The 144,179-nt window shown below is 37.3% G+C and overlaps 1 protein-coding gene and 1 long non-coding RNA gene across 7 annotated transcripts; both read right to left on the minus strand.

Annotated features, from left to right (window-relative positions):
* Positions 1 to 22,211: 22,211 nt before the first annotated feature.
* On the minus strand, positions 22,212 to 77,601 carry LOC146544980 (uncharacterized). 3 transcript variants are annotated; one of them, XR_014881368.1, is made up of 3 exons: positions 58,319 to 58,580; positions 56,741 to 56,950; positions 22,212 to 22,519 (listed from the first exon to the last, which is right to left on the minus strand). It is a non-coding gene; the product is annotated as an uncharacterized LOC146544980 (long non-coding RNA). The 3 variants fall into 3 exon arrangements; XR_014881367.1 differs by lacking the exon at positions 22,212 to 22,519 and adding an exon at positions 51,874 to 51,954; XR_014881369.1 differs by lacking the exons at positions 56,741 to 56,950; positions 58,319 to 58,580 and adding an exon at positions 77,313 to 77,601.
* A 16,580-nt stretch (positions 77,602 to 94,181) lies between these two features.
* LOC104909738 (uncharacterized) lies at positions 94,182 to 104,819 on the minus strand. 4 transcript variants are annotated; one of them, XM_085217167.1, is made up of 5 exons: positions 104,512 to 104,819; positions 102,761 to 102,890; positions 100,135 to 100,207; positions 96,138 to 96,273; positions 94,182 to 95,388 (listed from the first exon to the last, which is right to left on the minus strand). In XM_085217167.1, exons 1-4 carry the CDS (start codon positions 104,737 to 104,739, stop codon positions 96,165 to 96,167), a joined length of 540 nt encoding a protein of 179 aa, XP_085073293.1. In that variant the 5' UTR covers positions 104,740 to 104,819; the 3' UTR covers positions 94,182 to 95,388; positions 96,138 to 96,164. The 4 variants fall into 4 exon arrangements, 3 of the variants coding, with proteins under 3 accessions (XP_085073293.1, XP_085073294.1, XP_085073295.1); XM_085217168.1 differs by having other exon boundaries at positions 94,186 to 95,388; positions 102,761 to 102,833; XR_014881370.1 differs by lacking the exon at positions 96,138 to 96,273 and having other exon boundaries at positions 94,185 to 95,388; positions 102,761 to 102,893.
* Between the last annotated feature and the right edge of the window lie 39,360 nt (positions 104,820 to 144,179).

The following is a 144,179-nucleotide window of genomic DNA, read 5'->3' on the forward strand; positions in this document are numbered from 1 at the left end:
CATTAAAAAGTAAACAGAAGTTCTTCCCAGCAGTCTGGTGGATTAACTATCTTTTTGTTTTTCCACTTTTTATTAAAAAAAGACAAAGAAAGGGAACAGGGGGAACTCAGATTAAGCTGGGAGAGAAACAGAAAATGAAAGAGGTAGAAGAACATAAGGAGAAGAGGGATTGGAGAGAAAAGCTTAGGAGAAGATAAAAAGGGTAAATGAAAATGAAAGTATGGAGATACATCCCCTTATGAGGGATGAATAATTTTACAATGAATATATTCACAAGGAAAATATAAGATTTTCTTTGAGAATGTTCAGAAAGAAAAGGTGTTTTTTTTCTCTTCATGATGTTACAGTGAAAGAACTGTTGTTAATTTACGAGAAAGGAAATAATTTTACCAGAAAATCATCAGTAGCACAGCTAACATATAAAAAATTATTGCAGAATTTACTCAGAAACGATATGCACTTCATGGTACAGTGTAATTATGTGACAGTAAATTATATGGCAGTTGCCACTAATAATATAGGAACACAACACAAAATATTTTAACATTTATCACAGTTTGATATTTTTAACATTTGCTTTTGAAATCCAGGTATGCTTTGGAAATCCATACTGTGTTTGGCTCTAGATCATACTAAAAAAATACTGTAGCCTACATTTACTATACAAGTGATGAATTAGCTGTGCATAATCACAGTGTTGAGTAATTAATGTATTTTTAAAGCCCAGATTACAGTGTACAATTATATATCAAACAACTGTAAGATATGAAGACAAAGTACAGTATAATTGCAGTGTACTTAGATGTGACTGTGAAGTATCAGTCAGCCAGAAGATGTACGTGTCTTAACTGCTCAACACTGCTCTAGACAGTAGTGTTAAACGTCACATCAGTAGTGTTAAATGTCCCAAGAAAGTGAGAATATGCTCATGAAACCCCAGCTAGAGGAAGAAACTAGAATATTTAGAGGAAAAAAATTTGATAGATCACCTCTGAAAATGGTGAGAGAAAGGTGAGAGAAAGCACCTGAAGTTGTTGATAAGACTGGAGTATTGACTATGAACATCTTATACGTATTTTTGAATGCAACACCTGACCTGTGATACAGTGAGCAAGAAGATGAGAACTGGTTGTCTTCCATCAGGAAGAAGCTTCTGAATAGATATTATGGGAAACAGTCAAATCCTATAAAGAGAAAACTGGCTGCAATCTGCACCCTTGCATCTGGAAAGGAACCTCAGCTACTTGTGGAAGGAAGTGTGTGGGAGTGCTATTCATTTATGCTTACACCATCACTCATCATTTTTTCTCCTCTTTTTTTCTTTTCTTTTTTTTTTTTTTTACATGTCTGAAAGCCATGTTAAAGAGATGTTAAAGTCTTAATCTTATCTAGAAGTTTCTTTCCTCTGTAGGATTCTTTTCACTGTTAAGCATCATTACTAAAACTTCAGAAGTGTTCAAAAATCAACAAATGCCAACAATCTTAGCAAAAGTCCTCACAAACCCAACAACTATATATCTTTCATCTTTATAAGATTCAATCCTTCACAGCCATTTTGTTAGAAAAAAAAAATCAAACATAGCTCAGTGCTTTGTCTGTGCTGCTAGACCCATTTGGCCAGAAACTGAGAAGAGTTGGAGGAGCCTTACAGAAGCATATGTAGTCAGTGGCCACAGTCTTCACCCTGTTCAGCAGTCATTCTATTGTTTCCCAACACAGGGATTTCTCATTGATTTGGCTTGAAAATTAAAGCCTAACTTGTCATTCCTGACTAGAAAGGAAAAAAATTTGAGCAACAAAAAGGTTATATGAGAGCTCTGCAATGACTTTAAAAGGAGAGAGATTTGGTCATCAAGTATGAATAGAAAGGCTGTGCTTTCTTGATTGTCTAGCAACTGTCGTGTGAGCCATTTTAAAGTTTATTATCTTTTGGTCTTTCTGTTTTCCTTTTATCCTCTCCTTCATCTAGAGAACACAATTGTTAAATGGCTCTTCCATTCATTCCAACTCATTTCTGATAATTATACCTTCTTATTAATACCTTTGAATGCCAGGCATGGTAAGAACTTATGGTCCTAGGCAAAGAATACATATATGAGATAGGCTTTCCTACTCTATCTTTTATTCTACAGAATGTTGACAAGTAATTTACTAGACGATAAACTAAATGCAGCTTTTCTATGAGTGCAGAGATTGGTGTGTTTTAATTGAGAAACTGGAATTGTTGTAGGGTGAGTCTGAAATTCATTTCTACAGTATTGATTCAAGAGGACAGTAAAGTCCATCAAAGCAAGATAGAGGACTGTTTTATGACCTTTTTTAATAGAGAGAGAAATACAGCTATGAATTTTCAGAACACTTCACCTGCCATCTTCTACATTTCCATTCTTATATTCCCTTCAACAGCTACTACACTGCTGCTGAAGCCAATGGGATGAGGTTCAACAGGACCAAATGCCGGGCCCTGCACTTCGGCTACAACAACCCCAGGCGACACTACAGGCTTGGGGCGGCGTGGCTGGAGGACTGCGTAGAGGAAATGGACCTGGGAGTATTGACTGATGCTCGGCTGAACATGAGCCAACAGTGTGCCCAGGTGGCCAAGAAGGCCAATGGCATCCTGGCTTGCATCAGAAACAATGTTGCCAGCAGGAGCAGAGAGGTGATTGTTCCTCTGTACTCAGCACTAGTGAGGCTGCACCTCGAGTACTGTGTCCAGTTTTGGACCCCTCACTGCAAGAAAGACATTGAGGCCCTGAAATGTGTTCAAAGGAGGGCAACAAAGCTGGTGAGGGGTCTTGAACACAGGCCATATGAGGAGAGGCTGAAGGAGCTGGAAATGTTCAGCCTGGAGAAGAGGAGGCTCAGGGGAGACCTAATTGCTCTCTATAACTTCCTGAAGGGAGGTTGTAGTGAGCTGGGGGTCAGCCTCTTCTCTCGTGTCATTAGTGATAGGACCAGAGGGAATGGTTTCAAGCTACGGCAGGGGAGATTCAAGCTAGACATTAGGAAGTATTACTTTTCAGAAAGGGTGGTCAGGCACTGGAATGGACTGCCCAGGGAGGTGGTGGAGTCACCGACCCTGGGGCTGTTCAAGGAAAGACTGGATGTTGTGTTGAGGGACATGGTTTAGTAGGAGCTATTGGTAATAGGTGAACGGTTGGACTGGATGATCTGTCAGCTCTTTCTATGGTGATTCTATGATTCTATGATTCTATGATTCTACATGCTAGGGATGCCCTAGAAACCACTAGTAGTTTGCAAAAGCTGTCATTTCCTGTGAGAGGAAACAAATGTCTCCTGTAACAGGTGTTGGGCAGGAAGGACTATGCAACTGGCAGAGTCTGCAGTCTAAAGCATATCCTGCCAGCAGAAATCCAGATATTTCAGATGCAAGAAAATGCTTCCTAGTTTCCATGCACAACAGACTGAAATTCAGTATGAATTGACAAGTAGTACATAATATAAGAAAGGGACTGTTAATTTATTGGACAATTTTGGTAATGTTAGAAAAATATATCCTCTTAACAAAGCCTGGGGATGGGCATGAGAAGCTCTAAAATAACGTATGACCTTATCTCTCCTCACCCTCCTCATCTCTCTGCTTCTGCTTTTCACTCACAGTCTTTGGCATTTTGTATGGATACTGAGATAAGGTTATAACAGGAGAACAATGCAAGTGATGTGGTAGGATGTTTTCCCTCTCTCCAACTCCAGTTTCTCATCCTACCCCAGAGGAGCACAAACAAATAACACAGCTGCAGCCTTTTAACAGCTTGGGATCGGGTTCACACTTTCATTCAGGACAGTGCACTAGAATGATTTCCGTTTATCTGAGGCAACAGAGCAAACAAATTTGAAAACAATTTTGTTGGTTTTTTTTTTTAGTATAAGAGAATTCAACTAGAGCAATTTAGGCCTTTTCTAGGACTATCTTTAGAGTCCTGAGAAAGATAAATGTTAAAACTAAAAAAAAAAAAAAAAAAAAAAGGAAGAATTATGTCCATCCAATTCAGCAAATTCTGCATTAGAGGTATGTAAGATCTATCTAATCAGTTCAGGAGGAAAAATCTTCATCAGAAGGATCAGAGCTGATGTTTTCTGAGAACAGAACAAAAGTTTTAAACAGTAGTGGAAAGACATGGAAATGAAGTGGTATTTTTTCAGAAGTTTAAAATAGTTCTGATGATTCCTAACAACAGGCATGTAGTCTCTTGACTATTTCAGATAGAATTCAGAATCTTTTAAATGACAAACAAGTTTCACTGTATTCCAGGTACTCAACAAATCATTAATGAAGACCAAATTGCCACAAAATTTTAAAAATTAATTTGTCCTTCTTACTGTTTCTCTGATTTCTGAGTCTTTGAGATATAGAGTCAATTTTCATGATTTCTTTGCAGTGAAAATAACTAGAAGCTGATGTTTTTTTCCAACATTTTCTTCTGAAACTAGGTTACCAGCATAATTCCATAACTCCAGGAGACCATTGTCTAAACTAATTAAAAAAAATGCTTAAAGCAGTTGCAATATTGTGTATTATTCCTTGATATAAATACAGCATCTGGCAGAAGAAAATGTAAACAACTGTAAGTAAAATACATTTTCACAGATGAAACATTCTGCTTCCATCAAAAACAAACACACATACATTTCCAGAAAAATATTTTCTTTTGAAACTTTGTTTTATTTTCATCCGAAAATGCTGTGAATCTGAAAATGCTGGAAATTCTTCTGATACATTCTATCCCCATTGCATAAACATCTTCTCTGTGGAAAGAAGCTTTTTTTCTTATTTGCTATTGTCTGACTTCAGCTCCCCTCTATTATACTTTGCAGTGCTTTTGTCTTCAGTAGGTAATGTTTCCTCACTCCGAAGTTACTCATATCTATGCTATAATCAAGTCACCACTCAATCTTCTTTTACTTTAAAGGAGCATGAAGGGATGAAAAACCTAAGACTATGAACTGTGGATGGGAACTAGAATGGAAAGCCTAGTGTTCTTCCTAGGACCTGTCTTTTGCCCTCAGGCAAACCAGCTTATCTACTTTCATGTCTTCCTTTTTACAGATCTATTCCTGGTTGTTTAAATTGCAGAGTCTTTGGGTGTGTCTGTAGCACAGTTTAGCAACCACTTTTTTTCCCCCAGGCCTTTATTAGGCCAATGAAAGGCAGTCTAACCATAGTGCAAAGGAGTCTATCCATCTAGTTAATTTACACTTCGTTGGTTGATAACTGTTCTTACATTGTTCTTTACAGTTTTTCTTTATTTGCTTGTTTGTATTCTACATGAAACAGTGAAGACATAAGGATACTTCTTTAGATCACTGCTGACCTGATTCCAGAAAATTTAGAATCTATTTCTCTTAAGAATCTGAAGTATTTTCAATCAGTTTCAAATCTCAAGAGAAAACCAATGGTAAAAAAACAGTTTCAAACATATATTTTTGTGGGGGGGGGTTGTTGTTGTTTTTGTTTTGTTTTGTTTTTTACAGTTACATCACTAGTGCAGGAAGTTCTGTTTTTTTTAGAACATCAGTTATTCTTTTTAAATTAAGCATAGGCTTTATCTTTTGCATCATCGTTTTCATTATAGCAGAATTTGTACTTTATATATTACTCTTGTAAATATTTCTGCAATAATTGAAGGACTTAAATGGCTGAAGCAAAAGTAAGAGCATCATTTAATGACACCTAAACTTTTTTCCATAATTATTAGTTTTTATGTAAATTGACTTAATTAAACTCAGAGTAAAGGCTGAAGGGTTAAACAAATCCAGGGCAAAGTGAAAGATTTTTGAAGGTAGTTGTGTCCAGAAACATAATGACAGTCAAGATAAACAATTCTGAGGATATTTCAAAAGAAACATATTGTGGTAGGCAGCCATAGGTAACTTGTGGTAGATAACATTCTTCTCTGGCTACCCAATTCTGTCTGTATACTATGATATCGATGACAAACTACACAACAGTTATTTAGCAAAGAGACCAAAACAATGGAATAGGAAGTGGTATATTACTTTCATCAAGGCTTTACCTACTTTCTGAGTTCTCCTAACATGAAAGTACTATTAAACATTCTAGCTGTGCACAACAAAGAAAACTAGATTTGGATAATTACATGCAGGTACTAAACTGCATACTTTTATGAGATTCACCAAATTACTTTTCACCTGTTCCAAGAGAAATCATTACCGAGGGTTAGTTCATGTTCCAGTTCACACTAGAGTGCTTCCAAGATTAATTAAGTTGAATATTAATTCTTACTCCAAAGAAAGAGTATGCTGAAGTGCTACAGAAGACTCGTAAGGATACTATGAGAATGTTTGCATTCAGTAGTTCCAATAACTGAATTTATTTTCTATATTTGTATAGCAAACTCTATTTCAGCCCAATGAATATGGAGAAAGACAAGGAAAAAACTAAATGGCTGAGATGAAGGCAGTGACATGTTCATTAATGGACATTCAGACCCAATTTAGAATATTAAGATCACTATAGATAACTTAATGACTAGAAAATTATTTACACTATTTATCTTACTTTTCTGAGCAGAAGCCTAGAAGTGAAACAGGTGGGCTGAAATTTCCAAAATAAGCCCATCCCAAACTCTACATCATGTTAACTGTGGAAGGCATGAACTTATTAGCTGGCAGATCAAAGTATTTCAAATTTTATGATAAAACAGAAAAGACAACCCATATTGGTACCTACCAAAGTCTGTTGTCTCAGCTGTATCCAGGGATAACTCCTTGCTAGTCTCTCCGCTTATAATTTTTGCTGCCTGTTTCTGATTCTAATGTTTACTTTTTGGTTCTCATGGCTTGAACTATAGCTTTAGGGATGCCTCAAATGTTAACCATGAAAAAATATAAGAAGCAAGATGGGTAGTCTTTACTGTTAGGGTAATCTGCTCAGATTTATCCTGCGTACTAGCATTCTGACAAAAGGAAAAAAATATATATGCACAAAGGCTTCTGGCAGGTTTGCATTTTGTTTTTACAGTCAGCAATCTAATGTGATTTTGAAAGTAACTAAAGTGTTCATTATGTATCAAGGACACAGAAAGGCTCTATAACTGGTGCCCTGGTTGGCTTAAAATTGTATTGGCGCCTTCCTGCCTGCTTCAGTACCTTAAACTAGGCATGAATCACAAGTAAATTGCCCAGTCTAATCAAATTCCACCTGAATATATATTACATAGAGTTGCAGAAGATGTGTTATATCTTGAAAAATGGAAATATTTCAAGGTCTAATCAGATCACTTAAAGTGGAAAAGCAGTGATCACTAATGCCAAATGAAATTAGATAGTTGAAAGTACAAAACAGGTTATTAGATAAGGACAGAGTGATCACTAATATAAATTATTGATCACTACTTTCAGATTCCACTGTATGAATAACATCTCCTCCGGCGTATCTAACTACACATCAGCTGTTTTGTGACTAACATCCCTTAACCTTATACTTTCAAAGTACATGCCAGGTGTTCTAAGAATCAGTGTGATAAAGACTGATCCATCAGTATTTATTCCTAGTTTTTGTATAAAATGCTATTAAGCTCAGTGGCAAATAAGTAGATTTACTCCTAAGCAGCAGGATAAAGCTGAGGGTGATTGCTGCAGAAGAAGCAGAAAGGGAAAGAGAAATGTGATTTCAAAGAGCATCTGTAGTCAGGAACTGAGCAACCAGATTTCTTAATGGAGTCTAAATCATCTTTCACTGTCATACATTCTCAAAGAGATACAACAGGAGGGTAAAGAGCGTATAAGTCTCTGCTGATATGTAGGGGAATTTAAGAAATGAAAATGTTAACAACAGTGGGCTGAGGAAACACCTTACTATGAATGGTAACATTCTTCTCATTTATTGGGAAGATTTCAGTCAGGCAAGAAAGATATATCATACTCAGACCAAAGAAAACTCCAAAGCACTCAAATCCCAGATATTTAGATATGCAGAATCCAAGTCTAGCAGCCAGTGGAGATTACCAGAGCCACAGCAATAAGCACTGACAGTACTGAGCCAATATGTAAAAGAAAGAGAAAAACCACATGCTGACTCACAAAATATGGATCACTGGATTGATTTGCCTTCAGAGAATCATGGAAAACATGTATCTTTCACTTACATTGCAATTTATACTTCATGCTCCTACATTTCCAAGCTACGTGCACACAACAGATTTTTATTTCACTTAACACAACTCTTCTGTGATTTTGAAGACTTCCTGACTGATCTGTCATATTTCTTCAATCTAGATTGCTTATGTTGTGACTTAGGTCTGTCTTGAGCTTATGGGCTTGGCCATTTTGCACAGAAACAAGAAAGTGTGCAGAAGGACAGAGAAAAAAAAGAGACAGTAGACCAGTTGGTCTGCACTGCTTAGTTTCAATCAAAACTAAGGCTTCCAGGTACAGAGAACAGCACAAAAGATGCATTCTATTTCTCATGTAAAAGTATACTTCTCAAAGATATCTAGTTAAATTTTTGGAGAAAAGAACTTTTGGTGTAACTGCAATTTTTCGACTTCATTTTCACCTAAATATCATGGAGTGTACATTAAACATATCATTTAAATCGAAAGGATAATTTTCATCTGAGAACTTAGTATGAATCCTCTTACCTGTTACATTTGTATTGCTTTTGTTCACAGTGATTGTAGTGGTGATGAGGATTGAGGTTTTGTTTCTTTGTTTAAGATTTTTGGTGTGAAAAGAATTGATATTAAAATAGGAGTTATTACACACTAACAGTACCCATTTTTTTCACAATATTTTGGTAAATCAACTTGCTGAATCAATATGGGCTACAGTTTTCTTTTTTACTTCAGTATTGAAAGAAACAGAATTGGCTTGTGAGCCTGAAGTCAATTTGGAATTGATACGAGGAATATCAATATAGCCATTGAAATTAATAGTGCCATTTTAAAGAATAACAAACCAACATTTAAATAATCACTCCTAGTCTCAATATAAAAGTTCCATGGTTTTAAACATTAGTTTGAGGAAATCTTTAATCATTAGCAGGTCAGATTTGTTAGATATGGTTTATTGATTTGCAAATCAATGAAAGATGGTTTTGAAAATGCATCAAAAATAATTTATTAAAAGCTCTAATTTAAACTTACAGAAGAACTTACCAAGGTAGTTAAAGATAAGATCTTTTGTGTATATAACATTTAGATCTGTAAAGAAGGCCAACATTTTTGCAAGTGCATTGTGCTTTTCTTCACTGATCTACACTTCCTGCTCTGAACGAGAAAGACTTCATAAAGGGCTATATCAGAACCTATTGACAGATTTAGTCAAGATTGATTCAAAAAATCTTTAAAGAAAAGAGCAAAGGATTAAACTGTAGAAATCTGGTCAAACTAATGAGAAAAAATATAAAGTTCAAGAAAAACACACTGTAAAGCAAATACTTCAGGACAGTTCATCACCCCTCAAACTTAAAAAGATTTATATTTATTATTCTTCTCAACATTCTTTTTGTAATACCAGGTCCAGACCATAGCAAGGAGTTCCACTCTATTTTTTACAAATGGATTTCCTATAGTGTTCACCTGCTCAGCAACCCATTTTTTTTTCTGCAACATATATGGAAGTGAATTTCAAGTAAGAATATTCAATTCAACCATGCAAATATTCACCCTAGCAGAGCAAGCGTGGTCATTCAGTTCGCAAATGGAAATGCCATTGTGTGGGTTTCTGACCAGTTGCAACTAAGTAACACATTATAAGCTTTGACGTTGCATATCAGCTACTCAGAGGAAATGAATTACGATTAATGCCTTCAGGCAACAAATATTGAAAAACTGCAAATGGAGTCCACTCAAGGAAACAAGGAATCCTGACCTATCACAGCTATTTCAGGAAACACAGAAGAAAAAGCCATTTATATAAATGATTGACTTCAAATTATTTCTGCAAGAATGACAGTTTGTTTATATTTCAAATAAGGCAATTCCCAATACAAAATTAATTTTTACCAGTTATCCAAAAAATAAAATCAAGTTAGCTCTATCATCATTGACTGTTCGTTTTCTTATTAAACCATACATAAAAATGTTTTCCAGTACTTAACTACAGCATAATAGGCTGTAGAGAAGCAACAGGACATGTATATCTGCAAATACGTAAGTTTTGTTATCCTTTCTGTAAGATATGTTTTGACCATTCTTTTGCATTTAATCTTCAACTGTGATTTTTTGCATATATAGATAATCTATTCTGAGATGATTTCTTTCAATATTAAAGTAAAAAGAAAACTGTAGCCCATATTGATTTAAAGAAGATTGTCTACACTGCCTCTTAGGAAGTCAGACCATACAGACATACTATCAGCAGGTTATTTTCTGCTGTTTGACAGTAGCAACAACATTGTGGGATTATTTTTTTTTTCTTTTTATTCAGACATTTGGAATTGTTTATTTCTGTTGGTAATGACTCAGTGTTCCTAACTCATGAGTGCTTGAAATTTTCTTATTTCAGAAAAAATGACAGAATAACATGAAAGATGCTTTCACTTGCTGTATTTTTCTGCAACCTCTGTGACATATCTCAAGTAAAGTAAAGAAACAGAACATTTACCTTTCCCCAATCACACCAAATAGAGACTGCATTTGATTCAAACAGTTTTAACACTTTGGTATCTGCAGGTGGAAGGGAGCAAACATTCAAAAGCTACAAAAAGAAGTATGGGAGGATGAATCAGCCAAGTGAGAAGAACAAATGAGAGACTCGCTACCCTTTCTTTGACTGTAAGGGAGATGGACTTAATAAAGTTGTCCAGGCTTTCTGCAGAGGATGCTCTGTTAGACCCAGACCACACCATCATGCTCTGCAAACACAGCAGGGCAGCTCACTAAACTGATTAAACCGGATTTTCTTTTCAGCAAATAAAATCCAGGAAAAAATGCCTCTCTCTCAGCACTAAGCTAAAGAGAAGTGTTTTAGCTGCTCTATGAGCCCCAGCTACAGGATCACAGACCTTCAGCTTAGTTGCTTATTACCGCAAACACTCCTTCAATGAATATAAAACCAGCTTAACAAGCTTCAAGTTGACAAAACTGGGACCACAATAGCTAATACCGACTGTCTCATCTCAGGAGTGAGTGGCACAATGGCAGAGATCTTACGTGATTGACTGAGCATGAATGTTATTTTCCCCAGTGTGGCCTAATATGCCCTGTCAGATTTGCAGGGGGTAAACTAACATCAGTGGGAAACCTTCAGTTAAACCCCTGAGAACCATTTTTTAAATATCTCCCCATGTCACCTTTTAGAAAGGCATTAGTGCTGCACACAACACTCTCTGTGGCTCTGGCATCTTATTGCCAGGGAGGAAAATTGTTTCAAAATATCAGGACATGTGAGAAAAATACAGCCCATCCTTGTTAAGGAAATCCCTTCTTAAATTGTACAAGGTACAGATATAGAATTCTACTGATAAAAAGGACAACTAACAGCAAGAAAACATACCATGTCTGTGGCATTGTAGCTGCTGCTTAAGCTATTAATATTGACCTCTGCACTCAGAAAAAGCTTCCACAGTATCTAGATCTGGCCCACGGACTGAGGAAGACAGTATCTGAGAATTTCAGGGCCAGGTCTTCAGACGGACAGGACTGGTGGACTTTTGGCTCCATTTACTTCTGAAGTTTTATTCTCTTTTTCCTTAGAAACTCTCTTCATGACCACACGTGTCATGCCTACTATTCTGATCAGAGTTACAGCAATCATAACTACTGCCAGCTCTGATCCTTTCCTTCAAATCACATTATGATATGAATGAATGTACTTAAGAATTACAAAATCTTAATCAAGATATCATTTCTCCTTTTTGCTGGCAACATACGTGGTAAACTAGATGTTGATAGCAGCATATACCTCTGTTTTCTGTCCTCAGTTGTGTTCTCTAACCTTCAAAGGGAGTTCAGGCTTTGGGTCTGCAAAATCAACTGTTCTGCCTTCTGTATTATTTACTTCTTGTCTAAATTTTGCTAACTATTTTGCTAACTACCTATTATGGCCTTACAGCTGTTTTGCAACAGAGAAAACTTCAGAAGGCAGAATTCAAAAAGCTGGTATTTCCAGCTCTTCATTTCTTCCTCTTTTCTAGAGCTTGATTATGTCAATAGTAACAAGTCTTTGCACTTCCCCATATGTAGATTTTTGTTCAAAGATATTTAATACCACATTTTTAAAGGGACGTGGAAAAATAAAAACTTCTTTCCCCACTCCAATTTTTTGTACATTCCAATTCTCCCTATCTCTTTATACGAATTAATGAAAATTTTTAATCAATTCTCTTTCAAGAAAAACTAAGAAGATGAAAAGTAAGTTAAGATTAGGCATTTTTTTGTTGTTGTTGTTCCCCACCTACTTGTGACATGTTTTTCAACAACTCTTCCTGAAACTTCCCCATTAACTTCTCCCATTCCAGGCTGCACTCACTATTTTCTTTATAAACAATCTTTGAATACAGACTTTAATTAGTAAAGAGTATTCACTAAGGGAGGATTTGATGGAAAACCCTCCCAGGCCTTCCAGATCTCTTCAACTTTAAGTGAAGCTGAAAAATACTGATGGAAAGAAAGTGGGAGAGTAAATTTCTTGAAGTGTCTCAAATCACATTATTTACAGCAGAGGAATATATGTATTAGGACCAAGTAGAGTGGCGTGGAGATCTTCTCATTTTTTATGTTAATTATTCACTAGTATGGGACTCGTCAAGTTCAGCCCCTCTGGACATCTTATGATGTGAAAAGGGTAAAAGTAATTTTACTTGAAAATGTGAAACATAGTATACAAAAACTTGGATACACTCATTCCTATTGGCATAAATGGCACAATATGTGACAAAATAAGGGAGTTAGGATCCCCTGCTGGGGGCCATTCACTGGCCTGAAACTTTATCTCACCATGCAATGTTTACTCACATTATAATGAAGTATTCCCCAGTATGCTATTTGGAGTTTCAATTCATTTGCTTTAGTACTGACTATTGTCTTCTACTTTGTGTTTCATGTATTGCATTTGCATTGTACAGATCCACTGCAATCCTCCTCAGAATGTAAGAGAAAACGTGGCATGTGGAAATAAGGACTGTACATGCAGCTTCCCAGTGAAAGAAAAAAAAAAAAAAGAAAAAAAAGAAAAAAGCTTATTCTCAGTACAGTGCACAACGGAGTTAGGAAAGACAATATATTGAATTATTGCATCATCAGTTTCCCTCAGTTTCTCTTTTTCCAAATGAAAAGTCCAAACTTGAAGACTGACAGCTATGTAACCATTATCTATACTGCTTTGTAATCATAGAATCATAGAATGGCCTGGGTTGAGAAGGACCATAATGATCACCTAGTTTCAACCCAGGCCACAGGCAGGGTTGCCAACCACTAGACCAGGTTGTCCAGAGAAAATCCAGTCTGATCTTGAATGCCTCCAGGGATGGGGCATCCACAACTTCCTTGGGCAAGGTGTTCCAGTCCTTCACCACCCTCTGTGTTAAAAACTTCCTCCTAATATCTAACTCAAACCTCCCCTGTCTCAGTTTAAAACCATTCTGCCTTGTCCTATCACTATCCATCCTTGTAAACAGCTGTTCCCCCTCCTGCTTGTATGCTCCCTGCAAGTATTGGAAGGCCACAATGAGATCTCCCCAGAGTCTTTTCTTCCCTAAGTTAAACAAGCCCAGTTCCCTCAACCTTTCCTTGTAGGAGAGGTGCTCCAGACCTCTGACCTTAGTGGTCCACCTCTGGACTCATTCCAAGAGCTCTGCATCTTTCTTGTACTGGGGGCCCCAGACCTGGATACAGTACTCCAGATGGGGCCTCACAAGAGCTGAGTAGAGGGGGACAATCACCTGCCTCTCCTGCTGGCCACTGCTCTTTTAATGCAGCCCAGAATATAGTTGGCCTTCTGGGCTGCAAGTGCACACTGCTGGCTCATGTCCAGTTTCTCATCCACCAGGACCCCCAAGTCCTTTTCCACAGGGCTGCTCTCAAGAGATTCTTTGCCCAATGTGTATAAACACCTCGGATTGCCCTGGCCCAAGTGCAACACCTTGTACTTAGCCTTACTGAATCTGATTAGGTTTTCATGGGCCCACTTCTCCAGCCTGTCCAGGTCCCTCTGGATGGCTTCCCTTCTCTCCAATGTATGGACTGCACCACATAGCTTGGTGCGATCTGCAAACCTTTTGAGGGTGTACTCGATGCCATTCTCTATTTCACTAATAAAGATGTTGAAGAGCACCTGTCCCAAGACTGATCCCTGAGGGACACCGCTTGTGACAGGCCTCCACTCTGACATAGAACCACTGATCACAACCCTTTGGCTGCATCCAGCCAACCAATTCTTAATCCACCAAACAGTCCATCCTGGTGCTTATTGCGTGGATAGTTCCTGAGGAGAAATGAACAAATGTGTTGAGGCAAATAACAGAAGTAATGCAGGTAATCAAATCTTTATCTTTCCATTCACTTATGCTGCAGACATTTGCCCTTTTTATTCTCTTCTGTAGCATTACAGCTTTTCAGAGAGGAAACATTGCTAGTAGTTGAGAACAACCCACTTTCTTCATACATCAAAGAAATGCAATTATTTCATTCATCTTTTAGGCTGGGAGCCACTCTTTGTTTTAGTACCCCCAACACCTTCTGACATCTCAACTAAGATACATTTTCTGTGCAAACAATATCTGCCCTCCAAGCCAGCACAGAATTTCTTATATAGACAGCTTTATATGTACTAATGAAGATGCCTACCTAGAAGTAAGGTTATAAAAATCAGAATCTCCCATATCTGCTTCCCCCACACACACAGAAAAAGAACAAGAACAGTTTATGTTACCAAAGAAAGCAACATGAAAGCCCTGAGCATTATTTCACAGAGAAAGCTGATTTGTTAGAAGTGATGGATACAAAATAAAGTCTAAAACAATGCAGAACCTGTTTTGGTATTTTCAGATGTAGTTTGCATTGAAGTACAGCACAGTGTTATTCCTCTTACTGAGGGATTAATTTATGTGTGACATAAATTATGCCTTACAATAATTTTTGTCCAGCCCAGAATGCCACAGTGTTGACTTAGGCAAACAAATGGTGAGCTTAGTGTTGGAATAACTGCTAGAACTCAAGAGCATCTAAGTTACACTTGTGTTCTATTTCAATGTTCTTATCGCAAACATTGCTTGCATCAGGAAGTTTACAGAGAACTATATCAGAAGACTTCCCCCTGACAGCAGGTAACCCCCTTTTTTTTCTTCTATTCTTTTTTATGGCGATTTTGTTAAAGTGACAGTTTGCATTGGAAACTTTTAAGTATTCATAAGTTAAGGTTGTTTCTTTGAAGCAAGCAAGACCTTCTCTCTACTACTACTCATGACTGAATAGTATATTGTATATAATATCACGGCAAGATAAACAGCAGATCTTTCATTTCTATACTCTTTGCCATGTGATTCTCAACTGAAAAGTCAACAGTTAGTTGAGAGAAAATACAGTTTGTCTTTTGTAAAAGCAATGTATGTCAGGAAACAGGAAGGAAGATGTCAGTGGATGCTGTTTTGCCCAGTCAAACTTAACCCTCATCTCTAACCCCCGTCCCCTTCAATAAAACAAAATGTAATTGTAATTATAATATTTAATAAATAAAGATGAAAAGATAACCAAGAAAAAATCTCATTGTATTTTTTGTAAAACCAGATGAATATAACCCTATTTAAAACATAAAAAAATAAAATATGAAACATAATAAATAAAAAATAAAAAGTGCATTACAATTGGAATATCTTGTTTATTGTTCCACAATTATTCTGTTGTATCTTTTACAATTTCTTAATGTTATTTTAGCACTGAAAATAAAAACACTGGTTTCTTTTTCTTTTAAGAATTTAAGAATAACATTGTAAAGTTCTGTAAGAAAACTCATTCTAGATACATTTCCTCCACCAATTCACTAGTTAGAAGTTTGCTTGCAAAAATTCCTTTGAGAGGAATAGGTTCACTGTAACCAGATAACAAACCCTCTCATCACATCAGCTTAGCTTTTGTTCCTATTCGTGGATGCAAAGGGAGAGCTCAAGGAGTCTGGCTGGCTAGATGCCCTGGAGAGATGGTACTGCTCAGCACTGAGTTTTAAAGGTAGTTTGTGGATGAGAGGTGAATCAGAGGGAAGCATCATCACAGAACAGAGTAACACACAAAAAAAGTCCTTGCATTATAAGCATTTAGATCTCAAAAGACAGCTGAGCACTGTACATGAGAAGAGCTTATGTGCTCAAATATTTCTGCTTTTTCAACTTTGTGGATTGTTCTAATAGAAAATTTTTCCTCTTCTGCAAACCTGGCTGGTGAACAGAAGACTACTTTCACTGAATCAGCAAAAACAGAGAAGGCAAAATAAAGGAAAAAACAAACTTCAGCAAACATACTGCTAAGGCTTTTGTCAGATTAGTAGATCGCCTATTTTAGTTTAGATTCTACTGATGTGTGGAATCAAACTCTGTAACCCAAGTAAGATTACAAAGTACGGTTTATTCAAGTACTGCACAGACACCAGGTGCAAGGGGGATAGATCTGCCTAGCTTGCACACCGTCTCGAAAAATCGTGCTCCAGATATAGGCAAAACTAATACATAATCATTAGTTTTCCCGAAATTCGGATACATATTTATTCATTACACACACACACACACACACACACACCCCCGAGAGTTCATTACCATGCAGACCCTCCCCTCTTGCATGTGCGTAGTGGGTCGTGAGATGAAGATTTTTTGTTTTCCTCACGAAGGCTTCTGACCTTTCTTGTTGTAAACTCCTGGCCTTTCAGGGGGCGCCCCCCCCAACCAGTTTCTTCTTGCCCTGTGGACATCTAATCACCTCCCTGCAAACGTCCTCGGGCTGTTCTCAAGCCCTTATCTTTATGGCCTTCATCCCCCTCACTATCCCAGACACAGTGTCTGCCATCCCTTATTTTCTAACAAGCTCTACATTCTTGCTTCTATAAACTATCTCTAACTATTCCCCTTCACCCCCCTTATTCTCAGTCACTGTGAAGCCTTTTGCCTTTTTACTTTCACTTATGGGGTCTGTCGCACCTTTCAATTCCCCCCTTTTCTTTAATCCAGCAGGATTTCCATCTGTGAGATTATTCCTTCTTAGTGTGTGAAATAAAGGTGGAAACCTTTTGACTTAATTCATGTCTCTTCCATACTTCGCATTCCCTTCTAGTATTCTGGCATAGGCACATAGAACACCTCATTGCACACAGGTAAGGCCCACCAATAGTACCATTATGATGCATGCCAAGAAAAGCTGCCTTAACCACCCTAGATTCAGTAATCAGCTAGTAAGTGAGCCCCATAGGTCTGTTTTGCAGTCGTGTTATTGAGACTCGTCCTATGCAGGACTTTTGTTTGCTCCCAGATTTTCCTTAAGTCTGTTCCCAGATCCTTATTTATGTAAGCACAGCAACTCTGATTTATTATTGTGCATACCCCTCCTTCTTTAGCTGTTAATAGATCTAATGCCATCCTGTTTTGGACTACTACTTTGGACAAAGAGGATACCTCCTCTTGGATTGCTCGTAATGTGTTTGTTGTGGCATTTTCTACTATTTCTAAAGTTGCAGAGATATTCACTATGGCCTTTTCCCACTAGGCTACTCCTAAAACCGGGATAAGGACTCTCACAAAGCTATGGTATCCTGTATTATACCTTACCAATCTGTTATTTACCCTTTTAACCCTCCTTGGATTTTGATACTGGCTCCAAATAGTTCTCATTATGCCTGGTGGGAGTTTGAGTTCTCCCATCTCTGCCCAGCCACCTTTACCCAGTCAACACCTGCTCATTATATTACTTCCATTACAATATTCATGCCCACTAATGAGAGTGCTATTATGTTCCTTTATAGCAGCCATTGATAAGTATAGAAATGTAAGGTTGATTCAAATAGAAGGGAGAAGATCACACATTTAACAATAACAAATAAATAAATATAACACAAAGCATAGTACTATTGCAACCAAAATACAAAATGTAACAGCACACAACATCAACTTGCCACAGACAACACCCCATGTACACTGAAATAAAGCAAATTAATAACCAACTCATCTTTTCTTTATGAGTTTAACTTTTGGCAGTGGACTTTCCTTAGCAGACCAAGTAGTTCCTCAGCATCTTGGAATAACCTCCCATACCAATACTACAGTTACTCCATGTGCCTTATTAGTTCTATAATGGAATGCCTTTGTCCACTGTAAAAAGGTATAAGTTTGTAACAACATACAGTGACACTTTCCTTTTCTTGGGAGTTCTGAGAAATCAATTTGCCATTGTTGCCCTCCCTTCTAAATCATTAATTAGATTGCTATCTTCTCTAGAATATTTTACAGGTTCTGATTCAGGTTTAGAGGTTATAAGTTTACCGTCTGGAATTAAAGCCTTCTTCAACTACCTGTACTGCCACCTGACCCATCATCTGATTTCCAGTTTCCTGTACAGTGTTACCTTTCTGATGTCCTTTACAATGGATAATAGCCACGCTCTTTGGTAGATTTACATCATGCTGTTTTCCTTGCGTGTGCAATCCTTGCTCTTTTCAGATGGTACTATGAGTGTGTAGCATCCCAAATACATAATTAGCATCTGTCCACATAATTAAGGCTCTTGTCCAGGCAGTTATTTCAGCCTTTTGAGGGAAAGTCCCCTCAGGTAATGGTTGTGCTTTGATTACCTTGTTGATAGCAGCTACTGCATATTCTGCCTTACAATTTCCTTGTCTCACAGAACTGTTACCATTGGTAAACCAGGTGTCTTCTGCGTCTTCTAAGGGTTTGTCCTTCAGATCTGACCGGCTGGAATATGCAGCTTCAGTTGTTTCAAAGCAGTCATAAAATACTGGTTCTCCAAGAGTTCCACTAAGGAAAGATATTGGGTTGACAGTATTAGTTACAATTATTTCTACATCATCCTGCTCTACCAGGATGGCCTAGAATTTCAGGAACCTTTGGGGTGAGAGCCAATGCCCTCCTTTTACTTCCACTACAGTAGACACTGTATGAGATATTAAAACTGTTATTCTTTGGCCTAGCATAACTTGAGTGGTTTCTTGAAAACTGAGTACTAGTGCAGCCACCGCCTTCAAGCACCCCAGCCATTCCTTACTCACTTCATCAAGTTGTTTGGAGAAGTATACTCCTGCATTTCGATAGGGTCCAAGGTTCTGGGCAAGGACTCCCAGGGCTATTCCTTGTTTTTATGCGAGCTGGTAGCCCCAAAGCTGAGGTAATGCCCACCTTGCCTCCCCATTTCATATAATATTTTGGCTTTACCAACAGTCCATAGCTGTGTATCCACAATTGGCATCATCCTGTCATTCCTGGGAATGTACAGAGTTCCTTGGCAGTTTGTGGCTCAGGGGTTTGGCAGATGGCTTCTTTCCTGACAGTCCTTAAGATTTAAAGTCCAGCTGTAATCTCATATCCCAAATACGTCACTTGCTACTGAGTTATTTGTGCTTTCTGTTGAGAAACTTGATAATCATTTAAACCAAGAAATTCAGCAAATTCACAGTCCATTGCACACAGTCCTCTTTCGTTTTTTGTGATATCCACGTACTGCAGTAAGGTTTCACCCTGGGATGGAGGAACCCAAGTCTCAGGTTCACAAGTTGACCAGTTCTCAAAACTCACTGAGCTGTTCTCACAACTCTGGGTAACACTGTTCAGATTAACTGAGTCTTTTCACCCCATCTTGGGGTTTTCCTATTCAAAGGCAAATAACCTTAGGCTTCCTTTAGCCAAACTGGGCAGAAAAGGCATCCTTCAAATCCAGAAGGTAAACTCCACTTACTCATTTCTTAACTTGGTTAATAAAGTATATGGATTTTTCACCACTGAGTGTATGCATTCAACTATTCTATTACTTGCCCTCAAGTCTTGTACCAAACTATAGTACTTGCTTTCCAATTTTATTTATTTATTTATTTGTTTGTTTGTTGGTAGGTTTGGAGTACTGTATTGGGATTGATATTCAATTAGTAATCCAAAGTCCAAAAATTATCTATTATTTCTTTTATCCATCTACAGTCACATATCCTCAAACGGCACTGCTTTACCCTGACTGGGCTCTTGCTTTTAACTTAACTTCTATTTAGGTCTGCGTTTTTGGCTCTGCCAGGTATCCCTGATACCTACACTGCTAAGCATATCTTATTCAAGATTTCTGTAACTTCTGGGGCTACAACCTTGTTTTTCCCAGTTTGTGTTAAAGCCAGACTTACCATTCTCAATCAGTTAATATTGTTTGATCCTTAGCTCCAATTTTATTTAATTTCTTGCCAGAGTAACCCAACATGTACAAGAATTTATGTGTTCCTACTTGTTTTCTCAGCCTATATTTAATTGATCCCAAAAATAAACCTTTTCTTATTGGGCATTAGTTCCTACTACTGTTACAAAATCACCTACAGGTAGTAAGAGGCACCCGTATCCACCAAAAGATAGACTTCTTTATCCTGCTCCCCTCTCTTCAGTTCTGACATCCCTATCACACCTTGCTCATCTTTGCCTTCCTCAGCCTGTGTCCTTTCCAAACTTTTCACTTTCCAAACTCTCATCATTACATAAACTACTAACATCATATTTCAGTTTTACCTCCTCCTCTCTGGAGGCTTCCAGTGCTAACACTGGGATTTCGAGTTTCCTAGATCTCTGCAGAGGCTATTCTCACTTCCAGTGCCCTATCCTCTCCACCTCCCCCTTTGCAAGTAATGTTGTTTACAGCAGCAGTCTCCATCTGCAGCTCACTCTCTCACACCAAGTTCTGCTCACGGGGGAATGGTGTGGGGGGGTCGCTCTCATGTCAGCACAGATAAACTCACTTTCTCTTTAACCCTTTTTCCTTTGTACATTATTCCACTATTCATACCCTAAATTATACTTCCACTTCCATATACCCTCAATTCTATTTTTGTATACCATTAACAATTACCTTTCTTATACCATCAAAACAGTTTGTCCAATTTCTTTCAAAATCCACAGACCAAACCGCACAGTTCTTCAAATTCCACAACCACCCAACACTTGGTCTCATGATTAGGGTATTCAATTATAAAACTGGTCCCATTATTCCATTTATGTTCCTGGTTTCTTATTTAATATTCCCCCTCTGGCTCACCAGCAGTGTTTCTCCAGTGAGCCAAAATACAACCCAGGGTGTCTTCTTGGTATCACTTTAGACACCCCATGTTCCATAACAGCCTCATAGGTGTAGGTAACACATTCATGACATAAATATTTAACAACAACAAAGACAGTGACAATAATCAGTACAATTTATCCTCAGGATCCTTCCTATCTCTGCCTCCCTCCAGGGCCCAACCTTCCCTCTGTATTCCTTTACTATGATCTATAGCACATCATCCCAATCTCATTTTGTTTAAACAGAAAAAATACATATGTATGAACAAATAACACAAAGAACAAAAACAACTTTCGCTTCATCTGGCTCCGGTCGTTTCCCTCACGGGAGAACGAAACAGTGGATCGAGACTCTCTCTAGCTCCATAGCATAGCTACATCTCATTCTCACCACACTCACACAATACCGGCTTAATCAAAATATAAGTTCGAAATTTCTTAGTTCATAGTTCTAATTTCCTCAGAGGATATCCCAAATATTCTGATGGTATTAATTCAGATACACAGTATCGAACATTTACAACAGATGGTAATAGCAATTATATAACCTATAACTCCTGTTATCACAACTAGGAGAACCCAGGTAACCATTTAACAGGATACCCACTATATCCTATCCCTTACCCCGTATATGACTTACAAGGTCCGTTTGTGGGTGCTCCCCCAAGGATCTGCTCGCCAGAGCCTGCCAATCCCAGCTGGCAACCTACCAAACCTGTGAGCTCACTTCCCAGGGGCAGCAACAAGGCTATACCCCGCATAGGACGTCTCCATACGGCTTACAGGTCCCCTCATTCCTTACACCTACCTGGTCCGCTGATAGATGGTCCTTGTCTGCTCCCTCAGTGATCGGATGAGGAAGGGGAGTGCTTCCAAGAAATCTCGGGGTGCACCTAAGGCATCCCTCTTCTCAACCGGCCCTGCAGCCAAGCAGGGGGTGTCCCATCTGGGGTGCCAAATTGACGTGCGGAATCAAACTCTGTAACCCAAGTAAGATTACAAAGCAAGTACGGTTTATTCAAGTGCTGCGCAGGTACAAGGGGGATAGATCCACCTAGCTTGCACACCGTCTGGAAAAATCGTGCTCCAGATATAGGCGAAACTAATACATAATCATTAGTTTTCCCAGAATTTGGATACATATTCATTACACCCCCGAGAGTTCATTACCATGCAGACCCTCCCCTCTTGCATGTGCGTAGTGGGTCGTGAGATGAAGATTTTTTGTTTTCCTCATGAAGGCTTCTGACCTTTCTTGTTGTAAACTCCTGGCCTTTCGGACAGATAATTTCCTTGTTCCTGTAAAGACGAGGAAACAAGTTTCACTGTCAATCAATAGCCTCATTTCCTGTATGGAGGCTAGGACGTAACAATTTCTTGAAGGTAGTTTCACTCATGGTGCAAAATAAGTTTAGCAGAAGGAAGAAATATTCTAGTATTTCTGTCATTATGGAGGGGTTTCTTTGTAAAGCGTTGACAACAAAGTTATCATTTAGACTTATTCTACTAGTCTGAAACTTAAATGACACTTAAATCATTATTTTTGCTTGCTAATCCTCTTGAATTGTTGTCTTTGGTTTCTTATGTGTCTGTTCTTCAAAAGTACAGAGCAGATTTTGAAAATCTGGTCACATTTCACTTGGAGGCAGAAAGATACTTATTGTGAAAGGGAAAACATTTGTGTTTTTGTTTCTTTTTTATTGATACCAAACGCTAATTATCACTAGGCAATGTGGCTAGAACTTTGGCATCAAATCACTAAGGAACGATCAAGTTGACTTCTGACATTATGTAGAAGTAGTCACTTGGGGGGAACAACTTGTAAATACTGATCACCTATATGGTATTTATGTGAACTTAAAATTCCTAAAATCTAGATAACCTGCTCTTTTGACAGCCAAAACCGAGAACAGTGTGCACAGACAAGTGGGTCGCAGCCAACTTCCCTTTTTGAAAATGTCCCTGGATATCACTGTCAACACTCTGAAAATCTCAGCTGAGATTCCAATTCCTTTGGAATCCTCGGATTGGACTTCCTAAGTCATTTGGTATCTCCACTTGCTTTAGAAAATATTGTCCTTAATCAGTATGAAGTGCTTCTTATCCACTCCACCTTTCTTTAGCTTTCATGCAGAGATAGAGTATGACCCTCCTTAGATCCCTACATGTTTTCATTTTGGAACACAGCATAATGTCTCTCCATTTCACAAGAACTATTCTTTTTCATCACAGCTGTACTCCCCAGTACAGGATAGAGGAAATCTGTTTTAGAATCAACAACAAACATCACAACCCCAGAAGCCAGCTACTCTCAGATGAGGTCCCTGTCCTGCATCATCAGGTAACAGCTGCCTTGTGAAAGGACCGCTGACCTGTCTAGGCTGACCTTGGAGTGATATTAAGAAACAGAGTGGCAGTGATATTAAGAAATAGAGAGGACAACAGTTTCTGGAGAATATAGCATCATGTTGCAGTAACGAACAGTCTGTTCTTCCAAACAATCGGTTTCCAGCTGAGGGTAATATTAGGACTGTGAGACAGAAACTGAAATAGAGAATAAATATGCTTTAGTTATATGTTCACATGTGTTGGAAAGAAACCAGTTTTCCTGAGAGTACAGGATTTCATTCAGCTCTATCTTTCAGTGACTCCTGAGCACTGAAAGTTCATATGATACAATACCTTTCTGATTAAAAGCAGAATGAACATAGCTCTTCTTCAGTACTGCAAGGCCAAGAAACTTACTTAAACATGTAAGTTAGTATTCATTGATTACACAAGGAAGTACTGGATGATTCAGTGTGAAATGAAATAAGAAATGAAATAAGGCTTCATAAATATTGACCAAAGAGCATGCCTCTATATATGCCCCTAGGAAAGAAAAAAAAAAAAAAAGAAAGAAAAAAAAGAAAAAGAAAAACGAAAAAGGAAAAAAAAAAAAGAAAAGAAAAAAAAAAAGGAGTAGTTTTACACTTGAACATCTTTATTGCAACAGATTTACCAGAATGGACTTGTACTTGGGTACTTGTTCAGCCTTACAGAAATTAATAGGTAAGGGCAATACTGATTGCAGAGCAAGAGAGTTTGTTGATAGCATCCAAATGATCAAAAACTAAAGTAGATTAACTATCATTTGCATAGAAAACACAGCAGAGCATGAAATTTTGCCCTCATTTTGTAGGAAAATATGCTACCATCCAGCTTCACAAAAACAAACTTCATTTATTACAGCTTTGGATAGGATAGGGTCAGTAGGGTTTGCCAATCACAGAGAAAGTCTTGGATTGATGTGCTGCTGTTTCCTCTGCAACAGCAAAAATAACCTCCACATACAATTCCACTTCATATTAAACACTAGGACCCTGGAAGTCCTATGCTGACTTAAATGCTACTATCTCCACGTTCTTCTTGAGAAAAATTTGCTGCTCAAGAACTATTTATTGAAAAAATATGGAGAATGACACACATCTTCATGGGAATGCAATATATCCCCTCCCCTCCACCATAATTTATCAAGGTCAATTACCATTCTTGACATAAAATATGCATGTTATCATCACAACAGTCTGGAAATAAATGCTAACCCATGGAAATTCAGTAAATCATTTCTTAGAGAAATAATAATGCATATTGTTTGTATGGTACAAATCTTTTAATAGAATTCTAACCTCATCCATATGTATTTTAGCATAGTATTTGTGTTACTCCATAATCCTAAGTGTGACATTCTGAATCATGTTTACTTTTGACTTACTGAGCTCTCAATCTAATATTGGACACCTTTTGGGTCCAATTATCCTCTAAGATAAAACAATGTTATTTGCTAGAGGAAAGCATTCCATATTCACAGGAGTATCTTAACAGCTTCCTGGCTTAAACCCAAAATCAAAATGAAAAAAGAAAAAATCTTTTTTTTTCAGTGATCATTTTATTTCTGAGGGGACTAGCATCATAGGGGACAGTTTCTAGTATAAAAAACAAACACCTTGTATAGAGTTACCCTCAAAATCCCAGACACATGATCCACAGTTCTTTACAGAATGGAAGAGACTGACTAAATCCTTGATTTGACATCTAAATCATCAATTTCCCCAGATCATCTCGGCAACAAGAAACTATCATTACAAAAAATTTCAAAGTTCTCAAGGAACAGTCTGATACCTCCACCCCAACTTCTGCCACACCCAAAAAAAAAAAAATTTTGAAAATCATTTCAATAAACAAGCAGAAAAGTTCTATAAATTAATAAAAATCTTTCCCTAAGATATTTTTTTCCGTATCACAGACATGGCTGACAAGCTTGGACTGCATCCACAGACATAGGGAACGCAGAACACATTTCTGTACAAAAGTTCTTATTTTAATATGGCTATGAAAGTAGCAGAGCACATTCATATAAACATTACTGAATGACTGGCAGGATTGATTATTTGGTCTTGCAAAGCACTTAATCACTAATGATTTTGAAGATCTCTTGAACGAACCTGCAACTTCAATGAACACTCAAGAGGTGACGAAAAAAATCTGTGGTGTGCTGTCCTTTCCAGCTTTTGGCAGCTTGTCTGTTTCTGCCTGCCTTGAACACAATGTAACAGGCAAAGAGAAATATTTTGAGAAGTACTCATAATAATCTGACTTGCATGATTACAGTGACTGGACACTTCTTTTCATCTCTTGGTCACAAAGAAGAGGATAACACCTTCCATAATTTATAATAGAAGTACAATATGTTAGGTGAAAGGTACATCCAACCAAGTGCCACAAAGCAGCACACCTACTTTCTTGATACTTCCCATTCCAATATCTTTATAAACCCACTCATGTTTCCTCCTCTCCCCCCAGGGGATCCTCAGACATTTTAGAGGAGCCATTTCATGCCTTTAATCACCTTAGTTTGCCATGTTCTTATCACTTTTACTATTATATGTTTCTTGAGATGATGGAATGAGAACTGTACAGCTCATGTGAGATGCTGTCACATCTTAAACTTTATCATAGTAGTGTCTTTGATTATATTTTTCATTATTGCCTTTTTTATCTTTTATTTTTTTTACTACCGAGTGAAGAATTGAAGTTTCCAAGGAAGTTTTATTGGAGCGATAAAGACTATATTGATATATACAAATCTCATTTGTGTAACTTTACATTCATTTAGATGTGTTTATTTGAGTTGTTTTTGGTGTTTTTTTTTTAATTTTTAACTTCATTTCTTGCTTTGTTCATTTCCTTTCCTTATATCATCTTTCTGAAAGCTTTCTGCCACATTTTTGCAGTAGTATTCAATATCATTGAAAAATGTCACCACAGTGTATGATTGGCCTTTCTAGATTTTTGAGGCATTGTTATGTGCCCGTAATCCCACACACAGATCCTTGTAACCTGCAATGAAATAAGTGTTTATTATTTTATTTTATATATTTTAATTTTCAGTCCATAACCAGGTATTGTTTTTTTTTTGAGGACCCTTCCTCTTACAACATGTTTACCTTCTTAGAGAGCTTTTCGTGAGAGGTATTTCACTTTTGGAAACTCAGCCAAATTGTATCAGCTGGATGTTATTTTGTCTTCATGCAGGGTGATTCCTGGGGTATCAGATACCAAAATCTTTTGTTCTCATGTTCATTAATTCCTTCCAAGAACTGTATGTACTGTGCTGGCTTTCTGAAGAATGGCCTCCATTCACACAGCAATGTTGATTGTTCCCTGGTAAAACTGTATTTATCAATTTGCCTAGTAACTCTATCTTTTAGTATGCTTTTTATTACTCTCATATATCAGTCTAATGTCTGAACATCAGGCTCAAGATAATTTTAAGCATCTTGTTACACAGTACATTACTTATTCATTTATTTCTTTCTAGCACACTTGGATAAATAACACCTGATGACATCGAAGAGTTTATTTTGTCTATCTTGTTCTGCAGTGTCTTCTGCTAACTCTGTTTTGAGATAGAGCAGCAAATATGTCTCCTATAAAGACTGTAAATGGTGAACACACAGGAAAAAATAAGAATCATAATAAAAAAATTAGTCTTTCTGATACAGCCTCATCTTCTATGAGTGTTTCATTATTCTAATAGATAATGTCCTACAGATTCCTTAGGAGGCTTCCCACTGATGATGATGTGTTTGAACTGAGATTTAATTTTAGTTTCTGTGCATTTTTTCAAGTGTTTCCTAAAAGTGTTATTATATTGTATTGTCTCTGTATTTATTTTTTACATACTTAAGACTATGTTGTTTTTTATATTTCCTTCTCTTGCTCTTTATTTATTTATTTATTTATTTTTCCATTTGAACTCAGTTTGGCATTCTTGAGGTCATTCTCTTACTTATGATAGCCTGCTGTATACTTTTCTTATGCTTCTCCCTCAAGTTTTGTAAGAAGCAGCTTACTATGTAAGGCATCAGTGTTATATGTTCAAAATTTCACCATCATCTCTGCCTTATTAATGTTCCTTGCAACTTCCAGTATGACTTTTCATTTTCAAGTTTTCTTTTTTTTTGTTTGTTTACATAGCTAAGTATTGTGGTAATTAATTTTTTGGTTACATTTGTGCTACATCTGTGGATATATGATGTTAATGTTACGTTACATACGTGGTATGTATCTATAGCACATATAATGTGTCATGTAATCATTAAATGGACTTTCAGCTTTTATTTTATAATGTTATATTGAGCTTACTACTAAGTGAAAAAAATACTACACTACAGACAACTCAGAGATATAAAAACCTGTCTTAACAGAAGGTGGATATCAGTATATTACTTCATTGCTACCACATGGAACATGAGCAGCTGCGACTAAATCTTGACACAAAGTAGTCTGTGCTTCAAGGATTGGGCTGTCTTTGCATACATTCTTAGTTGGTATTAGGAGAAGATATTTTAAAGACTTGGGAAAGGAAAGAGGTACTGAGGTTCAGAAATGAGATCTGGGGAAGTGGCTGTTTTCAGAGAATAGAAGGCAGGGAGTTGCAAAGCTAGTGCAACTCCCTGAAATCTGAAACAAAGAGAAAGGGTGGTGTATAGAAAGATCTGTAAACAAGTTTGGAAATGGATATTCTGTAAATCAAATTACCAGAAAATGTTTTGATAAAGGAACTAGGACTCATATGTGCAAAGGTCACGGAAGACAACACAGTGGTAAACCTGAGAAGTGGGTACACATGTCTGCGGGAAGCCCCTGGGGCTTGGAAGACTGCAGAGAAAAAACAAAAGAAGTATCTATTCTGTTCTGGGAGATGAGGGTTGCTCAAGGATCTACCCATGTGGAAAAGGCATGAGTGCTTCATACACACAGATAGCTTGACATATGGTTTTTATATATAACGTACGGTATGTGTGTGGACTGTAATTAAAGGAAACCACTCTTATGAGCCAATATATGATCTCACATAAGTTCAATATGTAAAACATATGCTATTTAGGTATATATAACACTTGCATATAACTTACATTTTTGTGGTGCATCATGGGCAAGCATAACAGGAGATATTTAGATGACTGTGGATGCAAGGGGAAGGGATTTTTAAAGCAAGAGAAGACAATATCCTGTTGGAGTACACAACAACAGTGATGAAAATGGCAGAAGAAAAATCAGTGAAAAAAATCAGTCATAGTAAAACCATTGAGTGAGAGAAGAAGGAGTAGGTTTAGGGGGTACTGCTGTTTCTTAGCTTGGAGGACAAAAGCCTATAGTGAGAAAAAAGACATCATATAGAAAAATTTTCTATGACGGAGGAAAAGCAGCATGGAGCAAATACAAGAAAATATGGGCAAAATAAAATAATTTTATAAAAAGTAGCAGAAAAATGGAAAAAAAATGAAAATACAGTGGAATGAAAGTAAAAGAAATTTTGAAAATGGAAAAAAAATAAAACAAAGATAATAAATAAGGAATACAGAAAAAGAAACGAAAGGCATTTGATTATTTTATTGATGGCAATTGAATACATCAGTACAGCCTGAAAAATATGGCATCATTTTCTGTGTATTAACAAAGTAATATTAGGCTTTTTTTCCTCAGCTTTTGTCACATTGAGCCTCCTCCGGATGTTGAGATTATACATCGTTAGGATCCATTCAGATGAAGGCACTATGTAAATTTAAACTTATTAGCACAGTAATTGTGACATTTTCTCAAATGCATCATGATTCAGTCTAATTTATTTGTTATTTGAAATGATTTACCAACTAATTTCTGTAATTCTTAGTCTGCAGCTCATTTATTGTGTAGAACTGAAATTCATAATCCATGCTATTTTGGCTGAAGAAATAATCACATGGTGATTTTTAGCTTTCTGATTGGAAAACTGTGACTCTTAGAATATACATTTTGTTCCATATATTTTCTTGATTATCAACTTAAAATCTGTTTGTAACTAGTAGTCTATAGTTTACAGATAAAACTAGAAAATATTTAACAAATAAATCTAGAAAATATTCTTAGCAGGAAACTCTGTAAGAGTAGATATTATTGGAAAGTGAATAAAATAGATATACATACAGTGTAAAAAAAATCATTTGAAATTGCAAACAAGTGTTCACTGTACGGTTCTTCAAGCATTTGCTAGCTCTGGAAACAATCATGGCTTAAGTCACATCCAGAAAAATGTGTGTGTATACATTCTATTTAAGCTAGATCTAAAATTCTCACTGATTTATGGGTGAAAATTGGAGTTGCTAACACTCCTAATGAGCTTGTTTTACAAAAAATAGCAATATCTTATTGTTCCTCTAAGGAGAACAAATGAATAGGTCCCAAAACACTACAACAAATGAACTTGGGTTAGTGATTACATGCAATTTTTTAAAATGTTGATTTGTTTGGATAAATTCTGATATGAGAGATGACTCATATATCTAAGTTCTCAGTATTCCCGAAATAATGTCTTTATTCTTACTGAAATATTGTGTCAAATGCTGGGATGAAAACATTGCTCATTATTTCATCTTGCTTAGAAATATTATGCGTATTTAAAGTTCTATTGAATATGGAATTTGAGCATATAATATTTGCTAATCTCTAGTTCACATGGTACTCTGGCACATCAACTCATGTTTCACCTGGAGGGAGATGAATCACGGAGTGGATACATTAAAATGCATTCAGATGCAGATTTAGTTGGGATTTTTAATGATATTCTTGTAATGAGTTATTGGTACTGTCCATCACATGTCACATTTTTGGTTTGTACTTACTTACTGTACTTATGCTCTAATGTTCATTTGAAGATGCAAATTGTTTTAACGTACTTTATAGCTTTTATCAATGAGTATAGGTTTTTTTAGGGAATTTTCGTAGAGTCAAAGATCTGAGAGATACCCACATATTGCTGAGAATTTGAAATTAGACAAGTTGCCTGTAAGTGTTAACAGTTACTTATTAAAGCAAAATATATGCACTACTTATATGTTTGTTGTCATTCTCTTTCAGAAACCCTAGCAATGTGTCAGGCTTTCTTGTAGGTAGAATCTTGTGCTTTGCAGAGGTGTGGCAGGATATAGCTGATTCTGCTCTGAGAATAATGAAGATGGAAAATTTTCTAATTCCATGATTTCTTTTCCTGTTTACTTGATACTTGCAAAAAGAGATAGAATAATTGTTTTGTTTTCATCAGCAGTACATTTGGAGCAGCAAAATGTTTCCAACACTTTGTCTGAAAAATACCTCAGTCTTCATTTTGAAGAATAGCAATAAAACTCATTTGTCCAGTCTTACGTTTCTCTTGAATTCGTAACACCGACTGTCATGATTTTATGTAGGTAATAGACTATGGGTTTAGATACACAGCTAGTCGATCTAGATAGGTAGGATAGTGTTCAGATTATGAAAGTTCCGAAAGAAGTTCTAGATTACCATATAGTATAAGTGCAACATATTTCTGTATTCCTGTATTCTGTAGCAAATTGAAACATTTTTCCACCATCCTCTGCCCATTAGATTACATTTCAGTGGAAAGGTAATCAATTAAGTGAGCATGAAAATTCATGCAACATACACTGTATACTGGAAGCTCAATAACAAAATGATTAAAACTAGAAAGAGCTAAGGCTGTGAATGTAATTATGCTCTGCCCTAAATCAATGTTATTAATTCTTACTGGAAATTGAAGTTATAATAAGGCATCTTAAACAAAACTGCTTAATTTGAGATGAGAGCATGCCTGGACTCCAAGATATATAAAAAATAATATTTTTTTCCCCAGTTTTTATCTCTAATAATGTATAATATTCTAGGGGAATAAGGTGAGTGGTTTGAAATACTTGATATTCTGAGGGATATTCTGAACATGATATTTTGAGGGAAAAGGGAGAAGAAACAGTTGTAGTTTACTACTACAAAAGCTTTTTTCATTGTTTGTCTTTCAAAGCTATCACATGCTCTAAGACTTAATTGGCTAGATATAAAAAAAAAAAAAAATGTTGAACATCTATTATAGAACTCGACATGGTACTTAAGCTTATATATTTAGATCTTCGCATCTGTTCCTAAGCCCCCACACATTCTTAGATGCAAAGAGAATTTAAAATCTGGTGGAAAGCTTTGAGTGTCAGCTCATGTGACTAATTCAAAACATGTTCAAAATAGAAAAAGAGTAGGCAGAAATAAGACTCTAAATACACAAAAGAGTGCAAAGAAAATATGTGGGCTTATTCTCTCTGTGATGGACTCTGAAAGGTTATGCTTAATATACAGAAAATCACTTAATATATTAAAAAATAAGCTTATCATCTTTTATGTAGAAAATGTAAAATGCAACATTAAGAATGTACCATCTTACAAAGATGACACTACCATACAAAACATGGTTATTACTACCCTTTGAACCAGGAGTATACCTCTTTGTGAGCCATGTGCATTTTATTAAAGGACATATTATACAAAATGTACTTATTAAAGAAATATATATTTTCTCAATATAAAAATGTGATACCACTAACAATCTATTCCAGCAGAAGAAAAGAATTATGCATACAACTTTAATTATTCAAGTGGGTGATAATCATTTTTCCCTCTTCTGTCACCTGAAATTCTTTTCTTTGCCACTAGAGCAGGGAAAACCCTTTTTGAAAGATCAACATTGTAACACATCCCTGTTCTTGCAGCTGCAGTGTTCCTGAGACTCTGATTATACATGCTTAGCACTCAGCTGGGGTAGTTTTTATTATGAGATCTGGTAGCAGTTCAGGTGAGTATCATCTCAGCCACACAATAAGAGGCAACAAATAGTTCAGTATTTGTGCAAGGCACTCTATGCACAAAATTATAGCATTGAGAGTATTAGCCTCTTGAATGAACCGACTGGCTGAACATTGCTAAGTGCTCTTTAGTAACTGTTCTCTTTATTTCTTCTAGTGTAAAAGTCTTGGCTGCAAATCTAACAGGCTTTGTAGGTAGGAGTTGGCAATTAAGGTCTTTTTCACAAATGCAAACGTCTCTTAACAGAATAGTTCTTCAGTGGGGCATTTTGTTTATTGAATTTTACTTTAGTTGCTTTGAACTTTAACTTTGGTGTTAAATTGTTTTCTTCTGCTATTTATTGATGTGATTTATATGCAGACCTCCCACACACATCTAATACAATATACTTCACAATGCACTGTGATTTTCTGTTTTCAGTTACAATTTTTATTCAGTTTTATGGCTAGAAATCAAGATTCCATAAAATTATTGGGCTCCTGAAAGCTAGTTAATGACAGAAATGGGAAGAACATTTCCACTTGGAGGCAGTACATATGCACCATTCTGTCACAGAATCATTATAGAATATTTTGAGTTGGAAGGAACATTTAAAGACCACCTAGTCCACCCCCCTACAATGAACAAGGATATCTACAGATAGATTAGGCTGCTTAGAGCCCATCCAGCCTGTCCTTGCATGTCTCTAAGAATGGGACATTCACCACCTCTCTTGGCAACCCATTCCTGTGTCTCGTCACACTTACTGTTAAAAAAAAAAAAATACAAAAACCAAAAACAAACAGCAACAACAACAAAAAACAACAACAAAACAACAACAACAAAAAAAAAACCACCTTCTTCCTTATATCCAATCTAAATCTTTTCTCTTTTAGTTTGAAACCATTTCCCTTTGCCCTAACATAATGGACCCTGCCAAAGAACCTGTCCCTTCGTTCTTATAGCCCCCCTTTAGCTACCGAAAGGCCACTATCACATCTGCCTGGAGCCTTCTCTTCTCCAGGCTGAACAGCCTTAGCTCTCTCAGCCAGTTCTCATAAGGAGAGTGCTCCATCCCTTGGATCATTTTTGTTGCTCTCCGATGGATGCTCTCTAACAGGTCCGCATTTCTCCTGTACTGAGAACTTAAGCCTGTCTAGATCTCTCGAATAGCATCTAGTCCCTCAGTTGTGTCATCCTCAAACTTGTTGAGAGTGCATTCAATCCCGTTGTTTATGCCATTGATGAAGCAAGGGGGGCATTGCTCCTACAGTTACCACCTTCTGAACCACCCACTTGAGAGATGTGTGTAGAACAGTTGTTAGTGAGGCAACTAAGTTGTTGAATACTAACCCTTCTTGTTGGTTTTTACTGGCCTGCCCATATTGATCACTAGGGAGAGTATGCCCTCCTGGACTTTCCTTTTCTGCTTGATATATCTATAGAAATTTAATGGGCTCATCACTGCATCTTTCACATTAGCCTGCAACATTTTCAGATGAGACCTATATCTCCACAGATTTTCCCAAATATGGGTAATTTTTTCACTGCTTCTAAACCCAGCAAATATCTACCAGGTGTGAAAAGAATTTACAAATAGAGTTCAGCTGATCAACACTCAACTCAGGTGCAAAACTCTTCTACTTCAATTTAGGGAGCTACCATGAAAATATCTATGCCTGAGATAGTCATGTTGGCTTCTCTTTACAATTACAAGGGAGAATAAAGTAACTTTGAGATTCATCAGATCCATCTGAACTGTTCACTGTATGATAACTTAAAGCAGAAAGTGCTTACTAGACATATAAGAGAAAGAAGTTCAAGTAGGATGGAAGAAATATTGGGAAAGTTCTTCTGGAGGAGGGGGAATTTTCAATTGTCAACATGTGAGAAAGCAGAAGCTGGCAACAAATGAAGGGAATGTAAAAGGAAATAAAGAAATCTAGAAGAAATCGTAGAAATTCCTGGACTTGTAAATTATTAAAAATGGTGTAGTGTGTTAAGAAAACTGAAGTATTCCTCTATTCTATTTTGTTTTTCTTCTTCTGGATTTTTCATCCAGCTAATTAAAATCCAGTTTTCTTGTCAGCACTGGTAGGTCTGACTGTTTTCACAACCAAATGTCACAGTGTGAGGCAGAGCTATGAGAGGGTGAATCTTAGGGAAGTTTTCTTGGGAACTTATAGATAGCAGCTAGTCTTGGGAGAGCTAGAGCTATGCATTCCCATTTCAATAAACCAGAAAGCAGAACTTGCCTATAAAATGTGCTAAAGTTCCTGGAATTTTCTCAGAAGATAAAAATGCATGAATCCAGAAATGAATGTTCAAATCCCATTCTAGAACTTCAAAGCACTCAGCTGAAGTACTTGGCCAGCATTTACTTTGCAGTGTGCTGATCTGATGCCAAAGTAGCCCTCATCATGTTACAAGCACTCCTTCACAAATATCAGTTTGTAGAAAAGGATTTAGAATATGGCGGTAGTACAATTAAAATATAAAACAACTTGATTTGATTACTAAACATTCCCATTTCACTAGCAACATCGTAGTGTTTCTCTTCATCAAAACATTAATCTTAATTTTCGTACGCCAGAGCTCAAATGTAGTCACCAGGTCATTCAACGGGAAATAACTGTTAACTGAATAAGAAACTAAGAAGAACTTTGTGCATCAAGGAAATAGTTTGTAATTGTGAGCATAAATAATATCTGGAATTAAGAGTTGGGGTTTGTTAATTATGGAACAAGTGCTTACACCTCTACTTGCATAAAATATCAACATATTTCTTATGCAGCACTTGAGCTCTTTGCTGCAAAAATATTTGAAGTCAGTCTTAATTTGGTTCTGAAGTTCTAACGGCTTTGTTACAAACTCTAATACAGTTATTGACTTCTCAGCCTGTAATGAATTGTAATGTTTGCTCTTTACACTGCAGCTACACGACTGCATATGTATGTATGTACTCAGAAACTCATCTCTCATGTAAAAATACATAAAATGCAAGTGCTAGATTAAGAGCATTTGTGAATACCATCACAGAAGTTGTTCCACACTCTCTTTAATGCTTATTTTTATCTGTATTTAGCATATAGCAGTAATAGTGTATATATAATGAATAAATGATTCTGAGTATTTGCAGTGCAACGTAGTGAATAAAAACAAAAAGAATGGAGAATATTTTACCTCTATAACAATAATATAATAATTTACCTTTCAGATACTGAACAAAAGTACATTTGTGTTGTTAAGTACACTTGATCTTTTCCTAATGCTCAAGGTTAACAAACAACGAAATAGAACCTAGTCAAAAATCTTAGCAAGTGTGTAATTTTGACAAAGTGAGTCAAACGTGTTAAATAGAATAACAACTTTAGAGGAATTCAACCAAAATATATGATTAAATTTTAAAAAATATGTGTTATATGGAAAAATCATTTTTCCATATAAATTGCTCTATAAAGGTAAAGGGCTTGAGAAAAGGAAAAGAGGTGGACCATAAAAGCCTTGAGATGCATTTAACACCAAAGTGGAAGAATTGCTTAAAAGGCAAGGAAATAACCTTCATATAACTCTATAATTGAATATATTTCAATGTTTAATTTAATTTTTTTTAAAAAGTTCTTAGTATTCTCTTGTCTGAACATACTAATCACGAATGTAGTTATCAGTTGATAATGAAGACTGAAAATTTGTAAACAATTTCTCAAAGATTAGTTAGATTCCCCCTACTTCTGGCCGTTGCCCTTGACTAGAGGAGTAATAGCTATTTTAGGGACATCTGACCATTAGAAATTACTCCTGATCTTCTAGGTTCAATAAGTTCCCTGGCTCTAAGCTGTTTGATCATCCAAAGCTTATTCTTCTGAAAAGCTGTGGTACACACCAAATCTTTAAAAGGAACCATTAATAATGCATCCTTTGCATGTTCTGATCTGTCTTTGTTTGAAATGAAAATATTTAAATGTCACATTGATTTTCAATAGCAGAAAAACTGCAGAGTACATTTCCATATTGTAGGTGTCAGTCATATTGCTTAAAGCAGATACAGAAAGTACTTATCTAATACCAGTGTGGCAGCACAACTTGATTAAGGCAACTTATTTGGGTGTGATTAACTAGACCCATATGTCAGATTGGCTCCATGATGATTGCCTACCCATATTACGTTTACTACATGGCTAGTATGAGAACTCTGTATCATGGCTGGAACAGCACATAACACAAATGCCAGATGTTCAGAGATTAGTTCCCCTTTTTATTCTTTTGTTCAAGTCAATCACAACTAGAAGGGAGTTCTGACAATATGTAAGGCTAAATGGGTAATGTGGGGACTGATAGATCTAGTTTTCATTAGCTCAACTTCATTGCTTCTTGCCCAATTTAGCTTCAAACTTGTTTAAGAAATTGATCCTCTTTGCCTCCCTGCATAGATTTCTGGTTGAATACAAAATGCCAGAGCTATCTCATGGGTTTAGGGAGTATTACATTGTGGATAAAAGAGGGAATATTCTCTTCTTTCTTATGACATGGCTTAGTATCCTTGCAAGGACATCTGTGTCTGAGCAGGAAGGGAGCCATGGTATACTGCATTTGTCCACATTAGATAACAGGGGGACCAGAACTCAGAAGACACTGCAGATAAATACAGTATAAACACACCTGACCCACGACTTTGCAAATTGATTAAATTAATCTAATAAGTAAATACATTAATCTTAAAGGTAAGTAGTGTGGATGCAGTATTGCACTGAAAAATCCTGCAGTTGATTCACAGTAGTTTGTGTATATGTTTTGCTCTTCATCCTTTAAAACGGAGTTTCATTGGTCATAATGGAGAGGTACACAGTATTCATGCAAGTGCACACAACTTAAGCTGTGCTGAAATTGACTCTTACAGATGATCACTAGAGGCACTGGCACAGGCTGCCCAAAGAACATGTGAATGCCCCAGGGTGCTCAAGGCCAGATTGGATGGGGCCCTAGGCAGACTTATCTGGTGAATAGCAACCCTGCCCATAGCAGGGAGGTTTGGAACTGGGTGGGCTTTAAGGTTCCTTCTAAGCCAAGCCATTCTATCATTCTGTTCTCAGGGTGAAAAAAAAAGTAAGTTGATTATCTTCTCTCCATATCACACTTAGCTTCTTGCTCAAATACATTAAAAAACAGGAGCTGTAACTTTAATCAAAGAATCCATACTTCCTTTAAAAAAAAATAACAGTGGAACATCATGGCTTAAAATAGAATGTAACCCAAAAAGTTCAGTCTTCCAAAGTTAAGATATTATGTTTCCCTTAAAACGCAGTGGTCAGAAAATTTGAAACTTTCTCCCTCACCAAAGAGCCTACTTTCCAGCTGAGGAAGTTTTTTACTAGGAGATCTTTTGAACTGGATCTGTTCTGAACTATATAAAGAGATCACATCCTTCTGCAGTACTTAAAATTATACATGGAAATCAGCTGAAACAGCTGTTTCATACTTTAAAACTAGGCTACTAAAATGTAAAATGTCCATCAGCATATAAGGCATTCAAACATTTTATAAATCTGTATCTTCAGAGTTTTAAAATCCAAGCAAAAATAAACATTCTGTAGCAGGGAGCATTATTTCTTTACATCATATTTTGCCACAGCCTTAAGCACATCTGCACAGGGAAATTGCCTATTGCACTTTAGTAGAACACACTCTTCCTACAAACTACTAGAACACCTACACAGTGAGTGTTCCATCCCAGAATAAGATGTAGCATCAAGATAACAATTCCGCTGAGATTTATTTTGCCATTGGTAAGCTGGAAGTTTTCTTCTTCCAATTTTTTTCTGTTTCAATTGGAATATCTACTTGGACATTTTAATGTACTTAAATTAGAAAAAAAAGACCAAATACTGCCTATGTCGTCACTGCATTTCTGTTAAAACAAAGGTTATTTATTTGTTCAAATAAAATCCAATTTGTGTGATATTATAAATTACTTCTACAGTGACAGAGATCTTGCAATTTAGCCATCAGTTACTGAATATCTATAATGCGTATATTCTACATATATTGTACATCTGTAGAAAATACTGCAGACAGATTTGTTTAAGGGATTTTGCTCTCAACATTGCTATGTTTTCAAAGTAAGAGAGACTACCTTTTAGTTTTCTCTTCAACAAAAAGATCAACCATATTTGTGCAAATAAAAGGAAGTCTGTAGATTGATACAGTCAAGCATTACATTTATTTCACTTTTGAAGGTATATTTTCTTAAGAAACTACATATTGGAATTCACTAAATAATGTTCTTACATTTAAAAAAATATATGAATTCTTTTTGAAGACTAAAAGTATGTGAATAAATATTTCACACTTATCCTAGAAGTGCTAAAATTTGAAGGGAGTTCAAGTTTTGCGTCACATCATACTTTTAGTTTTCCATCTAGACCATGATACCCTGCTTGACAATAGTATAAGTTACAAGAAGAATCTTGCCTTTATGCTATTTTTCCTGCATTTGGTCAACTTAATATCAAATGCTTATCATAATTCAAGTTATGTGATGCAACCATGTGAGGCTTGTAAACATCTATAACTGAAAATTTCCATGTACCTATAATACAAAGCTTATGCAGCATAAGTTTAAACATCTGATGAGTTTTGTCCTCTGTCTACCACTTCTTTTATTGTCATCTATCAGATGTGCTCACACAATGAAAGTCAGACCCATGTTAAGTGATGACTTAAGTCCAAAATACACAAAAGGAGAAGAAAGAAAATTCTCAGGAAAGTCCAGCCTCCATAGTCCCCATTTCTGACCTCCATATTAGAAAAGCAAATCAAGGAGACTTTGATTACATGTATGTACAAATCCTTCTTATGTAACCTGGAGATAACATAAACAAGCTTTGTCATATATTTTATCCGATACCCCTCCACAAAATGTGTTGCAATTAATCAGTCCAAAAACTGATTTTTATTCCCACTGAAAGTATGAGAGGGACATGTCCTAAACCTAGAACAGGGGCAAAGGTTGGGTAAGAAAGAGATTGATATATAACAACCATATTTTAGAGATAAGTAACATTGTTACCATATTCAACCTAAATATGTCTTTTTAATATATATTTGTGGGCATAAGTAGTACTAAAAATATATCCAGAAGCTTAATCCTGGTCTATTGTGAAGGCTCAGTCTCTCCTTGCTGACCATAGCCTCTTTATAAACACAGGAGCTTCAGACTTCTTTTCAGTAAGTAAGGAAGTCAAGTCACTCCCAAGCAGTTGGTAGAAGTACAGCTTAGATGACAGATCTGATATTTCAGCCTTCTTGTTTTTGGGGAACTAGAACCACAAGTTGTAAAATGATCACTGGGAATCATTAAACCATGATATCAGCTGGTACACACTGCAAACCAAGTGGAGGTACCAAACTCAGTGTTAACTCCCAAAAAAAAAGGAATCAGAATTGCCTTACCATCATGAAGTTGTAGGGTGAACATTTTTAGGACTGATGTTAGAAGATACTTATCTTCTTGAAGTAAATTGTTGTGTTTGTGTAGGATCTAAACATTTATCAGTCCACTGACAGTATAAGAGACTGACGCTGTACCCTATATTAGTACTCAGGTAGGACTACAGAAAGCCAGTTTCCAGGCTTTAAGCTACTGCTAAGATATTTTAGTGAAAGAGTTTCAGAGTGTCTCTCTTGTAATATGAAAAATTGAATACCAGAATTGTGAAAAGAGAGAGCATTTATCATGTGAACTTTGACATGGAAAAGCAATAAAACAGGTATATTCTAACTCCTTGCCGCTAAAATTTTGGAAGTTATTCTGATGTCTTTTAACAGAAGCTTGTATATATGTAGTTTGAAGCACCTATGAAAAGGTAGGAAGCAGAGGAAAGAAGGATGAACACTGCTATCATTTAAATGTCAGCTTAGGTTGCCTGAAGAGGTATTTATGAGTCTAAACTCTCCTTGTGAATCTAGGTCTTTAATGTTTAATGTGCATGTTACTGATTGCTAGAGTGAGATGAATAATTCACAATTAGCAATGTATTCATCCAGTCTAGCTTATTCTGCTTGCAGGATGTGGAAGAGTATATCTAGATTTCCTGAATTTATTTGCTTTGTTCCTTTAGATGTATTGCAAACAGCTTCTATCAGGGATTTGTCCATCTCAGTAGAATTCTGAGCTTCATGAATTAAAGTGGAAGAGTTCAGATTTCCAGATATTTTTTTCTAGTTTCTGGTAGGTTTTTAACCTCTTGAGTCACTGCAGTAGATCAAAATATTAAGGAATTTCAAAACACTTTAATTCTTGTTCTTTCTAGCCACATAATTTTTCAGGGATTCATAGCCTCTGAAATTAGCTTGTTACAGAATATCTTTCCCAAAAACAGAATTAATTTTTCATTCACTATTTTGTAATATCTTTGCATATAGGATTCCTATGACCTTGTAGAGAAGAAGAATTAAAAAAAAAAAAAAAAAAAACAAAGTCTGATACATGGCTTTTAATTGCCTATGCTTTATCACTTATTACCTCTACATTCTCGTGGACTACCAATTTTCCTCATCCCCACAGCCACTGCAACATTGAAAAACTGTGAATTCACTGGTAAGGGTCAGTACATGGTGTTCTTACCTCCTTGTTTGGAGAAGTCACCCATTTTCAGGGAGAAGCTTGGATGCAGCTGTTGTCCATTTCTAGAAGCGATATGAATCTCTTAACCTGCTCTTGTATCTCAAAGCATCAAACTGTCACCACAGCAGGTAGTGTTAATCCATTTGAAGAGACTGCAGTCCCTTGAGTGTTTACACTAAACCCTTAATAACACAAAAGCTATTTTTTTTTAAATCAGATTTGTACTTAGGTGTGATGTTTCTGTATTTCCTTTGTACGGGAATAAATGTCACCTATTCTGTAAAATGATGCCAAAAAAACCTGCTTGCTCAAGCCTCTGTGGAAAATACATGCAAAATGGACAGGAAACGAATACTGAATTCAATCAAAATTGCACAAAAATATTTTACGGTGTTTGTCTAGCTCTTAATGGCTAAAGAATAAACATGCCAAACAGTTGCCATGCAGAATACATTCGTTTGTCTGGCAGTTTAAGGCACCTAATTTACTTCAGAGCAAAATGCTGATCTTTAATTAACCTCTCAAGATTTTTATGTGTTGTTAATTAAATTTTAAAAATATTCTCCAGGATAAATATTTTTATAAAACTCCAGTATTTGCCACCTCTTTCCAGCTTTGTACTCTATTACAACAATTCACTAAACTAACTGCACTGTAGCAACAGGGATACACTAAACGTCCATCTTGGATTTAAAATAACAATAATTTTACTTTAATTTCTTCTTTGGACAGCTTCATTAAGCTAATACCTTTTTCCTGCAGGGTGGGGATGTCCTTACTGCTGGTGGCTTCAAACAAGAAACATAATAGGTTTATTTACAACCAGAAATAAAATCTTTGTTCTTTTTCTTAAAATACTTAACATGCTATTGACCTCATCTTCTGGACTGATTCAGTGTGGTTGTCACATCAGACTAAATGTCTGTGCAAAGACCCTCTTCAATCTATGAAGTTTATAGAAGTCCTGAAAACATTAGAGAATATTTCTTATACACATATTTTGTATTTATTATAGCAGTATATTTTGATGTTATGCCACTGGAGAATAAGATAGAAGACAGAATCACATAATAAACGATCCAAAGTACATAGTGCCTAAATTGCTGCCTCAGCAAGCTGGAACAGAATGAATGTTCAAATCTCTTTTGATGTTCAGCTGCTAATAGAACTTACATTTTATTTATTATCTAGCTTGGATAAAATATCAAATTTAAATTTCTGTTTCGTTTTAGATTTAGTCTTTAAAGTTTTCAGATTTTCATAGAATTATATGCCTAGTTCTTTAATATTAAACTTTTCTCCAGCCAAAAATAATGCTTAAAAATATCTAAAATACTTCTCTATATTATGGAAAACAACAATAAAAAATTCCTCCTTATGTTTGTTTGCAGGCAATGCTTAAACTTTCTGTATGGATTTTAACTCAGGAGGATAAACTAAATTACACTCTCATCACTGGCAACATCATTGCACTGAAAATGTGTCTCAGGAGGGCACATTCAAAGGAATCCCACAGTCAATTGTGATTTTCTTTGTTTCTGTTTATAGGGATACTCTCATATAAAGCTTGTAGAAAGTAGTTATTTTTTAATCCAATTTATAGTATAATGTAAATATAAGATATTCATGTTTTTGAGTTTGTAACCTTTGGAAGACCTTGGTGGTTATGACAGGTAAATAACCAAGCATAAGAAAAATAATCTCTCCTCAAAAATTCAAGAAAATCTTGGTTTCCCCAAAGTTACAGCAAATTAGTACAAATAAAAAAGTGTTTAAAGATTTTGAATGTTTTTGACACACAGAAAGATGTATCAAGTTTAAACCAGTTTATATGAGACAGATGAAAAATGGTGTTCTAGAGATAGCTACCTCACCCCTAACCCAATCCCCTCAAAAAAACAATCTGATAACAAACTCAAATGTTTTGTTTTGGTTTTTTGCAATTTGCAAAAATTTTCACAAGAGATCTGCCTTATGAGTAACATCATGTAAACAGACACTATTTTATTGCTATGAGCTACCGAACCTTATCTTCGCTATGTCTTTCTAAAGAGACAGGCTTTAATTTGTAATGTTCGTTGCTGCTAGGTGATATGTGCCAATAGTTTTAGACTTCCTTCCAATGATAAATCAAGTGATAGATCCTGGTTGTTTGCCTCCTAATTCTAAAAAAGAATGACAAGTCTCGTAAATCAAGATGAAATTTCTATCCGCTTCAATTTACTCAGTTGCAACATCTCATGAGAGAATCTAGTTACCTTGGGGTATTCTCTGCTTTGGATGGTGAGATCAGATGCGTTACTATAAAATTAGTTTGTTTCCAAGGAAAAAAATAAAAAGAATCACTCTTTTTCAGCATTCTTTTCAATTCTTGGCCTGGATATATCATCAATGAGAATTGGACAATTTGTGTATTTTACCTTACTTGCTTCATATCAGCTTCCATGACTTGCTTAATTCTCTACTGAGTGTAGTCTCTCATGAGACTTCAAAACATTAAACATTCAATATCTATGAAAATACACTTGTTTGCTTTAAATGTAGGAATTCTGTGGTAGTGATAGCCTTGTCAGCCAGGGTTGGATGGACAGGGCTTTCTGCATGGTCTTAGTGCTATTCACCTACACTGCAGATTTACATTCCTGACCTTAGCTCCTGAAAATAGTTAAGGAATACCACCAGCAGGTCAAGGAGGTAGTTCTGTCCCTCTATTCTGCTCCACCTGGAATACTGCATCCAGTTCTGAAGCTCCAAGCAAAAAAAGGACATGAAGTTGTTGGAGTGGGTCCAGAGGAGAGCCACGAAGATGATCAGAGGGCTGGATCACCTCACCTAAGAGGACAGGTTGAGAGAGACAGGGCTTTTCAGACTGGAGAGCAGAAGGCACCGGGGGGACCTTATAGCGGCCTTCCAGTATCTGAAGGGTGCCTACAAGAAAGCTGGGGAGGGACTTTTTGCAAGGGAGTGTAGTGACAGGATGAGAAGAAATGATTGTAAACTGGGAGAGAGCAGATTTAGATTAGATATTAGGAAGAAATTCTTTACTATGAGGGTGGTGAGACACTGGAAGAAGTTTCCGAGTGAGGCTGTATGTGCCCCTCCCTGAAAGCATTCAAGACCAGGCTGGATGGGGCTTTTAGCAATCTGGTCTAAAGGGAGGTGTCCCTGCCTATAGCATGGGGTTGGAACAAGGTGATCTTAAAGGTCCCTTCCAACCCAAACCATTCTATGATTCTATGATCCTCTCAATATTTAAAGATTTTCCATCTAGTTGTTCTCCTTCTAATGGTGTTTGTATGGAGCTGCCATTGGTGAATTAATGCAGAAAGAACTCTAGAAAAGCACTGAATTGAAATAGTTAGTTCCCAGGGGCTGATCTTCTTTGGAAATGGGTCTTCAAGGAACTGGCTAAGGCGAAGAAAGATATCTTGTAATGACACTCTAGACACTCAAGGCTGCTTTCTGAAACTGTAAGCTTCCAAAGGAATTTCATATGGGCACTTGAAAATCTTTGCTATACTAATTGCATTTAATATCTTTACCTTTCTGCTGAGCATCCTTGGAGCAGGTCTTGTGGACATGTATTGTGACAAAACTCACATCATTCCACCATGCCTGCTGGCTCTTGCAGCATTGCTTCTTTGATTAAGCATTCAGCCCAAGAGTGGGAGATTGTCAAATCAGTCCAAAATGGAGGCAGGTATAAGAAACAATCAAGAATAATGATAATAAGGAAAATAAGAATAGGATATGCTCTTACTGCTTCATGAGTAACAATATATTCTTTGAGTCCATTTAATATTTTCTAAGAAGATTGACATATTAATTCTGGACATTTTCTGCTTTTATTTGCCTAAGAAAAGTATCCAATGTCTCAAGCATCAGTTTGATTTTGTGAGCTACTTTAAATACTGTGTACATCTGCAAATATTTGTGCCATATAAGCAGAATAATACACAACACAGACATTAATTTCATTTTGCGTAGACAATAAACTACAATAATTAAATACATTTTTATCATAAATAAAAATAGAAAACTCCAGACAAAATTAGAATAATCTATTGTCTGTATTAATTAAACTTATGTGCATTTTATTTAAATTGCTCTTCATTCTTCAGAAATCAACTGAATTAAACTCACACTTCATGGAGAACTCACAGAACCGCAAAGGTTCTAATATGTTCATCCATGTAGATGATAATCTATGTAAGATTTCTAAAAGACTTCCACTTTTCTTCAGAAGAGTTAGCGTTTGAACTTTAATATCCTTAATTCCTATTGAAGTGCTATAGTTGTATATCAAGAAAGAATCAGACTGTTTATTGTTAGTATATTTCTCCCCTAAATAATAACCTTTTAGTGCCAACAGTAATGTTAAAAGCCTGAATAGAAGTATGAATTGCCAATTTACGGAGATGTTTCTAAGACTAACTAAATTTGGCATGAGACTCAGGATCACTTTAGAAGTGGATTTTTCCCATGGGCTAATGAAGATAACAATCATGCTTAACTACTGTGCCAGTAAGATGCTATCACAAATTTCTCAGAATATATTTTCACAGAAGATAAAGGTTACTTTTGTGCTAATTTCCAAAGTTGTTTTATACATAAATTACCACTGGGTGGAATTAATTTGTCATTTGTCAATTTCAGGGGAGAAACAAGTACCATGTGGAGCAGGTATTTTAGCAGTTTATTTAGGCTAAAAATTGTCATTATTTCAACATGCCTCTGCTGCCAATTCCAGAATGCAGGAAGGCAAGGATACTTGCAAAGATAACGGTGGTGTATAGAGGATAGGAAGATACAGAGTTAACATGCAGGAAAGGATTATTCTTTCAATTTTTTATTTTTTTTTTAACTTAATGTTTTGTGGGTGTAATGGAAGAAAATGAATGTCAACAGCCTCTCTGTGGAATGTATTGGAGACTCACAGACATGAAGGAGAGAATGCTTTAAAGAGGTGACTCCTTAGCTGTTGGGCCTATTTAAAAGCATCTGCAGGATTAAGCCCACAGGGCTTAACATACTTGAAAAAAAATTGCCATGAATAAAGTGCATTGAGTGGGATGTAAACTTTCCTCAAATTTATTTGAAGTTACTGTTGCCATCATGAGCTGGCAAGCTACCAAATGTAGTTGTTTAGATGTAAGAGAGACACAGAGCTATGCAGATGTTGAGAAATAACTGATAAAGATCAGGTTAGTTTGGAGGAAAAAATCCCAGTAGCCAAGCACAGTATCTCCATAACACAAAGCTAATTATAACCTAGCAAGTTAAACATTTCCAGGGAAGACAAACAGTACAGAGAAACAAAACGAGGTCAGGAGATTAAAATAACAATACCAAATATAAGTGCATGAAAGCCAGGACTTCAATGAATGCTTTGCTTATGATTTTTTTTTTAATAATAGAAGAGTAGCTACGAGTACTTTCAGGTTCAATATTCTTACAGCTACTATATCCTGTTTATGATCAGCTGAATTACATACAGCAATACTCACTACAGCATTATATCTCGCAATATTTGTGTGAGTCTCATCAGTTTTGGCCCATACCACTGCACTCTCATATTCACCCTGCTTGTCTCCCAGAGCTATAGGGAGAGCAGGCAGACAGACACATTACCCTTATCTGTAATACATCTCTGGTACGTTATGTCTACTAAGGAAAAGAACCTTGTGTAGAAAGGCAGTACAAATAGATAGCCAGCGTACTCACTTGCCTGTATTGCTTCAGGTCAGAAGTCATGTGTTGTTCTGACTTATTCAGGTGGAAAAGGTTAATAAAGAAGAGCCCTGCGCTGCCAGAATGCACAAGAGAAAAAACAGAGGGATAGAGAGAAATGAGACACCAGCTCATCACTGATGGAGTACCAACCCTTTAGCAGTCGAGGGTAGAGAAAAAAGTGTCCAGTTGTGGCACAGAAAATGTTCTTGGAGGGTTTGCAGGTAATTGATAATGGGAATAGGAAGGTAAATCTGAAGTTTCATTCAACCAAGAAACAGAATTTCTGATACACTGCTTTGCACATCTTCAGTTTGTTCTGCACAGGAATGAAAGTGCTGCAGGAGAATCCCTGTAATATTTCCTAAAGATTCCAACAGACTGAAATTTACTCTGCATTTTTCCTTTGAAGAGAGAAGAGAGAAAACATGCAGGTTTTTTTATATACTAATGCATTAAAGACAGTTAATGCTCACAGGCACCTGGAAAGGGACTATCATTGCTCAGAAGGGCTTACAACCCAGCAGTAAAATCTCAACAGTATGTTTGCATAGACCTGGACACTCTTCATTCTCTCAGCTTGACATTATCAATTTCCTTCCCTTAAAAATCCACTTGCCCAAATCTGCTTCTGAAGTAGCTGGTTGTTAAGCAGTTGTCAATCAGTTGTCATACTGAAACATATTGTAGCCAAGCAATTAGCCAGATGAAAACATAATCTAGGTCCTTGAATGAAGGTTGAAGAATAGGCTCTTGGCTTTAATGAATGAATAAAGACTTCATCCAGTCTGTTTTATTCTTAAATCAAGTTCTGTTTTCCTGAAAATTATTTTAACTGTATTTCATTACTGAACATCATAAATAGAAGTAATAAAAAGATACAGCATATTATTTCGTCCTAAAGTGAACTGAAATCACATCTTACTGTGTTCATAAGCTTTTTAGACAATAGCTTTATGATCAAACAGCTGTTGCTGTTGCTAATTTTATCCTCAGATTCTCAGCAGGTGATTTCTTTTAAAAATAATGATATTATCTTTTGAAATACTAAATAATCTACAAATACATACATGATATAGATGTACAAATAAAACAAAAGGACAGTGCTGGCACAAACACATATGGATATAGACTGATCATGAATAAATTTAGGCTGGAAATAACAAGGTTTCTAACAATCTAGGGGTTGTGGCTCAGAAGCAGCCTTCCACGAAAAAAAGACATTCGGCTTTGTACTGGGGGCAAAGAAGAATTTAATTTCTGGAAAAAAAATCCTGTGGTCTCAGCAAATGTTGCTTTTGAAAAAAATACAGTCTTCAGTGTTCTTGTTCAGCATGGGAGGGTGTTAGAATAAACTTTTCTAATTTTCTTCCACTATTACTTTGTCTTTGGCTTTATACATCTATAAGGATAGCCTCCTTTAATATCATTTGAAGAAGACTTCTGGATCTTATACATTACATGAAGGAAACAAAGATAGGTTTGCTCTCAGAGCTCTCGCTCTTGGCTACTTAGTCTAGATTATTCCCTGCATTTCTTATATATTTTCTTCCCAGTAGAAGCTCCCATTTTTATGAGTGGAAATTTTGTTCCTGAGCAAATTCAATTCATCTTTGACTTTTCTCCTCTCCTCCATGCAAACTACTCTAGCCCGAGTAAAAAACATTGAAAGTTATTTCCAAGTTATTTTGTTAGCTAGTCTTTCAGATGAGCAAGCCTTCTCTTCAGTCGTTTCCCCCATGTTAGCCTTTATCTGACAGCATTTCAATTTATAACATTTTCCTGTTTGCTGTAATAACAGAAGGAGACTGTATTCATGCCACAGTCATATCACTGACATTCCTCCTTATTGTTTTGTTTTTGTTTTTTTTTTAATTTTTCCTTTCCTTTTCTGTATTTTATTTACTTGTATTCTGTGTCTTCTTCAAGGACTGCAGCATGTTTCCCTGGTTGTTATTCTGCATAAGTGTCAGGTCTTTGAATGCATATCTTATTTACCTTTCTTTGCTGTACCAAAAAGTATTTGATTTTTTATGAGGAAGTCTTGGAACAACACATTTATGAAAAATGACTGGGCTGTTTTCTTTTCTTACTCAATTTGTATCTTTTGGAGTACGTATTCCTAGAAAATTTATCAGACTTTTCTGATCATAGGTCAGCTTGCCAGTTTGCCTGCTTGGAGTTCATTATTTCAGGAATAATGCAATAATGTGAAAAAGAATTTCAAACATTGAATTAGATTAATAGTGATGATACGAAAACAACAGCAAAGTTGATTTTTCCTCCATGTTCTGCTACAGACTTCATTGTGATCCACAATAAGCCAGTGTTTCAGTTCTCCCTAAGAAGAGATCCTTCACAAATGCACGAGAAGCATGAATTCACCACCGATTGGGTGATGCTCATATGTTATACTGACAGGGAAGCACAAATGTAGCAGTATTATGTATTTCTCTGCAAGTTCTGCTGATTCTTTTCCTTGATATCTTTCCTAGATTGTGTTTAGAAAACCAGATGAGTATTTCAGTCACCAACTTAAAATTGTTTGAATGTTTCATTTTTCCAGTCTTAATTATACTCATTAGTATTGTGCATAAAATAGCATTTTCAATTTATTTCTTTATACATGTATATAAAATCTTCCTGAAGTCCATGGCATGAAAGGCTAGTTATCTGACAGTAAAAGTTTGAACATATTTGACATATTTAGCTAATATTTACAGAGTTGTTGGCAGGCTTTGCCCTTCATTTAAACAGAAACAACTTACTTTGTAAACAGAAACATTTATAGTTCTCTAGGTTTTTCAAACAACAAAATGTAACAGTTACATATTTTACAAAAAAAAAAAAAATCATTCTTCACGCACAACAGAAAATATTTTAGTACATAAAGATAATGCTGGATTCATTAGAAAGATATTGCAACACCAGTATTCAAAGGGATTCTAGATGCTACCACAGTGTTCATGCTTCATTGTTATCAGAGCACCACCAGCTATAATGCATAGTAATCTTATAATGCATTGACAACTTACACCCTAATGGCTCTGATGGAGCTGTTATGATGTATTGTGTCATATCCTAACAGGGATATAATGCTAAAAACAGCTGTATCTTGACAAGCTCCACACAAATCACTTCGGAAGGATCTATCACTCTGTATGCTGACAGTGTAAATAAGCTAAAAAGTTTGCATAAAATGAAAAATTAAGTGCTCAGGAGAGGTCCACTTTAGTAATAATAATAACACTTGTTCTTATCTAGATTCTCCTCTCTAAAGATCTTGAAAGACTTTGATTAACTGAGCTTTACCAAACTCTTTGTGAGCTAGGAAATGTTTTAATTTCCCCCGTCTCACACTGAGGTACAGATACATTCCGTGATTTGTCAAGGTCACCCTTGGCTGGGAAGTCAGCGGTACTTGCTTCAGCCCTGAGCCTTAGGCAAAAAACAATGCTATTGTTTAGAAATATTAACAAACTTGAATTGCATTCAGTTATCATGTCATTCAAAGACCATTTAGTAATGCAAATTCATACTAATTCTAGTGCTAATTCTTCAGTACTAGCACAGGATAAAACTTATGTCTTTGCCCTTGCTGTTCTTTGATTCCATTCATTAAACTGAGAGTGGTGATATTATTTGCATATAATTTTTGGAATTTAATTTTTAGTCAGGGTGAGAGCAAAAGGAAGATTTTGTATTCTCCTGCCTGTTGGTTCAGAGGTGTCACAAGACTGTGCCTTTACATAATTTAATGCAGTCAGCATGACTGTAGAAAGAACTGCAGCTTTATAAAGTATAAAAATAGACAGAAAGTGCAGGTGCAAAGCAAAATGAGATTCTTGTATTGGCATAGTCTTTAGCTTTTCCTGTGGGGAACTGAAGTTTTGAGATTTTAAGATTTGGGAGAAAAAAAAAGTTTAAAATCGAATGAATATTAAAATTGGTTGAAATCTTCTGATTTAAGACACTTGAGAAAAACTGGAAAGTAAGGAGATAGATGTACTGTAGTTGCTGCTCTGCTAGTGCTATTATAAAGCAGAAGGGTACAAACAGCAAAATATTTTCAGAATAATTGATGGAGAATGCGGCTGAGACATCTGTGCAATAGGTATAACATCCATCTTACCATGCTACCTCTCATGCTATCTATCAGCAAATCCTTTGCTGCAGTAACTTAAATAGACAACTTTCCAACATTCTTCAGAAGCATGCCTGAACATGTAGCATCATCTTAATTTCCCCTCTCAAAGCACAAGCCATCAGTGCAAGTCAGCCGGAGAAAAAGGATTCCCTGTGGCTTCTTCCAGCACTCAAAACAGGCAGTCTTGCTTTGTCCTTAATCATACTTAGTTATGACATGAAGAAGAGTTTAAAACAGACACCTGAGAGATGACAGATAATATTTTAAAAGACTTTGACACGTGTTTGAAGAACCAGTAGTTTATCCCTTTCACATTATATTAAAACATAATTGCTGCTGTAGCTCATATGAGGCTTATGAAGTCATGTAATATCAAAACCTAATGAGCAGTTTAATACATGTGCTCTATAAGGTATAAATACAATAATTTCCAGATCACATCCACAAGAACTGCTTAATGGTCAGTAAACTAGCAGGAAAAAATCCACGGCCTAAGGGGATGAGAGACTTAATGTCAGTTAATAACATTTCATGCAGCATATATTTGTACGCTTCCCCAAGAGAACTGCAAGAGGATAAAAGGATGAAAAGATAATAGATATTCCAATGGCTGTTTTCTACTGGCTTTCTGCTTATTAGAGAAGAGGAAATAATTCAGGAAATATAATTTATTCAACAAATTTTTCTAATCCACAATAAAATTTTCTTTATTTTTTTAGTGTTTGAAATGACTTATGAAATGTTTTCTGCACACAGATGCTGGGTCTGAAATGACAACAGATTTGCTGTGTAAGTATTCAAACCTAACCAATTACAGAGGGAGGGAGAGAGAGATTGAGGCTTCAATTAATGTCAATTTAAAAATCAGATATTTGCGTTAAATTTAGCAGTACTTTCAGTTACATTGAAGTTTAATATTACTACTAATACATTTAAGAGTGTGAGATAACAGTTAACTTACCTGCATATTACTATTAACACAGTGTTTCGTCTCTAAAAACTTAATTGATGCTGTGTGCTTTATGTGATCATAATTTTCCATCAAATCTAAACAAATACACAATAGTTTTTAGAAAACAATTATTTTTCTAGAATTATTTTAGTATTCTTTTAGGAATATACAGGACAACACTTTAACATGTTCCTAATTTTATTGCTGTTTGATTGTCATTAAAATAAGTATGTTCAATTCATTCATTTTATTATATAAGTTTCCTGAATAAAAACTATTTTATTATGTAATATAAAATTGGATTTATCTATTTTTTTCACATAATTGTGCTGTAAATCAGAATATTTGACTGTTTTTAAATCATCATATGGAATTCTTTTCATAGGTTACTCAGTTTATTGCAACTATCATCACTGCATACATAAACGGAGTTATCACTATCAAAGGTATATACTAAAGTCAATATTGGAATAATGCAAAGTCTAAAAAATCTCAACACATATCCACACCTAAATAATGTAAATTACTTATAAAACCATGTCTGAATAGAAAGCCTTTACTAAGATTCTCCATCTAAGACCTATTGGATACTGTTAATGCCATGTAATTCTTGAACTGCTAAAACTCAACAGTCTCATTTTATCATTTACTGCAATGCATAGTTGTTATGATTGTATTCTCCACTCACATCAGTACCCATCTTAAAGATTTAAATATTTACCCTGTACAACATCAGGCTTTCTAAGGCTGGATATTTAGGAAATTCAGAAGGTGTTTGATGCTTCAAGACTGTTCAAAATGATGTAGAAATTATTATACTTAACAGACGGAAGTAGGTCAAACATACCTTTTCTCTTTGATATCTGTTTATTATTTTTCCCTATAATCTCTTTGCAGCAAGGATTTTAAGGTTTTCTGCACCCTTCTATTAATTCTCTAATTCATTTATATAAGTATTTCTTATTCTGGAAAGAAGCACCAAAATATTTTATAATATGTAACCTCGTGCCATAATCAAGTGGCTATTGCAGAGTCCTGCAGAAACATAAATTGGCAAATATATAAATGACATAAGATGTGATATTGGATTCCATTTCTTCTACTATGTTTGTTATTACTGTACACCCAGAAGTCTGCTGACACTTTGCTTTCTCCTTAATTTGCTGTATATAACTACCAGTGATGTTAGTTCATAACTGTAACTTATTTCACTGTCTGCAGAAACAAAACAGTATGTTTCTTTCTTCATCCAGCCAAGATATCACTGTTTCCACTATTTTGAATGAATTATACTGAATTCTTAGTGCTAGATGAATTTTTCAGGACATATCACCTTTTCTTGATCAGACAGCAGAACCCGTATGCTGTTTTGTTTTCTGCATAGGAATCATTCAGTCATAATCCTTCCACACTGGATGAAGTAGCCTGGGAATTGCAAAGGAACGTGCAGTCCTCATTCACAAAGATTTCAGTCTTGTTTAAAGAGCAGTTTGGACGTACTCTGAAGAACACCACACAGAAAACTCTTTGGCTGGATAAAACTGAGGGTACTTAATAAATTTCCTTCAGGGAAAAGAGAGTGCTCATGCAACTTTCGATAGTGGACATTCAAAGAGAGCACATAACTTGGCCACTTTCTGCAATTCAATCCTCTTATCCACATCCTCAGAATGGTTTTATGAAGATTGTCAGTGGATACATCTCTGCCCAGCCTTAAAAAACGCTAAGGGCTCATTTGTGAGAGTTTTACCCCTTCATAAACTTTCCACTACTGACTGCTTCCATCTTCTCCAATGTCTGCATAAAGAACTTTCTTTCACTAGCTTTAAAAACCTCAACTGATTTCAAGTTCTCACAGGCTTAATATTGTGGTATTTTATGAACAACCACTGTGTATTCAGTTTATGACTTATCTGCGTTCAGTCATATTCTCCCAAAGCCTTCTCTGCTTCTAAATGAAGTCTCCCAGTCTTTTAGTGTCTCTACAGAAGGCAGCTGCTGCACCACTTCAAACAATTTACTTGTTTTTCTCCACACTTCTTTCAACTCTGCTACACCCTTCTTAGATGTCTAGACCAAATTACACATAAGACTCCCCGTCCTGGAGGTGTTCAAGGCCAGATTGGATGGGGCCCCGGGCAGCCAGGTCTAATATTAAATGGGGAGGTTGGTGGCCCTGCCTGTGACAGGGGGGTTGGAGATTCATAATCCTTGAGGTCACTTCCAACCCTGGCCATTTGTGATTCTGTAACTCAGGATATGGGCACACCAATTATTAGAGTGATGCCCTGTTCTCTCTGCTTGGGTGCTCCTTGTTTCTAAAAGTAATCTCACCAACTTTTCTAAACATGTCCAAAATTTTGGTGGCTTATTGTCCACCACTTGACTAGTCAAGTCCAGTCTGTCTGATCTGCCTGACTGAGCCAATACTTTTGATGTACTTACTTCAAATTGACTTACATATTCTAGTGTATCTACTACAGAAATGCATCAGGTGTTGGAGTATCAGAGCTAAATGCCAGTGGAAAGATTTCACCAAGCTTCTCTGCTATGTTTTTGTCATCCTCGCATGCCCCTCCTGCATGTTTGCTATGAAGCAGCAAAGTATGAGATGATCTGAAACACAAATATTCTAGAGTACATACATACATAGCTGTTTGGTACCATCTTCACAAACTGCATAACCTGTGAGTGTTTAAATACACTTACTTCCTTCAGAAAAGCATGAGGCACCAGTTGAGTTGACAAAATGCAAATCACGCAGAGTTCACTTGTGTTGAAGGAGAATTGAAGGGCAAATGTGTAATGGGATGTTGTCATACCATTTCAACTATGTCTGCAGCAGCTTCTTTCCCTTCTTAAGGACTTTAGAAATACTAGGTCCTTATTTTTTTAAAGTAGGCTTTCAAAAGGATAGAGCCATAATGACACTGAATTTTGTGTGTGCCTGTATGTATGCTGCTCCTATGAAGAAAAATATTTCAATTTTTGTACTTTGCATAGGTTTTCAGAAAAAGAATAAGATGCACAGAAGTATAAATCAGAAGCTCTCTCTACCCAAAGAAGAGAGAGAGATTATCAATCGCTTTTTGTAATTAAAATGAATACGGAAAATCTGCTATTTTACTAGAACTACTTAAGCTATGAAAAGAAGGTTTAGCTCTTGCACAAAGCATTATATTTTAAAGCATTTACAAACACAAAGCAATAGCAAAACTGAATATCTAACCCTGTACAGAGAATCATACAAGTTTATATGCCTCCTAGTCTCTATTTTAGCCTATATTTCAAAAACATAAGAGTGTTCGGAGAGTTAAAAGTGAGCATCGCAAATTCTTTACCTCAAAGAATGCCTAAATTTGAATTTGGAATCCCTAACTCCCACAGATGTTCTCCGATTGTAACAACCTTTTATAAGCTTGGCCCAGAAAACTGTAAATCTGCCTCATTTCGTTCAGTAAAGAGAAAGATTTCTCTATGGGAATGAGCATTTCTTTGTATATCAAAAAATTATTATCAAATTACGTATTGTGAAGGGCAAATCAGTCATTAGACATTAAGGCAGCTACTTTTTTTTAAAGAGAAATGTCAATTAAATGCCTAAACCTGATACATATGTCCAGAAAGAAAGACTCACGGCTTCATGACACCCAGTAAGACTAAGAACAATCCCTAGAATCTTGCCATTGAAAGAAAACAGAACTCTAGTCGCAGACGTCAAATTTTGCTTCTGCAAAAATATTTTGATATAACTTCAGCAATATGCATAAACAAATGCTTATAAGTAAGCAACTACATTTCTCTAAACATCTATGATAGCACTTCTGGTAGTATCAACATTTCCAGCCATTCTGATTTCCACGTTCTGATGTGAGCAGTTCTAACAGATTCAGATAATGTCTGAGCAAGAACAAGCATGCTTCTTCTTCACAGGGAATAAAGTTTCCCCTTTCCTAATAATTTTAAGAAGTTTATTCTTAAAAGTTATGCAATTATTTTTAATTAGTACACTAGTGTTTCTTAATAGTAAAGCACTATAAGAAATCTTTGTCATCATCACTCTTTGACTGAAAAGACAGAAATCACACTACCTTTATAACAGTTCATTAATACACATCTGCACAAATAACTGGTTGGGAAGGAATACTGAAGTACTATTTTGTACAGCTCTATTAAACTCTCTTCTCAAAACTCAGGTTAATTCTTTGCTGGAGCAGAGAACCTCCGTCATTTCTGAACCATTAATTAAGCTTTGTGCAGAAATTGAAACTCCAGAATCATGTACTAAATACACTTCTCAGTCCGAGGTGTAATTTCTTTATTAAAAAAATAATATTAAAAGAGCTCTAAATATATCCAAAATATTGACAGAGAACTTGAACAAATATATTAAATACTAAATATACCAATGATTTTCACATTGGTATACATGTATTTCCATGTGAGATTTTAACGTAACACTTTCTCATTTAGCATTTGGCAAACATATCACTGCGTTCTCCTTTGAAATCTATTCAAAGCCAATTTAACATTCTCTGTAATCCACCTAGAGTTTTAAAACATTTGGAAAAACTGCAGCAACGGTTCTTTTGGAATCATAGAATCACCACACCTGGAAAGGACCTCCAAAATCATCCAGTTCAAGTATCCACTTACCACCAATATTTCCTCACTAAACCATGCCCCAACATCTAAAAATTTCTTGAACATCTCCAGGTATGGTGACTCAATCACCTTCCTGGGCAGCCCATTCCAGTACCTGACCACTCTTTCAGAGAATAAATTTTTTCTAATATCTAACCTGTATCCCCCCTGGTGCAACTTGAGGCCATTCCCTCTCATCCTATCAGTGGTTATGCAGCAGAAGAGGCCAAAACTCACCTTGTCACAACCTCCCTTCTAGTAGCTGTAAGGAGAGATAAGGTCTCCTCTGAGTCTCCTCTTCTCCAGACTATACAATCCCAGTTCCCTCAGCCACTTTCTGTAAGACTTGTGCTCCAGATCCCTCACCAGTTTCATCACTCTTCTCTGGACAAGTTGCAGGGCCACGGTGTCTTTCTTGTAGTTAGGGGCCCAAAACTGAACAAAAAACTCAAGGTGCAAGAGGTTTAGAATTAGAGGCTCAGAAGAGCTAGATATGATCTCTGCAAACAAAGAAAACTTCAGATCTTTGCCTCTAACAGTTTTCAATATAGACATCACATCCCAACAGATTATAGGCTAATTTTTAGCCAGATGAATATAATTGCCTTTATTCAAAATGGTACAGACTTCTTTGACCTCAACTCCAACATCTGAACTAGTCCTATCTAAAACTCTTGCAATTTGATTTGTCAGATTATTATAATTTGAGGAATTTGTCAATATTCTGCTTATGAATTGTGGCAGTAAGACATGTAGTTCTATGTAGGTTGCTCCCAATGTAATGCCTCCCATTTATTTCCATGGAAAACTACAACAGATAAAAAGAGCACAAAGATTTGTTAAAGAAAATTCTCAGCTACAAAATACTATTTTTCAGCGTTGTCACCATCATTTCAAATATATTTTGACCAGTAATTAAAAAGAGTCTGCATCCCACAGTCATAAAAGTTTGCATGGCTAGCCACGGCTTGACTTTCATAACGCTGCCATCTCTGCTGAAACACACCAGCTATCACTTGTGTGCTACAGCCACTGTTTTGTTGCCATCAGTGTTCAGAAATCATCAGTGAATTCAGTGACACAACTTTGCTTCATATGCATTTCATTGCATTTGGTCAGACACCAAATTATTAGTCTGCCCCTCAGCTGCCATCTCTCACATGGCAACAAAATGTAAGGGAACATTAGGAGGAAATTCCAGCCTCTACTGCCATACCACCAACATCCCCCTCTGACATCGCAGGCCAACATAATAAATTAAGAGGTATTCCTTTTGGAACTGCCCTTGTACACAGAGTGAATTGTATGATATATCAGCAACCAGACATGTTGGGGGGATGTTTAAAGAGATGAATTCCACTTGAATGTAAGGACTCTGGAGTAATATTATATCACTACTACAACAAAATCATACTTTGTCTGAGGATGAAAGGAAAGATGTAGCGTTATGAGAATAGCTACTGTGGCTTAACCTGGCTAAATTCTACAGAGCCGTTCACTTACTCTCCTCCACCCCACAGTAAAATGGGAAAGAAAATTGAAAAGTGAAAGAACTTCTGAGTTGAGATAAGGAAAGTTTCATAAGAGGGAAAGGAAAGGGAAAGGGAAAAAGGCAAAGGGAAAGGGAAAAGTGAAAGGGAAAAGGAAAAGGGAAAAGAGAAAGGAAAAGGGAAAGGGAAAGGGAAAGGCAAAGGCAAAGGCAAAGGCAAAGGCAAAGGAAAAGGAAAAGGAAAAGGAAAAGGAAAAGGAAAAGGAAAAGGAAAACAATAACACAAAGAATAACCCAAGCAAGTCACACACAAAGCAGTTGCTCACCATCATTTGACTGATGCCCAGCCATTTCCCAAATATCCCAAAATGGCCTCCCTGTCCAGCTCCCCTTAGTTTCATTGTTCCACATTACACTGTATGGTATGGAATATCCCTTTCACCAGTTTAGATCAGTTACCCTTGCTGTGTTCACTACTAGCTTCTTGTGAGCCTCCAGGCTCTGTGTTAGCAAGGTCATATTGAAAGCTGAGAAATCCTTGACTCAGTGTAAACACCACTCTTCAACAACTCAGTTTTATTAACATTAGTTCTCACTCTAAATTCAAAACACAACACCATACCAGCTATTAGGAAGAAAATTAACTCTATCCCAGCCAAAACAAGGCCAACAGCAAGTGCAGAGACTAAAATAAAATGAGTTGTATCAGGAAAACACAGTGGAAGGACATGAGATATGTTTTTTGCCCTAAGAATACTGCTGAAAAAGAATGTGATTTCACAAGGTGCAAAAAAAGTACTAGAGGAGGCATCAGAGTGCTAGGGAACATCTTTAAATATACAGTGCGTATTTTGGTACAAATTAAGCACTTTTCCAACACAAAACTTGTCAGCAACGATGACCATAAACTGGTACAAAATGTAGAACAATAAGGTGGGTTATTTTCAGCTCCGGTGATTTCCTGATTAATGACACTCACTACTTTATTTCCATTACTTGTCCAGACTATCTCATGGTATGTAAATTTGCTGCATTCCTAACACTTTTTTGAAAGGAATTCTAAAGCATTTTTTCTTTTATTTGGTTTGTTCTCCTCCCCACCAGCTTAATTTAATGTTTCCTTTTTCTGATTGGAAGATGGAGATGTAGAGGTGAGAGACCATAAAATTAAATGTGTCTCTTCTATTCTCCTTTTGTCACAAACTTAAGAATTGAATGTTGCTATAAAAAGTGTACATGTTAAACATGGAGCTGAAAAGTCAGCACAACACAATTATATCTCTTATAAAATGGCAAAGCACACTGCCAGATTTGTACTCAGTTGTACAGGTATCATGTGTCCTGTAAAACTCTAACAGCATGGCTATAAACCTAAATACTGATGCATTTACAGCACCAGCTAACTAAATGGCAACCTACGGTGGGCAGTATTTCTCACCAACACAACCAGTAAACAGTAATATAGAAAGAGGTGTCAGATGATGATCTTCAACATTTTTCTGTGACAGTCTGAAATTAGTTTATGAATTAGTACCATTTTAAACTTAAAAGATAGGAAGAAATTACCTGAGCCTGGAAGATAATATTTGCTCAGAATAAATAAGACAGGCAGAGAATGGAGACGTGATATTTACCATTATCATCATCATTGTGACTATTATTATAACATCCCACCCATAACTCAATCTGAAATTGTCCTTGATAAAGCAGCAATGGCCTGAAGGATAAACAACAATACAAGTAGTTACCACCAGGGAAAGAAGGAACTCAACAAACAGAGCCTCATGATTTGCTACCAAGGTTGTCTTGTTTTCAGATGACCTCTCATTTTCTGAAATCCTTGTGGTAAATGTTATTTGCAAATGCTTAATAAATATAGCTTCTTAACATTCTCTCTGTGCTTTGTCATTGTAGCTTGAAACAAATAAATAAACCTTTGATCTGATTGGTTTATTTAATCTTTTTCCAGATTTCATGGTGATATCACAAAGTCTTGACACTACTCTTGAACTCTTCACCTTTGAATCTGACATGCTGCATTTCATAAATACCATTGAAATTTATGCCTCTAGTTAAACTTCAGCATACAAGAAAGGTAAATAGTATGAGTCTCTTCAGCTAAGAAGCCATTCTGATGGCAAATCTTCATGGTTTCTATCTTTCTTTATACGCACTAACATTCTTGTTGTTCATTCCAATTACAGTATTCACAATTCTATTGGTACAATCACACTCTACACAATTCCCTATCTGATGTTTTGCAAAAACTCAGTACAATTATAAGATTACAAGTATTTGGTAACAGTTAAAATTCATTTATTATAAATATGAGCAACATTGCTGTGAATCATAATTTACATAGTACAAAAAAAAAAGAACAGGTGAGTGAAAAAAAGGTGAGTGAATCTGATAAACGGTCTATGATGAAGCAGCAGGACCTACCAGAGAGAGGACAAGAATGACCCTAACAGAGCAGGAGGAAAAAGCTTTTTGGATAGAAAACTTCAGACAGAATCAGCACAAAAATTCAGTGAATAGCATCTCTAAAAATAAATACATAAAGAATGGAAATGTCAAAAAAAGAAAAAAAGCTGTTTGTAATCATAGAATCATAGAATACTCTGAATTATAACTTGAGTTGGAAGGGATTCACATAGATCACTGAATCCAACCCCACACAGGACCACTCAAAAACCAAACCTTATGTCTGAGTGCATTGTCTAAAAGCTCCCTGAACTCTGGCAGCTAGAGGCTGTGACCACTGTCCTGGGGAGCCTGTTCAAGATCCCAACCACTCTATGGTGAAGAACCTTTTCCTAACACCCACCTGACCCTCCTTTGGCACAGGTCCATGACATTCCCTTGGGTCCTGTCAATATCACCAGAGAGCAGAGATCAGAGCTGCCCTTCTATTCATTTCATGAGGAACTGCAGGCCACCATGAGGACTCCCCTCAGCCTCCTCTTCTCTGGCCTGAACAAACCTATGGACCTAAGCTGTTCCTCTTACACCTTGCCCTCCAGACTCTTTCCCATCTTATAGCCCTTCGTTGGATGCTCTCTAATAGTTTAATGTCCTTATATTGCGGCACTCAAACCTACACTCAGTGCTTCAGGTAAAGCCATACAGCACAGAGAAAAGCAGGACAGTCCCATTCCTTGCCCAACTGGCAGTGCTGGGCCTGATGCACCCTAGGATATGGTTGGCCCTTTTGGCTGCCAAGGTGCATTGCTGACTCAAGTTCAACTTGCCATCAATAAGTTCTGTTAAAAACAGTATCAGTGAATATTTTCTTTATGTATTTCCTATTTCCATTGCTTTCATCCTCCTTTTTGTGTTGTTCATGTAGGAGAAATCCCAGACATGTACAGACTGGAAAAAGAACTGATGAAGAGCAGCCCTATAGAGAAGGACTTGGGGATTGTGATGGAAGAAATGTTGGACGTGAGCCAGCAGTGTGCTCTTGCAATCCGGAAGGCTAACTGCATCCTGGGTGACATCAAAGTGAGGTATCCAAGGTATCCAACAGGCAGACTGAGGGAATTTTCCCCCTCTTCTCTGTCCTTATGAGGCCACATCTGGAATACTGCACGCAGACTTGGGGATCCCAGCACAAGAAAAACATAGATCTATTACAGTAAGTCCAGAAGAGGACATGAAGATGATCAGAGGGATGGAGTACCACTCTTATTAAGAAAGGCTAGGGGACTAGCTCAGGGCTAGCTGAACTCTGCTCAGCCCAGAGAAGAAAAGATCTGGGGGAAAGCTCTGTGAGGCCTTCCAGTACATAAAGAGAGCTTATAAAATACACAGAGTCCAACTTTTTATATAGGCTGATAATGATGAGGGGGAATATTTCTAAACTAAAAGAAGAGAGAATTATGTTGGATATTAGGGGGACACTCTTTACTCAGAGATTGGTGGAGCACTGGCATCAGCTGCCCAGAGAAGCTGTGGATGCCCCATCCCTGAAGGCTTTCAAAGACAAATTGGATGGGGCCCTGCACAGCCTGACACAGAGAGTAGCAGCCTTGCCCACTGCATGGGGGTTGGAATTGAATGATTTTAAGGTTCATTTCAACCCAGGCCATTCTATGTTTTTATGATATGATTATAAGATAATTGCTAGTAAAATAAAGGAAAATTGAGAGAAATAAAAACTACAGAATTCTACATCTTAGATGTACTACATGAATAATTGCATTTACTGGACATCATTCAAAAAGTTCATTTCCATCAAGTCCCACTGTACAATTTCCTTTCTCAGTCATGAACTGAATGTTTTGTTTGCACTACATCATTTGCACATTTGATCAAGGAATATAAGGCTCTATTAAATCTCAAAGAGTTTTAGATAATACAGAAGGAGTTTATTTTTCTAGGCATGATTTGCATTATAACTATCTGCAGTTCTTCCTAGTCTGGGAGAATTTTATTTGTGAGGAAAAGAAAGAAACACGCTTATCTTTAATATATGATCATTAAATAAACATCTTTAATGCAGAAGATTTGTTATATTAAGGAGTATTAAAAATGTATCAGTCTACTCCTTTATTTTGAATGGCTATATACAAGTGGGGAAGAAGAGTGATACTAATGTAGAAAGGTATAAATAATAAGCAAATCTTATCACTCTTTCCAAATACAAGCTCCATTATTGTATTTGTTACCCTGCCCATTCTCACTAAAAGATGAATTGATTCTGATTCCTAGTTTATTTTGAGTAAGATTTTTTTTTAGTTGTCTTCTGTAGGCATACAACTCTATCTAGCTTTCCGTGAGATCAGAGTCCCAACTTGTCTTTTCAACTCTACTTCTTCAGAGAGTCCCAAAACTCCAATTTGTCCAATGATGCTCACACTGCTAATGAAAGGATAACACAACTGAGCTTAACCAACTGCTAGTAACAACTAGATGCATGGAAAAGATTTGTTAGCAAATGATATGCAGTTCAATGAGAAACGTAGAAGTTGGCTTTGGGGCCAACAGTGCTTACACTTTGAAGGAAAAATAAAGTCCAAGAAAACGAACTGTAATAAGACATTGTGTTAAATGGGTAGTGGATGATGGAGATTTAGGACTATTAATCTGAAACAAATACTAATTAACAGTACTCTCAAATAATCTTACACCAAATCCTGTCCTAATTATTCTTGACCAGTATCCCATCACAGTTAGAAATGGGAAAACAATCTAGTGATTTGTTATATCAGCAAAGACAGGCAGGACTTCTGTATAAAATTTTCCCCAAAAACTATCAAGAATCCATGGCAGTCATACAAAGAAACAAACTCAGAAAAGAAAGTAGCAATTTAATTAGTCTCAAAGTGAAAGAATGGACAAGATCAATTCAAGTTCCCCAAACTAGATCCACGTACGTCACTCCAAAAGTAATGTTTCCCATCTATTTACACAGAAAGTAACAGGTATAAAGAGCTCAATACCACTATTTGATAGAGCAAGCTACAAAATGCTGTTTTTCACCACCATTAGCAATGTGTTTTCTCCAGCAGTGATCAAGAGCCTTCACAATGCACTCACAAAAAATCTGCACCAGTGGATTTTAGCACAGTTAGGTGGTGGGTGGTGTGTTGCAGATGTGGCAACAGTGGTCAGCTCTGCTGGTTTGGTCTCCATTCACACTTAGCAAGCATTGATGAGGTTCAATGGGTGCAATTTTTTCCACATGAAGGAATTCAACAACACACCTTTGCTTCATATGCACTTCCATGTCAGACATCGTTTTATCAGACTGCCTCTCTGCTGCCATCTGTCTCATGGCAATACAATGTAATGGAATAATTGTGGGAAGTTCCAGCGTCTACTGCCATACCAACAGTGTATGGACAAATCCACCCCTGATATCATGGACCAGCATAATAAAATAGGAAGCATTATTTTTGGAGCAGCCCTCTTAAAACAGTTTAGTATGTACTGCTTAAAAACAAACAAACAAACAAAAGTATGTGTTCCTAAGGCTCTTGATCACAGTCAACTGACCATTTGTACTTCATCAACATTTGCTGAAATTATATTTAAAAAGCCCTGCCCTAGATCCAATGCTGAGAAATTTCTGAGGAGGCAGTGTTCATCTGTGTTCAAAGGAATGTGTTAATAGTGAAATGGTTTTCTGATGCTCACATAATGTACTGCTTTTATTAAAAAAAATCCTCAGAAAAAAAACTGAAATCAGGTGAGCTGCATGTACATGGTTCTCACAGATTTGTTAAACTAAAACAAGCAAATTTTAGTTTGTATCCCATTCCTGTGTAAAATTCATTTTCATGCAGTAGCTCTCTTCTCACTAGTTTTGTTCCATAGAAGCCATGGGCTCTACTGGTATTAATCAAGCAATACTGGATTATCCAGACTGATAAGCAGCTCTATAAATCTCATATGCTCTCCTGAAATGGCTGCCAACAGGTGGTAAGCTGCTACTAATCACTGCAAACAGTTTTGCAGCAGGGGCATCAAGATGCTACAGATACGGATGGTGCAAAACAAATGGACTTCTGAAGTTCCTGGGACCACACACTAGGTTCATTCAGGCCATGAAGCAGCCATCAGATGGCAACTATTTTGTCACGACATAATGGAATACATGTCCTGGAGCTGAAAAGCTCCATATCTCATTAACTATCCCCTGTGTCATGCTTGTCACCACTAGCTTTAAGTTTTAATTTTCTTGTTTCCATTTGTTGTCAAGGCTATTTGACTGTATCTCTTTTGTGTTTAATCAGTAGTACCAATACATTTGATGAGATTGTGTTGCTAACCTGGTTCTCCAGGAAGTCACAAACACAGAACTGTTTATACAAGAACAAATTAAATACAGCTCTTTACTTTGAGATAGAAAAATAACTAGTCTTACGAAACATAACATCTTTAGCAAAAGTGCTTTGTAGAGCTAGATTATCAAATGTAACAGTTCAGTGGTTCAATTCATACCTGATGGGCTTCAAAGAATATATATGCAAATCGATCTCCCAGCTGCAAGGGTAATTAACATGGCCTGCTGCAGGGGGTGTTCTTCCACCCATTCTGTTTCATTATTATTTTAGTGACTTTACATTTTTCTCAACCCACTGTCTTTTGGTATGGAAATAGATTTAACTTCCTGCTTTATGTAAACTTCATTACACTACAATCAGCAGGGAATCTAGCCTGTTGGAAGTGTTAATGTTTGAAAGCCAGTACTGCCTGACGTAGACCTTAGCACTGTACAAGTACTGTTGTTGTTATTTTCCTGAGTTTGCCCAAAACAGTACTTATAATATTTTAAGGTACACGATAAGCCTTTCTATTCTCTCATGTTTAAACCAGTTTAACAGTATTAAACAGAGCTAGCAAAGGACCAGAAAAGACAAAGAATCTTGGAATGTGTTGTTTAATCCATTATTCACTAGGGTATTCAAATCACATTTACATTCAAACCAATGGACTTATTTTAACAAAGCAGAAAGGGTACAACTCTAAGTTTATAGCATTTCAGGCAGTACCAGACCCATTGACAGTATACTGGGTCATGAACTGTGGTTCTGTTTTCACATAGAGATATGCTGTGTGTAATACATACTCTAAAATGTTCCCCATATGGTTATGAGGGAATACCAATATTATTTTCCCATTATATAGTATGAGAAAAACGTGCAGGGAAGCAATCACATTACACATGCCTGGAAAAGCTATAGACATAAAAAGATTAATGTGTTGGGATACCTTTCATAACCAGAAACTTCTGTAAGAAGCCATTTCTACAAATTATAAAGCAAAATCATATGTTAAATCATTTTAAGCAAATATTTACAAGAAGACATAAAGTAACAGTTATATCTATAATTCATAAGTGGCTCAAATTTCCTTTACAGAGGGTCACGGAAGTCAATCGATTTAGTACAAGGATAAATGTAATCCAGGCCACTGCATGTTTCCATGTTAAGTGCTATACATTTTTATATCAAAGTTAGCTATTGTTGGGTTTGGGGTTTTTTTGTGTTTTTTTTTTTGTTTGTTTGTTTTGGTTTGGTTTGGTTTGGGTTGGGTTTGGTTTGGGTTTTTTTGTTTTTGGTTTGTTGTGTTTTTTTTGGACAAAAGCATTTACAAGCTTCAAACAAAATGTAATACAGCATAGGTCAGGCTAAGTGGGACTCCGAGAGTCCTGATGTAGCTGCAGGTGACCCTGTTCATTGCAAAGGAGTTGGATAAGATGACCTTTTAGGGCCTTGTCCGACTCACATAATTCTATGATTGCATGATTCTATATATATGTAAGTGTACATGCACATGACCACACAATCATGTGAAATCATGTTGGGAAAATCAGTGTGTGATTTTTTTGTTAATAATTCAGGCAATTTCCTCGTCAAATCAGTGTCAACTACAAATATAGGAAAAAAAAAAAATCCAGTCTGTATGTTACTAGGTTTATGCCAGGGCCTTGGAGGGTCATGTCATACCCTGTATTTATCCTCATCTGATGAGTGCAAAACAACTGTAGGAGATCTTCTATTGCCTACACACTCCTGTATACATAGTACTTAATAGAGGTTAATTGAATATATGCTTAAAGGACATTGGTGGGGGTGGGTACAAAATCTGTACTGCACAGGTGGATAAGGACAGTTCTGACCTTAGATATCATCTCTAGATCGTTCCAGAAATTAAGTAAATGGATCATGAGAGAGAAAAAGACAAATACGCAAGAGAGAGTGGGAGAAAGAGAGAGAGAGAGAGAGAACAAGCTGTTTGAACCAATTCTATATTTATGAAGATATATTGTTTTCAGCACTAATAGATGGGAATTTTCAGTTGTGTCTTATAGAATTAGGTATCTATTTCCCTTTCAGTTTTATTGCTGGTTGAGAGTTTATCTTTCTTAAACTCCATAGAATAAACCAACTTGCATTTTGGTCTGCAAAGGAGACTTCGTAAATCACATGTTGCCAGTATGGCAAATTGCACATTTATGAGGCAATTTCTGGCAAATTAGCTGATGTGCATCACCACATCTTCAAATTCAAGTGATTTGGACATGGCCCGTAATGAATAAGACATTCCAGCAACAGAACACCGATTTTGCATTATTATAAACCAGGGGTTGACAGCAGAATACCAATTTTGCATTATTATAAACTGGGGACTGAAAGTTACTGCTGTCTGGAAAGTGTTCAACAATAATTTGTTGGCAGTTGCTGCTGAAAAGCCAAGGACTGGGGAAGCAGGGAGGCTAAACGTCTTTCTAAGAGAAAGCCTCTCAGGACAGTGCTGAGAAATGCTTCCATGTCTGTGCAGGGGCTGAGTAAAGCTTGTTACTCATGCATCATGAAAGAAGAAAGGTTGAACCTTCAGTGTGGACAAACCTGCAAGTTCCACATCCCACAGAATTCATCCTTTAAAATAATTATAAAGAAAACAGAAGACCTGTAACACGAGTCCAAAATGCTGACAGGATAAGAAAACAGCCACAAGCAGGGCCAGATTTTTCACCTATTTCCAGTTTTGCTGTAGAGATTAAAGGGCTGAAGTGGCCAACAAAAATCCCGCTTCTGTAATTTTCCACTGTCTCTGCAAAACAGCTCTTTAAATGCTTGACCTTGAATGCAAAAATAATCTGTCCTTTATCAGTCATGTTTTTTCATGGCCTGGCTAATGGCATCAAATTTACATCCTGCTTTATTGTGGAGCTTCTTGTGATAATAAATTCAACCAAATAGCAAGTACCTGTGCTCCAGAAATGCACTCCTCTTCATTCAAAGGGAGGTATCAAAGGGGGATGTGGATGCCTTTTGTCTATCGCTTGGCATTTGACTCTGACCTACAGGCACCAACCACCACCATACATCTGCTCTGGATGACATTCCCTCCCTCCCACTCAGAACATTTTGCTGGAATGCATTCATCAGTCTTTTGAAAACTAAAGACCCCAGCCACACTTTTGTAATAACAAACATTTCTTCTTTGTCACCCAGCATGTCTTTTTAATCATCTTGTCTTTCAACTATTATTCTATCTTACTGAAACTAATTAGATATCTCATGTCAAAAAATAATACCCACCTAAATAAGAGCTAACAGTGCCAAACATTTAGTTTATACAGCTGTAGATTCAGCTTAGTACAGAATACTGCACAGTGCCTCATGCTGGTTCAGGTGTTGAATGATGGCAAGACTGGGATATGTGGTAGAGGATGCCTTCTTCTGCAAGGCCACAAGGCAGACAGTGAAGTGGGACATGGCATAAACACACTGCGAGGAGTTTAAAGAAGATCCATTGAGAGACAGTCATTACAGACAATCATAACAATACCAGTTCAAAACCTAGCTAATAGAATCTAGCTAAGATCCAAGTATCACTCTCACATGACTTGTACCACCTTGCTCTCCATATCCTTCAAAAGAACAGCCCATGGGCCAGAGATTCTAACCAGAAGGCACATTCACTAGCATACCGCACACTGTATTGTGCAGCCCAAAACTATATAGCAGTTTAGTATATATGATATTATAACGTTTTCAAATCTGAGTTTAAAATTGCCTCCCAATTATTTCTGTTTTCCTTTTCACATCAGACATATTACACTGACCACAGATATCATGCAAGTTTTCTTAGCTGAAGAAAGTCACCTTCACCATCTTAGGTACTACAAAACCCACATCAAGAGGCTGTGTGGTTTGGACATGGGACCAGATTCTGCCATCCTTCCTTCCAGGAGAGAGCTTCAGCATTAGCTTTCATTCAGCTGTTCAACCCATATCTTCCTGCAGTGGTTTGTCCTTTTGCGTACGTTCCATCAGCTCTATTTTATTTGATTCAAATCTCCACTTCTTATGTGAAGAGAAAGATGTTGGCTTATGCAGTCTTTAACAAATACTATTTAGAAAAGATTGATTAATGAAAAACAAAGGGTAGGGCAGGGTAAGATCATAACGTATAGAGATGTCTGCTTGCTGCTTGATAGCATGTAGGAGCAGGAGATAGACGCTTAGAAGTAAAAATTTAACTGAGAAGATGTAAATCCCCTTTGCCCTTCTCACCCATCCTGTTTATAATTTCACACAGGACTATGTGTTTTCTGGGCAGAGGCAGCAGGTGTGTGCTTGAGAGTGGCTGGCACCTGCTGGGCCTGTTTCTGGTTCCTTTGGAGCATGGCCTGAGACAAGCTGCAGCAAGAGGAAAATTTGAAAATGAATACGATAATGTGGATAAATGACAGTTCTTCACAGACTGGATAATGTACAGCTAAATTATGATGCATTCAGTTAAAAATGCAAGTACAAGAAGCTTACACTCCTGGCCATTTCCACTTAATTCAACACATTGATTACATAGCCTAGAATAAATACATTTATATGATGATAACTAACTCAGGGATCTGCAGGACTCCTGATATAATATTCTGCTGAATTAGAGAAAGTATGCAGCTGTAGGAAAAAAAATCCACTGCTCCCTCTACATCCCCACAAGCAGTAGTTCAAATTAAAATGACCCAACAAACTTGAGGCTTCTGTGATTCTTTTGTCCCTTTTCAATATACCTTCCAAGTACCATGCAGGGTGCACTCTCTCTGTTGAATGATAAGTGTGCAAAATTGATAGCAGGTGTCCTGTTCCACGTTGGCAGCATTCTTTTTGTCAAGCTATGAAGGCAGGAGGAACAAATGTCCTTGACATCTATGAGGGACCATCTGACTGCAGACCTGAAGGTAAACTTCTGATTGTATGCCCTCCAGCTCATGCTGGATCAGTGTCAGTAGCAAGAGCAGCAAGTTGTGCTGTGTTTGACATGTGGAAAGGAGACAAATTTATTGGAGAAATTGAAAGTTATTAGAGGGAAGAAAAAAAAAATGATGTACTTTGCTCTCTTATTCTGACTCATAGTCTTAGGAGCTGGCAAAGATATCAAGATGATAGAATCACATCCTAACTGAGCTTTTGAACTGACTAGTGGAGGGAATTCTTCCAAAGTAAGGAGGCTATAGCTAGAGTTCTCCCAGCTCGACTGTGTGTCAACCATTAAACTACATATTTCTTTCTACAAAGGCTTCTGGTAGAAAGAAATGAATTTTGTCGGGAGGATTGAAATGTTATTCTGCCTTCTCCCCATCCCCATTTGTTGGCCTCCTCTTCAAGAAGCAAGTTATTTCTCTCTCACTGATGTCAACTTTGTATGCAGATATTCAGCTTCTTCTCACTGGCAATTTATCAGTTTTCCACTGATATTCAATCAGGCTATTGAATATCAGTTTTCCACTGAGTCATTCCACATCTTGAATATAAAAGTTCTCAGCATCAGATTGTTGTGGCTCAACTCCCAGTATTCACACAACCAAGCATAACACAACCTCGCACTCACTCCCCTTCTCCCTGGGATGGAGGGTAGAATGGGAAAAATAAAAGTGAGAAACATAGTGGGATGAGATAAAAAGTATAATAGGTAAAGCAAAGCTGTGTATGCAAGCAAAGCAAAACAAGAATTTCATTCGCTACTTCTCAGCAGCAGGCAATCATTCAGCCATTTCCAGGAAAGCAGAGCTTCTTGAAGGTAATAGTTCCTTTGGAAGGCAGATGACATCACTTTGAATCTTCATCTTCGATCCTAGTCTCCCACCAGCTTTTATTGCTGGGCATGACATCACATGGTAATGAATATCCCCTCGGTCAGCCGAAGTCAGCTTTCCTAGTTTGTCCCCTCCCAGCTTCTAGTTCACCTCCAGTCTTCTCGCAAGCAGGACAGTATGAAAAGCAGGAAATATCTTATTGCTGTGTAACAACTAAATAGCAGCAACTAATAACACAAAATCAGAGGATCACAGAATTGTAGGGTCTATAAGGATCCTTTAGAGATCATCAAGCCCAACTCCCCTGCAAAGGAGGACCCCTACAACAGGCAAATATGTTAGTGTCTTATCACCACTATTTACACCACAATTCCAAAATACAGCACCATGCAAGCCTCTATGAAGAAAATCAGCTCTGTTCCAGACAGACAAAACTAGGACAACCACCCAGCACCTCAACCCTTACAGATTAGTCTGTCTGCCAGGTGCCTTAAAATAACAATATCAAGCTGTCAAGTGGGGAAAAAAAAAAAAGAAAGAAAAAAAAAAAAGAACATTTGATGTGCCCACACAATCACTCTATTAATTTTGTGTAAATTAAAAAGAAACAGCTGTCTAATTCAGAAATGTGTTGGGCATTTAATTAGTTTCATTAATTAGAAGAAGCTTCCCCTAGAAAGCAATGCAGAATGATGCTTCTGAATCAGGATGGTCTGACCATGGGACAAAGTGCCATGGAAACCTACAGCTGATCTGGACACTCAGTATTTCATTCAGATACCTCATAAACTCCTGCAGCATTGGCAGGATGCTAATGGTCTTGCCCACCAGTTCAATACCAATAAAGGAGCCCAGCAGGGATTTCACAGGTAATGGTGTCACCTACAGGGGTGTTTGGTAATTCTACATAGAGCTGAACAGCTTCAACAGTCTGTGACAACCCCTCACCTGAATGTTTGCAAGGGCTGGTATAAGAAATGAGAGGCAGCATTAAAAATGCTATAGCCTTTCATCACATATTCACATTTACTGGGAGTAGTAAGTGGAGCAGTTTGCAGTTGACATCAGTATGATGTCAGCAGGTTCAAAAACTTGGCAGTGCTCACACCCTTTCCCAGTGAAGGTCCTTTTAAAAAAATGGCTCATATTGACATTTTGCACAGTCTGACTTTCTTTTTGACCCACATTTCTCTTTCCCACACCGGGTCTCCTATCTTGACACCACATCTCTTTGGCTCTATTTGCTCACTTAGAGAAATCTAGGATCAGTAGTTTAAGCACAGTGCTCTTGCCAAAATCCAGTTCCAGATGACTTTTCGCTGTATGAACAAATTCAGAAAGGCTGAGGTAGGCTAACAGTCTCTCTGGCAGCACCTCACTTCCCAAGTTAATAATCTTTAATTTGCTGCTCAAGCTTACAGTTTTTATTGTTTCAGACAAACTGAAGCATGTTACTTTAGACAGTACTAATACTAGTTCTTTGATAAGTTTTCTATTTTTGACTGAGGCAAATAAATTCTAATGGCAGATCAAGGGGTAGGCTCTTCAGAAAAAGGAAAGGTCTAGATGTAATAATTTCTTGATACAACACAACCAGATTAGGTCATGATACTTGAAATTATCACTGATAACTTTGGTGAGAAAAATAAAAAATCTATCCACTTTTGGAAACACATATTTTACCTAAGTGCTTTAACAGTAACTAAGTGGTCATAGATCTAAGCGTATTTTTAGAAATGCCTGTTTGTGTGGCAATATTGTGAGAAATGAAAATCAAAACAATTATTATGTGCATCTTCATTTTCTATATAAGTCAATTGTTCAGTTCAGTTCTGTCTTTTTTATTTTTGGTGTGTTTTTTTTTTTAATTTTCACTGCATGTACATGCATATTTACACATTTAAAGATAATTGAATGTTCTGGTTAATATCTTTTTTCTACTTGAAGAGGAAAATTTTTAGACTTTTTAATCTCAAGACTTTCATTAAAATAATGGGAAAGATGAGACTAGAAAACTACTTTTTCCCAACATGTCCAGCAAGGTATAAGTAACTTTTTCAACATGATTTTTAAAAAATTACAGGTACCTCTAGAACAGGGAATCATTAATGGCTTCTGTCATGGCTAAATTTTGTCATCAGTCTCTACTATTTAGCAGAAACATGAGGTGGTGAGCTTAATGTTAAGTATTCTTTGGGTTTCAAAAACAGATATTTTTTCCACAATTCCTTTAAATATATATGAAGTTGTGCCTTACCACGTCCTACCAGACTCGTGGTGTAGTACAATAGATTCTTCCCACATTTAATCCACCCCTACAGATTCTGTACTGGGATGATCTTCTATATATCTCTGAATTTCTTGTCCTAGAAAGTGGTATCTGCCTCTAAACAGAAACAGATTGTGCATAGGTACAGAGCCTAGACCCTAAGACTCAAAATTTTGTTTTAACTAGGATATCTAGATTTGGAAACAGCACCAACTTAACGTGGAGACCCAACAGCTATGTGCATAGATGATGTCTGACAATGCAATGGGCTAATAGGTGAGAGAGGAGAAAGAGTTTCAAGATCTTCAGTTGAACAAATACCAACTTCTAGTAGTGTTTATCAGTTAACCAAAAGAGGAGGCTAGCTCATTCTTTTCTCATGTTTTTCAAATATATTTTTATATTTCCTGACCATAGTCCTTGGGTTCTTAGAATATCCCTGATGGAAAATGAGGTAGACTCCTCTTCTGAGTCACCTTTATTACTAGCAAACTGACTCACAGTGAGGCTTCTTGCTTTCAATTTTGTTGGCAACATCTCCATCTGCATGATTAAACTTCATATTAAAAGGTGCCCAAATAGCCACAGTACCTTGTAACTTTGGAAAGAAAAGAAGACATGTTAGGGTGTTCTCAGCTACACAAATATACATTGAACTGTTCTTTTGCTATAGCCCAGCAGAGATTTAAGAAAGGAAAAATTGTTACACAAGTTTCAATTTTAAGTATCTTTGACTTATTGCTGTGATTATTCTAATTGCTTGTCTTCCTAGTGGGAGGTTGCAGGAAGTTGTTTTGAAGTAATCAAGCTGAGATGTGGCCTTCTATTTATAAGATGTCTAGAAATCTTACTTTCCCAGAAAGAATATCTAGTTGAAGCTCTAAAACATATCAGCTACAATCTCTCTTTCCTCCCTCAGAATCTCACTCAAGAGTTTATGATTCAGTTCCTTCTCACTGTCTGTGAACTTCAGATGATGAAGCTAGAGAGTGCCTCAGATAGATATTGTTCTTCAGTTTGCTTCAGTCTCTGAACACACAACAAAACCTCTGTAGCCCTATATTAACTGCTGCCTTGTGAGTATACATACGTATTACCCAATATGTAGGCAGCTTAAATACAAAAATAATAATTGATCAAATTCACATGAAAGGATTTGGTACCAAATCAGTTTAGTGTTGTGATATATATTTACAGTACCTTTGGAAAAAAAGTAAATAATATCTGCCATGCAGTTGTGGCACCACAGAAACTATACTTCACCTAGTTGAGTAGGTATGATTTAGATCAAGAACATTTTGATCTATGCTGATTGCAATAAGGACCACTGAACATTTTTTCCATGTACAGACCTTTTAAAATAAAAAAGAAGGCTGAAAGTCAATGAATTTGCCTGAGACAAATGAGGACAGAGTCAAGCACTATTGGGATTTAAACCAGTACTTCTAAATAATCTACTGAGAAATTTTGTGTCATGAAGGCAGGGTAACCTTATGCAGAGAAACAAGATCTTTCTGCTGAGAAGAGGTTAAATTTCGTCATAGATCACTGGCAGGGTTTTGCTGTTGTTGATGTTCTGCTTTTTTTCTAGTTTATGACTACAGTTTCTTGGTAAAACTGGGCACGTATTCTTAATAAGTTGTTCCAGGAATGCCAAAATGACTTGATAGCAAAGGTTATATTTTGCCCAACACTATCAACCAAAGAAAAAGAAAATGGAAATTCTAAGTGAACTGTTTTGACATTTCTGAAACATTTCATTTACAGTCACATGCAATAAACAAAGAAAATAAAGAGCTAAATCCACACTGGTACTAAAGGAAACAGCAAAAGTGGCATTTTTTCACAGTAGACTTGTTACTAGAGATTTTATGGAGACTGAACAAAACTCAGGTTAAAATCCCTCCTCAGCGCAACGGGATTTGTATTTCATCTCCCAAGGAAATGTCTTGCCCACTGACTGTTCTATAAGTTATCCTGAAGTGAATGGATGTATGAAAGATAAGATGTTTCTTCAGGCTATATTCACCTTGCAAATGGATATGAATATGAATTTTTAGGAATGGTCTTAAATATCGATTATGCTGACAACTGATTTAAGTACTTATCCTTTAAATACTAAGAACTTTGTTACCTGAAATCTAGTGTTCCTGGATGTAGTTCCATCTCAATTAATAAGTCTCACAGAGGGTATAGGATAGAATCATAAAATCATAGGATAACCATAGTTGGAAAAGACCTCCAAGATCATCCACTCCAACAATCCACCTACCACCAATATTGCCCCACTAAGCAGTGCCCCTTAGTACAATCTCTAAATGCTTCTTGAACACCTTCTGGGATGGTGACACAACCACCTCTCTGGGCAGGCCATTCCAGCACCTAACCACTCTCTCAGAGATGTTTTATGCTAGTATCCAACCTGAATCTCCCCTGATACAACTTGAGATCTTGCCCTCTCATGTTATTGCTAGTTACATGCGAGAAGAGGCTGACATCCATCTTGCCACAACCTCCCTTCAGGCAGTTGTAGAGAGCGATATGGTATCCTGTGAACCTCTTCTTGTCCAGACTGAACAATCCCAGTTCCTTAAGCCACTTGTCATAAGACCTGTGCTCCAGGCATGTCACCAGCTTTGTTATCCTTCTCTGGACAAACTCAAGGGTCTCAATGTCCCTTTTGTAGAGAGGGGCCCAAAACTGAACATGGTATTCAACCAGTGCTGAATACATAGGGATGATCAGTTCCCCGCTCCTGCAGGCATCACTATTTCTGGTACAAGCCAGAATGCCACTGTACTCCTGGGCATACTGCTGACTCACGTTCAGCCAAAGATGAACCAAACCCACAGGACCATTTCAATATGTATAATAACTGTACTGTTTATACATACATTTAAACTGTACAGTGGAAGAAAACATCCTAGGATAGCATGTGTGTACGGGCACTTTCCTGATAAATTAGATTTCATTTCAAAACACTTTTGGAAATAGAATCTCAACTGGAATCTCCTACACAGTATACAAATTCTCCAAAACTGAACTTTTCAGAGACTGATGACTGTGTAACACCTATTTTCAGATAATTGCATCCACAGATATCTGAAGCTGAGACACAAGAAAAGAGTTTAAGAAAATAGAATTGACCATGGGAACCTTCCAGGTTTAAGGAGTTCTGTACAGGTTCTTCCAAAAGGAATGCCTCCTATTTATTTCTGTGGAAAATATAGCATGTACAAATAGCACAATAAAACTAGTTGAAAGTGCAAACTCTCAGCTACAAAACATTATTTTTCAACATTGTCACCATGTTAACTATATAAATTCACCAAAAATGAAAAAAGCTTGTATACCACACTGGTAAAAATCTGCATGGATGTATGGAACATGGCTTGGCTTTCATGTCACTGATGCCACTACTGAAATATACCATCCACATCACTATGCTAGCATCCATTGTTTGATCACCATAAAGCAATGGTAGATGGGTGCATTTTTTTCTGTGTGGAGAAATTCAATTATATACCTTTGCTTCATCAGCACTTCCATGTCAGACACCATTTTGTCAGACTGTACCTCTGCTGCCATCTGTCACATGGCAACAAAATGTCGTGGAATACTGATGAGAAGGTTTACCTTCTACTGTCATACCACCAACATCGCCCTCTGATGTCATGGGCTAACATAATAAAATAAGAGGCATTATTTTTGGAGCAGCCTTAGTATTTAAACGTTTAATTAGAGTGACTTATAGGAATCAGAGGTCAGACACAAAAGATTGCTCTTGAAATGGGATTTGAAAACAATCAGAAACAAACAGCAGGTATCTGTTACAGAAACTGAGATTCAGAGTAGAAGCACAAGGAGAAAAAGGTTCAAAATTAAAAGCCCTCATCTCCCTCTATACATCATTGCAAATCAATACAAACCAAATAATTCACAGAGCAAGGCAATTCTGTGTGTTTGTTTGCAAGCCCTGATGGATCTATTGACTGGCATGCCTGTTGTTCCTATCCTTGATGTGACATACACAGCACAGGTATCATGATGTATATAAGCCATGAAAAACTCCAGTGTGTTTCATTATCATGAGAAATGCAGGAGCTGGCTGCTTTTGACAGCAAGTGATGCTATTCGCTAGCCTTTTGCGTTGGTAGCTGAAGAAAATCCAGTCAACATATTTTAACCTTCAGAGCAATTTGAGCACATTGTGATCTTACCAAAGCAGCTGATAACAACTGAAGTACAAGCTCTGCGTCAGACAAACAGCAGCTGGGGGAAGGGAGCTGTGCTCTCTTTCCTCCCCCACGCCAGCCCAGTGTGCAAACAGGCTCGTCATCCCTTGCAAGGCAAAAGACATTGACAACATTTTTTTTCCTCAAATAACAGAGAAAAAAATATCTTGCTGCCACACTGATGTTTTATAGAGCAGACAAAAAAACAACAAAGCACTCAATAGCTCTGAGACAGGACAAGGAAGACAGTTCACACTTACCTGATGCAGGGACTCCACCATAATCTTGGATTATAAACTGGATTAGGCTCTGGGCCAAGACAAATCGTGAACTCTAATAACTTAATTTCAACTACATTCTGCAGTCTTTCATTAGGAGATGTAAATGTTCCTTCTGAGCTTTTTCACAGTAAGGAAACCTGAGTGGTCTCCCATTTCAATTGTGTACTATGAAGAAAGTAGTCTGGTTGGGGAGGTAAGCTGGTTGGTTCTTTGAATTCAGTCTGGGTCTCACATATGTAGGAGTGCAGGAATCCCACTGTTTCACATTTGGAAGTGGGCCCAGACTGGAAAGTAAAAATAGAAAAGTGTGTATGTGGTTCTGAGAAGCTCAGCTGCAAGGAACGGGGAGAAAAGTTTCCTTTAGACCTTGATTCAGGCTTTTCAGAAGTTTCAAGGACAAAGATGAAGCAGCTCCAGGGCTCTATTTCATTTTGGAAACTCAGAATTCATTATTCTGCACAGTGGAAAACTATTCCTAGCAAAATGAAACTTTTTTTTAAATCTTGTTTTCTAGTTTGTTAAAAAAAACACTCTTAGGTAAAACATCCTTATATAGTCTCCATGGTTTTGTATCAGGACCACATTTTAACCACTGTTATCTAAAATTAAACAAATGGAGGCACTGGTAAATGGAAAGAATTAACAGTAAGTAAAACTATTCCTTTAAGCTTCAGCCTTAGTAGAGAACAGCTGTCTGATTTCCCACAGGGAACACAGTTCTTTCCTGCTCAAACATCCTCAGAATGAGTGAAACAGGTTTGCATGGGTTCATGTAGCAAAGACTACTGAGATTGGAGTGCAGTGCCCAAATTTCCTATACAGTAAACCTCATGCTAATTTCCTATATATTTCAGAGCGCAAGGTGCATGTTGTCCACTTTGAGAAGGTAAGTGTAGAGCAAACTGAGGAGTAGCTAATATGGAGTTAAAGTAGCCATCCCTTGATTCTGTCAGCTGGGAGATGGTCTGCACCGGACTCACCCAGCAATACCTTGCTGTATACCCATGTGTGGTGTGGGCACATGCACCTATATACATACACAAAGGAGGTAGCTGTACATGGAGATACTAAAGCCAGGGCACCCACTCTCTATCTTTACTGCAGAAGGAAGTACAATCCAAAGAAAGAACTGAGAGTCACAAGGAAGGGTTAGAAAGCTCCAGGAGAAGCACTGCTGTATATCTATCCCTTGCTATTTCCACATGAAGCCTGCTATCCTTGCTGCTCCTCATTCTCTGGCTGAGTCTTTCTTTCTCCTATGACAGGAAACACTTGCAAACCACTCTTGGTGGTGTAACTGATTTGCTTTTCATGAGGTAGCTCTGTAGTGAGACCCTAGTGGCCCCTAATGCCAGTCTCCACAGACTGGGCTGTTTTACCCTTTGGTTTCTGGGGACTCTCGTTACCACACAATCTCCAGACTGGCACTGAGGGTCTCACAGCATGGGACCAGCGTGGGGACAAGGCACCTATAAAGTGTTACGAGGGGCAGCAGAGCAATAGCCAGGTTCCTTCCCAGTACAGGCAAGATATACAACATCCCTGAGAAGCTGAGAAACACCTGGCCTTTCCCTAAGACTTACTAGACCACGTTTACTGAGGTCACTTTCTGGAGCCTCTGCTTTCTAAATTTTGTTTTAAACCAGCACTGAAAGAGGAGGAGATAAAAACTGGTGTGTCTCAGAGGGAGGATGCATGTTTGCAAACACGTATTTTCAGTTCTAAAATATTAACAACACCTTCCTCACTGGTGTCTTTTTTTATCTCTTCTTCTTTTTTTCTTTTCTTCTTTAAATTATAATAAAATTATTTTATGTGAAATAAGGTCACTCAAAAGTCCAAATAGTTCAAGCACGAAATTGCAGAAAGATAGGAATAACTCTCAGCAGTTCTACTTGCAGAATCAGAGCAAACCATAGCTTAAATGAATAAATAAAAATACTAATAAGTTAGTAATTTTATTGAATAATATCATACAGTTTCAATTGTATCTTTCAATATAAACAGTTCAGTGATTGACATGTTTTTATGAATTTGTGGACTGTATCTGTAATGAATATGCTCTGGAATGACCTTCTTATGGTAATTCAATACTGGAAAGAGACCTCTGCTAATCTGATTTTCTGACTATTCTAAATCAGTTTTTAAATGCACAGAATTTCTACTAATAAAAAGAAAAAATACCACAATTTATGAAGAATAATAAAAAGCTTTCACAGCACAGGTCATCTCAGCATCTTTGAATGTTGTTATACAGTACTTCATGTCTTTCAGACTCTTGAGATAGCAGACAGACTGGAGACATTTTCCAGAGCAGTAGTTTCCAGCCTGTGTCCACCACAAATCCACAGGTTAAATCGACTACAAAAAAAATGTATGAAAAAAAGCTAATCATTGATATCCTTATTTTTGGAAGAAGTCCACAGGTTAACGCACATGATACTACTATCCCTGAACAGAGATACATCAACTGTGAAACTGATCTTTCTACATACAATGAGCAGCAGGCTGAAGCAATGTGTTCTCTTTGTTTTCAGAAAAGTCCACATAGCCAAATCCTCTGATTTGATATGGCTGGCTACTGAATCCAGCCTTGCATTGCACCCCCCAAAAATTCCACTCTTTTAGGTACTGATGAGTGCTGTTAAAGTCATGAAGCTGCTGGAGGTGTCCCTGAAAGTCTCCATCATTGGGGCAGCAGTGTGTCAATGAGGATGTACTCCTTGGCTGTCATATTCTTAACAAATCCAAATAGAAACCCAGGGCAAGTTCTCCTCTAAGGCAATGAAAAGATTGCCAGTTATGCAGTCAAAGTTTTCTAATCATTCTGTCTTTATTTTATTAACTTGTAAGTCTCAGGCTGGCACTAATTAATTCACTTCAATCATCTATGCTGCAACCAAAAAGGTGGGATTTACTTTTGCACCAAAATTCTGTGCTGTTGAGTCATAGTTAGTGAGTTCCACTTTGATTTTGCTGCTTTGAAGATTCTTTTCCTGTTTGCTATGAAATCAATATCACTGCTGTGAGCTTAAACGAGGCAGGGAGGCGTTAAGTTTTGCTGATGAATTAACTTTAGTATTTTGAGGGTAAAAAGGAACAAATGACTTAGGCTGCCAAAATGAATACACAGACTGTAAAGAGAAATTACTTAAATATAAGGTGAAAGTCAAAGTCACAAGTATCACTGTGAAAGAACTGCTAAAGTGGAGAAATATTTATGCTCTGCATAACATTTGTGCTGCAGAGCAGATCTGACTTCTCTTGGGACAAAACCTCACAAATGGGTTTCTTTGCAGGCATCACAGTTGGCAAATAAACACTTTAGTGCCAAATAAAATGAAATATAAAAAAATATGAGCAGTGCACAAAAGATGAAGTGAGAAATAAGTATTCAATATTATCTCTTTCCGGGCCTCCTTTCTAAGAAAGAATGACTGGGAAGAATATGTACAATCTTATTGCCCTAGATGACGGAATGTGGAGTTGCCAAACATAAAGAAGCTGGTCGGTGTGCTTACAGTCCCACTCATGCCCTCCTCTGACCACCAGTCATTTGCACCCTTTTCCAAAACTATACTGCTTTACTATTTCTGGTACAAACCTGCTTCAATGTCAGCCTACATGTGACAGAATGCACGGGTGTTCTGTGTTTAGAGATGTGACTATCTTCAACAGAAATGAATGTGGATCAAAAGAAGGAATAGTTCAAAAAATGGCTCAGCTAATCGCATATTTAAGCACACAGGAAGACAAAAATATCCCATAAATTACACTAAGAACTGCATGCACCTGGTTGTTTATTTATTGAGTTCCAGTGGTACATTCCATGATTTGAATGGGAATCTTCCGATGCAATTATTTAGGTCATTTCAAATTATAATATCTCACTTATCTATGTCAATATTTACAAAGAGACTTAGAGTCCTTATACAGTCAGTCTCCAGCTCTTACAGACTGGGGGAAGTTCTAGCAGCAGGATATATATTCATCTTCAGTATATGTAGTTGAGTGTCCATGACACATCCCATGTATATATGGATTTCCCAGTTCATTTAAGTTTGTACAGCCAAATTTTTCTACTTCAGTGTAGTTCAGAGACTTCCCTTTCTCCACTGGTCTTATTCCCAAGATCACTGGGAGGTAAAGGGAAAGAACAAATAGAACAAATGCATTTCTGCTGGAAGCAGATGAAACCTTATAACCTTATTTTTCCTCTGTCCTCATTTTAGTACTTGTCAGTTGAGTAGCAGCTGTTTACACCAATTATGAAGTTGGCCTAAGATATAGAAATAAAGAACAAGATTATATTTCATTGAGAGCACATTAAAAATAAACAACTTGTGTGTGTGCAGCAGAACAGAGCTTTGAATCTTTAATTATAGGAAACAGGAAATACTTCGATTGCCGTCCTTCCCGAGATCAAAATTAGTAAATAATTGCACTGCTTCTTAAAGGTTCCTTCTCCCTTTGGCTTTACTGCCACTGGGGAGGGGGAGGGAAGGGTGGAGGAGGTGAGAGGAAACCAGGGATCACCATAACAAATGTAGGTGGGAAAACTACATGTGGGAGACACTACATGTTCTAAGATAAGAGCAAGGAAAGCATCACTTGATAAAATCAGCCAGTCCTTCCCTTGTTCAGTGCAGGTCATCCAGGAGCATTCAGGAGAATTCTTTTGCTTCATTATCGAGGAAGCTGCAGAGCACTATCAAAAGGAATTTGGGAGCTGGGTGGGGGTCAGTTTTAGCAAAGATTTAAACCATTTTATAAATTGTCTGGCAATTTTCTGTGCAGAGATCCAGCTGGAAGTGGAGACAGGAAGAAAAGTTTTTTTTATATGAATAACCTGGCATTCTTCTCTGCTTTAAGGCATTGTCTCCTCTATATTTGCATTTCTTTCTTTTTAAACTAAACAAATTCAAAATTAACAGCTCTTCAGATAATCTTAGTCAGATCCCAAAAACACTGCATGAGACTCAGTGGCAACATTTGTTCTGTTGCAAGAAGTCTGCACAGGCTCAAACCAAGGAAGGCTCTTTTATTAACATTTTTTAGACAAGTATAATGACATACTTTATACAATAGCATAGGTGAAGACTGAAAATCCAGGCCTGCAGCTTCATTGTAGAAAGAAAATTCACATCCTGTCAATACTGGGTTTTTGGGCTGCAAATGAAGATGTAAAATCAGGTTCATGTTTAAAACATCTAAACTAATTTTGCTTTAGGAAAGAAACAACACATTAAGAACAATGTGTGAATATCCACTGACAGCCCTGAGTGCAGAATATTGTTTCAGTAGTTCAGTTTGCTCATGTACATAAAATAAGAAGGATTCAGTCGGTTAATAATTTATCTTATGACTCCTTAATCTTGAACCAAAAATATCCTTGAGTGCTTCCAGAGGAGCTGATATCAGGCATCCACAGCAACAGTAAAATCTGACCCTCTCCTGCTTTATACTGGCTGACAGTTCATTATAGCCTTGGCTCAGCGAAAGACATACATACGTGATTAATTTCATGCGCAACAAGCAGTGCCATCACGTGCCTACGCCTTTCCAAAGTCAAGGGTCCAGGCTCATTGGTGTTTGCCCAGTGCCCTCTGTATACAGAGAGTCCTTGGGAAGGGCTTGGTGAAAATATTAGTCTGAAGAAAGGAGAGTAAAAAAGGATTGCTCTCCATGAAGTCAATCTCTCTGTCAGAGATATTATACAGACAGAGTTGTCTGCAAGCCTTGCAGGGCCATCTCTTGTCAGGTGCCCGTGGCAGAGCAGCCACTTCTGGCTCTGCAATACTTTGTTCTGAACACTTAGCCATCCAGTCAAGAGGGTTGGAGTCACCATCCATGAAAGTTTCCCAAACGGTGTAAACAGATAGCCAGTTATTTTTGCTATATTGGCAAAATAAACATGTTTTTCAACATTTTTTCCTCTTCTTAAAGAGTCCTGGTCTTGTTTTCCTAAACAAAAGAAATGCCCCAGGGCTGAAGCAGTGAGAATTCTACTGCTGCCAATCCTCCAGCAGATAACATTAACCCTTTGGTGACATATTCCCCTCCAATGAAAAATGGGTGTCTGCACTCACATTTATCTGCTACTTGGAATGTCCTTGAAAGTTCAAGGTTCAACAGCAGTCAAGCACTTACGCAAGCACTTACTGCAGTTTGGTGGTCAAATGGATAACAGCAATTACCTCCAAGGATTGCTTGAGTGTTTTCAACCCTGATGCCAGCTTGGCTCTCCTCAAGAAATTCCCTCTCACTTTGCATCATGACATGCATTAACACTGAATCTGTGAGACTCATTTAACCAGTTAGTCAAGGATTTGTTTCTCGTGAATAAGAAGCAGGAATGTGAGTAGAAGCACCTACCACTATATCAAATTTTAAACTATAAAACAATCAGCTTATATTGGAGTGCTGCTAAGCTGAACACTCGCATTCATCTGCAGGAAGCGTTTATACTTCATCTCTCCAGTCAGACAAGTGACAATTTCTTATATCAACCTTCCAAAGAGTCCCTTGTTGAAAGAAAACAAAGCAAAATGTATTCACACAGCCTGGTAAAGCTCTCCTTAATCCATGTGCTTACAAATACAGTGAGCATAAGTATTTGGAAGTTAAATAGATTTGTAACACAATGCTGCAAGAAATAATATCATTCTTGGTGCTAAGTGGTAATTTCAGAATGTTGAGGAGAGGCTCTTAATGAGTTTACTGTTGGATACCATGGAGAAGATGATAGAACTGGGATGCCAGATGATTAAACACTTGGAATTATTATTCCTTTCAGTATTGTAGAATCTATAAAGACCAACTCAGCCTCTGTTCCAAAGAGTCTAGCAACAGAGCTTTGATTTCCCAAGATTTGTTGATTTTGTTTCTCTCCATTTTAGAACATCCAAATTTGTTTCTACTTTTTCTGAGTCCATAAAAAGCTTGCAAGTCTGTATTTGTCAAGAAGGTAGTATGAATGTAAAAGACACAGAATAGCCACCCACAGCATTATATTACTGTCAGCTGCAAAATACCCCAAAAGTAATTACCATTCTAGAAATCCAGTTCTATGCTCACAGTTACTGAACAGTTATCAGATTCATCTAGCATAATTCTCTTCGGGAAAAAAAAAATCACTTATGGTAAATGAAATAGGTTGTCAGTGTTCTCAGAAATATCCATCTCTCCCCCTCAATTCCCATTACTCTGGAGAACTTCTAAATATTAAAGATGAGCATTGGGAAAGCTACACAAAGAAGAATGAAGCCTGAATTTCTGTTTAATGAGTTGTCACATGCTCTCTTAGTAATTCTTTTGTGCAAGAACTTCCTTAAAATGTGATCATTAATAAATGGTATTTGGACATCTAGAATGAGTCTATAAAAGCACTTTTATACTGCTTGTGATTACCAATGGAATAACAGAACTTGAATGTTAGTGCTCTGCTTATCTGTGACCAGGTAACACTTAGAACTCAACTCCTGGCAAGCTGGCTTACAGCCTGAGCTTCTCTGATCTAAGTTGGCTAATGCAAGCATTCACATTCAGACAGCAGTGATTTCCTGGCAAATTTTCTCTGGATTACACCACTGGCTAAAATTTTTCCAGCCAAATTCTTTGGCATTTTCATTGCTCAAGAGGCAAGAAAAGATGGGGTTTTGACAAAAATTGCACTCACTGATAATTACCAAGAGGCTTGGGGCATAAAATCGGGATGCCTGCAGGACATTGTGATCCTGAGGTCCCAAAGCAAACATTCACATCCTAAGAAATTATGTCTTTAAACTACAGTGTCCTCAGCACTACTGTGACATCCTCTCATAGTGTTTTAGAATGAAATAAAATTATCTGCCTTTGAGATATTTTAGCTTAGCACATCAGGAACACAAGAAATTTATGGCAGCTTAGGTTGACAAAAAACGAAAGAGTGAGGAAAAAGAATCAGAAGGTCAGGAGAATGTTAAGTGGCTTTGGAATGAGGTGGATTCACTCAGAGACAGCAAACTAGCTTGGTTCTACTTTTTTAAGATACGTACTGCAACATTCTTATGCATTACTTGCATAGTTTTGACATTTTTACTGCATTGTTGGAAGTGTCATAAACAAGGAAATTTTTATATGTACATATGTATGTATGCATATATATAAAACTTTTTTGGAACCGTGTGATTGTTTTTATTTAGTCAGTACTTAAGTCCTCATGGCTACAGAGAAAAGTATGAAAATACTTGGTTCAAAAACTGAGCAGCATATATCAAAATGTGTCATTCTTAAAACCCCAAGATTTTGGGGGCCACTGCATATGTGTTGGAAACCACACCATGATTCTGAATGCTTCAGTTTGATAACACAAGTTAAAATACTTCGTATAGGGAGAAGTAAATTGTTCTGTGATTCAAAAATCCTGGGTAGCTTTCCAAACAATGTAGCATAAAGATCTCCAGGCAGATACATGATCACACACACAGCTTTAATCTTGCTGTCACATTCAGGTGTTGGCTACAACACCAATTTATGCTTTTTCCAGCAATGACAAAAATGCTTGCTCCTGTCTGAAATGTAATTCATTTGGAGAGACAACTTACGCAGATAATAGATATAGAAACATACACTTATGTACATATATAATCTGAAAGAAAATTAAAAGAATAAGATCATTATGTACATATCCTTTTTTTAGAAAATAAATGATGTTTGCTTTTGTATGTAAGGCTCATGATTCCCATGAGGTAGTTATTAGAAGTTTCCTTCTTGCATTTAGTCATGTTTGGAATTGTTTTTGGAATGTTTAGACTTTTCTTCAAGTTGTCACCAGCTCATTTCCACAGAATTGCATTTTATAAACAAGAGCTAGCTAGACCCAACTTGGCTTGGCTACTGCTGCTGGAGGGAATTTGAAAAAAATGATAATTTTGATGCCTTTGGTAGATGGGCATGGACCAAACCTCACTCCTTTGCTCCCTCTCTGAGCTGAAGCAAGCAGATTTTGTTTTCTTAGAGGAGCTCTCTTGTTACTAGAAAAGCAAAAAAACATATACAGATTATTTTTACCCATAAAGCATATAATATCTGAGCAGACATTAATTTTCATCTTAATGATTCTTAAACACAGCACCACACATGAGTACAGTAGAGTGCCCATACTCCCTTGAAAGGAGTACTAAGGATGGGTGGCTGAAAAGCTTCATTCAGAGTAGTGGAAAATCACACTACTGCTACACACTCCTATACTCAGAACAGGAGGCCACAAAAGGTTCAGAGCAGTCCAGTTCCTTGTTTTTTCTAAAAGAGGTGAAGTTAATGATGGAACTGACTGCATCCAGAGCATTTTCTCTTCAGTGTTTCTGGGACTCAAAACTAGATGCATTTATGACTGACCCACCTGCACCTTACGTGACATCAGTTTACCCATTGCTACCACCAAAACACACCTTTCTTCACTATAATAACAACATAGTTCAGAATGATCGTTTGGCTAGGAAAAACTGTCTTTCTTCTGTCTTTGATCCTTCTGAAAATGCACTTCCTCAGCTTTAGTCTCACAAACTACATTCAAAACTGCAATGTCCTCTTTTCTGACATTCTCATTTCTGCAAACAACTTGCAAAAGTCTCTTCAGAGAAGGAGATGCTAGCTTTAAGAGAAATACAAGAGAAACTTTATGGGATGATGTCCCCACACAGTTGCTCAAAGGTCAAAGTGATGTGCATTTTTCTTATAATTACAGTTAGATAGCAACCGCTGGTTAGTGATAAATTAAGTCAGCACATCTTAGCTTGGCTTGGCATGAGAACAGGGTATTAATCATCAAATAGCCACAATTTACCTTCACTTAAAGCGTAAATTGCAATCATGGATAGATCAAGCTGAGTATAAGCATTTTCCAAAAGCAGTCTACAGGACAGATTCCCAGGCAGTGAGAGCTTCCAAAGTTTAATTAAATTCGGAGCTACATCAATTAACACTAGTTGAGAATTGGGTCCAAAGGATGATCTGTAGAGTAAATTGAACAAAATTTACCTTAATATCTGTAAGGACATTCACATTTGTTGTCCAGATGGAATAGCAAATCTGTCCTGAGGACACAGAAACATATTCTGATGCTTCTCCCAGGTGGAAAGGTACAAGCATTTTCACTGCACTGTGCAGAATAATTCCCTTGCAAACATGCTCTGTATGTAAACAGCTATCTGAATTTGCTGGGAGTATCAAATTAATTGAAAGTCAGTGGTTCTTATTGGTAAGGTCTTCTGCAACAAAAAAGTCAGATTATCTAAAATGTAAATCTTTGTGCAGAGTACACAGATAAAAACAATTCAGACAACAATTTCAAGTGTTCAGGTCTTCCAATGGTGTAATGATATTGCTTGACTTTTAGCCCAATTATGTGAAAAGTGGAAAAGAACAAATGTGTCCTTGAATCATCCCCAAAATACAATAAAAATTCCATTTTTGTGTCAGAATTTCTTGGGAAAAAAAAAAAATCAATAATTAAGAACAAAAGAGAAATAGTATTTTAGAAGCATTCTGGTGAGGTTTATTTGTTATTTCATATCTCATTCTTTTGGGAATTATTTCAGACAGCATAGTGTCTGTGGAAGTAAGAAATTCCAATTTTCAACTTTTGCTGTCATTTTCTCACAAGGTTCTGGTCAGAAAATGAGATTAACATTTTATAAAAACGCTTGCAACATTTTTGTCACTGTCTCAAAATGGGTAAAAATGTGTCAGAAAGTTTGACAAACATCAAGAATGTGCCTTTATGCTGTCAAGAGCATCCCCCTTCTTGATGAGCCAAGACATGTACTGCCCCCACATTCACACTTCTGCCTAAAGCTCTGTAACTTTTTCCTGCAGGGACTCCTAAACCTTGAGCTGAGAGACTTTCCCTGTGTTTATATTAGGTAGAGCACAGCTTTTTGCTTTGTTAACAAAAATGCTATTTCTCTTGGAAACAGGCTGACCATCTGAACACTGCCTCATCTGAATACTTCTAGATGTTCAGCAGCTGAAGTGTCCTATTGTGGATCATTCCCTTGAAGAACAAATGGTGCTATCTGAGACCGTTCCAAACATTTGTTTGGCACACAAGCATTCCCTGTCCTTTTGAAGCAGTATTAAAAGCACTGTCAGCTCATTAATGGCTTTTTTTTTTTTTTTTTTAACTTTTCTTTTGGCAGAAATGAACTATCACTGAAGGAAATATCTTGTAAACACTGAAACAACCACAACAGCATTCCAAGCGTACATGCTGGAAAACAAAAACAAAATAAAAGCAGCCTTTTGCAATGAAACATGCCTTTCCTGAGTCAGCAAAGACTCCCATGACCTTGCAGCTATTGTTTGGAATGGCCGCTGAGAGCTGCATGAATCAAGCAACAAAATAAAGGCATCATAGTGCAAGGGACAAATCTTTAGGGCTACCACCCCTGTAAACATAGAGTACTGAAATTTTACCCTTGGATTGACTTGTGCACAAATGTCACTATGCCTACACTAAAGATCAGATTTCCCAGAGAACTCAGCCTCCCTGAGAGCAAATCAGTAAAGTTCAGAATTTTAAAGAACTTGGCAAGCCAGATTTTCAGAAGACCTTTTTGCAGAAGGCTAGCATTATTTAAATGTGACCTCGGCATCACAATAAAAGTTTGTGCATAAAGAAGTCTACTGATGAGGCAGATGTGAATTATATGCTTAAAATGTAGGAACGGGATTATTACACTTACTCTCCCTCCTTCTCTTCTTTTCCCCTTTTATTTTCTTAATTCATCTTTGTACACTCCAGATTTTACCTGAACTCTGTAGCCTCTACATAGGCTTTCTCTGTAAATAATTAAATATCCCTCCATGCCTTATTGGATATCATTGACTGAAGCGGTTTTGATGAATGTTATGAAAATCCATTTGAAAAACAAAAATGGTGTTTTGGATGAAATAGAATCATAGAATCATAGAATCATAGAATCACAAGGTTGGAAAAGACCTATAAGATCCTCTAATCCAACCATCTTCTCATTACCACTGCTACCACAAGCTACTAAACCATATCTCACATCTCCTCATCCAGACGCCTCTTGAACACTTCCAAGGACAGCAACTCCACCACCTTCCTGGGCAGGCCATTCCAGTGCCTGACCACTCTCTGAGAGAAAAAGTTTTTCCTCGTGTCTAACCTAAACCTCCTCTGATACAACTTGCGGCCATTTCCCCGGGTCCTGTCCATTGCCTGGAAGAAGAGGCCACACCCCCCCTCATCATAACCTTCCTTCAGGAAGTTGTAGAGTGCAATGAGGTCTCCTCTGAGCCTCCTCTTATCCAGACTAAACAATCCCAATTCCCTCAGCCTCTCCTCATAAGATTTGTGCTCCAGACCCCTTACCAGGTTCATTGCCCTTCTCTGGACACGCTCCAGGGCCTCAACATCTTTCCTGTAGTGAGGGGCCCAAAGCTGAACACAATACTCGAGGTGTGGCCTCACCAGTGCTGAGTAGAGGGGGATGACCACCTCTCTGCTCCTGCTGGCCACAGTATTTTTAATGCAGGCTAGGATGCCATTGGTCCTCTTGGCCACCCGGGCACACTGTCGGCTCATGTTCAGCCAAGCATCAACCAGCACTCCCAGGTCTCTTTCTTCTTCACAGTCATCTAGCCACTCATCCCCAAGCCTATAACACTGCTTGGGGTTGTTGTGGCCAAAGTGCAGGACCTGACACTTGGCTTTGTTGAACTCCATCCCATTCATCTCAGCCCAGCAAATATTTGAAGATTTAAAAAAGACCTTTCTCAGGCATGTCCCACTTCAGTTTAAGGTGTCTGTACTTCATAAGCCAAGGCAGAGAATGTTAAAATTGGTCCTGTCTTCAAAAGAGTTATATTGTAACTGTTTCTTTTTAGTATGACTGAAAACATTTAGTTCTATTCGTACACAAATTTTATGGTATTTTAGATGTATATAAATGAGAAAGGAAATAGACTATGTTTATCAAACTTAATCGCTACATTTTGGGAAAATAATTTGTGAAGATCTGTGTTTTGTAAATACCAGAAAATTCCAAATCATTTGTTAGATCCACGGGAAAGCAATCACATCACAGTGAATTAATACAACCTGAACAAAACTGCTTTGTGTTCTTATTATTCACTGTCTAGGACTGGTTTACACTTTCAGGCTCATAAGAAAGCCTAGATAAAAATTCTTTTAATGACGTTACGTTCACTTTAAAATGACAAAAATAGCTTGAGGAGATTAGATCGATAGGTAGGTAGATATACACATACATATACAGATGTACCAGAAGTTGTAATGAAATTCCCTGAAATGCTCTGCCCTCAGGTGCTTTCAGTCTCATGACAGATTTGTGAAATGGACTTTGTCATCAGTCAAGAAGAATACACAATCTAGAACTGCCATAAAATGTATGGGACAGTTTCTCCTAAGGTGCAAGGTTTATGTAAGATAACCATAAGTCTCACTCATTCTTACAGCAGTTTGAGCAAAATAACTGTGGTCATCATCTCTCATAGCTGTCAAAATCCTCTGAGCAGTCAATGATTCAGACACCCAGAGCAATTACCTACAGCAGACCAATCTTTCTGCATCTTACTTACCAAAACCACAGGAAAGTAAGAGCTTCTTCTGGTATCCTGGGAAGACAGTCAGCAACTAGAAATGAATTTACAATGCAATTGCAAAAATTGAAACCATTGAAAGGAACAAATGAGGAAAGGAAAAATAGAAGATCATTGTGACATCAATATTTTAAGCACATTGCCTTAAAACATTATCTGTAATAAAGAAAGCTAAATAAAATATGTAAGAAAAAATCTAGATGATCACTTCTGATTCCACACATCCATTTTGTGAAGTTCAGTCTTCCTTTTTGACCACATTTATCTGTGACTTCAGTATTGCATAAAGATATTCATTAACTTCTGTTGCACTTAGTCCACAAACAGACAGAGGGGACTATGTGCCCTCCACTGTATATTTAATGTATCATTTAGAAATTTAGTCACCCAAATCTTGTATAGATGCATGAATACACCACTAACCTTCTCAATTTTACATTAGAAATTGGACAGGCAATGTACACCCTAATCCATGCATGACATATTTTTTTGAAAAAGTATAACGTCCCTGATGTAGGTCAATTATTAATGAGCTTGGCTCTGAATTAGTGTGTTTCAGTTGCAGGACAGCAGGAGAGCATAGAATATCCTAGAGCACTTGAATAACTAGTCCCATTTCTAGTAGAAGAGATAAACTATCAGTCACAGTCCACTTTACTTTCTGGACTTTAAAATAAGGAAAAAGTTGTGTTTAGTGAACTTTTTCACCTAAGGGAAGTGATAAAATTCCATGGCATTACAGAAGTCTTACTAAGTTGAGTCTCCAGCTTAGGCCTGGAGAACTGATGATTTCTCTGTTCTCACTGTCTTCTCAAAGATCTTTGCTGCTCCATGGTGTGATATCTTGTCTGAATTTCTCTACCAGTCTCAGCAAGTTTCATTCTCCCAGTTCTGATGAAAACAGTGCAGACTGTGAATTTCCTCAGATTTGCTGTTTCACAGCATTTTATATTATTGTTCTGTCACTTAGGAATTTGTATCACGTCCACTGTTATGTTCATCAGAGTGCTTTTCTGTTGCCCTAGAAAATGGTTCATTTACACAGAAACTAGCTCTGGAAGGAAATTTTCTAGAATTTTACTGGAGAAGAGATTTGAAGATGTGTTCAAGAATAGACACTTTAGCTAATCTATTGAACACTCCAATAATGGAAACGATGAGATAATCCATAATTGTCTACTTCCTCTAGAGAGACGTCCTAATGCATTAATATCAGAACAGGCTATGTCTAGTTCCAGAGTCTGAGTTTTTCCATTCTAAATACTGTAAGAGATGTCCACCTCATGACACCACAGGGAAGATGCTTTCTTTAAAAATGAAGACTAAAATTTCATGAATTCAGAGTAGAACTGAAAGTTCAACTTCAGCTGCCTTTCCATTGTACCTCAGAAGAGTTGGCTTTAACAAATATTGTTGCTAGAGTTCGAAAACAGAGCAGCTCTGGCCACTGGAAAATGAGCAACATGAGAAAAAACATGTCTCATCTAAGTCTGAAAGTGTACATGTCAGATTATAATGGAACTGGGATAGGAACAGAGCTATCCAGTTTTGTTTTCACATGACTCTGTTAATTCCTTGGATTGCTTATATAAATAAATACACAGTGACTGACACACACAAGAAGTTCATATGGTCACACATCAGCAAATTTTGAGGCTTGTAATTGTCTTGCATATCACTTAGATATCATCCTAGATCTGGCAAAATGAGCAAGTGCATATCCATATTCATAATTTCCTTTCCTTCTCTTTCCAATCCAAATACAAAGAATCATCCCAATCTCCTCTATCTTGTTCCCTTTCTCTGCCAATTGTAAGGACAGTGGAAGAAATGCAACAGAGGAGACGTTGTATTCAGGATTCCTGACATGGGCAACTCAGGAGAATAGCTGACGTCCCCTAGGTTGACAGCTGCCTTTACATCAGCTGGCATTACATCACTGCGCCACACACTCATTAACCATGTGCTGTCAGGAGCAAGAAGAGAAAGAAAGGTGAAAATCATGTTTACAAACCACATGTATGATGTCTTTCAGCCCATTTGTGGTCTTTCAGTAGGTCTATTTAGTATTCTGTACATCTGTTTGGGATTTTGTTTTTTTCCATTGCATTTCCTATCCTATAAGCTACAGAATTGCCTACATGGAGGTATCCATAAATTATACTGCAGCCTCAGAGTTTCCAGTGTGTAAACAAAAGGCACAAATGCAAATGCAAGATGCTTAATTCACTGTTTATATGTGATGTTACCCAGGTGCCAGTGACATCCTTCTGACCAGCACAGAGGCACTAGGGACCAACCCAACATACATTTTTAATGTGATCAGCTGTGACAGCACATACACAGAGTAGACCTTGTGGCCTTAAAGTCATCCTTTCGAAACACTTCTAGGAGCCCCTAAGAAATGGTTTAATTAATCTTTTTTTTTTTTTTTTTTTTTCAGGAATGCAGCTTGTTGGGGTTTTTTTGTTATTGTTGTCTTTTTTTTTTTAATATAAATTATGTACACTGAAAACCTGCCAATTATAGCAAATTAAGGGACTTGGCAAGTGCATCCCTTGGAGACAGATGGTAAATAACATTCAGATTCTGAGTTGAAATAGGGCTAGCGATTAACTGGTACAGGATAGAAAAGCAGTCCAAATAAATGAAATAAAAGGTCTTGATATGAATGCAAGTAGTGCAGGTTGATTTTGTGTGTGTGTGTGTGTGTGTGTGTTTGATAATGATGGCACCAAAAATATTGATGATTCATAATTAATATTCTGCATTCTCTGAGTGGCAGCAGGATTCTAGATCTTTAGCACTATTTTGCAAAACAACACTTGTTGTTTATTTTGCTTTTACAAGTCTGCAAACAACTGTCATTTCATCCTTTTTTACAAGATCTGCCAGTTAAAAAGACAATGGTGCAGGTTCACATTTAAGAGAAATTGCCTCTATGAATAGGATAGAACTACAGGCAAAAAAATTCAGAGGAAGCAGAGCTATGGTCTCCTGAGTTGTAGACTGATATAATGTAAGAATGAAACTACTCCAGGAGAGTGTATTTGTTTCCAACTTCAGCTGTAAACGAAACAGGAATGATGTCCTCAGCCTTGTCCCCTACTGACCATTTCTCCATTTCAAAACCTCAGTGCGCCTACTGTTCTGAATAAACCTCCAGTCCCTGGCACAGCAGAGATGGTACTGATCAGAAATGCATTGGCAGAGTTGCGAGATCTCTAAAAAAGAAGATCCTGCAGCACCTGCATGTGCTCTGTCTGGGAACAATTATTATTATTACTAACCTGTCACTCTCGGCGGTGCTAAAATATACCAAATCTAATTTAGTTTAAAAATGCAAAAGCACAGAGAGATCTTCTTAAGAATCCAGCCAGAGACAAAAAAAAATGACAAAGTCAAGAGTGTGTTAGTCATTTAATTCATACTCTTCTTAGGATACTAAATTCAGGAAATGACTCAATCATTGCACACAATTACAGCTATTTTCGAGCCATAAATGATGCTGTACACCAATACTTGATGCAAAAGCATACCACAATTAGTTCCTGCAAATGTTCTTGCAATAAGGCATCATATCCAAGGGAGCCTTCAATCTAATTATGGCAACGGAGTATGCCTCAGGGCACACCTCTCTATATGATTTCATTATTCTTGCAGGATGACCTGACAATGATGTCACCAGAGTGTTGCTTCATTTTGCATGCTCATAAGCACATGCTAAGAAGGTTAATTGCTTTGATACAATTTTTTAAGGGTCCATTTTGTATCAGATGTTAGAAGCACAAAGAGCAGTCCAGTTATCAGCCTCTTCAATTTACTATTTGTATCCAGGAAGAAATAAAAGAAAATCAACAATATATATGACTGAAAAAAAATAAAGATATGAAGTAACAGGTGCATTTATTAAAAAAAAAAAAAAGGATTCTTTATTTAAGAAAATTTGATATGACATGTAATGATTTTTCTCATAAACAGGAGGCCAGAACTTTGAAGAAAAAAATACAGACAGTAGAAACCTATAGAAATCTCTATTACTGTTCATATATATCTGATTTATGGGAAACTGAGATCCAGACACAGTTGGAGTAAAGTTCAAGAGAAAAGTCTGAACTGCATGAAAGTGCCATAACTGTTACTAGACACATTAGGGATAGAATGACAGGGATGATCTTCAGCTTTATCTCAGCTGCCATGCTGAAATTATGTATAGGAAACTGCTAATATGAGGAATCACTCACTCTTCATAAATCCCTCCAATACCCCCTCAAACACAGTAAGACAGAGCAGTAGCAGCCAGATCTTCAAATAAAGGACTCCAGCTTTCCCTTGAGAGTGGTTTCATTCAGAGCTTTGAATACATTTTTCTTCTTAGTTTTAAATCCAATCTGCAGTATGTCAGGTATATGAGATTTTCCTTATGCTAGAAAATAAATTGTAACTCAGGTAAATTATGTCATTGCATGGAAATATCAAACTGACAATAAATAAATAAATAAAAAGAATTCATGTTCAAAGCTACAGATATTTCTAAAAGTTTACTTTTTATTGTTTAAAATTTCTTCTATTTAAAAAATATATATTTCCAGAATTCTGATTAACATGTGTACTCATGATGTTTCCAATTATAAAAATCATCTTGTGAGTCAAAATTAATTCACAGAAGCTAGAAAGGATTGACTGAACTAAGAATTACAGCATTTGCTTCAAATTTGTGAATATTGCCTTGAAATATCATGGAAAAAAAAAAACAGAAAAATTAAAAAAGGTTTTTTATAATTCATGACTCAATCATATGCAAAACCGATGACATCAAGCTGAGTGGTGCAGTTAACATGCTAAAGGGAAGGCATGTCATACAGAGGGACCTGGACAGGCTTGAGAGGTAGGCCCATGACAACCTCATGAAGTTCAACATGGCCAAGTGCAAGGTCCTGCACCCAGGTTGGAGCAACCTCAAGCACAAACAGAGGCTGGACAGAGAATGGCTTGAGAGCAACCCTCAGGTTTGCTCAGGATTTGGGGATGTCACTTGATGAAAGACTCAACATGAGCTGGTAATGTTCTCCTGCAGCCCAGAAGACCGACTGTATCCTGAGTTGAATCAAAAGCATGACCAGCAGGATGAGGGAGGTGATTCCACATCTCTACTCTGTTCACACGAGACCTCACCTGGAATTCCGCATCCAGTTGGGACCCTCAACACAAGAAGGACATGTTGGATTGGATCCAGAGGCAGGCCACACAGATGCTCAAAGGGCCGAAGCACCTCCTTTGCAGGGATAGTCTGAGAGTTGTGCTCTTCAGCCTAGAGAAGAGAAGGCTCTGCGTGGACCTTACAGCAACTATTCAGTACTTGAAGGGAGCATAAAGGAAAGCTGGAGAGGGTTTTTTTTTAAAAGGCATGCAGTGACAAGATGAAGGGAAATGGTTTTAAACTGGAAGATGGTAGATTTAGGGTAGATATTAGGAATAAATTCTTTACTACGAGAGTGGTGAGACACTGGATCAAGTTGCCCAGAGAGATTGTGGATGCCCCCACCATGGAGGTGTTCAAGGCCAGGCTGAATGTGATTTGAGAAACCTGATCTACTGGGAGATGTCTCTGCCTATAGCAGGAGGCTGGAACTAGATGATCTTAAAGGTCCCTTCCAACCCAAACATTTTGATGATTCTATGAATATTGGTAACTCTAAATTTCTGTTTCTGACATGGTGATATATCAACTTTCCTTACATGTTCAAATTAGTGTCTCTTAAGTTTTTCCACATATGATAAAAGGAAAAGATTAATGGTTTGTGCAGTGTAAACAAGTTTATCCTGCAGAAACTCCCAGTTTTGAATATGAAACATTATTCTCTTTCAAAATCTAGTTTTTAGAAACTATTTGATGAAAGAATGTTTATGGGAAAGGTAATCTCTGCAAAGTAGTTCACAAAATTAAGTGAAATGAAGAAAGCTAAAAGTAATTTGAATATTATTTGTAACGAAATTTCCACGGGGCCACAGTAAGATAATTCTGAATATTGTGTATACTTTTCTTTCATACAGGGATAAAATCTAAAGAAGTTTCATTTTGATGCCAAGTTTGATGACACCAAGCTGAGTGATGCAGCTGGCACAATAGAAAGAAGGGATATCATCTAGAGGGGCCTGGATAGGCTTGGAAAGTGGGGACATGAGAACCTAATGAAGTTTAATGAGACCAAGTGCCTCATTAAACTTCCCAGATAGAGTACAGGCACAAAGAAGAATTCATTAAGATCAGCCCTACTGACAAGGACTTGGGGGCCATGATGGGTGAAAAGTGAGTCAGCAGTATGCACTTGCAGCCTACAAGGCCAACAGTATCCTGGACTGCATCAAAAGAGGGGTGGCTAGCAAGGAGAGGGATGTGATTGTCCCCTTGGGCTCTGCCCTTCTATGTTGCCCCACATCTGCATCCAAGTTGGAGGTGCTAGCACAGAAAAAATGCAGAGCTGTTGGTGCAGGTCCAGAGGAAAAGAAAAGGCTCCAGGGAGAATTCATTGCAGCCTTCCAATATTTGAACAGAGCATACAAGCAGGATGGGGACCAACATTTTACACGATCTAATAGTGACAGGACAAGGGGGAATAGCATTAAACTGAAAGAGCAAAGATTTAGGCTAGATGTTAAGAAGAAATTCTTTATTCAGTGGTTGGTGATGCACTGGAACATGTTACCCAGAGATATTGTAGATGGAGGAACTCAAGGTCAGGTTGGATGGCAACCTAAGCAGCCTGATCTGACGAGTGACAGCTCTGCTGTCTATAATGCTGTTTCATTAACTGGGGGGTTGGGTTTTCGTTGTTGTTTTTGTTGGTTGATAAGTTTGTTGGTTGATTGGTTGGGACTTTTTGTTTGTTAAGGGAAAATATTTTCTGAGATCGGGAAATAAAAGAATGTGTCCATAAGCAGCAGAGGGATGGGGGAAGTTGTTCTTTTAAGGGAGAGAACGGGAATGTACTTGCTAGTTAAAGGCTGAAAAGGAATTCTAGTATCATAAGAACAGGTTTTTTTATGCTACTCTGTTTTGGGTTTTTGTATTTGCTCAAAGACTGGACAAATACTGAACAAATGCTGCAAAGCAACAGCTCACAGATGCATTGTTTTCTCTGCATTTACTGTTGCTTTTTAACTATCATCATGCCTCTTTTTTATTATTTTACATGAACATGATTTTTTTCTTTGCATGTGCATAGCAGTCTGAATAATGTCCACATGAATGTCCATGTTCCCACTGAAGAAAAATACTTTGTGTTCACTATTTTCTAGTCTAAAAGGTATGAGTTACCCAATAAAGAACAGCAAGAATATTATGTGACTTAAGCAACCAGTCAGAAACTAGAGAGAAGTAAACTGGATAAAATGTATTTGTAGGAACTGTGCAGCAAAGAGTTTGTATTAAAACTTGCACTATTAAATATCTGACAATGCCTATGTACAATTTCTGAATTCCAGGAAGGGTGAAATTCAAAAATTTAGTTTTCTAAATACATTCTTGGTCCAATCTTAATTAATATTTAAAGACATTCAAGCTGGAAAACATACTGTGACTAAACTTGCTTTTTAAAGGCATTTTAGCTTGATTAGTTGAGTCATGACAGTGTAACCTCCATAACAGAATTTCACTGCAGTTCTTTTCTCCTTGATCTCACAAAAAGATGATCACTGTCCTGAATAACTGGTAGTTCAGCAGGAAGATAAAGGAAAACAGCTGGCTTTAAAAAGCAGATGGGTAGATCACGTGGTAATAGTGAGAGCATAATTAACACAAGCATTATCAGTCGCAGCACACCAGCTGCCAGCAAACCTGTACACATCACTTTTATGTTGTTTTGGCTTCTTCAGAAGAATAAAAACATTTAAACAATGTTGAGATTCTCAAGAAGTCTTTTTCTGCTTAACTCAGGACTCTTGCCTAGTACTTCTCCAGCTGTGTGAACCCTGGCCCTGTCATAACATTATGTAAACTATTGATGAGCTCTCCATAAAGATACAAATCTCAGCCAGGTCTGATGATTCCTCTGAGCAGTGAGAATTAGATTAAAGCAGGAAGCCAAATAGACCAAAAGGGAAAAAATATAAGAGATGATTCCTTTGAGAGAATAATGAAAGGCACTATATCACAGCAGTGCAGAAAACAATTTCACAAGGCGTAAATTTGTGAAAGAAACTTGATAGCACTCCTTTTGTGCTTGGGCATATGTATTGGCTCTTGATCCAAATTTCAAGTGATTCCCTTTAAAATAATTTAAGACTTTCATTAAGGATCTAGATGATCCTTACTAATATTGTCCTGTTGGGTCAGGAACCTGGGAACACTTCTCAGAGATCCACAAATCCAAGTGTACTCTTCAGTCATTTCATCATCCCCTCTGGAATGACACCTAATCATGCTGCGTTCTGCTTCTCCACTGTATTACTGTTTTCCTTGAAAATGAAACCTAAGAATGATGGCCTAATATGGTACAGTCATTCTGGCCAAATGCTAGGATGATGCGAGGATCAGGATCCAAGAAAATATTGCAGTACAGACTTACTGCACAGTTCATCCTTATCCAAAAGATTCACTGGGATGCATATGGCAGGATTGACCACCGGGAAGAACAGGCAGTGACTAATTCTGATCTAAAGTCTGAGTACATTGTTTTCTTACTGTGTGTTATTCTGTTTTACAGAGGTGTGTACGCTTGTGTGCATATGTTATGTCATCTACAGGAGATAGATCGAAAAGTACCATGGCAATGTTAAGTCAATAGTCATAGAGTGTGATGTAATGTGATTGAACTAAGGCAACCCCACTGAACAACTAACCATAATGACTGGCTAGAATAATACATTTATTTAAAGCTTCTAAGATCTTTAGAAAATATCTTCTGCTGTCTGTTTTCACACATTTATTTTTTATCTTCCTGATTCAGCAGAGGGTTTTTAAGGAGATGTGTCAAAATATCTTATGACAGGCTATTTTGGTATCAGTCAAAGTGGAAGCAAGAACTTTCAGTCGCTTAACATACTATAATTAGCACTCACGTGTTTGTGAAGTTCATTCTCACTTATCTACGAAATATAAAAAACTGTGAAATAAATACTAATGAAATACTACTGAAAATAAAAATTACTGAAGAGTTTTTCCAAAACTCACCTCTCTGCTAAAACCTGATTGGCTGAAGCCAGCATTGTTTCCAGGAACAGGACAGTTTTTGTAAATCCTTTACCTAGAAAAATGTTAGAAATGTTCTGAACATGTCAACATTTTATTTCAATATTCACAAAAAGAGAATGACTCATTAGTTACAATCTATTTCTCACTTTGAAATGGTTGCAGTTTATTTAAAAAAATATATATTGTATAACACTTCATGGTTGGCCAAATCATGTGTTTTAAAATCTCTCTGTTTCTCTGAAACATAATAATAGTTTCCCTTTCTGTTTTAATAGAAATTTTCCAGTACTGATAAGAAGATGTTGATAGCTATTGCTAAGGATATCTCATATAAAGAAATAAACAAATGATTATTTTAAAATCTAGTGAGTGAGGATATATTCTGGAACAGAAATTTTCATTTACTGAATTCATTTTCACTAAGATATGACCTATTATATCCACATAGTTTATGCTGTAAATAATTAGAGCCATGAGATTTAGAGAACTAAACAAAACTACACTCTAAAAAAGTTTAAAATGAGGTGTATAACATTTATGAAAGTAGGTTTTCAGTTGCTAGTATACATGAAAGAGAATCATTTCTAAATTTCTGTCTAAAACGTGAGTGACCATTTTCTTAGATAATATGCTCTTTGTACTTTTAGAGGGGATTCTCTGACTAAAGATTTTAATACAGTTAATCAGCAATTAGTCACTAAACCATGTTTTATGACTCACCATTTCAATGAATCAAAATTTAGGCAAGAATTGAAGAATCCTGCCTAAATAATTTTTCTAATAAACATAGAGAAATATAAGAATAAAGTGAGATCACTGTGGTCACACATAGAATCAGCAATAATAACATTCACCTTGAACAAACAGTGGGTAAAATGTGCTGTACGCTACAGCTAAAGAAATTGATTGTAACTGTTCAGAAGCACTGAAACCTCACTAATGTTTATAGATATGTAAAAGGTGAGTGTCAGGAGAATGGAGCTAAGCTCTTCTCAGTGACATCCAATGATAGGACAAGGGGCAATGGGTGCAAGCTGGAGCATAGGAGGTTCCACATAAATATGAGAAAAAAGATTTCTTCACAGTAAGGGTGAGAGAACACCAGAACAGTCTGCCCAGAGAGGTTGTGCAGTCTCCTTCTCTGGAGACATTCAAAATCTGCCTGTACACATTCCTGTGTGATCTGGCCTAGATGTTCCTGTTCCATCAGGGTGATTGGACTAGATGATCTTTTCAGGTCACTTCCAATTCCTGTCATTTTGTGATTCTGTGAAAGTATATACCCAGTGTTAGCTTATACTTAAATGTCAGTTCTCTGGCAATTTTTTATATCTGTTTTTGTTTACTACTCCTCTCTCCAAAATAATCTCAAGGAAAGTCTGAACAGTCAGCCATAAAATGCAAATTTTTACTGAAGAAAACGGAAAGGTACATTCTGAACTACTTTGTTATTTCTTCTTCCTCCTCTCAACTGATAGCAAACACAGCAAAAATATTCAATGTATATAAGGATTTAATTTTCAAGCATGTTCATTTGCAAGTGTCCAGTTTGATCTCTTTCTGGTTTTACATGGCCACCTTTTGATGATGCAAATGCATCCCATTTTTGTAAGTGAAATTCAGTATAAATTCTTTAGGTTTGTTTTCAAAAATATTTAGTTTGTGATAGGCATGAGCTAACTGAACAACTACTTTTCAGAAATAACTCTACTTATAAGAGAGGAAAGATCTTCCTGAGCTACAAAAAATACCAGAGTATATAGGAGACAATGATTAAACCTGTATTAGTTACACTGTAGTTTATTTCATCATTAAAGTTGCACCTTACAGAACTCTTATGCCATAGCATTCAGGTTGTGACAAATATCTTACATGTATCTGAGTATCATATAAAATATCCTTCTTTTCACAGAAGGCGGCCTTTAAAAGAGCACTTTGTAGGCTTTGTAGACATTTCAGAGTTAAGAAAAGATTATAGTTGCAGTAGAGCCCCAAAATGCAGCTCAATATTTATGTATATACGCTGGTATTCCAGGGGTATATTTTTTTTAATGATGATAATGGTGATAATAAACAATAGAAAGAAAACATAATTCTAGTTCTGACTGGGATCTAAATACACTAAGCAATTCACAGGGCTGTATGTCCTTGCATTTAACAAGGTTTTCTGCAGTACATTCTGAAAATAAAGAGTTGTATGTAATGGGAGTGGAGAATTTAGCTTGTATTTTGATTCGATTTCGCAGCAAGATAACAAGAAAACTTTTTCTGTGGTTGATGCTTCAACTTATTTCAAGGCATTTCCTTATCTTTCACTCCCTGTTTTCCCACATTAACATTCAGTATGCCACTGGCCTATTATTAGATTGTATAAGCATGCACTGCAGACATATTCACCAGTGCAACTGCACATATGGCTGCCACTCCATGTTCTGCACTCAAGGATGGAGTCTTGCAGAAAACGTTTCTGTCCTCAGACTTCCACTGGCCAATGTGATATCTTTCCAAGATCAGAGACCCTTGCTAGTACCTCCAGGGGCATGGTTGGGCCTATACACATGCTGGCTCCATGAATATTTAACAGAGAAATGGAAAAGAGACTTACTGGTGATCCATCTGTTAAGCTGCTGGAGCTGTACCAGGGACCCATGGATTGGCTGCAGACTTCTTCCATAACACTGCCAAGGTTCAATAGAGAATTTAAGGCATTCAGTTGATCCACTGCCTAAAGCTGGCTACTGAGAAAAAGACAGACAAAACACATAGCTGGTGGCAGCAGATTTACCACTGAATAAAGCCAAAGCGATCTTTGACATAATCATCTGTGCCTAATAATAAAAAGTAACCTTAAGCTATTATTTTTTGGTTGAATTTAGGATGTTTCTGCTCTATTTAAAGTAGCTAACGTACGTTTCTTCCCATCTGATTTTAGCAAACACAAGTACTACACTAGCATGCCAAATACAATCCCATGGATTTCTTGGCTTCTAGAACTCTCTTCCATATACAATAATGCATGATAGTAACAGTATTCTGGGAAGAGAGCATGGGATAAGAAGAAGAGCACCACAGATCAGTGTATTCTGTAATCCTCTGTCATCTAGTGGAAAATGTTTCTTAGTGATTATCAGGATTTCTAATAAATTATTGACGGCACATAGAGAAAGTTTAGTTGGTCTCTTGGAGGGCATAACAATTCCTTGAAGTTTCAGGACAGCAGCTAAATTTCCTCTCTCCTTTTCATGATTTTTAGATTTTGTTTTCACCCTTTAAATCTGAAATTATCTTATGCTTTAGAAGTCAAGCAAACCACATACTTAGTTTTTAAACAAGTTCAACTATTTTAAAAGAAAGGTTAAAATCAAACTGTTGGTTGTTGGTGATGCAACAGTTTTCATTTTAGGTTGGATATACCTGCATTTTCCTTTTTTGTCCTTGTCTTCTCCTCCCAGTTCACTGCTCTCCGTGGGAGTGAAGACTGGAATGAATCTCAAAAGGTTTGCTCTTTTACAAAATTCTTAGCTTGCTTAAATAAAATTATTCACAAATTAAGTTAGTGACATGATATAAACTGGATATCAGCAAATGTGGGAGAAGCTTTCTTCAGCTCAATGACCTATAGGCATTTTTAAACTCTGTAAGACCAAAATAGAATCCTGTCTATGTGTGGAAAAAAAAAAGACCGTAATTGGCAGCATCATCTTAGCTCTGTTGTTTAAAACCATGTCTAAACACAATAAAATGCCCAGTGCAGTAAAGTCCTTAAGTGCCATTAAAAACACAGAGCAGTTAGTAAAACTAAGACTGTGGTTTGATGGCATCATAAATCTGTATTGAGGTCTCCAATTTACTAGTGTGGCAGTGTGATATACAACTCTGCTCTGATTGAAACTGTGTAAAATTTACCCAGACTTTCTGACTGTCTGCTTCCATACAGTTAGATTTTTTCGGTAAAGGGGTCCATGCCAAAGTTTTCCTGGATTTTATCATTTGATCAAGTCCTGATATTACTGCTCTACATCTTCAAAAGATGCCACCAGCCTGCTCTATACACGATCTCAGAGCTTCCAATTTGGTGTATTTCCATTCTTTCTTGCTCACTCCAACTCATCCTCTTCTGAACATGGATTCCTGATTGTCAACGGTTTACGGGCTGGTTCGGCCCGGTTCCGTGACTAGAAGGGCGGAGGGATCCGCGGATCCGCGCCCCCGGAAAAAAAAAAAAAAATAAGGGACCCCGAAATAATTGAAAACAGTGGCAACAATCTGAGGTAAAACAAAGTAATTTACTAAATATGGTATCAACAGAATTTTATAAGGAGAGAGAATGTGAAATTGATGGTGGATTGGCCTTACCACAACGCTGAGATGAGAAGCGCAGGCAGAGAAGCGCAGGCGAGAAGCGCAGGCAGAGAAGCGCAAGCGAAGCAGCGCAGGCAGAGAAGCGCAAGCGAAGCAGCGCAGGCAGAGAAGAGAGAGCATCAGGTGACCTTGCCGGGAGTTATATCTCCTCGCTGACCGCAAAGCCCCCTGGGGAAACGTAGCTGCTCTTCTCCGCTGGACAGGCACCCGGAACTTGAGCATCAGCAGTCAAAACCCCAGTGCATTGCATGATGTTATGATGTGGAATACCGATAATGAAAAATCATGAAACCATGACACTGATCCAGTTAGATTCTGATCCAGTAAGAAGTTAGAACTTCATTACTCAACAGCTGGCACAAATCACACTTGAGTATGTACATTCCATGGCTATACTTTTGACAGCTGGGTGATTTTGGGATTCATACAAGAACTGCTGGCCCTGTCAGCAGAGATCTAGCAATGAACTCTGGGAAATGATCTGCCATTCCCTTCAGAAGCTTCCGTGTAGGCTCCAAGGCAGTCTGGAGCAGGGTTGAGCAAGACCAAGCAAGAAACCTCAAACAAATCCAAAAAATACACAATCTGATACAGCAAGCTTACCTTATCTCTAGCAGGAAACACTGTATATGTAAGGAAGACCCTTAACACAAGTTCTTTCCAGACAAGAAAGAGAGACATCCTAAAAATCATGACAAAGTTATTCAAAGAATGATCTTTCATCATTAACTATTACCAGAATCAAGCAATTAATCTGTTTGTCACAAACTAGAAAATTATGTCTTCCTTAAAGTCAGGAAACTAATTTTCTGACAATGTAATTAGGACCTGAAAGCTTGGCCAAAAGACTGACTCTTCTATGCTTATATTAGTTTCAGGTGGGATGAAATAACTCCAACTCCTACAACAGTTTCTCCAGCATCCTGGAGATGTGTCCTGGAGATGGGTCCTGGATAATAATTATGACATATATATATATATATGCATAAAAGTATAGAACAGGTGATGCATAAGCAATTGCTCACCACCCTCCCTTCAAAATTCCTTTCATTTGATGTCATATGGTGTGAAACACATCTTTGGGCAGTTTTAGATGGCTGTCCTAATTCTATTCCCTCCCAGCTCCTCAGGTCCTTTACTGCAAATGGCCTTGGCTCTGTACAATACTGCCTAGCAGTAACTATGATCATCTGTGTGATATCAACATTGTTTTTTCCAAGTACCAAAACATAGCATCATACCAGACACTCAAACAATTTCATCTCAGTTGAAAGTGGGAGCTGCAAGTCACTCATTTGCACTAGTCCCACTTTGTTTGTTTGAGCCTACCTCATATCATAGGTTCTCAATAGAGGGATCCTACAGTTTGGATGTGAAGTCACTCCATTCCATATATGGAGTTTACACAAAAAATACATACATTTTTTATTCTAAGGGCATCTACACATCTACAAAAAATCTCAATGAGAGTTCATTACAGATAGGAATTCATTTAATGAAATAAGGGCAGTCTGTATACACATTTTCCCTCCTGAATAATTACCAATTATATGTTTTATCTCAGGAACATTGGTACAAAACCAAACTGCAGTTCAAAACATTGATACAGTATCCACCAGATGGTCCCTAATGTATGAAGTTTCTTTCTTGATCCTTTTAGGTTACTTTTTCTGAACACAAGTGCATCATTTGCCTCAGTCACTACACACAATAACAGTATCAAGCAATACTTATGTAGATTTCTTCAGATCATGAATAAAATAAGTTTCATCACTATGACTGGTCATGGTCATTGCACAGACTAGCACAAACAGAGAAGCTTTGAAAGAGAGCATCATCCACTTTTTCACAAATTTTACAATCCAGCTTAAGCTAAACAGATACTTTTTTCTATCATCAGCTAGATTTGAGATAGTGTAAGTAACTCATGTCCAAGCAGAAATCTAAGATGCACAAGGTGAATTACATGCTGCACATTTTTGTTGACTGCAAGGTATCAGATCGTATGCCTAATTTTTGGTGATCACAATCAAAACAGTATGAATGGACAGTATGAAACATATTTCAGAGATTCAGAGAGTTCTAAAGCCTCTAAAGAAGTCCATATCTAAAGAAGCCCATATCCAGAAGCCAGTCTTCTAATGCAGCAAATATCAGCCATGTGCACATTGATTGTTGTGCAGTAATTATCAGGATTTTCAGATGGGATCCTGTTGCTTGAACTACATAATCTTGAAGTTCTCTTCTAACACAAGCCATTCAATGATTCTATAACATTCTGGTTAGTTTAGGTTGCCTCTGCTCCACACACAAAGTTAGGGATTCCTAATGCTTCCACTTATGCAACTTTGTGTGTGAAATGATCCTCAGAAATCTTTCTATTCAGAGGCACTGCGTCTTGCTAACGCCATTTGCTGCTTACATAGAGCCTGAGATCCCCAAATAAGCTGATAACTCTTCCAGCCACTTCCAGAATAGTCCTCCTAACACCCAAAGCAATAACTGCATAAAATTTATCTTAGGAGCCTTCCCACAAGACTACAGAAAAACCTGAGTTAACTGCAGGCGTATCCCACAGGATGTTGAAAGTATGCCTTATGAGACTGTTACTATGAGTAAGTAACTTTCTGGGCCATTTATGAAGGTAGATGCAACCATAGTAGATCTTTGATTGCTGCTTGATAGTCAAAACCTGCTATAAGGTTTGTCCCTGGAATGGGCTGCCCAGGGAGATGGTGAAGTCACTGTCCCTGGAGGTGTTCAAGAAACATGAGGATGTGGCACTGGGTGACATGGTTTACGGGGGCATGGAGGTGATGGATTGATTGCTGAGCTAGATGATCTTAGTAGTTTTTTCCAACCTTAATTATGCTATTAAGTTTCTCCATCTAGAGACTCAATTAGACAAATAAAACTAGTAAAACATGTAAGATAAGACATTTAATAATGGGAAGCATGTGAAGTCAAGATTGGAATTAATAACTGTCAAAAACGATTCAGAGTTATTCTAATATCACAGAATCACAGAATTGTAGGGATTGGAAGGGACCTCTAGAGATCATTGAGACCAACCCCGCTGCCAAAGCAGGTTCCCTACACCAGGTCGCACAGGTAGGCGTCCAGGCGAGACTTGAATATCTCCAGAGAAGGAGACTCCACAACCTCCCTGGGCAGCCTGTTCCAGTGCTCCGTCACCCTCACCATAAAGAAGTTCTTACGCACATTCATGCAAAACTTCCTATGCTGCAGTTTATGTCCATTTCCCCTCGTCCTGTCTCCACGTACCACTGAAAAGAGACTGGCCTCACCACTATGGCCGCCACACCTCAGATATTTATAAATCTGGATCAGGTCCCCTCTCAGTCATCTTTTCTCAAGGCTAAACAGACCCAGTTCACTCAGCCTTTCTTCATAGGGGAGATGCTCCAGGCCCTTCACCATCTTTGTGGCCCTCCGCTGGACTCTTTCCAAGAGATCTCTGTCTTTTTTGTACTGGGGAGCGCAGAACTGGACACAGTACTCCAGATGAGGCCTTACCAGGGCAGAATAGAGGCAGAATTGCTGGCCATGCTCTTTTTAATGCACCCCAGAATGCCACTGGCCTTTTTGGCCACGAGGGCACACTGCTGGCTCATGGCCAACCTGTCGTCCACCAGGACGCCCAGGTCCCTCTCTGCAGAGCTCCTCTCCATCAGCTCATCCCCCAGCCTGTATTGGTGCATGCAATTATTCCTCCCTAGGTGTAAGACCCTACACTTGCTTTTGTTGAACCTCATCCAGTTTCTTATTGCCCAGCTCTCCAGCCTGTCCAGGTCTCACTGAATGGCAGCACAGCCTTCAGGCGTGTCAGCCAATCCTCCCAACTTCGTATCATCAGCAAACTTGCTGAGGGTGGCCACTATCCCCTCATCAAGGTCATTGAAGAAGATGTTGAACAAGACCGGACCCAGCACAGACCCCTGGGGGACACCACTGGTTACAGGTCTCCAGCCAGACTCTGCACCACCAACAACGACCCTCTGTGCTCTGCCAGTCAGCCAGTTCTCAACCCACCTCACTGTCCACTCATCTATCCCACACTTCCTCAGCTTTGTTATAAAGATGTCGTGGGAGATAGTATCAAATGCCTTTCTAAAAAATATATCAGTCACCATTACATGAGACTTACAGATTTGACCCCATGATTAAAATCAGTGCTTGTAGCTTTGCAGAAAGAAACTCTAAGGAAGAGATATTACTGTTTATATCCTTAGTTGAAAAGAAGGAATTTATGCAGCTACATACACAATGTTTAATGTTTCCGCTGAAAATTAAAACATGAGCGTAGCATGTAGCACTGTGGCGGAATCTGATCACTGTAATCTAAATACATCTTCTAAACAGCTATTCCTGTGTGAGGGCTGCATGCAAAAGCAGCCACAATAAAAAGGATGATGCACAACATATAACTTTTTGCTTATTTAAAAATATGTTGTTCCTTTCACAATGAAGTCATAACTCTGTATGCCCCTGATGCTCTCTTTTAATACTTACAGCCTTTTCCATCATCCTAAACCATCATCTTTCACTTAGTGCTCTTCTTATTTCTCCTGCTGAACATGAATGATTATGCAGCTTGTCTGGCTGAGAGCTATGTTGTACTGATGCTTCTCAGTACATGTGTGTTGACTGGCCGGTGACATACTCTTTCTCAGAACGGATGAAGGACTGAATTCAAAGAGGATTTCTCTCCAGTTTGGGAGGTTTCTAGAGTGTATCACAGAAGATAACTTCCTGTCACAGCTGGTAAGAAAGCTTAATATGGAGGTGCCCTGCTAGACCTGCTGTTCACAAACAGAGAAAGATTGTCTTACACAGAGTGACCACTAAGTGATAGAGTTCTTGAATCTTGGTGAAGTCAGGAGCGCGGCCAGGAAAACTATTACCTTGGACTTCTCGTGGGCAGACTTTGAACTGTTCAGGACATAGGCAGGGATGGTCCCTTGGGATACAGTCCTGAAGTGTAAAGGGGTCCAGGAAGGCTGGACACTCCTCAAGAAGAAAGCCTTAAAGGCACAGAAGCATGCTATCCCCCTGTGTCACAAGATGAGATGTCATATTCCAGTAGAAATGGCTAGTGTTGGACAATCTGTCCAGAGAGGCAACTATGAACCTTTAGACAAAGTTTTTGGATAAAGTATCCTTGACAGTTTCTATTGTCATGAATATTAGGACTCCCAGCGGACAAGACAATATATCTTTTTTGCATGTGCTCTAGAAGACAAAGATATACTTTAATAACAAAATATGTCAATCCAGTGATGGAAAACAAAGTATAATAGGGACAGTAAGTCAGTAGGACATAGGAAGTAGGGACTTATGTGTTTGTTTGTTTTGGTTTTGGTTGTTTGGAGGGCTCTTTCTTTTGCAAAGCAGGCAAGAGTAAGGAAATAGCAGAGCTCCACGGGAAGTTTTTGCCATCATTCCCATCACAATTACTTCCCCACACACAAACAGACCCAGAACACCTCCCCACAAAATTCAGCCTTCTGAAGTTACAAAGAATATTTCAGAGCTCTGGGGAAGCAGGAGTCAATTGAGTTCAGTGGACAGGGATTTGTTTTGTAAGCTTGCTTTCCCTAGCCTGTGCCAGGCTTCCTTTGAACTGCTGGTGGCATCCAACTCAGTCTTTGCCTGCCCCACCCCAACAGACAAATCAGACTTCCTTATTTCCATAAGCCTCTTGCTTGTAGTTAACTTATTTTGAACATGTGAGCCCATCACAAAACCATGATATAAATTACCACAAATTTTAATGATGTTAAATTGATTCCCCATTTTCATCAGCATCTCCAATGGTTCTTAAAATCATAAATAAACTTTTTAAGACAGATGTGTTTTCAGAAGGAGCTGCTGCAGTGAAAGATAAAAAGTTCTGATCTTTGCCCTTGTTTCTTATTTTTACTTCCAAACTTTATGAAGAAACCCTGAGGTGATGACAAGGAAAATATTCATTCGTTTTGTTGCTTGGAGGAGGAAGGGAACATAAGGAATGAAAGGGATCTTTGTAAGGCAAAACTGTAAGCCAGATGAAGACATGAGATTATATTGGGAAAATTTATCAACTGTTGTTTCTTTGACAAATGTTTTCTATGTGAAGTAGTGCATTTGATGAAAAGCCTAAAAACCTGATTGAATATCAGAGTAACTAATCTATCAAATACATTATTTTATGAAAAATGACAATTTATTGACTAATGTTTGGCTTCTGTTAATCAGATCTTGAACACTTAGTCAAGATAAACTCCCTTGAGACTAAATCCTGAACTTTAACTTGAGCCAAAGTTTGCTCCACACCAAAGTACACTGTTATTCAACACAGTCAAAATGATGCCATTCACATAATGAGAAATGCATTGGAGATGAATCTATGCATTTGAGATTCTTGACTTCTTGTCATGAGGAATATGTTTCAGTGATCATTCTAAATATGCAACATTTTCTTCCAAATATCTCCAAAGTTCTCTCCTGTCCTCTGCAGATAATTGTACGAAATAGAGCAGTCAAACTACTTGAAAATACTAATTATAAGCAAGGTAACCATCATCAAGCATTTGGCCATAAAGATTCCAGTGGCATACAAGAGATGTTTAGACCAGGAAAAGGACAAAGGAGATAAGTAGAGTAAGCCAGAACTTTATCTGGCATAGATATAATTATCATAAAAACAATTCATCATTTTGTGTATGGATTTAATCAACAGTGTACTGCATTTATCACTGAAATAGCCCAGGGTTTTAATATTGCTAACATTATTGCTGACCTTTCCAGACTATCACATATTAGTTCTAGTCAGCTTTCCATTGTGATCGTACAGGATTTGCAGCATTAAAGAGAAATATTTCCTTCCTGCTACTGATCTTCATTTGACTTGATCAAAGAGAAGAATATGGAGAAAACATATGCACATTTGAGTACAGGAAACTGAGAAGTGAATGTCGGGAAACAAAATGCCAATGAAACTTTCCACGAGCTTATAAAGTATTAGATATTTTCTTGGCTTGTATTTTGTCACCTAACACTCTGCTCCATTCCATTTAATGAACAGTGTTAATTTTTACAGCTCCAGACAGTGCTAAGGAAAATGTGCTGTATAAAACAGTAGGTGTTATCATGCAAATCATGTGAAAAGAAAAACAAATTTGAAACTATTTCCAAAACTGCTACCATTTAAAGATCTGAAGAAATCTCACATTGATGTCTGAATCAGAAGTAATATTTACTGTTTTACTTACTTAACCTGTATCTAAAGAATACCATGTTATACTCTGAACATAGTTGCATATTGAGTTGAACACTTCTTCACTCAAATTACTTCAGAAAATAAGACTTACACTATTTGATTGTACATGTAAGTTCTTTACTGTGTTCTCATAGTAAGTACATAGTACATCTTTTTCTTAAGTTCTTTATTGGTGAGGTGCTGGAACAGACTGCCCAGAGAGGCTGTGGATGTCCCATCCCTAGAGGTGTTCAAGGCCAGGTTGGATGAGCAACCTGATCTAGTATTAAATGTGGAGGTTGGTGGTCCTGTATGTGGCAGGGGAGTTGGAGATTCATGATCCTTGAGGACCCCTCCAACCCTGGTCATTCTGTGATTCACTAACACTTCAGAATACTTGCCTCTGTCCTAAGCATCCTTCTCCTTTGTGTGAATGACACCATTTAGATTTACTTATCTCGTTACTTCTAAGTGATACATTGTCATTTGGAAGGAATGAAAGGACAGTAGACATCCCATGAAACTTGATATTCAATGCGGATTACATCTGAGATGTTTCTTACATGTGAATCCTTTTTCTCCCAGTCCAAACTTTATATCCATTGCAGGGAGTCAGAAGAAAACTACTGATGTTAACTGCATTTGGGAAGAGAATTTTACACAAAGCAACTCTTGCTATAAGAGATAAAAGAATAATCTGATCAGATGGAAATCAGGGAATAAGAGCAAAAGAAATGACTAGTTGAAGATATTTTGATGACCTGATGGAATGTGGAAGTAGCTTCTCCTAATAAGAATAATGTGCCTAAAATTACCAGAAAAAAGCCATAAATTTTGCATGGGCTGTAAGGCTAAATGCAGAAGCAAGTGAGATTTCAATGCTTAGGTTAAAATACTCTCTTTGCTCTTATTTCCTGTTCTTCTCTTATCTTTTTCTCCTTTCTCCAGTTCTGTCTTTAAGTTCTTTGAAGCTTGGTGGGAAAGCACCAGTAACATCTGTAATCTGGACCAAAGATGACCTGTATTACACATGCTCACAGGGACTGATCAGCCTCAAAACAGTGCCCTCCCTGTCACAGCCAGTCTACAGCACTCCATAGTGAACCATAATACCTACCAAGAAGGGTAATAAAGAGGCTATCCCTAATGCAGACCCCTGCATTCCAGAATGCCTACCTATTGTCACACTGTGGGCCATAGGAAACAGAGGTTTCAACGTACACTTTGTAAGCAAGGAAGAAAGCAGAGCTGGCAGCCTGAGTCTCTCTGCACTTGTGCATTTGTTGGTGTCCAACTCATCTTGAGATAAGCTGAGATAAGCATCAGACATTGCAAGAAACTGCTGTCTCTCATTTCTCTTAGTAGGTTTCTGAACCAGAAGGGCACCTAATTCACACACCTGCACTATAATCCACACAATTTTTACATGAAAAATAGGCACTGAGATGAAAATGAGTTTTAAGCCAGATTCACTGTAGGTGGCTATGTAGGAAAAAGTATATGTAACGAAGACAGGTAATATATAGATATGCATACATACATTCATAGATCGCTCTTTTTAAGAAGAAACATAAGTTTTCTTTGTACTCTCTTTGCTCTCTTGCACAAACTTCCAAGTAAAGATAACACTAATACAGTGAATCTCCTTCTCTGGAGATGTTCAAGACCTGCCTGGACACCTACTTGTGCGACCTGGTGTAGGGAACCTGCTTTGGCAGAGGGATTGGACTCGATGATCTCTGGAGGTCCCTTCCAACCCCTACAATTCTGTGATTCTGTGAAAATAAGTATTTGGATACTAAGCAAGGTACATCTTAATGGACACATTATTTTAATATCTAGCACTTGAGCATTACCACTTGCTAATCTGACTTAGGAAGAACCTGATCATTTCTTGTGAAGCCTCAGAAGAGTGACTAGAACTTTATACCTCTTAATATGTGCTCTGTGTGCAGTTTATCCAGCACACAGCAAGAAACAGGCCATGATCCTCTCAGTCTGGCCACCATCATTGTTTCCACAGTGATGGTCTGATCATGACATCTGCTCTATAACAGACTTGCCTGCAATAGGTGATGCTGAACTCCTTCCATACAATGCCTATTACCCTGAGCTCAAAGCAAAATCCTGAAAATGAGAATAACATCCATTTGCTCACAATTTAAGGATAATCTCAGAGGTCAGTTTGGTGTTTTGTATAATCATCTTGTGCTTTGTATGACCAGTTGCTCTCCCTGGTCTCTCTGCTCCTTGCAAGTTCATATTCACTGATCTTGGATCAACTCTTCTAGAACACAGTTTTCAGAGCACTGTGTGCCTTGGATGACATTTTCAGAAGAACAAGAGAAACTTTTGTTTTGGGCTGTGCGCATATCTGGATGTCAACACAGAACACAGAAAAGTGATCTGCCTCCCTAAATAGATAAGGCCCAAGACCAGTTCTCAAATATTGGCTCTGAAGTGCTTAAAACATTTTTGAGAAGTATAATTAGGTGCTTTTATAAAACGCAATTTATTCAATTGCTTGGCTCCTAAGACAGGTCATCTGCCTTCCATACAGAGAAAGTTTGGCACTCAGTAGTAGCTGGAAAAGACAGAAGGATGCCAGCAGCATCCTTCCTTGCGTATTTAAATTACAGTTTCCTATAGGAGACAGGAAAGATTAGGGGTCTGTGTCTCATATCATTTACCCTGACACAGAAATACAAGGCAATATTTTGGGAAACAGCGTGAAAAAGTATCCATCACAAAAGATAAAAGACTATCATTTCGAAAACTGCCTCTTTCCTCAGAGAGGGGAGCCTTGTGATGGAAGCACTCTGTTGTTGAGGAAAAAGGACGCACATGTACATAAACATATTCCACATAGTCCACAATGCACCACTTCTCTTCTAAATATAGAGCATGCTATCAGCACTGCTGTATATATCAGCAGCTGAGTGGCTGCTCAACACCATGTTTATCTAATGGACCATAATAGACAGAGTGAAAGAACACAATAGACAGTGAGCTGTGCAAGCATGTTCTGAGCTAGTAAAAGTCTCTTCTCTTTTCCAAATTGGGAAAGGAGGGGGTAAGGGCATTACACAAGACAGATCACATGGCTGTCCAGCAGTCACTGAACTGCAGCATAAAGGCCTTGTTTAGATAAATAATGAGTCCTTTACTTTATTCTTAGAAATGGAAGTCTCTAGAGCTGAAACACAATGTCCCACAACTGCTTCTGGCATCTGTTTTTCAGAGAGGACTGGGCCATTTTTACAAAAGTCTGCTCTGTTTTAGAGAGAATTCATCTCTTCCCATTAGTAAGTCCCAGCCACTCATAAACAGTAGCAAGGCAATGAGTAAAGGGTTTCAACATAGTGTTTTGGAAATAAGGTAGTCGATCTGAGGCAAATCATGTGTCTTCCTGGGCCTCTTCCAAGTATTCTACAAAGTGTTCTAGGAAAGGTATACAAAGCAGAGGGGAAAATATTATCTGCTGAAAAGTCTGCGTCATAAGAGATATAGTTCTCCATTTTTAAAACTTCAAAAATGAGCACTTTTTTTAGAATTTAACCTCATTATTTGCTGTGTTCAGGAAATCAAAATAAAGCAGATGATGCATTTGCAACGTTCATGCAAAAGCTGAAGATTTCTTTATAACCTATGTGTTTAAGGTGTATGATCCATACAAGACTTCACTAGTCATAAGATAATCACAGCAGTTTGAGATTTTTCTCTCTTGCCTCTTGAATGCAAGAAGGAAAGAGGAAAGAAAATAAGGATTGTTTACTCCTAAAGCCTACCTCATTTTCTGCTGAAATACTATTTTGGAGAAGCTCCAGCACTGTGAATAGTTTATCCATCAAATTATCCTTTTTTTCCTAGCTATGACTTATTATCAAATGGCTCACAAATGCTATTAATCCAGTGTTTATTTGACATTGGGTTTTGTTTAAAAAGCACTCCAGTCAGTGTTAGTTCATGACCTGATCATGACAGATTTCACTAGACATTTCTGAGGCCTGTGCAGGTGTTGAGTTCATATCTGAAGTGTCTAACCTGAGCCGCCCAAAAAAGAGAAGTTCACCTCATTGTTTGATAAATGGACGGTCTCTCATTATCAAAGAAGGAATGGGTTCTACTCAAGCACACCTGCAGCAAATGCTGGGCAGGAAGAAGGAGTGAGAGGTAAGAGACAGTGAGGGAGAGCCTCCTGGTGAGGTTGCGGCCAAATGATATCTTGCTGTATGGAAGAGTGTTCTGGGAAGAAAGGAAAAAGATCAAGTAGCATGGCTGAAAGTTTGGGGGTTTGTGCAGACATCTAAACGAAACAACAAGGTTCAGGTAAGATGGTGATCTACACTGAGTGTATGGCTTTACTATACTTTTGGAAACATTATTACTAAAGGAAGAACAGAGGTAATGAGTACTTTAGCTGACAGGCTGATGTTGATGGGCTGCAATATTCAGAAGAGACCCCTGCCTGGGCAAGAAAGGGAGGAAATCCTTAAATGGACTGCAGGAGTGCCTCCAAATTTCTTTGCCTCATTTTTCATCTTTAAGTTGCTCTAAATTTTATTTAAAAATTTTAAAGGGTAAAACAATAAGCATTATTTTACACACTTAATTCATGAATAGTTTAACTAGGACTTAGAGATTGCAAAGGGCTTTACTTCTTTTGTGAGAGGAAATATTGGCAACAGAATAACAAAATGAAGGGAATTTGGAAATGCTATTTCAAGTATCCTAAAGGCAAAACCACTAGTGTCACCAAATCATTCAGGAAGCTATAATTATCTGCCCTGTTTTGGAGAATACTTGTGAGGAACCAGCCAGTGTTGCAAGTGGTGGCCTCAGATAAGAAAAGAAGCCTGTAAAATTCAAGCTTCAGCAGAAAACTATGGGTGAGTCACAACCAGGGTTAAAACTGAAAAAAAGACCACATTGCACTAAGATACTTCATTAAGATAAACACTCAAGACACATACACACAGTCCCTGCTGCCTCCTACCAGTTCACTCTTTTCCTGATGATTTTATATGCTCACCCTCTGGGGATACAGCTGACTGCTAGCAATTACCCTTGATACACCAGCAGGTATTTCCTGAGGGGAAATGAGAATCCTAATAGGTAGTGGCTGGTAAGCCTCTAGCTGACTGAAACTGTTTTAACTCCTGACAAACTAGGACATGCCCATTCACTTTGTCACAGGTACTCTAATGCCTTCGTTGGAGAAAGCTCTAGTTTCCAGAAAAAATTTCCAGAAATGTTTTATAGGTACAAAGTTCTGCATCTACCCTTTCCATCTGCTTCTGCATGCCAGGCAGTAGAGTAGAAATTCAGAACAAGCAATAGCATGGCTCAGGCCCTCCATCTGATCCACACCACTGAGCAAATAGGAGTATGTGAAGGTCTCTGAGGGCACAGAGAACCTGTCTGTTGAGAGAGAAGAATCTGCATGAGAGAAGAAATGACAGATTCTCAAATCTTCCATGGGCTAGATTTTCAAATGCAGGTAAGATTATGTCTATGTTACCCTCAAGACTCAAGTGCACATAGCTTCCCTGCTGCCAAATTTGCCTTATGTCCTTAGGACATGTTCCCTTAGCACTCTGCCATACCCATGAACTACCAGGTAAGGGAAGGCTGGCCATGCTGTATACCTTCTCTCCCTGGATCTAGCAAAAAGAGGTTGGTCTCATCTGAGTAAAATCCAAGTTCAGCCTATTGCCCAGGAATTTAAAAGACACTGTTGGCCCTCACTTGCAAACATCAATCAATGGCAACAATGGTATTTTACTAAAGGGAGAGGAGAGCTTTTGTAACTAAGTAGAACAACTAGCTGATTTGTGTTACCTTAGTCATGAAATGCAATTATTTTACAGTCTTATCTGGCAAAACTACACCAGACGGTTTCTTCCTCCTTTTTGCAGTAACATCCTCCCATTTTGAGACTATTGAGTATTCCCACATAGAAAGGTCATTTCAAGCTTCTTCTACTCTTCTGTTTTCTCCTTTCCCACCAGCATCTCTGCTAACTGTGCCTGTTAACAGTTAACGGGTTGGCAGTATCTGTTATTTTACCATTTAATAAAAACACATGTACAACTAAGAAAACTATCAGTCTTCACGCATACACAAGATAGTGTCTCCTGTTTCACAGCTTGACGTGAGCTTTTGACAGACATTTTGATAGTCTTTTCACCTCTAATTTTCACATACTTATGCAAGATGTTGTTCTAGTTTAGCATGGTTACTCATGCTATGTATTAAACCGTAAATAGCTAATACACACTTTCCGACACAATAAATGATAGATATGTAATAGCTTTGTCTCAGGTTGGGTGCTGTCCATTCTCCATGCCTGATACTGATGAAATATCCTTGTTCTGGGGTAGATTTTTAGTGAGGGGGAGAGTTATTGGCTGGCATTGTGTTTTCAATTGCTTCCAGTTTTCCACAGAGGTAAAGAGACTACTTTTCCGGTATGGAGTAGACAAATTACATCAAGTACAGGAAGATTTTTTCTTCTCAAACACTTCGACAATTCTGGAAATTCCAGTGATAAATCTCTCAGGGTAACCATGAATACAAAGGGAAGCCTCTCATCAGATTAAACTCTGGATGATTTTGGCATGAGTCTGTGAATGCTTTGGAGTTACGAATTCAACTAATGAAAGGTTCAAAAAAATCCTAACCCTCTAGTATTTGGTTTTCTGTTGCAGGGATAAATAAGATCATAACCCTTCTACTTAAATATTTTTCCCAAAAATAAAATGCAAATTACATATGCAAGCCTAAGGTACTCCACATATGATTTTTGATACGCATTATTAGTTAATAATAGAACAAGGTATTTGTCTATAACAAAGAACTTACAACATTTTATTGGCTTTTGTTTTTTGCTGTAAATCAAATTCAGTCTGCTGCTCACTGGCTTTGTTTACTTAAAAATGTTTCAGAATGTTTTGCTAAAGACAAACATTCTAATGTTGTTGCCAGTTTTTCTGTCAGACTGAAAATGTGCATAGCTTACTGCCTTTTAACACTTCACAGGAACAGAATGTTTCATGTTTCAGTTTGCAATGCCCTCAGGTTCTCACAGATTACTTTGTGAAAATACCGTAGTACCTACTTGGTCAAAGTGCAAATCATGACCCTACTGTGCAAAATTTCACCATTTTGCACAACTTCCTCAGTGCATGGCTCTGAATAAACCATACTATACTACTGCCTCCATCACACAGCTTAGAATTGCAGCTCCAGTAAAGACGTTGGCACAAATCAGAGCTTCCAAATATTTGCTCAAAAAGGAGCCAGAAAAAAACTACTCTAGAAAGTGTAATGCATTATACAATTACACTTCCTTTTTTGGTCAAAGATTACTAAAAAACAACATTCTCCAATTGAATGTGCTGTGTGAGTTGAATTCACAATGAGCTATATGACTCAAACTGTCAGTGTTCATGTTATGTTATTAGTAGTCCAGACCAGCTCTCAGAATCTCACAAAACAGAGCACAGAGGTGACCTAAGAAAGTGCATGCTGGAACATAAAAGAAGAGAAGTTGTTGAGCATTAGTTGCTGGAGAGAGTGGGCTGAAGAACGAGGTAGACAACCCATCAGCTAACAAAAAGGGAAGGATGTGACATTTGTGCACTGTGCCGTTCAATGTGAGCTATTTCCCTTCTCAATCATTCCTCACTATGTTAGTCCTTCTCCAAACAGCAGCCCATGCTGGACATGGTTCTCTTCAGGCCATTTTTTTGCACAAGAGGAGATGCTTGTGTCTAGGTATAATTTTACAGAGGATGATTTCAGTTTCCAAATGATATCTCCATGCTTCCCAATCTGGATGGATAGCTCTTTGCTTTTTGTAAGGAGCTGTGCAAAGGTTATGGGATGTGAACCAAGCTTAACAGATTGATTAAATGTTAAGTATTTACAAGAGATTCAGATTACATTCAGTTTTATATTTGGAAGTAGACTCTAGCTGTTGGTTATTTTTCTGCAAGTACTAGCAATAATTTCTCCTTAGTCTCCACAAGTAATCTCGAGAAGAAAAAAAAAAAAAAAGAAAGGAAAAAGAAAAGAAAAAAAAAAGAAAAGAAAGAAAAGAAAAGCATGGGAGTGAAGGAAAAGAGGGGTAGGCTTTATATTATAAGAACTGGAAGGAAAACAAGGATATCTTAATTATTCTGTCAACATTCAAGTCTTCCTGATCTTAACTGCTGACAGAACTCATGTCACCTTCTTCAGGCACAAACACCTGCACTGAAGAAAACTTTTCCAGAGTATCACAATAGCAAAGTTGTTGCACTTTCGGAAAATGATTTCTTATAAACATCAATCTGTAGTACACATGTGGTAAGTGTTACACAGTCTCTTGCATAGAGTAAAGCAGAAATAGGGGAATATTTTTACAAAGAAGAGGAAGTGCACTCTCAGGAAAAAGCAGATGATGTCTGACCACAGTAATTTAAACAACATTCTGGTGTTTTGGGCAACCATCCATCAAAACACAACTAACATATACCATAATTAGAAATACCACATTGAGATGGAGAAGGTAAAACTTAATGAGAAAAGACACAATGAAGATTGGTCTCTGGAAAGAGAAGCAGGGAATTTTGAAATAATCCATGCTTGTGTACACGGAAGACAAAAGAATTTCAAACATAATTACCGAGTGCAGAAAAGACAACATAAAGAGTAAAAGACAAAATATGTATTAGAAAGAAGCATAGTCAGAAGAAGAGTGATTAATGCCCACACATAGTTGGCATTTACTGGTGGATGCCACTGATATATGTTGTGTATGCAACAGAATGAGTACAATTTGTGGAGAAAGAGAGGGTATAATGAGAATTAGATTAAACTTAGTCCATTTTTGTTTGAAAACATGACAGTAGGTAAATTATGAAAGAGGAGGAGAAAATCTTTGGAGAATTTTTTGCGTGAAAGTTTGTAAAATGAAGTCTCACAGTTATTCCTTGGAAATAAAGGAATTGCCATCACCAGAATTCCATATCTACCTTAAAATTTATCCCTCTATGTGGGTTAGAGTTACAACACTGCAGTACATTTTTTAGCTCATATCCTAAATTTCAGAATTACAGTATAATATAAAAAACACTTATTTCTCCAACAAACTCAGGTTCATTGATTCTCCAATAACCTATATTGGAGAATATTTCTATGTCCAATAACACATTTCAAATTTCCTTCAAAATGAAATGCAAAAGGGAATTTATTATTTTTCCTGTTAATAAATCTTTTGTGTTCAAAATAAAATTAAAACAACAGAAATTGAAATAAAAAAAAGATAATAAATAAATAAATAAAGGAAAATATCAATTTGGGGCAGAAATTATACTGGTGAACTTCGATATAATACTCAATTAAGAAAGTTAAAAACATCTTATAATAGGGGAAGGCTTTCATGACAAGAACCACGATATTAACTAGTTGTTAATAAGTGTTGCCTATGAAAAAAAAATAAAGACTTGACTTTCCTAAGTACAAACTGAACTGCACACAGAGGCAGCAAATTTAATTTTGATTTAAGCAGAGCCTGGCTCTAACGTGGACAACTGTTAAGACAAAGGCTTTGTTAGCATCTCATCTCCAGGGTGGGAAATAACATTTTTTTCTGCCTAAGCAGAAGTCAAGACACCCAGCTCATTCACAGCTAAAAGCTTCAAGCTGCTCCTGAGAACTTCTTCCAGATTGGTTCCTTCCTCCATCCCACAGGATGGTGATGAGGTAAATTTATTCTTCACTCCTTTTCTTCACTGTGGTGAAACCTTCAGTTGCTCAGACAGAAAGTGTTCTCTTTCCTTTTGCTCCTTTTCTTTCCCCCCCCCCCCTTCTTTTTTCTATTTGTTTGTTTGTTTGTTGATTGGTTGGTGTTTTTTTTTCAGGGTTTTTTTTTGGGGGGGGGCGGGGGGGTGTTGCCTTTTTTTTTTTTTTTTTGCTAATTGATATTGAGCAAACTTATGATTCCCACAACCCATCATATACATATAAAAATGTACAGAATATCTAAATCATTTCCACAATATAATAATAATTAATATTCATAGGATCTGTTATTGAGGAAGAAAATACTTAAGAAATCTAGAAATGGAAATGAGGACTCAGAGAGAGGCAGAGCTGTTCACTCAGAGTGAAGAGAACTGTCTGTAGATTATGTACTTGTAGCCACGGTTTGTTCCTTGTTGACTGTCACTGTAGTTACAATCAGCCAGAAATTTCAAAAGCCCATCCTACAATGCCTCTGAACTCCGGAATGCATTCAGGAATGAAGACATGGAATAATTCAAAGGGAAAAACTTGTTAGTCTTCATCTGTACCAGAACAGAACAGGTGATTAAACACCAAAGAGGTTACGAAGGAACACAGCCCAAAGCTATATCCAGCATATTGTAAAAAATAGCTGAACAATATTCTAAGTGTTTTTCATATTTTAAGTCATCGCATTTATTTTTCTATCATTGTCTTCTACTAATATTTTTATCATAATGTTCATTGTTATTTCCTCATTCATTTTTCATTTCAAAACCCTCTTTACCATGCTTTGTTTAATACTTCCTGCAACATCTATTGGAGATTTTCAGACATTAGCAAGTTGAAGCCTTTAGGAAATATTTAAATTTTTATTTGTTTTTTTCTTTTTCTATTAGCAAATTGTTGAGAACTTGATGATACTGTGATAGACAAATCATTTCAAATTAAAACAACAGTGCATCCAGACCTTTTTGCAATACTTAACTGAACTCAAACCAAGTTTCTACTGCTGAAACCATGAAGGGAGCAATTTCTCATTTATATTTGTTCAAATTTCCTCTTGATTTTCTTAATGAAACAAGTAAAATGTTTCAAAACATAACATCTAGATTTAGAGGCCAAACAGAGCAAGTCAGGCCAACAGGCAAAGTTCTCCTCAATTTACAAATCTTACAAGTTGTTAAGGATGAATCATTGACACAGTGTTTCATGAAGGACCTCACAGATTTTATCCCTAAGATGCCAGACCAGAGAGAATCACATTACAACGTTACCACAGCTGCTTTTGGCAAGTAAGACCAACACATCCGCATACAAGACTAGCTTTTGTTTGTTTGTTTGTCAGATCTTTGGATTAAAAACAGTGACAGAACTAATATATGAGTTCACATACAACCTTTTATATTTATTCAAGGACATCTGAAGTAAATTTTGTATGTGATCAATCACGTTGCCCACTGATTTTTTCAGTTTGTTTAGCTGATTCACAATATGAAAGGAAAGGTGCAAGTGCAGTTATGTATACAGTATCAGAGTGGGATTATTTGTTTGTTTGTTTTTTCTAGGGCAGCCATCTCATTTATTTTAATCTTCCAATTCTTGGGCAATTTTCCTACATTTAGAAAGGAATTCTTTATGTTAATAGTCTTTACAGTTCAGAAAATCAGCCTGCTTTGGAATAATATGCAGATATTTCCATCAGGAATCTCTCAGACTCCTGAAACAAATCAAAAGTCAGAGCACTCAGATTTTAAGACTAACTAAGGAAGCAAAATACGTTTATGTATTAAAGGATGCAAGACTAGATGGAGAGTTTGGACCTACACATGTTTATCTGTCACTGATGGATTTAAATCAGGGAAGTAGCAAACTTGTCCCATGTGTTTTCTCTGTTAATTGGTTTCGTCTATTATTCAGATTCTGAAGAATGTTAAAAGCCCCAGTGAAAACTCGGTCTTTTGTAATACTTACCAAAACAAGTCTTTTGTTTAAATGTTTCTTTCAAGAACATGTGAAATTCCTCACCCCCATTTTTCATTCTTTGGGGAACAGGGTCTGAGGAAGTGGATTGCACCAACTAATCAGCTGCTTTGAAATTACAGACCATTTGACTATGAAAACATAAAAGATGTAATCTATTTTTCCCCTGACCTTGTGGTTCCCCCATCTGAGCCTACCACCACAATATCTGCAGTTATGGATTTTGGCTGCCACTTTTGTCTATATTTTTAACAGATGGATTCATTCATTAGTACGCTTTTTCTCATGCCTGTATTCAATTTTCCTCTTCCCTCAACCTCAAAGCACCAACTTCAAATGCAACATTTCCTCTCCCAGAGAAGTGTCACCGTCCTTAGCCCTGCCAAGGCTGATGGCATTGAGACTTCAATGGGTTGAGGAATACACCACGTGTGTTTCAGCCACTCCACACCAGGAAAAAGCTTTCAATCAAACAAATGGGAAGTTCTTTCTGGATAAAGCAGTGAAAAGGGCACAAGATTTTGGTTTTATGTTCACAAAAGTATTGGTTCTTACTTATCTTTTATGTCTCTTGTTAATTGATTTACAAATTAAATCCATCTTACTGATCAGGATGTCCACCTTAATACTTAAAGTACAGGATTTTATTCACAGGTTGAGAGAAAAAATATTTAAGGTAATAAAACCCCTTAACTAAGGACTTTGAGGAGGGAATCACAGAAATAAAACTTCTTTAGCTATCAGTAGTCTGAGATGATGCCGTTTATTTAGGTCAAGCCTTCTGAGTGTCTGTTAGTCCTTTAATGATTTGTTAATATCTGTAATTTTCCTTAAGGCTAAACAAATGAGGAAGCCATCTTGTTTCCACATCAGTTGACCTAGCATGCTCTAGCAGATTGCCATAGCAATTAGAGCTAATGTGCCCAGTATGAAGACTACACGGTGTAGGCCTCATTTCCTAAAAACAGCTCCTACTGAGGTTGATTCACCAATTAAAAGACATTTCTGTCCTCCAGGGTTTCAGAGATACAAATAGAGTTGTGAAGCCTGGCTAGTCAGCTGCTTTACCTGAGCTAGTCACTCCTGCTGACTGTTTACATACAGGGAAAAAATCCAGCAAACCTTGAAAGAAGTGTGCTTTTGGAATTTCTCTAAGGACTGGATTAAAACAGGGGGGGGGGGGGGGGGGAAGGGGAAGAAAAAAAAGAAAAAAAAAAAGGAAAATGAAAAGAAAAAGGAAAGAAGAAGGGAAAGAGAAAATGGGAATGAGGAAAATGAGGAAAGGGAAAGAGAACAAGAAAGCAGAAGGAAAAGGGAAATGGAAAGGGGAAGAGGAGGGGGAAGAGAAGAAAAAAAAAACACAAAGCAAAGCAAAGACAAAAGAGGAGGTAGGGAGATGACAAATCTCATTGTGAGTTGTGACTACTAAGTAAACAGTTTGAACAAGGGGGTGTTTTCTAAGACTTGGTAGACACTCACAGTGTATCTTGTACAACATCAACAATAACATTTTGTCACCAGCCCTCTGTCAATGTGTCTGAGTCACACACATTTGTTATAAGTGAGGATTAATTATAAATCTAATAAAAAAAATGCGACATGGTGGGATGACTGTTCCAACATAGCCCTTAGGCATCGTTCATCTCCTCATAAATGCATTACTGTGACATATTTCTATTTTAAAGGAAAAAAAAAGATCATCTGTTTGCAAGTTGTCTTTATTAAAGCAGAATTAAATTATGCCAAAAAAGATAACTTTTGTAGTATCATCAATTAATGAATGTCTCACCAACTTATCTGTTTGCTTAGCAGAAAATCAGGGCTACAAGTGACTCAAACAAAATTATTCATAATCATTTTTCCCATATTGTTATAATGTTATTGGTTTAGAGAAGATGGCAGAGTAAATTGGGAGTACTGCAAATGTTAGTTATAAAGTAACATTTTGGTCAATAACTGTCAATGTAATAGGTACAGTAATTGCTTTGTTAAGTGATTATTATGAAAATTAAGATTAGGAATAGAACAAAACAGAAAGAAATGCTCTGAGTTGAATTCACAGTACAAGCTCTGACTGAAGTAGTTTATAGTTTATGATCAGATCTGGAGCCCCCAGTACAAGAAAGACAGAGAGACACTGGAGAGGGTCCAGAGGATGGCCACAAAGATGATCAGGGGGCTGGAGCACCTCCTCTATGAAGACAGGCTAAGGAAGCTGGGCTTGTTAAGCCTGAAGAAAAGAAGGCTGAGGGGTGAACTCATTGCAGCATTTCAATACCTAAATGGAGCCAACAAACAGGAGGAGAATCAACTCTTTGAAAGGGAAGATAAGCAGGACAAGGGGAAATGGTTTGAAGTTGAGGGAGAGTAGATTCAGGTTGGATGTCAGGGCGAAGTTCTTTACAGAGAGAGTGGTGAGATGCTGGAACAGGCTGCCCAGGGAGGTTGTGAATGCTCAATCTCTAGAGGTGTTCAGAGCCAGGTTGGATGGGGCCCTGGATAGCCTGGTGTAGTATTAAATGGGAGGTTAGTGACCCTACCTATGGCAGGGGGTTGGAGCTTCATGGTCTTTGAGGTCCCTTCCAACCCTGGCCATTCTGTGATTCTATAGCTTTTCATATTCATGTAAATGTCTCTGATTGGAGGAGATCCATCACAAAGCTCCAAAAGCCTTCAGATGCTTTGGGAATGTGACTAGAACAAGCCATCAGAGTCAGAAGACTAAGAAAAAGAAAGCAAAGAAAAAGAAACAAGAAACAAGAAACATATTTTATACAATGCTAATCACATTTGGATAATCTCTTGCCATTCAGTGTTTTTCAGTCATGAGCTCCTGAACAGTAGTAGATCCTAAGGCAGTCTTGTATTATTTAGCTCCTACTGAGCAAAGTAGAATTTAGCATTAACTTTATTTAGTATGTGTAGGTCAGACACTTATATGTGAGATCTGTAAAAGACACTGAGGGAATTTTACTCACCATATAGATCTGTATTTTATACTATTCTCCAAACTAAGGACATACTGAAGAAAGGTTGAACTGTACACAACAAGGCCATGTCTATTCACTTTAAGGTGCAGATAGGTCACTGCTGAATTTTTCTTAACATATCTTCTATTGATTTCCATGAGAATATCAGACTTATATGCTTTTAAGACCTATTTAAATAACTGATTTGCCTCCATTTCCCAGTTAGTATGCTGAGAACTCTCACTCAGAAAAATAACTACTTCTAAACTAAGAACAGTAGCACCCACTGTATTACTTTCTCTAGACCATCACTCAATATAATTCTGCCTCTCAATTGAATGAATGTGATTCATTGTTATTGAATCTAACTAGCTAAATACATTCTATTTAAGAGTTATCTTGTAGATAAACTCAATAACTGTCCGCCTTGGACAATCAACAGCAAATTGTAGCTGTGTTTTTGGCTCACCAGCTAATCAGCATTTCCTTTAATGGTTTCCTAGACATAGTGTTATCCAATTTGACTGAGCTCATTAGTTTACAGCTCTTGAGGAAAGCTATTAAAAAAAAATGTTGAAAGGGCCAAGTAAAAATTCAATTTGCATGTACCTTTGTCCATGCTGAAAATGTAAAGAAGACTTCTGGTCTATAACAGAATTATCAAATTTTAAGACTGCATTTTGAAATTGATAGAAACAACATAAAAGATTTATAACATCATGTAAAAATGATCAATTCTCACTTATAATATTGAACTCAGTTGCATTTGACTAACTCTCCAGAAAGATAAAACAGAGACTGATGAAGTCCAGAGCAAAGTAGAGGTACAGTAGAATTTTATATTGGATGAGAGATTAACCTAGACAGGACAAGAGTAGCAGAAGATGTGATAGAGGTAAACAAAATTCTAACTGATGTAGTAATAAACTGATCAGTCTCTGTTTTTACTAAACTATTCCCATCATGTAACTACATAGGCTAGGAAATTAAAAGGCACTAAATTCCAACTACCATGTGTAGTATTTACTTACGTGTTTGCACAAGGTTGTTAAGTGAAATACTAAGATACGTCTTGAAAAGGAGGCTAGCGTTATGATCATTAATATCTTCTCTAGACATGAAAATCATCATAAGTGAGTATTAAATCTTGTGTCATGAAGTACACACAGTGTAATTTTTCCTTATACATAAGATCTGCTCTGAAAGTAATGTTTCTTATTTTATTATGTTGGCCTATGATGTCAGAGGTAGATGTTGGTAATATGGCAGTAGAATTTGAACCTTCCTGATCATATTCTGTTATATGTTCTTGCCATATGAGAGACGGCAGCCAAGGGGCAATCTGACAAAATGGTGTCTGACATGGAAGTGCTTATGATCCAGTGGTGTGGAATTTAATTCCTCCGTGCAGAAAAAAATTTTACCCACTGACATTCTTTGACACTTGCTAAATGTTTGTGTACACCAAGCAGTGGATGTGAGCATATTGAGGCAGTGGGTGGTGCATTTCAGCAGCGGTAACAGCAACATGAAAAATAAGCTGCATTTCAGATAGCCATACACACTTGTCATGCCACAAAATGAAGAGTGTTTCAATCCGCTTATCCACGTAAATCAGCTAATAGTGGTGACTATGTTGAAAAGCAGTGTTTTGTAGCTGAAAATTTGCTCTATCAAATATTATTATTATGTTCTTTGTTATACTATAGTTTCTACAGAAAAAATAGGTGGTATTACTTTCAGAGCAACCTACATAGTTCCACTCTTCTCCTAGTTTTGTTTACTGACAAGGATTTTACAACACTCTGAAGCATCTGCTTCCAGCTTATTCTTTATAAGTTTTAATTTTGTTTCACTGCCCACTGGCTCTAATCATCTGAGATGCATGAAAATAACATTTTATCAACTAATTTTTCTCCTTTACCACTTGGCAAACATCGGTTTCTTGTGTGTGTTTCAAGCCAAACTGAAATCAACACATCTGTTTCAGTTGAATATCTTCCATTTATTTAACAAAGTCTGTGTAGTATTTTGATGTCTTTACAGTGGTGTTTCCTAACCAGTAAAATCAGACCAAAACTCCTATGGCACTTTAGAATTTTACTGATTATATATAATAAAGGCCTTGATTATGTATTTCTGCTAAAATACACCGTTACGTATGCTAGATCAACTTCCCTGTTCCTGCCAGCTCAGAAAAGTGTGCTTACCTAGTTAACTGGATCTAGCAGATAGGAGCAAATTTCAGTTCAATAGGGGCATTCCTTTATCTTATAAATTTCCAGTGATGTGGTACTCTACTTAAATAACAAAGATTGGGTAGCATTTTAGCATCCTCTGATTCCACAAATTGCTGCTTCTGAAACAAAGAATCCTTCAGGTGACATCCATTTGTGAACATGCCTGAGGACACGGGAGTAGAAGTTGCTCTGAAGAGATGCAACAACAGGAAAATTCCAGTCTGTTTTGAAATAACCAGCCTCTGGTAATAAGGGTCTTTGGATCCAAATATAAATCGTCACCAGTGTTCAAAAATTACATCTGTGGCTTAAAGTTGAATTAACACTAGAGTAAGTAATTAAAGCACACACACACACAAAAGAGAGATTTAGACTCATGACTGGTTTTGCTCAGATAATAATCTCACTATACTAGGCCTTCAAGGGCATAACTAGGATTTGCCCTGACAAAGCCTGTCACTATCTCCAACCTCATGTTTGGACCTTGTGGGACAGTGCCCTGCTGGAGAGAACCTTGCCTGTAAGGACTCACCCATAGAACCTGTTTTGTTTTCTTTCATCAACTGACCTCAGTCTTGCTGCTCAATGAAATCTTAAGCATGTATTTCTAAAAATTTCAACATGGACTTTAAAACCTCAGTGATTTTCACATGAGCAGATGATCTTTAACCTTCAGCTCTATGTATTTACCCTGACCCCAAGCCCAAACCTATGTTCTTTCATCATGGCTTTTCCCTAATAACACTTCTGTGCACCAATTTCTGCTATTTTTAGCAGCTGTACTCACAAACAGAAACATTCTGACAGTGTTAAGGAGTTAAAAGACAATCCCACAGTTAATTTCCAAATAGGATACAAAAATAAATTTTCTACAATCATTCCCAAGTCACACTTTCTGATAATTGTTTTCCAGTTGATATTCAGACTGTGATGGAAACTACACAAAACAAAGTGAGAGTCCACTTGCTTATAGTGAGTTCTTTGCTGAAAATGGATTTGATCCTCTCTGCAACTCCAGAACAGTTCAAGTATTTGGTCATCAAGTTATTGACCAGATAAAAATATAACATCTGCTTTTCCTGATGAAGCTGTCTCACTGTCAGGAAAAAAACTTAAAACCTTATCAGCCATATTAAAATTAAAGAAGAGGAAGCAGTTATTCTATAGTTTAGCAGTGGGAGATTTAACTCAGGAAGTCCTGGATTTTGGACCTTTCTTCAAGAACATTTTATGAATTCTGTCAAGAAACAGTATAATGCAAAATATATAAACAACTCTTGAAAATAGGACCAGTTTCTTCCTTCTGTCTCCTACAACTCAGACTGAAAAATATTTTTTCCTGATACATAACTGGATTGCAATTTTTAAGCTGCTTTGGCTCAGATGGGTTTCTCTTCCTGGGAAGCATTAATCTTTCATTGAGGTCTCATCATAAAGATGGTTCAAATATGACTTAGAGGTGTTTATAGCAATACTTTCCTTGTTATCTACGTTTATTTCACAAATATTATATTCTCAGAGCCTGCTCAAAGTCAAAGGGCCACATCACTGTAACAGCATGTCCTAAATTCGTCATCCTCAGGTCTTCCATTTGTCCACAATAATGATAAAGAGTAATTCTGAACTTAGATGTTGAATGGCTCAAGAGAAAACTTAAGGCGACTGTGTTCCTAAATTCCATGACTTGGTTTTTTAGACTCAGTTGCAGTTCAGAGATTCTTCAGAAGTGTTATGCACTGTGTTCCGTCCACATAGCTTCGGCTGTACCCTTTTCTGCCCTATATTAGGACTTTCAAATTCAAATGATCTTGAGTCAATAGGCTTTAGGCTCCTATTTCTCAAGAACACTTTGGAAAATCATGTCTTTCTATATTCAGTGTAAATATGGCATTATTCCACAGTCCTCTTTTAAAGTAGTGGAGTTCTGAATTTAACACTTTGAACTAGAAAAAAATTGAGAACTATTCCACACTCTCTTTAGTGAAACCTACACTTCCCTGATTTACCATTTTCTCATTCTCTACCAAATCAGCATGTACCTTTCCCATGTTTTCAAAATGTGAGAGGTAAATCGAGCAATAAAGACTTACATGCCGATATCTTAAATTGTAGCAGAGAAAAAAATTATATTGAATAATAACCAAAACAATTTTCACTTGGATGCCTGACAAAAGAAATCACTTCTCATTCTTACACAATGAACCATGAAAAGCAAGTTGAGGGAAGAACAAAAATAGAGTTGATGCTGCAAGTACTGCTGCAGGTAAAGGGCTTAGAAACTAGCTGAGCTTATTATCACTAGATTTCATTGAAACTCAGGAGATTACACTTACAGAGAGGTTATCTGTATGCTTTTTCTTTATTTAAGTTGACATGATTTCAATTTTACTCTTTTCAGTCTCACTGGGAACTTCAGATTCAAATGTTTTCTAAACTTCTGAACAAGCTTCACTTGAAATCATTCTTCACATGAAACTCACTTAGAATTGAGAGTATTTCAACTGAAAATCTTAAAGCAGTTTTAGTTAGGACTAAATATGGTCTTTAAACATTCAAACAGGAGGCATGTCTTCATGAGCAAAGATCAGACTGAGTTTTACTTCTCCAGGAGAAGATATGGCGACTGGACTAAAAGCTGTGAGATGTCTCCAGTATTTCATATAGTAAGTATGTCTGATAAAGCAGTTCTCATTTAACAAAAGATAAGATTCCTCGTAAACATCGTATATATCTGTATAATGTGATCCAAGTCCCTCATATTACTCACTAGAGTGATGAATGTAAGATCAGTTGTGTCTGAGTTTCCATGTACATCACAGATAACTGAGATGATAGATACTAGTCAAATAATGGCAGATAAAAATAGCAATTTCCTGATCAGGAGGTCTAGCACTATATGTTGAGAGCTGTTAGAAAAGACAGAAAACAAAACGTAAGATGTTAGTATTCCATTGTTAAACATAAATGTATGGTGACAGATGTTGACTGCAGTATGCTCTGTCTTGGGCTCCCATCTCAAAATACAAGAACAGGATAAAATCAAAGTGGGAAAATATGAGAGATCAAATGTGTGGAATAGTTCTCATACAAGGCACAAATAATCAGACTAGGGCTTTTCAGCTTGAAAAAAGAATGCCTGAGGGAGGACACGACAGAAGTCTATAAAATCAATGGCATGAAAAGGGTGAATAGGAACTGAATGTACTTTGTATTTCCCTCAATACAAGAACACTTGCTGATATAACCCTGATACAACAAGCCGCATAAACAACACAATTCTGAGAAACCCAAGTTCAACCATCTACCTCAGTGTTCTACAGCAGAAATGTTTCCTTTTAACCGTATAATATTATGTGTGAAAATCTGTCCAGTAAGTACAGCAATGTGAACTCCATTAGATATTTTCTAAACATTAGGACAGATTGAATTAAGTACCTGTAGCCATAACTGAGAACTAAAATGGAATTCCTTCCAAATTAATTGTAGTCATTTCCTACTCTCATGATTTTTTCTCAAGTGTAAAAATGTTAACAGTATCCCAGTCCACTAAAAAATTTAATTTTTGCTGGTCACTAAAGAAAAGAGCCTGGCTCCATCCATTTGACTCCCACCCAATACATCTTTATAAGCATTAATAAGATTCTCCCTCAGACTTCTCTTCTTCAGGCTGAGAAGTCCCAGATCTCTCAGCTTTCCCTCATAAAGGAGATGCTCCAGGCTTCTAAACACACCTGTGACCCTCCACTAGACTTTCTCCATCAGTTCCCTGTCTTTCTTGAACTGGAATGTCCAGAACTGGACCCAGAACCCCAGGTGTGGTCCCACCAGGGCAGAAGAGAGGGTGAGAACTTCTCCCAACCTGCTGGCCACATTCTTTCTATTGAACCTCATGATACCATTGGCCTTCCTGGCCACAAGAGCACACTGCTGGTTCATGGTCAGCCTATTTGTCCACCAAAACACCCTCATCCTTCTCTGCAGAGCTCCTTTCCAGTAGGTTAGCCTCTAACCTGTACTGATCTGTCCTTGTCCTCTGATGCTCAAAAGTGGAATTGCTGTTCTATTGATGCTGTCTGATGGTGATTAAAATGCATCACTCTGTAGTGAACCAAGGACTCTGGAGCCTCCTCTGTTTGCCAGTACTGAAAAAATAATATTCTGCCAAGCCTTCACAGTGAAATCATGTTAGCTATATGACAGCATAGTTGAAAGCCCACAGCCAAGATACAATTGGAGATGATAGAACTGGCACAGATATGTATATTAAGAATTAGGGAATATAAAATTAAAATTTATGGATGTGTGTTAAACAAAATGAGATTTCAATTTTGCCTCTTGTTGATGCAAATTATCATGTACAATATCATTCACATTTTCCAAACACGATTAAATAGAGTAACTAGTCATTAATAACTGTTAAGTACAGATATAATATTGATGGGTAAAGAAATACATGAACTGCATATTGCTGGAAGTTCAGAAACCATGACTATAGTGTCTATTACTCATACCAAATTTGGTAACCACTTTTGGCCACTGCCGGTGAGCACTTTAGGTGAACCTTTAGCCCAGCCTACTGAGGCTACTGTTATCTTCTGCCTTGATCCCTTCATCATTCCTTTAGGTTATGTCACATCCTGACCTACCCTGTTTCCATCTATTCTCAGTGGCATCCTACTGTCAAAAAGACTGAGCAGTGGGTAGCCATTTATTTGCTGAAAACCCTATTGGGGTTGCCACTCTTTCTTTCTTTAGAAGTATTTCCAAATTAGAGCAGTTACAGAACGCAATTAGGTTTCTGTGTTTTGCAAGAACTTTGATACCATTGCCTACATTTGTCTAAGGAATTGTTTCCTTAGAAAGGATAATTCCCCAAGTAGACTGTTTAGTTCACCCAAGTTGGTTTACCTTAGCCAATCTGCTGACAACATACTAATTTATGTTGTTATTAATATCAGGTAGAGTTAGTGCCATCACCTGGCCTCTACAAATACCTTCTGTCATCTGTTCTATTATACATCCCATGCCACTTTTACAAATGGTCTGTCTCCCTGTCTGTGATCTTATACTCAGCATTCCATTTAAAAGCCAATCAACTTCATTTTGTTTCTTTGTCTCCCTGATGTTTCGTGACCTAGTGCAGCACAACAGCTACCCATCTCTGTTTCTCTGGGGACAGAAGAGTGTTATAGGAGCATTACTGGTTTATCAGTAATCACACAGGTTATCACTGGGAAAACCTTTTGCCCCAAGCCAATGAGAAGTTGAACAGGAAAAGTTTGGAGCACCAAAGTTTAGAAGCTTTGAACACTACTTTGAGCTGGAAGCTATTGATTATTACAATATTATGCTAAATATATACATACATGCTAGGCATGTTGATAGACTACAGAAAGGAAAACAGAGAGCAAAGGCATACAAATAAACCAATAATATTAACACAAGAAAATACTATTCCATGTTAAAAAATTCTTGCAAAAATAGTAATGTCTCATTTCCATGAAAAACCTAAGGGTTGACCCTCGGCTTTGGCAAATTGTTTTGGTATCAGCCAATAGTTAATTCTTGTCAGATAGAAGGTTAGTAGAATAACCTTCAAAACATAATATTCATCTCCTAAGATTCAGCTGCTGTATTTTGTTCTATCCAGTTTGTCAAAATGTGATGATTCATTACAGTAGGTCTATATGTCAATATCTGTATTTGAATAGCACAAAGACAAACTTTTGGACTGGTACATTTGGTTTACTATTATATTTGTTTACTACTTACATTAGTCCAGCTCATCAGATTTATGGACCAAAATAGATGCAAGATACTGTAAAAATACAGAATAAAAAAGATATTGCCAAGAACGTATTCAGAATAAAAGGAATTAATGGAACAGATAGATAGCAAAAAAGAAAAGTCAAAGTTTGCCAGTGACCTAACTAATAGTTATTTAGGGAGATGGGAGTTAAAAACATAATTTATAAGCAGTTTGAAAAGAAACAGTGAAGTACTTTGAGTGGTAAGGCAGCAAATGTCTCACAGCTGGAAAGGACAGGAGAGAGTCATCATTGTTAAACTGTAAAGCATGTAATTGCTGCAAAAATCCTAAGATCTTATTCAGGAAAAAAATCTATATTTTTCATTCCAGCTATTTCAGATTTCAGCTTGGAGAACATTCTCTCCACCCAAATCAGACTGGCCAAACCAGTTGACTCAGTCAGTATTAGTTACTGCTGTGGGGAAAGCCATTTATGTCCACTGTGGCAATGAGTTAACAATGACTTGATAATGCTCCACCACCTGATTCAATCAGTCTGCTCTCCACGCATGGCAAACCAAGCTTGAACTGTGAAATTGCATCCTATAAAATTGTAGATGTCTCTGCAGAATAACACTTCATTCTGCAACTGTTTTTTTTGTTGTTGTTTTTTGTTTTGTTTGGGGTTTTTTTGCTGACTTGGAGAGTATTTGTATATTCCCCTCTAGAACCGTTTTCATACAGTTATTTTTCCCCCTCAAAGGCTGTTTTAGAAGATAAATAAATGGCAATCATGTAAAACATGTAAGGTTAGGGCTGAATCACTCATTTTGGTAACTGTGTAGAAAGGCACTGTAGCAGAAATTCAAGTGGATCTTGAAAATACAAAAGAGCACCTCTTTCCAAAATCAGTTTCACCAAAGACATCCTGCATACAATATGCAAATTGATTGATTGATGGGCCTTTTCAACAATCATGAATTTCTCTCAGTACCTTCAGCTGCCAGAAAGAGTTAAGTTACACAAGACAGAGTAAACAAATCCAACAGCCCAGTGTGGCTGTGGCTGAAAGAAGAAAGTGTGTCTTCACCCATAGGTTCCTACTCTTGCACCCAATCTGCTCTAATGCACATGACTTTGCTATACTTCTATGTAAGACAGCTCAGTAATGTGTGAGAACACTAATAAAAAAATGATTACTTCTGGGGGGGTTACTGAATTGAATTGTCTCAAAAGATGGTCTAATGAGTGTCAGAGCCAAATCAGAAGTGAGTCAGCAGTCTTCTGCAAGAGATTATTTTTGAGATGATGTGAAGGAATTGAAAATGAAGAGCTTTCTGAAGGATCTTTCTGGAGGACCATGAATTCTTACGGCTCACCTCATGAAATTTCACATTGAAATCCATAAATTTCTTCTCCCTGACAATGGAGAAACTGTGCTATCTTCTTTTCAACAACTTCGCTATATTTCAGCTTGAAAAAAAAGTTCCTTCTTTCTCATCAATTTAAAAGGTTTCTCACAAATTTATCTAGTTTCTATGAGATGACACAGAACTCAATGGCCACGCAAACCCACTATTGTAACCAGTGTCCAGATCCAGTTTTGAGACTTCTGATGCTATAATTATTTTATTTTTGTGAATACATGATGCTTTTAAAAGAAAGGGCCATCTGGACTAGTTGTATACCTGGAGAAAAGACACTTTTTAAGGCATTACAATTTACTTTACTCTTGCTAGATGACCTTGAAGCCTTTGTCTGAAGTTATTACTTAGAACAATAATAATTATGCAATTATTCTATATTGTCTGTTCAGCTTTCAGCAATCCCAAATCAAAGTGGTATATAATGACTATCTCATCCTATTCTTCTCATCACTCATGGAAGTACCAAGGAATCCAATCATAAAGCACGTATACTCAAAATATGGTGCAAATTAGAAACAGTGGCAGAGGTAATGATAATGAGAGGTTTTGCAAGCTTCTCTCACACTGTGTGAATCTGTTTCTTTTTGAGACGTAACTGGATGTTTGGCTTAAGTCTGTCGGGAATCTTAGATTTTTGATACCTGAAGTGATGCTGAGGGCATACAGCAAATAAAGATACTCATCCAGCTGTTGGATTTAGCAAAGTAGTCACACAGGCAAAAATGGTATTAAAGCTAATAAAGCAGCTATAGCTTTCAACAAGAGGTTATTGCTCAGGGTCTCAGTTTGCAAGACGTCTTTGCCTCTCAGGCACCTTTGACGCAGATTTTGTCTGCAGATATACAGTTCGGATCACAGCATTGAATTTTGTTCATGAAACATGGGAAATGTTTCTGTATTCCTTTGCAGTTTCTACCTTTTTGCCTTTACAGTATCTACCCTCATACAACCTCTGCATTATGTTGTCCATACGTTTGCAGAGGATCAGGACTTAGTAATGTTATATCAAATATTACCTGATTTGTTAACCTTGTTTTTATTCTCTCATTCCCCAAGGTCTTTCAGTCACCAGAGGAGTCAATACTTATAAAGGAGTCATACTTATAAATGGCAGTTTTTCTCACAGTTGGAACAGATTCTATCTGTGTTAAAAAAACTGAGATGTAACCTGATGCTCTGGTTGCCTAAAGAGGATCTTAAAAATCCTGTCCCTAATTCTCATTCCTGTTACCGATGAAAGCTTGGGATATAATTTAGAGACATCAAGTCTTCTCTGGGGACTTGCTTATATTGCCTTTCTTATTAGCTCCCTTGGGGGAAGCTGACTATAATTTCCAGACAACTTCAGTAGTAACTTTATTTAAATCTAAAAAATTTACAGCAATGACTGAGGAGTGAAGAATGAACAGAAAGATTCAGAAATCTTTGCCTTACAAAAGTTTTGGAACATAGACTGTCAGTAAATGCCCAGGCAATTTGTGGGCATTACAGTAAGCCCATTGCATACACTCTGCAACATTTGCTTTAACCTAACTCTTTGAGATACAGAAGAGCAAGCAGACATTCCAGGATTTTGTGGACTTAAAACATAAATAATATAGAGTGCGTGTATCTGGCAGGAAGCCCCCTTTTAGAGGATAGAATTAATCTCCATGCAGAGCATGGAGTCTGAGCAGCACTGATGTACCAGTTAAATTCCATTTCAAGAATTTTGTTAGGACTTCAGAGGGCTTTGGTTTGGCCACATAGAGTTGGAGAGATTTTCATTCTCAGTGATTTATTTTTTTGTAAATGTTAATTAGATCCAAGCTTTGGTTTGTTTAGTTTCTCTGAGTTTAAAGGTAAATTTCAATTCTTTTCATCTCACTGTAATGTTAAGGTATTCATCTGAATTTTGAATTATAAAGAAAACCATGAAAAATCATGGGACTTGCAACAGTTTTATGGCAATACTAACAACAATTTTGGCAATACTAAGAACAGATAGCTGCCAATAAACTGTTCGAGATAGGAACTAATTGGAGTCATGTGGTTTTGGACTGATGTTGAGGGAGGGAAATGGATAGATATTAAACACAGTTCAGATGGATATTCTTCAATCAAGTTGGTTGAAAAGTGAAGTTCAACATATGGTCCATGTATATAAACATGTTTCTTCACAAATAACTAGTGATGTGGACAGACAAAAGAAAGTTAGATTCTACATGTTTTAGGAGATTAGTGATATTACTGTGAGAAAATTTGCATAGCATAAAACAGCAGTTATGCTTTGATGGTATCCAAAGGGGCTGATTATTGTACAGTATAGTAATTAAGTAAAGTGATAATCCCTACCACAGAGTTTAAAATCTTGCTCAGGTTATTGATGAATACAAGTGTTAGTGATAGCTGATGAGGAGATAAATGAAGTGTCTCGATGTTTTCTATATTTTTATCCATCCAGGCCTATAAAACCCTAAATAACTCTCAACCCACAAATCTATCTCTGATCGACAACAGTCAAAGAAGAAATGAGCTGAAAATTGAGGCTTAGATATGTAATTAATTTATGGCTGCACAACATGCTACCTCCCATCAGCTAAGCATTGGCATGTATGATAATGCAGATTAACTTAAACTCATCATGACTGAAATAAAGAATATATTACTTCACGAAGAGTGGACACAGAGCATGTGCCTAAACTACCAACAAGTAGTAGTTGATGCCTCAGAAGCAGTAAAATAGCACAGTTAATTGATACATGTACTATTTGATTAATACTAATATGAGAGCTATGGTCTGTTTTGATTTCATTATAACACACACATTTGGTGGTACAAATGGTGCCTAGTTTTAAACGCCCAGGAATGAGGAAGTACTCATTCTTTTAATTTCCCTTAATCTAATTATTGAGGAACAGGGGAGAAAGTACCAAACATTATGGAAAGTTCTGTAATGTGACTGTGGTCAAATGCTTGTACAGGCTTCCTGGAAGCGATTGATGCCCCAGGTATGTCAGTGTTCAAGAGGCATTTGAACAATACCTTAATTAGTATGCTTTAAATCTTGATTAGTCCTGAAGTGGCTGAACAGTTAAATAGGATGGACTTTGAGCGTCCCTATTCTGTTGCATTCCATTCCATTTCATTCTGTTCCAGTAAGAGAAAGCAAGATACAAGATATTAATCAAGTGGATGCATGCTTAGGGTTTGAGGGGAACATCTCAGACCAAGGCAAAATTAAAACTTTTGAAGAATGTTAAAGCTGCCCAAGGGGGACGGGAGATAACTGCTGCATAAACTTACATTGCATTTTTTAAGGTCAAGATTACTATCAGTTTGTAACCAGGTCTTCTCACTGGGTTGTCTCACTGGGAGAAAACAACAACAACAACAACAACAACAACAAAAACCTACACCAGATCACATTTTCAGAGCTTTATAAACAATGATTTTTATTTCATATCAGAAAGAATGCATTATATCTCATTCACTAAAGTGGAGTTCATTGCTTAGGAGATCAAATGAACAGCTTCCATCTACACAATATTTCCTTTTAAAAGATAGACAACAGAAACATAAGAATTGTTTATAAATCAGGAACAGTAAGTGTAGTAGATGTACTACTGTACAGTTTTTCATTGTGCTACTTAACATCTATTTTTAAACGTGATTGGAGTTGAATTTTTCTGAAAGAAAATTAACTGAATAAAACTGCCTAGTCTCATAACAGAATTTCTTTGAGACAAAACAACAATAATTACCTTCAGGGCAGAAAATTTGCCTTGACAAATTCTTCCCCACAGAAAAATCTATTACTACTAAAATTAGGCAGCAATGACTTAAAATCTTTTTTCACAACCTATTGCCAAAGTGTTCTAGCAGATAGGATAACATTTCCAAAACGTACTTTTTAGATACCGAAAAGTTTGATATAGAGAATAGTTCTAAACATCAAAATTCCACTGGAGCTGTTTAACATCTTTGACAGTGGCAAGGACAGTGAAATTAAGTGCACTCTCAGCGAATTTGCTGCTGACACCAAGCCGTTTGATGTGGTCAACACACTGGAGGGAAGAGATACCAACCAGAGGGACAAGCTTGAGAGGTGGGACCATGCAAACATCACAAAGTTCTATACGGCCAAGTGCAAGATGCTGCACCTGGGACTTTGATAATCCCAATCCCAAACACAAGGTGGATGGAGAATTCAGAGCAGACTTGAGGAGAAGGATTTGAGGATGTTTGTTGATCGGAAGCTCAACAAGTCTCAGTAATGTGAGCTTGCATTCTGGAAAGCCAACTGTATCCCAGTCTGCATCAAAAAAGGGGTGGCAAGCAGGTCAAAGGAGCTGATTATCCCTCTGTACTGAGACTCAATTTCAAGTACTCTGTTTGGGTCCCCCAGCTTCAGAAGGACAAAGCCCTGTTGTAGTGAGTCCAGAGAAGATCCATAAGGATGATTACAGGATTGGAGAACCACTCCTACAGGGACAAGCTGAGAGAACTAAGGTTATTCAGCCTGGAGACTATAAGCAGCCTTCCAGTAACTACAGCATGCCTACAGGAAAGCTGGTGAGGAACTTTTTACAAGGCTACATAATGACAGGAGAAAAGGTAATGTTTTTAAACTAAAAGAGGGTAGGTTTACATTTAGATGAAATTTTTCCCTATGTGAGTGGTGAGGTGTTGGATCAGGTTGCCCAGAGAAGCTGAGGATGCTCCATCCATGGAGGAGTTCAGGGACTGGTAGGTAGGATGGAATTCGGGCAAACTGTTCTAGTGGAAGATTTTCCCTACACATGGCAGGGAGTGGTACTTAAGGTCTCTTCTAACAAGTTATTATCTAATTCTGTGATCCTACGAATTTGATATTTTCTGGAAGAACAAATTATTTGCATTTCTGGATAAAGGTGCATGTGTGTATTTGGCTTTTTTTTAATGACTGTACAGAAGCACATAATACAGAAGATGCTGTCCTTCTTGATCTGTGCTGTTCAGAGGTGCTTACAGTTTTAAATGCCTACTCAATGTAAAGTTCTCTTTCCATTTTCTTTATTTGAATTCTGGAAGGTGTATGCTAGTTTGAATAAACCAGTGAAGTCTTTAACTCCTCTTAACAACAAAAAGCCAAAGTGTCTTTAAAAGTCAGAATACTTTATTTATATACTTTAAAAGTGAAGATAATGGAATGGCTCAGAAAAATGAGAATTCTGCAGTATGACCTAGAAATTGCTGGAACCACACATTAGTGATGATGTTGGAATTAAAGACGAGGCAAGTAGTTCTAATGGAATGGATAAATCTACAAAACTGATTAACTGTCTATATGAAGAAAATTCTGAAACCCACTCAGTTGTTCCTTAATAAGGGAGCAGCTTCATCCTGGAGATCTGCTTTGCAGAGGTATATAAAGTAATTTTAAACAGTCAGGTGATTAAAGAAGTAATAAGGGTAATAAAAGTATAAGCCTTATCAGAGGAAGACTCCTGTTAACACTGTGCAGATTATACTATTCTGGGAGGTGAAAGAGATTGTCCTGATTCTTAAGGAAGAAACAAAGACAGCACTGGATTTCTTGCATCCTAAGGGAATGTTCTGTTCATAGAAATACTAGATAAAAGCAAAAACTTTGCCATTCCTTTCACCTCATCTGTTTGGACACACAGTTCTCAGCAAACCCCATGCAGAAATACTATAGTCTCCAACAGTGCAAAAGATAGTCTACCACTCTCCCCAGATTTTCCCCGGAGATATATTCAACAGATCATCTCACTGGACTTTTTGAATCTCATTCATAGCCAGTTCCCCATGGACTGTTCATGGTAGGTTAAGGCTTTGAGGTCACATATGCCACAGTGCTTTCCAAATAACGCCTAAGTCATTTTATGACTCTAAGCAGAAGTCCCCAAATTGGGAGAGGAGCAATACGACCTAGAACTGAAAGGAAAAGTGTCAAAAAATAGAACATGCAGTGTAGGAAAGTAAAAGGTGATACCAGGGCCATTTCCTAATTTTGAATGCCCATATGGATATGAGGTATGTGACAGCTTGGATGTTACAGGTGGATAAAAGTTATCTTTTTTGTGTGTTTTTCTTAATTAATATTGGTGCAATTGAAACTGAAAGAAAGAAATAGTGATAAGCCTAAGACAAAAAGAGAATAAGATTATTTGTTTTAGATGTAAATAAATGTGTAAGACACAGCTGTAGTCATAAATAAAAGACCAAAGATCAAGCAGCATGCAAGGAGAACACTCAGGTTTGCAAATCTGTATGTATTAACCTGGCTTACCCACAAAAAAATACAGTTCTGGAATGACCTATCTCACCCATCTCCTTGTTAATTCTATTTTAAAATTCTTTCAATTAAATTATCTAGTACCATCCTCTTCTTTTAGCTGTGAATGGGGCTTCTCCTCTACATGCAACCACAAATATATTTTTTTTAATATTTAAAATATTCTGTTCTAAATTGTTCTTGGTGCATAGCCACTTATCAGTTTCCATTCAAGAAACTAGCATATCATTTTGCTTTTCACAGGAGCTGGTACAGGACTTAGAGAAAGCCATATCTCCTCTTTAAAGTGCTCATCTATAAAGTGAGGATTACCAAAATGTTATCCTCTGTCAAAAAGACTGTAAAAGAGTGCTAAATGAGAATAGCAATGTTATTATTCAAACTAATTATCACAGCAATTCCTTGAAGTACTGTTTGCTTTCTGAACCTTCCTTCAAATATTTAACCACTTCTGGATGGCTCAGTATGATATCTTAAACAAACCACAGGAATACACCTACTGTGTGTTTTACAGTGTTTTTACACATGTGAAGCCACGAGTTGGACTTGATGATCATTGTGGGTCCCTTCCAACTCAGGATATTCTATGACTCTATGATTCTACACTGTAAGAAGCATTTTCCAACTGTCCTGAAGCCTCATTATCCCTCCTCAGGCTGTTGCAGCATTGCTTGTGGTGTATCTTGGGAGAGACAGATTTTGTTTACTGAGGGCAAACACATTTAATCTTGTTTTCTAGTACACTGAAATGGCTACAGAGGACAAAGTCATGTAAATAATTTATAAACTTGGTTTTATGTGAGCATTCATAACTCATATGGAGGGGGATGCATCACTTTGACTCTTCCAGTACAAAATGCAGAACAGTATTTTGCCCTAGACATGTGATAGTTACCCAAAGGAAATAGAAAGTTTGTTTGCTAAAATTGAGACAAGTATGAGAAAAAAAAAAAATCCTTATTAGATAATGATAAACAACACTAGGATGAGGTAAATCATCACAAGCACCTTACCTCTGTGGATGATAGTGCCAGAAGGGCAAAGAACGAGCTATTGTCATGCAAGCTTCTTAGCTGAGCTAAACCAGGGAGTAGGACAAAAAAGGAGACTAAAAAGTGCAAAGACTCTTCATATTAAATGGGAATACGTGTCACACAAGCCAGTGCTGGTAGGGGGCCTCTCTCTGGGGACAAGATTTGGAATAGATAGATTAAATCAACTAAAAGCAGTGGCTGTAATTTATATTCTTTTTTTGTATTGCACTGTGATACTAGTAACAGCAGCACACAGAGGTTTTACACCAGAACAATTCTATCTTTTTTTCATAATGCCTGTCTACACATGGAAATTTAACAGTATCTTTATATCAGCATAACTCCCCATGTGGACATTCTTCCTTCAGAATAATTCCAGGATAATTGCAATTATGGTGTATAATTATACTGCATAATTATGTCAGTGAATTTCTTGGTGTAAACAAGTCCTCTGTCTTATTTGAATTTACTTGAACCTTCAGAGTTATGCCATTGCTTTTGCTGATGTTTACAGCTTTTTCCAAATTTGTCAGTTTTGCATTCCAAAACCATTACTGTTGTTTATCCAGGCCAAAGTATCTGATTGTTTTAATTGGTTCTCAGATCAGTCCTTATGGCCTCACAGTCTTATCTGATAGTCAGAACATCTTAGTATTTGCATCTTAGTATTTGCTAAGATCCTTTTGACATCAGCAGAAGGACTTGAAAGCTTGTCACCTCTGTTTAAACGTTTATAAATGTCTGCAAATTCGATCTGCTTGTTAGTAGTGCCAAAGCAAGGAATTTCTTCCTCACTGTTGAGTGGACTTGAGGAACAACAGACAAGAAAAAGGCTGAGGCACTCAACAACTTACTTGTCTTGGTCTGCTCTCATAACTACTCGTCACACAACCCTCAAATGATTGGTTCAGATTGAGGGGTTTGGGAAAGTCCACCCCCAAACTTGAG

The sequence above is a fragment of the Meleagris gallopavo genome, chromosome 2, assembly GCF_905368555.1.
Source record: "Meleagris gallopavo chromosome 2, MGAL_WU_HG_1.1, whole genome shotgun sequence".
Taxonomy (NCBI): domain Eukaryota; kingdom Metazoa; phylum Chordata; class Aves; order Galliformes; family Phasianidae; genus Meleagris; species Meleagris gallopavo.

Excerpts from the sequence above, each read along its gene's own strand:
- LOC104909738 (XM_085217167.1), bottom strand. The coding sequence starts at position 104,739 with ATGCTCAAGTTCCGGGTGCCTGTCCAGCGGAGAAGAGCAGCTACGTTT. Across the intron at positions 102,891-104,511 it reads CTTCTCATCTCAGCGTTGTG|CCAGCTTTAGGCAGTGGATC; the intron begins GTAAGGCCAATC and ends TTTTCTCAGTAG. Across the intron at positions 96,274-100,134 it reads AATCAGGTTTTAGCAGAGAG|GCTGAAGAGCACAACTCTCA; the intron begins GTGAGTTTTGGA and ends TCTCTTCTCTAG.